This window comes from Schistocerca cancellata, chromosome 6 (genome assembly GCF_023864275.1).
Source record: "Schistocerca cancellata isolate TAMUIC-IGC-003103 chromosome 6, iqSchCanc2.1, whole genome shotgun sequence".
Taxonomy (NCBI): Eukaryota; Metazoa; Arthropoda; class Insecta; order Orthoptera; family Acrididae; genus Schistocerca; species Schistocerca cancellata.
The window spans coordinates 680,420,684-680,564,862 of record NC_064631.1 but is presented as its reverse complement, the minus strand read 5'-3'; positions in this window follow the sequence as shown (position 1 = coordinate 680,564,862).

The window sequence follows — 144,179 nt, the reverse complement described above, 5'->3', positions numbered from 1 at the left end:
ACCCTATGAAACGTCCCCTTTGAACAATTATACACGACTGTGCTTAACCTGACACACAATATTATCTAGCGCAACGCAATCTGACTTTCAAAAATCCCTACAAAAGAATGGCCCTGACTAACATTAACCTATACCTTTCACAAATCACTTAACTCACAAAAATCTTCGTTACTCGAACTACTGCAATACAGCGAGCACCACTACTGCCAGCTAAATAAAAGATTCAAACTACGGAAGGCACTAACTACTGATAGTAGTTAGCAAATGAAAGATATTAATAGAGAACAAACAATGTATTTACCTTAATAGTGTAGAAAAAGCATAATATACATAGCAGTTCATAATATCCATTCTGTACTCAAAAATCCGCCATCTCATTTCCCACATCCACCACTGCTGGCGGCTCACCTCCAACTGCGCAACGTTACGCGCTGTACACATCCAGCTGCCGCTGCCCAACACTACAATGACAGACAACAATGGAAACACCAGAATACTCAGATGTCGCTAAACAACATCTGAAACTTTGTCGGTGCAGTTGTGGTTCATCCTGCATATACTCTGCAAGACACCATACAATCCATAGTGGAAGGTACAGCGATTTTCTGTCTTATGTCATTTATTAGATGGAAAGAATGACCATCACCTGTATGCTCCCAAATCTCTCTTCCCTTATCCTCATAATAAATGCAAAAGATAAACAATGGTGGCAGCAGTATGTGCACCACGGCACACTAAACTGTGCTGCACAGTGCTTGTGGCTGCGCTGCATAAACGAGGAGAATTTTCCACAGTTCGCGAGAGAGATAAACATTCCCAGGGCCTCGGGATTTGAGATTAATTTCCAATACAGTATCGGAATATGAGAAGGTATTGACTACGTCTCGACTTGCAGGGGACCGCTGATTTGTATGTATATTGGCGAAAGGTGGTAGGAACCGGTACTAACAAATAAAAGAATCAGAAACTGTGACAAATCAGACTTATTTCGAAGTTGTACTGCGTTCATCATAAGAATAAACCTGATTCAAACATTACTTTGCGTATTTTTCCGCGTTTGCTGGAGTCTCACTATATTTAGTTTCACGTTGAGCGGAGACAAGCTGTCTCCAGCACAGTCAAGAGCGAAAATAATGACACGTTTTATGCTGAGTGTTACGCGCACATCGACTCAGTGTCAGTATAGGGAAACAGCTTTACTGGCCCATGTGACTTGGGCAAAACTAGCCAGTCAGTGGATTCAACTAACATACAGTGACGTAAATAGCTGCAGTTCGGACGGAAAAACAGAAGAACAGGGAAGCACTATAGCTTCGAATGTCATTTAATATTATGGGGCAAAACTTCGGCAGCACGCTTCGTAGAAGATCAGACGGCAAACTTAACGTGCTCTCGTTGTGAGCTAACATAGTATTGTAATTAAAAACAAGAGCGATGGAACTTCCTAACTTAAACGCAGGGTAATTTCCCTGCGTTAGTGTGGCACATAAGCGTATTGCAGGGATTTCACCTGATAATTAATTATTGAAGCCACTGAAGGTATTACTTAGACGTCTGGCAGTCTCTGATGTCTTTCCGTCTCCGAATCAGAGGAATACATTTCAGCACTGTTAGTGCTATCTGCTGCACTTATAACGAATCGATCAACAACAGAATCGACGAAGTCATCCAAGCTTGACATTTTCTCCTCTTGTTTTATGACATGCTGTTCTGCATCCTTCCATCGTTCGGCAGTGACGTGTGACAAAGATTCATAAATTACTTCGAGTACGCCTGGTTGCTTAAGTGTCTTATTATTTGTCACGACAAATACTTTACCTTGGATCCATATCGTGTCTATTGCGTTCAGACTGCGGAAGGAACCGTCAAAATGCAACATTAGTATGGCGTGCGAGGTGCCGTGAAAACCATTGTTTTCCATTCGCCTATCATTTCAGATGTGCCACAGGGGAGGGTCGTAGGGCCGTTGCTATTCACAATGTACATAAATACACTTGTAGATAACATCGGAAGTTCACTGAGGCTTTTTGCGGATGATGCTGTAGTATATCGGGAGGATGTAACAATGGAAAATTGAACTGAAATGCAGGAGGATCTGCAACGAATTGACGCATGGTGCAGGAAATGGCAATTGAATCTCAATGTAGAGAAGTGTAATGTGCTGCGAATACACAGAAAGATAGATCCTTTATCATTCAGCTACAATATAGCAGGTCAGCAACTTCAAGCAGTAAATTCCATAAATTATCTGGAAGTAGACATTAGGAGTGATTTAAAATTGAATGATCATAAAGTTGGTCGTCGGTAAAGCAGATGCCAGACAGATTCATTGGAAGAATCCTAAGGAAATGCAATCCGAAAACAAAGGAAGTAGGTTACAGTACACTCGTTCGCCCACTGCTTGAATATTGCTCACCAGTGTGGGATCCGTACCAGATAGGGTTGATACAACAGATAGAGAAGATCCAACGGAGAGCAGGACGCTTCGTTACAGGATCGTTTAGTAATCACGAAACAGTTACGGAGATGATACATAAACTCCAGTGGAAGACTCTGCAGGAGAGACACTCAGTAGCTCGGTACGGGCTTTTGTTGAAGTTTCGAGAACATACATTCACCGAGGAGTCAAATGGTTCAAATGGCTCTGAGCACTATGCGGCTTGACTTCTGAGGTCATCAGTCGCCTAGAACTTAGAACTAAATAAACCTAACCAACCTAAGGACATCACACACATCCATGCCCGAGGCAGGATTCGAACCTGCGACCGTAGCGGTCGCTCGGTTCCAGACTGTAGCGCCTAGAACCGCACGGCCACTACGGCCGGCACCGAGGAGTCAAGCAGTATATTGCTCCCTCCTACGTATATCTCGCGAAGAGACCATGTGGATAAAATCAGAGATCAGAGCCCACACAGCGGCATACCGACAATCTTTCTTTCTACGAAAAATACGAGACTGGAATAGAAGGGAGAACCGATAGAGGTACTCAAAGTACCCTCCGTCACACACCGTCAGGTGGCTTGCGGAGTATGGATGTAGATGTAGGAAACTCGCAGCGTCTGGAAGTTAGTTGTTAACTCCCAGCTATGATTCGAAGCATAAACTTTGGCGACTACGGAGGGTGGGCCACGACTGTCGATTATTTTCAGTGTTGATTTGTGCAACGGTCTCTCGAGGGTGTTGCGACCAAAGGAAGTGTCGTCTGATTCTCTGTTACATACGACACACCAGCAGGACTAGGCGTCAATTACAACGTTCGTTTGTGAAATAACATTGCACTGGCCGTAGCTACATTTATTCTGTTCAACAATATTGGTCTTTTGGGTATTGAAATAGTCCTTTCAACAGTACACAGTGAAGTTACACACCTATTAAGACGTTTCAGTGTTACAATAGAACATGTTTTTCAGAAAACATGGAACAAATGAGCTAGAGAAATTGTAGCATGTATGCATGACCAGCAGTCAACAAATATCGCTGCCTGTATATCTTTGTAGCCTCGTCAGAGAATCTATATTCGAGGTAAGTTACAAAAGTAACAGGAAGGAATAAAAGGATTAAACGTACCGTGGACAATTAGGTAATTAGAGAAGGAGTACAAGCTCGAATTAGTCGAAGGATTGGAAAGAATTCGTCCTTCTTTCCGAGATAATCAGCAAAGTAAAATCGGGAGAGTGGAGTGTTTATTCCAAGTGTCTTGCTCGAGGAAGCGAGTCCTGTACCCGAGCACTGTTGCATCGCACTAAGAAAGATAGCTGACTGCAGGGGAGGCGCATTAGGTGTGCATCCTTCGAGCAGCAGCGTCCATCTGCAGTGCGTCTAACGGCCCTCAGCGGCAGAGAAGAGCGGACGTATAATGCGCCCTTGTGCGACCTCGGCTGTCTTCTAGTTTGCTGGTGTCTCCACGTTGGGCTCCCAGACGTCTGCTGCTTGTGGTAGCCACGGTGTATCATAAGCGACTAAACTGACTGTGCCGAAAACTGTGAACTAGTAGCACACATTAACAGAGCGACGGCTGTAGCCTTTATCGTTTGTTTCTAGCAGAAAACAAGGACACCTCGTTTCAATATTTAAATCAGCTACACAGGTAGAAATGAACGAGAAGGCTATAGATGATCGTTTAATCATAGCGTCATTAGTTCAGGAACTATGATGCAGAAAAACGCACATGTCTACGAACTTTAAGAACGAAAGTAAAGTGTCACTGACACGTATCATAGCCTGATGAAACTTCAATCACGCATAGAAAAAACTGCTACAGTCAAGTAAAGTACGGAAGATAATTGAAAGAAATACGCAGTGTGGCGGACGAAATATTTCTTTCAAAGACGATAATTACTCCAAAGTCAACAGGATTTATGATGGTTCCCTGGGTGGGGGGTGGGGGGGGGAGGTTGGATTGTTTGTGGGAAGAGACCAAACTGCAAGGTCATCGGTCTAGTCGGATCAGGGAAGGATGGGGAAGGAAGTCGGCCGTGCCCTTTCAGAGGAACCATCCCGGCATTTGCCTGGAGCAATTTAGGGAAATCACGGAAAACGTAAATCAGGATGGCCGGACGCGGGATTGAACCGTCGTCACCCGAATGGTTCCTTGGACATTACAAAAGGCAGGACATGGTTCTTAATACGGTGTGTGATCCTGACGACCGGAGATGCATGCGTTGCATGGTGGTCCCATTCTGACAAGGACGTTGGCAAGGATCTCTTGTGGTAGAGCGTACCACCACTCCATCGGTCCATTTCACAACTGCTGGACGGCCGCTGATGCTTGGACATGTATACGTTCGTGCATTAGGTACCCTGATGTGGCGAGAGCTACGAATACGTAATGCACCCACGAACTTTGTGGAACATGATCGATAATCTTTACATTGGCTGGAGCTACAGTCATGGTACATTTTTTGAATGATGCTGCAGCCATTTGACTGTAATAATTTTTATTTTATTGTTATACGATCGAGATTTCAGCCTTGGGCCGTTTTCAAGTACTGAAATTTATATGTCGAAATGCGTCGGGTTCCTTGTCGAAATAGCGTATCTAGTCACACAGGCCAGATGTCCACTTGTCGCTTTTTGTAATGTCAAGGTGACCATCATGAATAGCGGTGACATCAGAGTAATTATTGCATTTGAATCTGTCATTAATATGACCAGATATACTTTTTCGACGAGGACTTGCTTCTCATACCAGTCTGAACTTTTGACATATAAATAAGTTTTTGTGCTTGAAAATGACCTAAGGCTCAAATCTGGACGGTATAACAACAAAATAAAAATTGTTACAGTCAAATTGCATCATTCAAAAAATTTACCATGGCTGTAGCTCCAGCCAAAGTAAAGGTTATTGATCATGTTCCAGAATGTTGCTGGGTACATTACATATTTGCAATTCTCGCCCTATCAGGGTACCTAATGCACAGCCTACACTTGCCCAAGCATCAACGGCCGTCCAGCAGTTGTAAAATGGACCGATGGAGTAATGGTACGCTCTACCGCAAGAGATCCTTGCCAACGTTGTCAGAATGGGACCACGATGCAGCGCATGCATCTCCGGTCGTCAAGATCACACACCGTATTTTGTAATACCCAGAGAACCATCATAAATCGTGGTGACTTCAGTGTAACTATTGTCTTTGAAAATAGAGCCATTTTGTTCGCCTCATTGCGTATTTCTTTCAGTTATATTCCATACTGTGCTGTAGCCATTCTTCCTATGTATGATTAAAGTTACATCTAGCTATGTTAGTTGGAAGCGACACTTTACTTTCATCCTTAAACTTTGAATATCAGTATATTTTTCTGTATCATAATTCCTGGACTATTGACGCTATGAGTAAACGATAATGTATAGCTTTCTGGTTCATTTATACCTGTGGCGTCGATTTAAATGCTGAAACGTGGTGTCCTGTGTTTTCTGCTAGAAGCAAACATTAAAGCCTTCTCTCTGTTAATGTGTCCTACGACTTCATGGTATTCAGCAAATACTGGACCGTCGCTACCACAAGAGGCAGACGTTTTGGAACATTATCTCGTTTGGATGGTCCAGGAGTTATGATGTGTGGAGACATGATGTTGCATGGGGTGCTGACCTCCATATCTTTGAGAGCAGTACGCTCAGTGATCAACTTTGTTGGAACAGTGCGTCTTTTCAGGGGCGCATTCGAACCTGATTACATTTTTATGGATGACAAGCCGCGACTACATTGAAATCTGCAGGTGGAGTGGATAATTAGCGAATGGACTGGCCTAACCGCCCCCCCCCCCCCCCCCCCCCGAGCTTAAATCCATTCAACGAAGTGTGGAATGGGCGCACTTAACGACCATTCAGTATTTGTCAGCCAGGCTTGTAGAAGAATGGAACGCCCTACGACAAGAACTCCTTACCAGTCCTGTAGCAGCATGAGAGCTCTCTCTGTCCGTCAGTCTACGTGTGTGTGTGTTTTGTATGTTTTTCCACATCTCCTCCTCAACCATTGGACCGATTTCAACCAGACTTGGTACGCACACCACTTTCTATCAAGCAAGAAACACCTCAACTACCTGTCACAGTTCTGGCGGTATGACGACATAAACAGTGACATGCTAGAGAAACTGCTTCAACATGCAACATGAACAAATTTATTACTTCGGTGCTACTAACTCTATTCACAATGAGCTTAGCAGGCAGTAGTCAGATATGCCGCTAAAAGTACGTGCAAAAATATAGCACGGTACCACGCATAGCTCAGGAGATCTGACGTCATAAATACCGAGATGAATGAAAACTGCTGCATTCTTCATGACGTTTAAATTTATTACTTCTTTGCCACTAACTGTCTGCAAACAGTACCCACGCATCCCAATGCATATACCTACACAAACAGATCAATGTACGACACATAGTTCAAGAGATATTGTAAGCGTGTTGTCATATCGCTGGCTTAGTTGTGGAGTATCTTTGCGGGCAGCCGCGACTACAGAGTCGAGTGCGGGACACGGAACTGTTATGTTGTGTAGTGTGTAGCTCTGCATGTGAGAAGCATTGTTAGCATGGAAATTGAAGTGTTTCTACAAGTGCTATTACAGTAAAGTGATAAAATAAGTAAATTATTCAGAGGGAAGTGCGTCAAGAAGTAATTTAAAAATGAGCAGTGCTGCTGATGACGAATTTGTGTATCCTCTCGATGCGTGTCGTACCGTACTGTATCAATCATCCGCGCCGCGTTCGGTCTCCAAGAATCAGCTAATGTGAATCGGTAATGCTATTTACCACGAAAGAGAGCAGTCAAGTGCCAGTGTCTTGTAGCGAGCGTGAGAACGTGCGTTTGATCATCGCGTTCCGCATCAACAATCAGCCGCGTCGCGACGGTTACGCGCACGCTCGTACAAGTGAGAACTGAGTACTGAAAAATTAACTGTGTAAACAGTGTTATATCATTAATAGTGTCAAACAGGTGACGAGGCACACCATTAAGAACTACTTCCCGCCTTCTGTAACGTCCGGGCGATTATCATGAATCGCGGCGACTTCAGTGTTTCAAATGGTTCAAATGGCTCTGAGCACTATGGGACTTAACATCCGTGGTCATCAGTCCCCTAGAACTTAGAACTACTTAAACCTAACTAACCTAAGGACATCACACAACACGCAGTCATCACGAGGCAGAGAAAATCCCTCACACCGCCGGGAATCGAACCCGAGAACCCGGGCGCGGGAAGCGAGAACGCTACCGCACGACCACGAGCTGCGGACGGCGACTTCAGTGTAAATATTGTCTTTTATTAAAAGTGTTCAAATGGTTCGAATGTCTAAGCACTATGGGACTTAAAATCTGAGGTCATCAGTCCCATAGACTTAGAACTATTTAAACCTAACTAACCTAAGGACATCACACACATCCATGCCCGAGGCAGGATTCGAACCTGCGACCGTAGCAGCCGCGTGGTTCCGGAATGAAGCGCCTAGAACGGCTCGGCCACAGCGGCCGGCTAATAAAAGTGTCAATTCAGTTCGTCTCATTGCGTATTCCTTTCAGTTGCCTTCTGTACTCTACTGTAACAACTGCTTCATCGATCTATGTTACACGGCTGTCTTACATAATGACAAAATTGCGTCCTTACGTTTTGCACAGCAGTATACATTTAACTAAGCCCAAATGACTGCATTTATTATTCGGTTGCCTACGGTTGGGTGAAATGATTTTTTAAGCCATTCAGTCCCTATGAGAAATGTAATAAAGATGCATAAAGATCTTCTTAGAAATGACATTATATAACGCCGAATGCTTTCATTGAAATTACTCTTTAATGGGCGACGGGCTTCGGTCAAGGATCATTATCCTGCACCTGCTGAAGAACTAGATTCCATTTTAAATGAAGCAATCGAACTGAAAAAGAGAAACAAAAAATAATGAATAAATGAGTGCTGGCAAGGTATTGCTAGACAAGAGGACCAGGAGATTTACGAATCGTTTATTCATGAGTCTTTGCCGTTTTATTTAGTGTGTTCCTTGGAAGATTGTATGTAACGTGGCCTCTGTATGGCTAAGCATCATTTATAAATATTGTATTTGTGTTATTGTGTTCCTTTTTGACGCGTATGTGTAACTATCTGTTAACACAAATGTAAAGTATTGTTGCATACTAAAATTTTTCTATAACCTTTTTAACTGATCTCTGAATTCATGCCATTTGTACACCACGTGCTGGACAACGGTGCTTGACGAAATGGTGTACATGGAAGAATACATTATACAGTATATTATGCCGTTACACAAAGTCACCTCTGAAATTTATCAAAAGTGCGAAACAAAATCAATAAAAAGTATTTTGTATAAATAACATTACGTCTGCAAGCAAAATCCCTTCATTGCGTTTTTCATTTACTTAATTAAATAAGGAGTTATGTAGCTGTCGGTTATGTTTTATAGACTGTGGTGCTTACAAACAACCATGTTTTGTGCCTGCAACAAAATCTACAAAATGCTTCCTATAAGATTCTTTTTGCGAAACCCGTAAATATATCCTTTCAGTGAGCAAATACACAATTTCCGATTGGGGAAAACGAAGGCTGTTGCTTATAAACGTGCTGCCAAACCGGAAGCAACAACAGAATTACAAACGAAAGTAGAACATACTCTCTACGCACACTGCCTGCTCAATGATAATGTTCAGAGCAATAACGCAGTTCAGTAAATAAAACGGAGCCCGTGCCCTGCAACACGCCTCAAGGAATTTGGCCGTCTCGTTAGAGAGGGTAATTCAGTTTCCTCTTTAAAAACTGATTTCGGGCGTAATGAGAGAACGGATCGAACAATTCGTAATCGCGGAATAAATCAAGTGCCAGCAAATCGTTACAGCACAAACTAAGTTACCTGACCCCGCCCGCTGTTCTGGAATGAAGGAGAGAGCAAAAAGAGGACTCGTGATGTAGCCTTTGCCGACAAATTAAACTTCGCCGTGCAATATTGCTAAGTTTTTTTCCATCGGAAGTACTTAACAAATTTACTTGTCTAATGGGAAATTTGGTTCAGGGTGTACTGTGTATCGTTCATTTTTATCTCGTACTTAAATACAGGTCGATGTCTGTCTCTATTAACCTTTCAAAGCACATAAAACAGCGCTGTGATATGGGGAACTGCACAGGACGGAAACCGTTGCAATAAAAATCATTTTTCAGAGACATGATGTATTTTTTTGTGTTACTTTTATCGTTCCTGTTCTCCCTGCTCATGTATTAATATCCACACATCTCTCTCTCTCTCTCTCTCTCTCTCTCTGTCCGTCTGTCTATGTGTGTGTGTGTTTTGTATGTTTTTCCACATCTCCTCCTCAACCACTGGACCGATTTCAACCAGACTTGGTACACACACCACTTTCTATCAGGCAAGAAACACCTCATCTACCTGTCACAGTTCTGGCGGTATGACGACATAAACAGTGACACGCTTGAGAAACTGCCTCAACATGCAACATGAACAAATTTATTACTTCGGTGCTACTAACTCTATTCACAATGAGCTTAGCAGGCAGTAGTCAGATATGCCGCTAAAAGCACGTGCAAAAATATAGCACGGTACCACGCATAGCTCAGGAGATCTGACGTCATAAATACAGAGATGAATGAAAACTGCTGCATTCTTCATAACGTTTAAATTTATTACTTCTTTGCCACTAACTCTGTTTGCAAACCGTACCCACGCATCCCGATGCATATACCTACACAAACAGATCAATGTACGACACATAATTCGAGAGATATTGTAAGAGTGTTGTCATATCGCTGGCTTAGTTGTGGAGTATCTTTGCAGCAGCCGCGTCTAGAGAGTCGAGCGCGGGACACGGAACTGTTATGTTGTGTAGTGTGTAGCTCTGCATGTGAGAAGCATTGTTAGCATGGAAATTGAAGTGTTTCTACAAGTGCTATTACAGTAAAGTGATAAAATAAGTAAATTATTCAGAGGGAAGTGCGTCAAGAAGTAATTTAAAAATGAGCAGTGCTGCTGATGACGAATTTGTGTATCCTCTCGATGCGTGTCGTACCGTACTGTATCAATCATCCGCGCCGCGTTCGGTCTCCAAGAATCAGCTAATGTGAATCGGTAATGCTATTTACCACGAAAGAGAGCAGTCAAGTGCCAGTGTCTAGGAGCGAGCGTGAGAACGTGCGTTTGATCATCGCGTTCCGCATCATCAACAATCAGTCGCGTCGCGACGGTTACGCGCACGCTCGCACAAGTGAGAATTGAGTACTGAAAAATTAACTCGACGAACAGTGTTATATAATTACTAGTGTCAAGCAGGACTGGTACCAAAATAAATCTGTGAATGCGGTGGGGGGGGGGGGGGGGGGGGGACGTAAGAACTTTTGTTCGATTATTCTGCTTCCATCTGCGCCGTGTTCGGTACGCGTACGCTCGTCCAAGTGGACAGATAACCATCAAGACTGTCAGTTGGGATAAACATTTACGACTTATAACGTGAACAGTGCAACTTGTGATTTCCATATCGTCTCAGAATATAGATGTTGATACCAGACTAAGAATAGTGTTATGTTTAACGTTGAGTGGCTCCCCTTATTCGATTGCATATTTAGATAAATAATTTCAGGCAAGCCAGCAGCACTGTGGAGCAGAAAAGTACGACCGCCGAGGGGTTACTAGGTACGTGGTGTGGACAGGGCGCACGGCCAAGAAACGATCACGAAACAACAACAGTTTAGAAAGTACCCCACCCCGATTTGTACTCCAGGGCGTGTTACAATATGGCGTCATAAAAATGTCACCTTGTGCATCAAGTTTTAACATATTTATTCTTTACTACCAAGTCACTCCTACAGTTGAGTGAACTTCAGGAAGTCCCTGAGACCTGACAGCGCTTTTGACGACTTTGCGCTGCGAAACGCAAAAGGCTGTAGGCGAAAACAGTAGCCCTGTATAGAGCTGTGAAGACGTGTCGCCGTAAGGGCGTTTACAAGGTCGCACTGTAGACACGCGGAGCAACTGTACTCACACATTTGTACATTATGAATATTTCTATGTACGACTATTTCACAATTTCAAAGCTATTTTCACGAATATATGAAATTATTCCATATATTTACTGGTCGTATGTGAAGTGTGTTAGCGACAAAAACAATCAATGCCTCCTCTGCGCGATAGGAATGGAGATAGTATCGAAGACAGTGCTGCCAAAGCAGAGGTACTAAACACAGCCTTCCGAAATCCCTTCACCAAAGAAGATGAAGTAAATATTCCACAATTCGAATCGAAAACAGCTGCAAACATTAGTAACGTAAGAGTAAATAACCTCTGAGTAGTGAAGCAACTTAAATCACTTAATAAAAGCAAGTCTTCTGGTCCATACTGTATACCAATTAGGTTCCTTTCAGAGTAAGCTGATGCATTAGCTGCATGTTTAATCATATACAACCGTTCGCTCGACAAATATCCGTACCCAAAGACTGGAAATTCCGCAGGTCACACCAATATTGAAGAAAGGTAGTAGGAGTAACCCACTAAATTACAGCAGGCTTGGTTCAAATGGCTCTGAGCACTATGGGACTTAACATCTATGGTCATCAGTCCCCTAGAACTTAAAACTACTTAAACCTAACTAACCTAAGGACAGCACACAACACCCAGTCATAACGGAATTGCAGCAGTATTTTAGAACATATGTTCGAACAGTATGAATTACCTCGAAGAAAACTGTCTATTGACACACAGTCAACATGGGTTTAGAAAACATCGTTCCTGTGAAACACAACTAGCTCTTTATTCACATGAAGTGTTGAGTGCTATTGACACAGGATTTCAGATCGATTCCGTACTTCTGGATGTCCGGAAGGCTTTCGACACTGTACCACACAAGCGGCTCGTAGTGAAATTGCGTGCTTATGGAATATCGTCTTAGTTATGTGACTGGATTTGTGATTTCTTGTCAGAGAGGTCACAGTTCGTAGTAAGTGACGGAAAGTCATCGAGTAAAACAGACGTGATTTCTGGCGTTCTCCAAGTGTTATAGGCCCTTTGCTGTTCATTATCTAAATAAACGATTTGGGTGACAATCTGAGCAGCCGTCTTCGGTTGTTTGCACAAGATGCTGTCGTTTATCGACTAATAAAGTTATCAGAAAATAACTGCATAACGATTTAGGAAAGATATCTGAATGGTGCGAAAAGAGGCAGTTGACTCTAAACAACGGAAAGTGTGAGGTCATCCACATGAGTGCTAAAACGAACTCAAACTTCGGTTACACGATGAGTCAGTCTAATCTAAAAGCCGTAAATTCAACTAAATACCTAGGTATTACAATTACGAACAACTTAAACTGGAAACAACACATAGAAAATGTTGTGGGGAAGGCTAACCAAAGACTCAGTTTTATTGGCAGGACACTTAGAAAATGTAACAGACCTACTAAGAAGACTGCCTACACTACGCTTGTCCGTCCTCTTTTAGAATACTGCTGCGCAGTGTGGGATCCTTACGATGTAGGACTGACGGAGTACATCGGAAAAGTTCAAAGAAGGCAGCACGTTTTGTATTATCGCGAAATATGGGGGAGAGAGTCACAGAAATGATAAAGGATTTGGGCTGGAAGTCATTAAAGGAAAGGCGTTTCTCGTTGTGACGGAATCTTCTCACGAAATTCCAGTCACCAACTTCTTCCTCCGAATGCGAAAATATTTTGATGACACCGACCTACATAGGGAGGAACGATCGATATAGGATTGATATAGGTGTTCATTCTTTCCGCGTGCTATGCGAGTTTGTAATAATAGAGAATTGTGAAGGTGGTTCCATGAACCCTCTGCCAGGCACTTGAATGTGATTTGCATAGTATTCATGTAGATGATGTAGATGAAAAAACACAGTTCAGTTTTTGTGCCTGTTTATAATAAAATTGGCAAAATGTGGGTTTGTCAGCTAGTTCCTAATAAAAGAATGATTTGGTAAGTGTTTACCTGAATAAGTTATTCACAAGTACCGAATAACCACAGACTATCCTCTAATTCTGTTGAAGAATGTCATGACACTCTTTGTAATCTCTATGAACTCGACTTGTTCATATCTGTGTTCGTAATTCTTCAATAATGATGCAATAAAAATATGCTTGAGAACTCATTATATAACAATCACAGTAACATCAAAAGCTTTAGTAACTTCCGGCTGAAACACTAGTCCTCTTGCTGTGGAAGGAAAGAAGAGACGTAAGTAGTTAACATCGCGTCGACCCCATTCTCATTAGGTATGGAGCCAAAATCCGGTTAAGGGAAGCATGGGAAAGAATACAGGCCGCGGCCCATTCACACGAACCATCCCGGAACTTTCCTTCAGGATTTTAGCGAAATCACGGTGAACGTAAAAGTGGATTCGAATCGCGGTCCTCCAATCTGCGCGACCAGTGCCTTAGCACAGGGCCATGTCTCTAGGTTTGTTGTGCAGCAGAAGCTGTCGTCGTTTAAGAAACAGTCTTTCAACAGAGCCAACCTGCAATGGAAAAGAATACCGTTGCGCTTTGCACCCCTTATGGCAAGCTCGAATTTTACTGCTTATCGACGTTTCGGTGATCAGAGGCGGAGCAGTAGCGTTCTTGTGAACTCAGTACGTTATGGGCTGTCGAAATCTTACTGGCACGCGCCTGAAGGGAATCAGGGAAGCAAAATACACTATCGGCTGTCAAAATTGCAATACAGCGAAGGTGGCATGCCATGAAAGTCAAACTGAAATATATTGCACTACGTGCTTGGATATAAAAATTATATGAACGCAACATCACAACTCCATGCTCATTTTTTTCTATAACGAAAAATTACGCAGGGGAGTTCTCATTAGAATGTTGTTTGTGATAATGGCGATATGCCTCGTGTTAGAAGAGGAGCGCTGGCCAGCACGTGTCGCGATATACATACACAAACATATTATGACGTCATTTCTTCCTATGTAGATAGGCATCAAGAAAATATTTTCGCATTCGGAGGAGGAAGTTGGAGATAGAAATGTAATGAAAAGATATCGCTGCTCCGAAAAACGCCATTCTTTTAATGAATTTCGCTCAACTCGCATGTATATCCGTAACACTCACCTCCATATTTCGCAATAATACAAACCGAACTGCCCTTCTTTGAACCTTTTCGATGTCCTCCGTTAATCCTATGTCGTATAGATATCATACCGCACAGCAATACTCCAGAAGAGGACGGACAAGCAAAGTACACGCAGTTTCTTTCGTGTATTTTTTGCTTGTCCGAAATGTTCTGCTAATAAAACGCAGTCTTTGATCGACTTCCTCACAATATCATCTATGCGATCGCTCCAATTTAAGTTCTTCGTAATTGCAATTCCTGAGCAGTAAGCTTAATTCAGGGCCTTTAGTTTTGTGTGGTTTATCACGTAACCGAAATTTAGCGGATTCCTTATAGTAATCTACATCTACATCTACATTTATACTCCGCAAGCCACCCAACGGTGTGTGGCGGAGGGCACTTTACGTGCCACTGTCATTATCTCCCTTTCCTGTTCCAGTCGCGTATGGTTCGCGGGAAGAACGACTGTCTGAAAGCCTCTGTGCGCGCTCTAATCTCTCTAATTTTACATTCGTGATCTCCTCGGGAGGTATAAGTAGGGGGAAGCAATATATTCGATACCTCATCGAGAAACGCACCCTCTCGAAACCTGGCGAGCAAGCTACACCGCGATGCAGAGCGCCTCTCTTGCAGAGTCTGCCACTTGAGTTTGTTAAACATCTCCGTAACGCTATCACGGTTCCCAAAGAACCCTGTGTAATAGTGTGTATAAGCCACACTTTTCATTATTTAAGGTCATCTGCCACTTTTCGCACCATACAGGTGTCTGAATTATTTTGCAGTAGGTTTTGATACTCTAATGACTTTACTAGACGGTTAATTACAGCATCGTCTGCAAAGAAGCCAAGATAGCTATTGAGATTGTCTCCTAAATGATATGTATTGACTAGGAACACCAGAGAGCCCGTAACACTTCCTTGGGAAATTTATGCCACTCTTGTTGGAACACCTCTGTTGAACTGTCCCTCAAATATCTCCAGAGTGTTACAACAGGAAATTACTTCAGTTCCAAACATAAATTGCTTGTTGCCCGACTTATAAATCCCATCTAGATTGTGCAGAATTTATCAAAAATCCTGGAAGTTTAAATGACATGGATACATCAACAAGTTCACAAATGTCAATAATAATTTCTTATGGCTCTCGACCTGTTGAAAGTAATGATATAGGAATGTGGCACTTGAAACACTATATTTATAGTACGTCTATCGATCTTCCTTTTATCTCAACTCTATCCCCATTCTAAGCCTCAACGAAAGAAAACAGTTACTTTTGTATATTTTGTGGGGTCTGCTGCTCATGAAAGGAAAGGGAGTCGAAATAGTGGAACTGGAGGCGATAACGATCATAACAAAAATAAAGTCTCACGATCATCACTTAAAGGTGACACTCAACAACAATCAAATTTGACAGCAGTTTCTGTAGCTATAATTGTCCCCGCTCGTTATTCTCACTCAACAACCGAACTAACTTGTGTTCCACAGACGATTCAGAAATTGCATTTAAAATTGATTGCAAAGAAAAAGATCCGGGTTGTTATATTGAGATAACCAACCAGATATCAGTGGAAAAGAAAGAGCTCTTACTAAATTCTTCGATGCCTTCAGTGAATTATGATTTTGAAAGTGGTGCAAAGCATTTGCAAAGAAAATTTAATCATAGTTGGTTAGATCAACATGAATCGTAGCTAGCATATTACGAGATACTAAAAGATGCCCTACGCAAGCACTTTGTTTTATTCTCTCCTGTCACTGGCACTGTTATGGGCAGTTTGTGATCATCTGTCATCAGGCCGCTCACAAAATTCAAGAATACACATGAAGACTCTCGGAAACACTTCAAATTCCAGCTTCATTTAACAGCGTCAGCTGCAGCAAAAACGTTTTTGAACATGTTCATGTGGACGTCCAACTGCAGAATGTACATCAAAAAGTGACTGATGAAAGCAGGATAATGTTGTCATCGGTTCTTTCTTTTGGTGATGTTATTAGGGATGAAACACTCATTGACGTTAAAAAAGACTCACGCTGTCTTGGCTGATAAAACAGCAGATATGCCCGGAAAGGAACACTTATCAATAGGCGTGCGGTTCTACGATGTAAGCAAAGTGGAAACCTAAGAAAAACTCGTGGGTTTTGTAGAACTACAGTCGCAAAATGCCTCATCAACCGTGGGACTCATAATTTTTTGATTAATAATAGTCGTGTAGCAGAAGATTGTGTAGTATTTGGCTTCGATAGCTGTTCTACAACAGCGAGCAGAGAGAGCGGTTTACAAGCTGATTTAAGAACGAAATACAATCGAGCCTCTTACATCACTGCTCAAACCATAAAAAAACGTTCCAATGTGTTGAAATCTTATGGGACGTAACTGCTAAGGTCATCAGTCCCTAAGCTGACACACTACTTAACCTAAATTATCCTAAGGACATACACACACACCCGTACCCGAGGGAGGACTAACCTCCGCCGGGACCAGCCGCACAGTCCATGACTGCAGCGCCCTAGACCGCTCGGTTAATCCCGCGCGGTGCTCAAGCCATAAATTCAACCTTGTGGTGAACGATGCAAACGCAATTCCGGAAATCATAAATACTGTTGCCAATATAAAAACACTAAAACTTTTTTTTACAATCGATTACACGTCGCAAATACGCTTCCAGGCTATCACAAATGTCAGACGAGCTGGTCTGAAAAAATAAATCTATCGCACTATTTTCTCAACGTTTCCCAGAGGTTGTGTTGTGAGAGCTCTAGGAAAATTGTCTGGGAAGGGAAATTACGCAACGAAACAATCTGCGTATCAGTGGCATTCAGCCAGTACAAAACCAATGTTCATCTCAGTTAAGTGTTCTGCCAATAAAAAGCAGTCTTTGATTCGCCTTCACTCAACATTATCTACGTGATCTTCCCAATTTAAATTGTTCATAACTACTATCCATAGAAATTTAGCTGAACGGCCAGTCTTTAAAATTGTGTGATTTATCATGCAGCCAAACTTGAACGGATTCTTTTCCGTGCTCATGTGGATGACCTCACCCTTTTCATTACTTAGGGTGAACTGCTAGTTTCGCACTATACTTATGTTTTGTCTGTTCAGATTGCGATTGCTTTTGATCTTCTGATGACATGACCAGACGGTGAATGATAGCAATCTCAGCGAATAATTGAAAATGGCTGTTCAGATTGTCTGCTATTTTCGTTATCCCACTTTTGCCACGCGAATGTCGAATCGTACAGTCACGTCAGCAACTTGAGTCATTGAATTGACTTTTTTGCAGCAAGAAAAGCATCTGCGTCGAGAGTGGGTGATGTCTGCAGCGCCACGGACTTCCAGCACGGCGGCAGCAGGTAGATGATGATGATGTTTGGTTTGTGGGGCGCTCAACTGCGTGGTTATCAGTGCCCGTACAAATTCCCAATTTTTACAGTCCAACCTCGCCACTTTCACGGATGAAGATGTAATGATGAGGGAAACACAAACACCCAGTCCCTGGGCGGAGAAATTCCCCAGTCCGGCAGGGAATCGGACCCGGAACTCCGTGATCCAGAGGCAACAACGCTAGTCACTAGACCACGAGCTGCGGCAGCAAGTAGAGACGCGCCGTCACTTGACAGTAAACAGGTACCGCGTCGTCGTTTCAGACGTCCCAGTTATGGGCACAGCGTCATGATGCACGAAACCGCGTGTAGATTGTTCTAGGAGCACGAACTATGCCGTACGTTTTCCGCCGCCGTCATAGGCGCCCAATACCTGACTTCATAATGCGGGATATCGTTGCGTACATAACAAATCGCGCATCATTCGCATATCCGATGATTGGGACATTTTCTCCAGATCTCTCACCCACTGAAAGGGTCAGGTATTGGATAGCCGAGAGATCGGGACATCGTCACTCGCCAGCTAGAGATGAAACGAAGAAGCATCGAATTATGTACCCCCGTTATTGAAGCTAATTTGTATTCAATGCCTTGGAGGTTTAGAGCCATTTTTGGCTCAAGACGTAGCAGCTGTGTGTACTAAATTTCGCAGCCTTCACACACGAAAATCACTTAAAGTTTTAATCACGTGCTCCCTCTTCTGTATTCTATACTCATAACAAGAAAAATTTCATTATTTTCCATCGTTTCTGGTGTTGTAATTTTAACACCAGCAGGGTGAGATATAGACCTGGTTGACGTGACAGGTATATGAACCAAGTTCTCCTGGATTTCGTCCCCAGTATCTTCACTACTGCACCACCTCGCTCCGTAAATCATCTCAGTATCCAGATAGAAGCTTAATATCAGACCACACAGCGGAACTTTTCGTATATAGTAGATTTAGTGTAGCAGGAAGCCAATATGTAAAATCTGTAATACTGCTGGCTACACTCTATTACAGTACGAGACAAATGTAGGATGCATGACGTAATGACAGGCCGGCCGGTGTGTCCGAGCGGTTCTAGGCGCTACAGTCTCGAACCGCGCGATTGCTACGGTCGCAGGTTCGAATCCTGCCTCGGACATTGATGTGTGTGATGTCCTCAGGTTAGTTAGGTTTAAGTAGTTCTAAGTTCTAGGGGACTGATGACCTCAGAAGTTAAGTCCCATAGTTCTCAGAGCCATTTGAACCATTTTTGACGTAATGACAGCTTTTGTAACTCTTCCAGATGTTTGCGGAACAATCTTTCGTACGTAGAAATACTTACAGATCTAACTGATAGTCAAAATCCTACAATCTTAAAATATTAAATTCATAAAAAAATAATAAAATGTCATTTAAGAACTACACCTGAACAGTTATGTTTCGTTCACGCGATTTATGGCCATAGAGAATTAATGGGGAAAAGAATGTAGCACGGCAAATATCTTTGTGGTACAAATAAAAAATGGTTCAAATGGCTGAGCACTATGGGACTTAACATCTGAGGTCATCAGTCCCCTAAAAATTAGAACTACTTAAACCTAACTAACCTAAGGACACGACACATCCATGCCCGAGGCAGGATTCGAACTTGCGACCGTAGCGATCGCGTGGTTCCAGACTGAAGCGCCTAGAACCGCTCTGTCCTTGCGGCCGGCTTTGTGGTACATGAATATCAATTACAAGAGACAAATTGATTAATTAATTATCAAATTCGTTTAACTTTCTTATAGCCGTATTTCTATGCATTTTCAAGAATATCAATACCATGGAATTACCTGATTAATCATGACGATAATTTCTGTACGTGTAGATGAACACGGAAATAAATTCCCAGTCTTAGGTACATTGTCATATTAACGACTTGGAACTACCACTTCATCCAGAAAGTGTTTTCTAAAATGTTCCAACAGTACCTGACCAAATAAACCAGACAAAAGATTGATAATCGCGGAATGTAATGAAAAGTACATTATTTGCGCTCCAGTTTGCGCTCTAGGCTGTAGTTAATTTGTATCGTACTACTTAATTACTTAACTCTTATACACCTGAAGTACAGTTATCATGAATTACAGCAATTACATCTTCTAGACACTCTCTCGTTTCTACTTGTAACTTGTTTATGATTCAATTTGTTTAGTGGCATTTTATAACGCTTTTTATAAGAACTGTCGGTACGTAACAAGTAAAGGATGAAATAATCACATTCTTTGTCCCAAGACAAATATCTTTGTGGATAGGTTAGCATTTGTATACGTAAAAGCCAACTTTTAGTTATGTTTGTCTCGTCATAAGATTTTCCTCTACTAGGCTGCGTGCAACTTTCGCGAAAACTGTTTTCCTAGACCTTTTCTCATACCACAACACTGTGATACTGGTACTGCCGTCAACGCCCAGTCACGAACATGTATATAGATACATAATGAAAGCAATATTTGCTGGTGAATGTCATCGATACAGTGAGATGAGGCAAACAAAAAGTTTATGAAAACAGTGTGTAACATATCGAGGAAAGACATAACCCCAAAAAAATTACGTGGGATTTATGTACGTCTAATACAGGTTCATACATTTCTCCATGACTACACTATGGTCTCCAGTACTTGGCATAAACTAAGTCTTAAAAGTGCATCTGAAGAAAACGATATGTCATGTCAGACTAAAAAGAAAAAATAAAAGAAATGAAGGCAAATGCACTGTGTTCCTCCTGAAATTTAATACGTACTTTTAGAATATGGTTTAAAGGTCTGCACGTTCTCAGAAATAATTAGATGTCTGCTCGTCAAAAAGAAGGGAAAAGGCTTAGTATTACACAAAACAGGAGGATCCAGATAGAAAAAAAATATTTATTTCGCAAACGCGATTATAAATCAGTCATCGAAATTAAGAAAAAAATCCATAATTACTGTTTTCTTTATCGAATGTAATTTTTTAATAAATCTCGTTAAGGAATTTTTCAGGAGGATAATAACAGCATTTGAAAGTGCCTTGTGGCCCCCTTTAGGGAGCCTGACACATCGCGGAGCGTCGCCGCCGCTCACCTTTCGCGCGCGCGCCGCTCACAGACTCGCGTCAGAGGCAGAGAGGTCTGCTGCCGGGTTGTCGCCGCGTCGCTCGGCTCAGCTGCCTGGCTGGCTGCCCGCGTCCACTGCCGCAGCGCGAGTGACGGCCGCAGACGGCGCCGGCCGCCCTAGTGCCCGCGACCACCGCGCCGTGCAGCGGCGCTGCCGTCGCCCCGCCGCCGGCGTACTAAGCGCCCCCGCCAGGCTCGGCTACCCGCGCAACTCGCGCCGCGGGGAACTAATTCGGTCCTTTGCCCTCCTAATCCGTGTTTTACTGCTCCCGTTCGGCAGCAGGTTTATTGTCTCGCATTAAATGCTCTGTCTTCCTAACACAATTTCTTTCATTTCACATTTACAGTGCCACGTATTTTACATTCATATTGGCATTAATAGGAGCGTCCTCTTTGTCCCGGCGCTTTATTACTGTTTGCGTTTAGAGCTTCACGTTGCACTGTGTGTGGTATGTGAAAATTTTCGGTATCAAAGAGCTAGAACGGGTCTGACGAACAACGGAGAAGGTGTAAAATTCGGTGCCAGAAATCTGACAGCAAAGAAAGGTTTTAGAATATATCACATCATTCAAATATTTACAGGAAGAATTAAAAATCTGACCAACTGATAAACTTAGTAGTGGAGGTGAGGGGGAAGGGGAGGGTAAATTAAGACTTGGATTTGTAAGGAGAGTTCTGGAAAAGTAAAGTGCATTTGCGAGGGAAGTACCGCTACCTGGTTTCGGGACATATGTCCTCATCTTCAGGTTCATATTCAAATTTGAGTACAAAAAGGATGAGATTAGAGTTGTAACCTTAGTTTTGGATCCTTTGAGGACTCACATTTCAATATGTTCCTGAAAATGGGACGTATGTCCAGAAGCCAGATAGTGCTTTTCTTTTTAGAAAAAATGGTTTTTGCAACTGCAGCGGATTTCATCACTGACGAAATTGGGACTCCTGTCCCAGCTTAATCGTCAGCTACGAATGACAAGTCTCTCTTCAGTGAAAGTTACTTATTCAACATCATATTCTAGCCAGACTAATTAATTCAGATTCAAGGTATCAAAGTCAGGCGAATTTAAAAGTCATGTGTCCGAACATATCCCAAAAAATTTGGCGTGTCGATCGCAAGAACTGTGCAGTTCGATACATTCCGAATATTACCAAGCTTTAGAGTAAAATGAGCTATTTTCTGTCGTTTTAGTAATATCAAATTGCGTGCTTTGCTACTAAAAAGACAAAAGTAATTTTTTTGGTTTAATAAAAATAGTTGTAGTGGACTGTGCGTCCCAGTCGAATGTAAAACTACGTCCTCTAACATGAGCGGGCCACAGTTAAACTATTAGGAACTGTAGAGGACGCTGGTGTGTCTTGGCTGCAACGTGGGATACTTACAAGGGCATGTTTACAAACATCAGGCACAGCTAGGTATTCTGGTGTTCCTTCCAAGAAAGTTGCCAATAATGTCGCAACAAATGTCCAAAAAATGGGTGTTTCTTAGTGTATATTGTTCACTTACTGTCTTCATTTGTTTTGTTTTCCAAATAATCGTAAATTTCTATTTCTTCATACACTATGTGATGCGGACACCTGGCTGAAAATGACTTACAATTTCGTGGCGCCCTCCATGGGTAATGCTGGAATTCAGTACGGTGTTGGCCCCCCCTTAGCCTTGATGACAGCTTCCACTCTCGCAGGCATACGTTCAATCAGGTGCTGGAAGGTTTCTTGGGGAATGGCAACCCATTCTTCACGGAGTGCTGCACTGAGGAGAGGTATCGATGTAGGTCGGTGAGGCCTGGCACGACGTTGGCGTTCCAAAACATCCCAAAGGTGTGCCGTAGGATTCAGGTCAGGTCTCTGTGCAAGCCAGTCCATTACAGGGCTGTTACTTTCGTGTAACCACTCCGCCATAGGCCGTACATTACGAACGAATAGGTGCTCGATCGTGTTGAAAGCTGTAATCGCCATCCCGGAATTGCTCTTCAACAGTAGGAAGCAAGAATGTGCTTAAAAACATCAGTGTCATCCTGTACTGTGATTGTGCCACGCAAAACAAGGGGTGAAAGCACCATCCATGAAAAACACGACCACCTCATAACACCACCACCTCCGAATTATAATGTTGGCACTGTATGCGCTGGCAGATGACGTTCACGGGCATTCGCCATACCCACACCCTGCCGTCGGATCGTCACATTGTATACCGTGATTCATCACTCCACACAACGGTTGTCCACTGTTCAATCGTCGAATTTTTACGCTTGTCACACTAAGCGAAGCGTCATTTGGAATTTACCGGCGTGATGTGTGGCTTATGAGCAGCCGCTCGACAATGAAATCCAAGTTTTCTCATTTCCCGCTTAACTATAGCGGATCCTGACGCAGTTTGGAATTCCTGTGTGGTGATCTCGATAGATGTCTGGCTATTACACATAACCATTCTCTTGAACTGTCGACGGTCTCTCTGTCAACAGACGAGGTCGGCCTTTACGTGTCCCTTCACGTTTCCACTTCACTATCACATGGGGAACAATGGACCTGGGGATGTTTAGAAGCGTCGAAATATCGCGTACAGACGTATGACTCGCCCAATAACCTGACTACGTTCCAAGTCCGTGAGTTCCGTGGAGAGCCCCATTCTGCTCTGTCACGATGTCTAATGACTACTGAAGTCGCTGATGTGGAGTCCTCGGCAGCACAATGCACCTGATATGAAAACCGTATCTTTTTGAGAGTGTCCGTACACTTATGATCACATAGTGTATTTGTAAAAAAAGAATCCCTTCTTCACTGTATGATTAATTACGAGGTTGCATTAGTGTGACCATCTTGTATGAACTTAGTTGTGAAGAACGTAGCCTTACTCTCCCGCAGTGGTTAGCACACTGGACTCGCATTCGGGGGATCGACGGTTCAATACCGCGTCCAGCCAGCCAGATTTAGGTTTTCCTTGATTTCCTTAACCCGCTCCAGGCAAACGCCGGGATGGTTCCTTTGAAAGAGCACGGCCGACTTTCTTCCCCGTCCTTCCTTCATCCGATGAGACCGATGACCTCGCTGTTTGCCGGCCGCTGTGGCCGAGCGGTTCTAGGCGCTTCAGTCCGAAATCTCGCTGCTGCTACGGTCGCAGGTTCGAATCCTGCCTAAGGAATGGATGTGTGTGATGTCCTCAGGTTAGTTAGGTTTAAGTAGTTCGAAGTCTAGGGGACCGATGACCTCAAATGTTAAGTCCCATAGTCCTTAGAGCCATTTGAATTTGAACCTCGCTGTTTGGTGTCTTTCACCAAATAATCGCCCCCTCTCCCCCATTACACTCCGCTGAGATGAAATATGAAATTGCAAAAAACTCCTTTTAAGTTACAACACGCTAACACTTTTAATGTATCGAACTGCACAGTTTTTATGACAATGACACACTGATTTTCTCGTGATATTTTTGGGCAGATAATACACTCCTGGAAATGGAAAAAAGAACACATTGACACCGGTGTGTCAGACCCACCATACTTGCTCCGGACACTGCGAGAGGGCTGTACAAGCAATGATCACACGCACGGCACAGCGGACACACCAGGAACCGCGGTGTTGGCCGTCGAATGGCGCTAGCTGCGCAGCATTTGTGCACCGCCGCCGTCAGTGTCAGCCAGTTTGCCGTGGCATACGGAGCTCCATCGCAGTCTTTAACACTGGTAGCATGCCGCGACAGCGTGGACGTGAACCGTATGTGCAGTTGACGGACTTTGAGCGAGGGCGTATAGTGGGCATGCGGGAGGCCGGGTGGACGTACCGCCGAATTGCTCAGCACGTGGGGCGTGAGGTCTCCAAAGTACATCGATGTTGTCGCCAGTGGTCGGCGGAAGATGCACGTGCCCGTCGACCTGGGACCGGACCGCAGCGACGCACGGATGCACGCCAAGACCGTAGGATCCTACGCAGTGCCGTAGGGGACCGCACCGCCACTTCCCAGAAAATTAGGTACACTGTTGCTCCTGGGGTATCGGCGACGACCATTCGCAACCGTCTCCATGAAGCTGGGCTACGGTCCCGCACACCGTTAGGCCGTCTTCCGCTCACGCCCCAACATCGTGCAGCCCGCCTCCAGTGGTGTCGCGACAGGCGTGAATGGAGGGACGAATGGAGACGTGTCGTCTTCAGCGATGAGAGTCGCTTCTGCCTTGGTGCCAATGATGGTCGTATGCGTGTTTGGCGCCGTGCAGGTGAGCGCCACAATCAGGACTGCATACGACCGAGGCACACAGGGCCAACACCCGGCATCATTGTGTGGGGAGCGATCTCCTACACTGGCCGTACACCACTGGTGATCGTCGAGGGGACACTGAATAGTGCACGGTACATCCAAACCGTCATCGAACCCATCGTTCTACCATTCCTAGACCGGCAAGGGAACTTGCTGTTCCAACAGGACAATGCACGTCCGCATGAATCCCATGCCACCAAACGTGCTCTAGAAGGTGTAAGTCAACTACCCTGGCCAGCAAGATCTCCGGATCTGTCCCCCATTGAGCAAGTTTGGGACTGGATGAAGCGTCATCTCACGCGGTCTGCACGTCCAGCACGAACGCTGGTCCAACTGAGGCGCCAGGTGGAAATGGCATGGCAAGCCGTTCCACAGGAGTACATCCAGCATCTCTACGGTCGTCTCCATGGGAGAATAGCAGCCTGCATTGCTGCGAAAGGTGGATATACACTGTACTAGTGCCGACATTGTGCATGCTCTGTTGCCTGTGTCTATGTGCCTGTGGTTCTGTCAGTGTGATCATGTGATGTATCTGACCCCAGGAATGTGTCAATAAAGTGTCCCCTTCCTGGGACAATGAATTTACGGTGTTCTTATTTCAATTTCCAGGAGTGTATTTAAATTCATCTGACTTTTACTGTTTGTTTATCATTTGACGTTGCTTCTCAGCAGTACAATGTAAGTAATACAATCTTTCTGTAGCTATACCGTACATAAGTATGATTCGTTTTTTCTTCTCATGCTATAGAGAAAATCATACAGGGTGGTAATAAATAGCCTGAAAAAACTTGTAAGAGTGTCGCAGTGGAGGTTGTGCCAAGAAGCAATCGTTACGGAAACAAATTCGATACGTTACGCTGTTCCCGAGTTATTTAGCACTGAAGTCAGCCAATCAGATCTTCGCGCTTGCAGATTCAAGTAACCTTCCACAGACAGCTTTTGCTCATCTAGCTTAAATTTATTACTTCCGAAAAATGCACAGTTTAGTGGGTAAAGACCATTTGAACAAATTGAAACGTACGCACCCAGAGATGTCTGTGCATTACCGCATATTAGTGCGTGGAAGTGTTCGAATATGCACACGCAACGACCTCATTGGGCAGCGTCTATGCTAAATAACTCAGAAACGCTGCAACTTGTCGGCTTTTTTCGTAACAGTTGTTTCTCAATACAACGTCCCCTGGAACATTCTTAAAATTTGGTCAGGTTGTTTCTGACCACACTGTATATCAATCACATTATGCATTATCAATTTCAGTTTCAGATCCACTCGAAAATGGCCTGACTGAAAAGGACGAAAGCAGTCGTGCACATTACCCATTAAGGCCGGCCGAAGTGGCCGTGCGGTTCTAGGCGCTGCAGTCTGGAACCGCGAGACCGCTACGGTCGCTGGTTCGAATCCTACCTCGGGCATGGATGTATGTGATGTCCTCAGGTTAGTTAGGTTTAACTAGTTCTAAGTTATAGGGGACTAATGACCTCAGAAGTTGAGTCCCATAGTGCTCAGAGCCATTTGAACCATTACCCATTACAATTGAAGCGACCTTTCATTAAATGTGATTCATGCGCGAAGGAAGTGACTTACAAAATACTTGTTCGACCAGTCCTTGAACATTGTTCGTCAGTTTGGGACCCTTACCGATTAGAATCAACAGAAGAGATAGAGAAGATTCGATGAAGAGCGGCAAATTTAGTCATGGGATCCTTTAGGTGACCCGAGAGCGTTACGAAGATGCAAAACACTCCAGTATCGGCAGCTATGTTTAAATATGGTTCAAATGGCTCTGAACACTATGGGACTTAGCATCTGAGGTCATCAGTCCCCTAGAACTTAGAACTACTCAAACCTAACTAAGCTAAGAACATCACACACATCTATGCACGAGGCAGGATTCGAACCTGCCACCGTAGTGGTCGCTCGGGTCCAGACTGTAGCGCCTAGAACCGTTCGGCCACCACGGCCGGCCAGCAGCTGTGTTTCTCCACATAGGCATGTGGGTTTTTGTCGGACAAGAGATTTTAGTTGCTAGTTTAATTCATATCGTTAATTATCTGGATTACTCGTCGAGTTACAATTAGCCAACAGGGAAATTCCTGTCGTCTACCTTCTTCTCTCTGGCGACGGTAAGAATAGACGCTGTGCACACCCAACGTCCAGTATTTTGTCGTACGTGCAACACCATTACGTGTAGAAATTCTGTGTGTGGTTGTTGAAGCACTGCCGGCCGAAGTGGCCGTGCGGTTAAAGGCACTGCAGTCTGGAACCGCAAGACCGCTACGGTCGCAGGTTCGAATCCTGCCTCGGGCATGGAAGTTTGTGATGTCCTTAGGTTAGTTAGGTTTAACTAGTTCTAAGTTCTAGGGGACTAATGACCTCAGCAGTTGAGTCCCATAGTGCTCAGAGCCATTTGAACCATTTTGTTGTTGAAGCACTGCAAATTTCCAACTGAATAACGTCTTCTACTTCATCTACATTATGTTCATTTGAACTTCCAGATGAACTACGATAATGGACACTCAGCAGTCCATCGAGGCTTAGTGAAACATGTGCTGTCTACAAGCAGCGGCAGTGTATTGGTTACAGAACCGTTACAACAATACGGTATCGGCATTCTAAGAGCTTGTACGGGGGCGTGCAGAAAAGTAATGCATCAGAAATCTTTATGTGAAAACTCTTAAAGGTTTCTAAATAAAATATACGTAATTAATATTTTACATCATTACTCTTCACGACTGGGCCTTTTCTTGCACCGCTTCATCACTATCAAAGTGAAGTCCTCGGAGATCTTGCTTAAATTCTGGGAACAAATTAAAATTTTATGGGGCTACGTCGGGGCTAATATGGGGGATGATCGACGACAATGAACACAGTTCATCGGATTGTTGCAGATGCCGCAGCACTCGTGTTTGGTCTAGCGTTTTCCTGCTGAAGGAGAGCGTGCCCCATGTGTGGACGAACTCCACGAATTCTAAACTCGATTGCAGCAGCCTGTTGTTTCTCACGCACCGACGTAGTTAGTTTACACGCCGCCATATTGCACGCTGCAATTTGGAGCCTTCCGGAGGCAGAAGACTGCAAATATCCAAAAATGAAGAATAAAGATGTATAATGTTAACAACTTTTGTTTTCTTTAAAAAGCTGTAAAAGTTTCCAAAAGAAATTCAGAGGCATTACTTTTCAACACCCCCTTATAAATACGTGTTCTTTGCTTACACGATAAAGCACAATAGGTCAACAAATCACTATCATAACTACAGCTGAAAAATTCAGTTATGTATACTCAAGCACAACTTCACAACTTTATCTTCAAAATAAAAATAACAGTCGATATGTAAACCTGCAGCAACTGGAGTACCAACAGGCGAAATTGAAAACTTATCTGTTATCTTTGTAACCAGCTATATCTCTGTAATCAATAAATATTGGACACATGTTACATGGAATCTTTCATTCGAATTAGTCTATACTAACACCTTTTGAAACACACACATCAAAAAAGTTACGCATCAATTTTGAAATTTGTGGTAAGGTCTTACGAGACCAAACTGCTGAGGTCATCGGTTCCTAAACTTACGCACCGCTTAATCTAACTTCAACTTATGCTAAGGACAACACACGCACCCATACCCGAGGGCGGACTAGAACCTCCGATGGGTGGGGGTGGGGGGGGGGGAGCTGCGGTTACCTCGCGGCGGCAGTTTTACATCACTCTGGTTCCTAAACGTCCTGAAGATAGAAGTTGACTGTTTGTACTGTATCACAGACACAGTCCCTCTGACTGTTCAGAGATGTCACTAAACCCGCCCAAGGATGTAAACAACCATGCGCGAGCAGCGCCTGTTAGAGGGAGGGGATTCGACAGCCAATCAGTTCCAGACATTCCACCAGGAAGGAGGTACACGGCTCGTGTTGCCTGTAGCTCTACCATGCCTAGACGGTCAATACCGCGGTTCGATCGCGTCTGCATTGTTACTTGGTGCCAGGGAGGGCTCTCAACAAGGGAAGTATCCTGGCGTAGGGTGAACCAGAGCGATGTTGTTCGGAATTGGAGGGGATACAGAGAGACAGGAACTGTCGATAACATGCCTCACTCAGGCAGTCCAAGGGTGCAGTGGATGATCGCTACCTACGGATTATGGCTCGGAGGAACCATGACAGCAACGCCAACATGTTGAATAATGCTTTTCGTACAACCATAGGACGTCGTGTTACGACTCAAACTGTGCGCAATAGGCTGCATGAAATGTAACTTTACGCCCGACGCCCAAGGCGAGGTCCATCTTTGCAACCACGACACTACGCAGCGCGTTACATATGCGCATTACATATGCCGAATGGACCGCTCAGGATTGACATCACGTTCTCTTCACCGATGAATGTCACATATGCCATCAACCAGACAATGTCGGAGACGTGTTTGGAGGCAACCCAGTGAGGCTGAACGCCTTAGACACAGTGTCCAGCGAGTGCAGCAAGGTGAAGGTTCCCTGATGTTTAGGGGTGGTATTATGTGGGGCTGACGACGCCGCTGGTGGTCATGCAAGGCACCGTAACGGCTGTGCGATACGTGAATGCCATCCTCCGACCGATAGTGCAACCATACCGGCAGCATACTGGTGAGGCATTCGTCTTCATGGACAATTCGCGCCCCCATCGTGCACATTTTGTGAATGACTTCCTTCAGGATAACGACATTGTCCACTAGAGCGGCCAGCATGTTCTCCAGACATGAACCCTACCAAAAATGCCTGGGATAGATTGAAAAGGGCTGTTTATGGACGACGTGGCCCACCAACCACCGAGGGATCTACGCTTAGTCAGCGTTGAGGAGTGGGAAAGTCTGGACCAACAGTGCCTTGATGAACTTGTGGATAGTTTGCCATGACGAAGACAGGTATGTATCAATCCAAGAGGACGTGCTACTGGGTGTTATAGGTACCGGTGTATACAGCAATCTGGACCACCACCTCCGAAGGTCTCGCTGTATGGTGGCACAACATGCAATGTGTGGATTTCATGAGCAATAAAAAGGGCGGAAATGATTTTTATGCTGATCTCTATTCCAGTTTTCTGTACAGGTTCCGGAACTCACGGAACCGAGGTGATGCAAAACTTTTTTTGATGTCTGTATTTCCTCTTATCTTCCGAATCACCCTAGTGGCGAATACAATGCCTTATTAGAAAAGAAACGAAACATTTTCATTACAAAGAAACAAACCCCGTGTCTTATTAATGTGATTCAAGGTTCGGCTCTCAGTGTGTCCTTCAGCCGTAAATATTTTCGTAGAAATCGACAACGTCGGGGGCAATGAATAAGACGTTCCCAATATAATAGGAATGTGATTGATATTTTAAAGTTGTGTATTCACGAAATAGGTGCCATAAGTGGTACTCTACAGTAGGATTCATTTGAGACCAAAAACATCTGAATTTGTTTCGGCTACTGACCAAAGCATATCTCTTCGTTTTCCACGAGTCTACACAGGGAACCAGCTGCTTCTGCCTTACGCCGTCAATGTCTGTATTGAGCTGCGTTTCCGCTAATGCTGAGGTGATGGATTCTCATGCAATTTGTCGCAGAATAAGGTCATAGTTGGTGACCAGTAAACAGTTACACTCAAATTCGCCACAACAGTCAGGTCTCGAATTCTGCTGACACGATGCCACAAATCCGTGCATGAGTTACTTGGAACTGAAAATGTTCTATACCGAAGAAAATTGTTGGCTCATGTCGTCTTGTTTTTATGGTAAACTCTTCGTAATTTTTCTTGTGTACGTCGTTAGATACTGCAGAATAATGTAGTACTATTAACGTTTCTGGATCTAATTTTTTTATCAGAGCAAGTAACGCGCCGTAAACTTGTCGATATGATTAGAATGAGACACTTCTTTTTAACGCAGCCACACAGTATTACAAAACAAAGGTTTTTCTCTTAGGGGAACTATAAAAAAAAGGCTCTGAGCACTATGGGACTCAACTGCTGTGGTCATAAGTCCCCTAGAACTTAGAACTACTTAAACCTAACTAACCTAAGGACAGCACACAACACCCAGCCATCACGAGGCAGAGAAAATCCCTGACCCCGCCGGGAATCGAACCCGGGAACCCGGGCGTGGGAAGCGAGAACGCTACCGCATGACCACGAGATGCGGGCAGGGGAACTATAGACGGAGTAAAAAAAATACTGACTTTGTAAATGGTATCTTGAACAAACAGTGTGGGAGCCCATGTCCGGAACCATCACCTAAGAACAGGATACAATTTTGCAAATTTCTTCCTCACAAATTAATATTTTCACCGTTACGCATTTAGATATATCATCATCAGAACACAGATTTGGCGAGAACAAGAAACAGGATAAGAAGTGTTAATAATAAAAAATTTTCATCCATACTACAGCAATTTCTAGTCATTTTTAGAATAATATACAAATCAAAGCTCGGGAACGTGAGTACATAAATCACTGATACAAATACTCTCACACCTGTGGAGTCAAGTAGCGGTCTATGCACCGGTAACATAAACGTAACGATGAAGAAAGCATCAGAGACACCAGATGGCATTAACAGCCATACAGAGAGTAAACCCCACGAACCATGGTCTTTGCCGTTGGTGGGGAAGCTTGCGTGACCCATCGACACAGATAGCCGTACCGCAGGGGCAACCACAACGGAGGGGTATCTGTTGAGAGGCCAGACAAACGTGTGGTTCCTGAAGAGGGGCAGCAGCTCTTTCAATAGTTGCAGGGGCAACAGTCTGGATGATTGACTGGTCTGGCCTTCTAACACTAACCAAAACGGCCTTGCTGTGCTGGTACTGCGAACGGTTGAAAGCAAGGGGAAAGTACAGCCGTAATTTTTCCTGAGGCCATGCAGCTTTACTGTATGATTAAATGATGATGGCGTCCTCTTGGGTAAAATATTCCGGAGGTAAAATAGTCTTCCAATCGGACCTTCGGGTGGGGACTACTCAGGAGGATGTCGTTATCAGGAGAAAGAAAACTGGCGTTCTACGGATCGGAGCGTGGAATGTCAAATTCCTTAATCGGGCAAGTAGGTTAGACAATTTAAAAAGGGAAATGGATAGGTTAAAGTTAGATGTAGTGGGAATTAGTGAAGTTCGGTGGCAGGAGGAACAAGACTTCTGATCAGGTGATTACAGGTTTATAAACATTAAATCAAATAGAGGTAATGCAGGAGTAGGTTTAATAATCGAATAAAAAAAATAGGAGTGCGGGTAAGCTACAACAAACAGCATAGTGAACGCATTATTGCGGCCAAGATAGACTCGAAGCCCACGCCCACCACACTAGTACAAATTTAAATTCCAACTAGCTCCGCAGATGATGAAGAGACTGATCAAATGCTTATTGAGATAAAAGAAATTATTCAATTAGTGAAGGGAGACGAAAATTTAATAATGATGGGTGACTGGAGTCCGCTGGTAGGAAAAGGAAGAGAAGTAAAAGTAGTAGGTGAAAATGGAATGGGGGGTAAGGAATGAAAGAGGAAGCCGCCTGGTAGAATTTTGCACAGAGCACAACTTAATCATAGCTAACACTTGGTTCAAGAATCATGAAAGAAGATTGTATACATGGAAGAGGCCTGGAGATAAAGGAAGGTTTCAGATAGATTGTATAATGGTAAGACAGAGATTTAGCAACCAGGTTTCAAATTGTAAGACATTTCCAGGGGCAGATGTGGACTCTGACCACAATGTTTTGGTTATGAACTACAGAATAAAACTGAAGAAACTGCAAAAAGATGGCATTTTACGGAGGTTGACTTGGATGAACTGACAGAACCAGAGGTAGAGAGTTTCAGGGAGAGCATTAGGGAACGACTGACAAGAATGGGGGAAAGAAATACAGTAGATGAAGAACGTGTAGCTTTGAGAGACGAAGTAATGAAGACAACAGAGGATCAAGTAGGTAAAAGTCGAGGGCTAGTAGAAATCCTTGGGTAACGGAAGAAATATTGAATTTATTGATGAAAGGAGAAAATATAAACATGCAGTAATCGAAGCAAGCAAAAAGGTACACAAACGTCTCAAAAATGAGATCGACAGAAAGTGCAAAATAACTAAGCAGGGATGGCTAGAGCACAAATGTAAGGATTTTGAGGCACATATCACTAGGGGTAAGATAGATACTGCCTACAGGAAAGTTAAAGAGACCTTTGGAGAAAAGAGATCCACTTGTATGAACATCAAGAGCTCAGATGGAAACCCAGTTCTAAGCAAAGAAGGGAAAGCAGAAAGGTGGAATTAGCATATAGAGTGTCTATACAAGGGCAATGTACTTGAGGAGAATATTATGGAAATGGAAGAGTATGAAGATGAAATGGGAGATATGATACTGAGTGAGGAATTTGACAGTGCACTGAAAGATCGAAGTCGAAACAAGACCCAGGGAGTAGACAACATTCCATTAGAACTACTGATAGCCTTGGGGGACTCAGCCTTAACAAAAATCTAATCTGGTGAGCAAGATGTATGAGACAGGCGAAATACCCTCAGACTTCAAGAAGAATATAATTATTCCAATGCCAAAGAAAGCAGGTGTTGACAGATGTGAAAATTACCGAACTATCAGTTTAATAAGTCACGGCTGCAAAATACTAACACGAATTCTTTACAGGCGAATGGAAAAACTGGTAGTAGCCGACATCGGGGAAGATCGGTTTGGATTCCTTAGAAATGTTGGAACACGTGAGGCAATACTAACCCTACGACTTATCTTAGAAGATAGATTAAGGAAAGGCAAACCTATGTTTCTAGCATTTGCAGACTTAGAGAAAGCTTTTGACGATGTTGACTGGAATACTCTCTTTCAAATTATGAAGGTGGCAGGGGTAAAATACAGGGAGCGAAAGGATATTTACAATTTCTACATAAACCAAATGGCAGTTATAAGAGTCGAGGGACATGAAAGGGAAGCAGTGGTTGGGAAGGGAGTGAGACAGGGTTGTAGCCTCTCCCCGATGTTATTCAATCGGTATATTGGGCAAGCAGTAAAGGAAACAAAATAAAAGTTCGGAGTAGGTATTAAAATCCATGGAGAAGAAATAAAAACTTTGAGGTTCACCGATGACATTGTAATTCTGTCAGAGACAGCAAAGGACTAGGAAGAGCAGTTGAACGGAATGGACAGTGTCTTGAAAGGAGGATATAAGATGAACAACAAAAGCAAAACGAGGATAATGGAATGTAATCGAATTAAGTCGGGTGATGCTGAGGGAATTAGAGTGGGAAATGAGACACTTAAAGTAGTAAAAGAGTTTTGCTATTTGAGAAGCAGAATATGTGATGGTCGAAGTAGAGAGGATATGAAATGTAAAGTGGCAATAGCAAGGGAAGCGTTTCTTAAGAAGAGAAATTTGTTTACATCGAGTATAGATTTAAATGTCAGGAAGTCGTTTCTGAAAGTATTTGTGTGGGTTGTAGCCATGTACGGAAGTGAAACATGGACGATAAATAGTTTAGACAAAAAAAGAATAGAAGCTTTCGAAATGTGGTGCTACAGAAGAATGCTGAAGATTAGATGGGTATACCACGTAACTAATGAGGAGGTATTGAATAGGATTGGGGAGAAGAGAAATTTTTGGCACAACTTGACAAGAAGAAGGGATCAGTTGCTAGGACATGTTCTGAGGCATCAAGGGATCACCAATTAAATATTGTACGGCAGCGTGGAGGGTAAAAATCGTAGAGGGAGTCCAAGAGATGAATACACTAAGCAGATTCAGAAGGATGTACTGGGAGATGAAGAAACACAGTATAGAGCAGCGTCAAACCAGTCTCTGGACTGAAGACCACAATAATAACACAGAAAATAAACTGAATATCTAAGCATACGACCACTACGAAAAAAATGAAGCACCTTATTGATTAACTCTTAAATGAAGTCTTAACAGAAGCCATGCAGGTATAATACATTATAATGTCATAGTAGTAAAATATTTCAAAAAGTTAACAGTGTATACTGTACAAATGCAGACACCATGATAATACTATCTTTACAAATTACATATCGTTACAAATCTTATTTAGAAATTACACATAGATAATAGGCACGGAAACACAGCAGTGTTCGCACAGTATAAAAATGGCTTCCTTTGTTTTTTACCGTCCAGTTGTGGCATAGACAGTCAATAGGAAAATTTTGTGGACGCCAAGCACAGCCAAATTGCCCGCCCAGGTAGCCGCGCGGTCTAACGCGCTGCTTCCCGAGCGGGAAGGCGTGCCGGTCCCAGGTACGAATCCGCCCCGCGGATTAGTGTCGAGGTCCGGTCTGCCGGTTAGCTTGTTGATGGTTTTTCAGGCGGTTATCCATCTGCCTCGGCGAATGCGAGCTGGTTCCCCTAATTCCGCCTCAGTTACATTATGTCGGCGACTGCCGCGCAAACTCTGTCTCAACGTACACGTACACCATAATTACTCTACCACACAACATTTGGGGTTACAGTCGTCTGGTATGATGGTATGAGACGTTCCTGGAGGGGGGGAAGGGGCGTGTCCACTGTGGGTCGAACAGCACAATTGGTGTTGGGCGGTTTCTACGTCCCGATTCAAAACACACACACACACACAGACACACACACACAGCCAAACTATGTGACGTATCTTACTGTCTGTGCTTGGCATCCATGCAATTTTGCTATAGCCTATGTCACAGTTGTATTTTAAACGACAATTTTTTTTGCTATTTTTGTATTGACTGCATACTCTGTATGTAATGCTATCTTAATACCTGCATTCATACCGCGTATGCTGTCAGCATTTACATGATGCAAATTCTTTTGTAAAATTTTATTACTATAGCATTTTATTATATTTCACCTTCATGGCTTCTTTCTACTTGCAACTACATGTGACGGCTAATCAGTTCAGTTTTTCATAGTGGTCATATTCAATTATATTCAGTTTATTCACAGTATGACTTAACGCCATCTCGTGTCTGTGATGTTTTCTTCGTCGTTACGTTATCGGTGCTTAGTCAGTTTGACACTTGACTCCACAGGGCAGTGACGTGTGTGTAAGTATGAGCAGAAATTGCTGTATTATGAAGGAAAGTTTTTCATTCGTATTTCTTATACCGTATTTTTTGTTCTCGCCACAGCTGTGTTCTGATGGAAACGTATCGAAACTCGTAACCGTGAATATATAAATTTGTGACGAAGACACTTCAACAGTTGTACCCTGTGCCAAATCTGATCTACTGAGTCTATAAACTGTTCAGTAATTTTTAACCTTCAATAAATGGTGAACCATTAGCGTCACCTGGTGGAACGTTGTTTGCATTTTAGTTCAGACATACAACATCGTTTAGCGTCCAGCCTGTTATGATGCGGGTATTTTCCTTGTTGTTCACCGTTGCTACGTGTCATGAGTAACTTATTCAATAAACTGTACTGTTCACGCTCACGTGTGTCTATCTAATACAATATTTCCGCAGTTGATATGACATCCTCAAATAATAGAGTTAAAATTATGTACTGTTTCCTGATGTGAAGTCTCTAGAGCAACGTAGTGTTTTAATTGTGATCTCACTCTGCACATGTGAAGGTTATGTGACATAACGTTATTACACAGTGGTTGCAACGATCTCTTAGCCATTGGTAAGAGTTATGTAATCTCAGTTTTTCCTTTCGTATGATGACTCAATGCTTCATAATGCTCGTTCATGATGTAAATATATATTTAGCTGATTTTACAGTGTTTCATGTAGCTTTGTAGTAAGACTGAATTACGTAAATTTCACAAAATTTACGAAGATGTGTCCTATCGGTGGGTTATTGTACACAGAGAAAAAAATTTTACCCAGTGGTACGTATTCACATCGTGGAAGTTCTTACGTTGCCATTTTTTACGTTACAGATATTATATTTTTAATTTTTAATTTATCAGCATCAATTGTTCTTTTGCTAGAGCATGATTCTTTCTCTCAGAGATATTATCTTTTCTTATCACTTTTACTTACGTGCGTAAGTAAATATGAAACGGGTTCTTGAAGGGCCGCTATAATTCATGTACCAACTTTAGATTTTGAACGTGATGACTTAAATATAGTTGCCGATAACTGAATTGAATGTAATTTTGTTAATTTCTATTTATTGATTGCAAAGCAAGGCTCGAGAGAATTTCGATTGTTGCCCTGGAGCGGCCAAGGTAAAAGTTACTGAACTCATGGACTCTGTATCATTTAAAAAATGAACTTTAATGTAAATTATCTGTTGCAATTTAAAAAGATTCTTGCAACGAAATCTCTCGCATTTACAGTTACTGTTAACGCTTTGAAAAATAAATTAATAAGTCGGCGCGTAATGGCCGACCAGAGGCTACATCGGAAGATGAGCTTCCCGCACCACAAATTACTGAAAAAATGCTTATTAACAGTAATTAGCCGCTGCGACCATTTGAGGTGACAACTATTACAAAGAAATTCATTTTGTGAGAACAATAATTAGTTTATTTTAGCAGAATACCGAATAACTTACATAAAATAATTGTAGCCGCTCAATGGTTGCCTTCCGTATCGCGAAACAAAACATAGTGTGTACCATAAAGTACGTCCTTCCTCCTCGGCCGTACAATCGCGTCGCTTTACGATCCTTTTTTATTTTCATAGACATGTTTTAAATAAAGATGCTACTCTTAAATTATAGCTGCATATCAGTTGTTTCAAGAACATTAACTGTATCTTTTATACTAATTATATTCATAAAATACGTTAACTACGGTTTACAACCAATAAATATGCCAGTATTTATGTGACGTACCGTCACAAAGTGTTGTACTGGTAGTTCGTATTACACCATTTTCCCTACATGCTGTTTTATGCTTAATTACAAGTATGGAGATGGCTAAAAGATTTAGCCGAAACTAGTAATAAATAAAAATAAAAAAGGCAATTTTTACTAGTAAAGGATTTTTTTCTGGCTCCAGTAAACAATTAAAGATAGCGTATCTCCCAACTGACCATGTCAAGTAATAACACAAAAGTATATACTAACTAAGTATATAATTTAAAACTGTCACTTCGAACTGAAAAGCAGTGTCAAGGTTCCCTGGGTTTGTTTATCATTATAGCGCACACAGGTGTGCTACTCAGTTACACTGTACTCCAATAGTCCCCATTAAGCCACGAAGTCAGCTCTTTTTGTGTTGTCCGTTGTTCATTTCGTCTTCCCACTGACTCCATTGAACCAACACCTGACTCCACCTAATGGGGGGGTCTTCCCCCGCTGTGTGACTATCCCAGTGATATCTCAGTTTCGCGGCATTAAAGTTCGGCAACTCTATCAAGGTAAAGCACCCACTTATACTGGGAATCCGTCAGAGACTTACATCGTCAGACACAATATTCCTGATGTTAGTCACGATTTTCCCATGGCTCCGTGTGACTTTTGACTATTTTTCAAGTTGAAAACGTCCCTTAAAGAACATGATTTGTCTGAAGAGAAGACATCATGGAGTATTCGAAAAAGAGTTCCACGAGAGTTTACAAAAATGACGGGAGCGACAGGAGAAGTATGCATTACCAAGGGGACTACTCTGATGGGAATTAGGCTTCTATGCCTCCAGATCAATAAATGTATTTCTGCCAACAAGGTTTCGATTCTTCTTGAACACACCACGTATCTACGAAGATCCATTAAGGTTGATACGCAACACCTGTCTTTTTCCTGCTGCCTACGCTGTAATTTATGAACCAATGTTCCTAGACTGTAAGTTTCCCACAACACAGATTTTTTTTGTGTCGCTGATCGGAAACTACCTGAACCCAGCTACGTTTTTATCAGCGCTTCAACTTACTTCTGTCTTCTCTATTCAGCTCCCTTGGTTTACTCTTGTCCGTTTCTGAATCCGACTTCGACGATAGAAGATTACGTTACCTTGGATGAGTTTCATTTTGCTACCAAGGGCAGCCCTCACTTTCCTCTGTTATCTCCTTACGTGTATCATTTGTATAACAATCTGCATTTCTTACTGCTTTTTTAGGTACCGCAATGATCGAAGAGTGTACTGTCATGAAATTTAATTGATCTTAATTGCATATGATTTCGACAATTTTTAAGAAATCTGCCATTTGAAAACTTCTATGAGTCGGCATGATTGTAACGATAAGTTGGTTCATATGCACCCTGTTTAGTTTTAATGCGCTGAGTACATTACGTTTCTTTCCACTTCAGTAGTTACGCTAACTTAGTTTAACGAGCTATGCCTGCTGGCACAGTGACAAAACTAGCAAAAGGCTGCACTTTTTTAGATTTTTAATATGAGCTTATGATCTATGACAGTATTTTCCCGTACCTACTCTGGTTGGACGAAACCGTTTCTAGGCATGCCGTTACGAGTTGATTTTTCCCTCCACTGATGTGTGCAATACAAAATATTGTAATGAAATCTGTATCGCGACGTAGCTTGATGAAGGCAAAGGGGACGAAATTAGCTAAGCGCTAAACCAATAAAGAAACTTTCATTTAAAAGCAGAAGGACTGCCTACGCGATAAAGTGACTATTTTTACGAAATTTACGTAGTTTAACAAGTTTACGCTGGCTGTGGCCCACACACAAAAAAGACTATACTGGGATGTTACCAAGGTTTTGGTCTTTGGTGACTGTTTGTATCTGAAAAGATTGTTATGAGAAAGGAAGAGTACGACCTCAGTGGCAGAAAAGTAGTTCCTGTTGCCTTTCGCTCTCGAAAGACGCTTGAGATCTTTTGTGTTTTATGTCAAAAGTCCTCGTTTGTATGCCTGCCTCGTTTTAACCTAAATGTCAGAGCCACACTGAACACCGGAACTGATCAGAAATCCCTTTCATGCGACTAAAGGTAGCAGACTAACTTGACGCCCTTTCTTTCATGTTCTCGGATTGCTGGAGTATAACGAACATCCTGTGAATCTGGAGCATGACCTCGTCTCTGGAACGTTGCCATGGGGATGCTCTACTGACGTCTCGCCAATCCCACACGTAGGCAAAAAATGAACTCCCGCTTCCTGCGCTCTGCTATGAAGTTGTACTTTACTGCTAGACTCTTTCTCCAACGGCGCACTTCTACTACTGGCAACAGTTGGAGTCACTCAAGAGTGCTTTACATGATTATATGACCATAATAAATCAGTAGTATGTCGTGATGATCTCTGTATTACTGGTGATTTAGTTTAATTTTGTCATACAAATAGCGAGCGCAAAGTAACAACCTACCACAACGCGGTTGTAGTATGGTGGATAGTTGTTAGCGTGTCAGACCACAAATACAGTGGTTCGAGATTTGATACTCAAACGGTACTAGAATCTATTGTCTTTAACTTGAATGTTCTTTCACTTGTACCAGTAATCTCAACATGTGAGAAATGAAAGTTTGCATTTTGGCTGTGAGTTCAGGTTGATCCGTATGGTTCCTTATTACTACCTAGGTGTCATAGCTCATAGGTTGGGGTAAGAAAACTGTGCCTAGTAAACCACTGCTGTTCTGAAACCACCTTTAGGTTGGTGAAAGTGTTACTTTTACTCACTATTCTTCACTTCCGATCTAACAATATGTGTCTGCCCTCTCAGGCGCTAGTCGCGTGAGGCTACTGGGATCCTGCTAGGCGTTGAGTGTGGCCCTACTGAACCTTTCTGTTTCATATTTGCGTGACAGTCGTGGTATGCCATCAGTGTGAGCAGTTTCACCACGGATCGATAAACCACAGGCTTGATACTCCGCGATTTCATCATAAACAACATTTATGACGTTCAAATGTGGTCTCCAAACGAGGAACCTCCTGCGTGACACTGCGTACACTGAAGAGCCAAAGGAACTGGCACACCTGTCTAGCCTGTCTAGTATCGTGTAGGGCCCCCGCCAGCACGAAGAACTGCAGCAAAACGACGTGGCATGGACTCCACTAATGTCTGGAGTAGTGCTGGAGGGAAATGCCACCATGAATCCTGCAGTAAGAATACGAGGAGAATGGGGGTGGGGAGAATCTCTTCTGCACGGCCCGTTGCAAGGCATCCCAGATACGCTCAACTATGTTCATGTCTAGGAAGTCTGGTGGCCAGAGGAAGTGTTTAAATTCAGAAGAGTGTTCCTGGAGCCACTCTGTAGCAATTCTGGGTGTGTGGTGTGTCGCATTGTCCTGCTGGAATTGCCCAAGTGCGTCTATTTTGCCCAATGGACACGAAACGTTGCAGATGATCAGACAGATGCTAACGTACGTGTCACATGTCAGAGTCGTATACAGACTTCTCAGGGAGCCCATATCACTCCAATTGCACACGCCACACACCATTACAGAGCATCCACCAGCTCGAACAGTTCCCTCCTGACAGGGGTCATGTGTTCGTCAGGCTGTCTTTATACCCATACACGTCATCCGCTCAATTTGAAACGAGTCTCTTGCGACCAGGGAACATGTTTCCAGTCATCAACAGTCCAATGTGTGTGTTGACGGGCCCAGGCGAGGCGTAAAGCTTTGTGTCGTGCAGTCACCAAGGGTACACGAATGGACCTTCGGCTCCGAAAGCCCATATCGATTATGTTTCGTTGAAAGGCTCACTCGCTGACACTAGTTGATGGCCCAGCATTGAAATCTGCAGTTATTTGCGGAAGGGTTGCACTTCTGCCACGTTGAACGATTCTCTTCAGTCGTCGTTGGTCCTGTTCCTGCAGGACCTTTCTACGGCGGCAGCGATGTAGGAGATTTGATGTTCTACCGGATTCCTGACATTCACGGTACACTCGTGAAACGGTAGTACGGGAAAATCCTCACTTCATCGCTACCTCGGAGATATTGTGTCCCATCGCTTGTGCGCCGACTATAACACAACGTTCAAACTCACTTAAATCTTGATAACCTGCCATTGTAGCAGCAGTAACCGATCTAACAACTGCAGCAGACACTTGTCTTATGTAGGAGTTGCCGACCGCAGCGCCGTATTCTGCCGGTGTCTGTTTACGTATCTCTGTATGTGAATACGAATGCCTATTCCAGTTTTTCTGGCGTTTCAGTGTAGTTCATCAGATAAAGCATGTAGATTACTTTACTGCTAAACATTGTGTGTGTGGTTCCTTTGAAATGTTGATCATCTGCATATGCAAACACGTAGTGCAGTTCGTGCAAATTTGACGTACGTTACTCGCTACCTAAATGATGTTTCCGTTTTAGTTGTCAGCAGTGTACATACGGAATTATATTAGAATAGTCCCATGTTCTTAAATTGGTGACTGAGTGGTCGTTGCAACAGGACTTGTCGAATGGGACACCCGCCTATCCGTTTTCGACCTAACGTTTACACAATGATTACCCTGTCCGCAGCTCGTGATCGTGCGGTAGCGTTCTCGTTTCCCGCGCCCGGGTTCCCGGGTTCGATTCCCGGCGGGGTCAGGGATTATCTCTGCCTCGTGATGACTGGGTGTTGTGTGATGTCCTTAGGTTAGTTATGTTTAAGTATTTCTAAGTTCTAGGGGACTGATGACCATAGATGTTAAGTCCCATAGTGCTCAGAGTCATTTGAACCATTTGATTACCCAACACGCAGAGATGGCTGACATCAGTTGGTTTACTACGATCAACGGATGTAATCTTATAATCTGTTTAATGCACGCAATATTACTTTCCGAATAAAGAAGGATAAACAGAAGGGATCTCAGTGCTGTTTATTATCCATTTTGCTTACTGGCATACTTATTACCTGTCGCAGGTACTGCAGTATAAGTTTATTACAAAGTCAGATACTATTTGTCATGCATGTGAAGGGCAGTATTGAGTCGACTGACCACAGTATTACTGGTCTCCATGCTCTTGTTCTGGATGTTAAACCAGCGATCCTAAACTTCACTTTCCCTATTTTATAACTTTATTCGCATAAACAACAAGAGCCTGGAGATAACGCATCTGCCTGAATTTCGCAAACTATAATTGAAAATTTCTGTTTATGTATTACAAAATTAGTTAAGCTACTATAATACTTTAACTTGGGAGACTAGTCTTGTTTGCGGACATTCTTAGACCGCAGTGCTGCCACAATTAATTAAGTTACTATTTCGGCACTGAAGCTCATTAATGGTCAAAATGTGAGTTATGAAATTGGTAATAGCTCGTATTTTGGGGTTGTCGTTACAGTGAGAATATGAGATCGTATAATTTAGTGCAAATATCGATTACATCTGTGACATAGAACTCTGTCTTCTTAAGTTTAATTAAAATTGATAATTATTTTACCTCCAATTGTTACCTGACGGTTCCCTTCAACTGAATAATTAAAAACATTTTCTAAGGCGCCACTTTCATACTTCTTCGTCTTCTTCTTTTTCGTCGCCTTTTACTGATTACGTCTATCGATTTACTCTGATCTCAGTTCCATCTTTTAACTGCCAGTCCTCTGTCCTTCTGTTCTTTGGGTTTGTATTGTAAGGCCATCTTGGCTTTGTCCTGCTGAAGGCTGTATCCAATGAATCTATCGAGCTATTTTTCTTTTTTTAAGCTGATGAGTAAAGGTTTTTTTTTTTTTTTTTTTTTTTTTACTTGAATGTGCTGCCAATGCAACTAGAGGACCGGCTAATTTGTAATCGAGGTTTTCTTCCTCCATCGGAGAGGCATTAACTTCTGCTGTGTTATCACCCCGACGACATGGTCGGTACTTTCGTTCTTCGAAATGTGGTGGGTGCCTCTTATACCTACTATCTCTCTGTCACGTTCAGGCACGGCCTGACTGTTCTCATCCCAAAACTACTCAACTCCATTTTAAAAATTAAACGATTCAGTTGCTGTCCACTCAATCTAGACAGGAAAATGTCCTGTTGCTCGCTATACTTGATCGCAAGACCAATGAACACTGTGAACATGCGTCTGATCTGGACGAAAGGTGAAAGGTAACTCTCGGTTGCATTTAACAAGAAAGGGAAAAGCGGTTTTTTTTATCCCTTTACAATTATGGCGAGGTTGCTACTCGTACATATTGGCGGACAGCGCTCCTTCAACGGTCAGATTTATTATTTTTTCAAAGAAGCCTGGCGTATTTGTGGCGGATTCCACCGGCCGCCAGGCATCCTCATTTCCAATGCTGTGGGTGGCCTTAGTGTTCATCAGATGTCGTCTAGCAGGCATTTCTGCTCTTAGTATAATTGTTTATGAACTAGTCAATTGAACATTAACAGAAGCAGTAAACGTTACTCAAAACTAATGCACTTTGTTTCGATGTTGGCTACGGCTGCGGCCGGTCGCGGTGGTCTAGCGGTTCTGGCGCTGCAGTCCGGAACCGCGGGACTGCTACGGTCGCAGGTTCGAATCCTGCCTCGGGCATGGGTGTGTGTGATGTCCTTAGGTTAGTTAGGTTTAAGTAGTTCTAAGTTCTAGGGGACTTACGACCTAAGATGTTGAGTCCCATAGTGCTCAGAGCCATTTGAACCATTTTGAGCTACGGCTGCCGCGAACAAAACTCTGAAGGGTTATCAGAAGAAAATGAAAATCTAGCGTTACAGCAGAATTGCATTATAACCCCAGGACGAATTACCTTCTATGTACAAACAATCTAGGTTATTTCTCCACTTGTATCCCTAGGATAGGACTGGGGAAAATTATTAATCAAGTAAGAAAGGAATGCGTATGGAAATGGGAAAAGGAGAAGAAAGTAAGACAAACAGCAGGGGATATATCAACACTGCTGCAAGTAGAAAATCTCCACAGGAGAGATGCTCATAACAGATTAGATGGACATGTGATACGTGCAACGAGTTACGGAAAACGTGAGGAGATAAATATTAGAAAATATGAATATTGGGGTGTTAGAATAATGTTAGATAAGCGGCTGAAGTTTACTGATGTGACAAAAATCATGGGATACATCCCAATACAGTGTCTGACCACGTTTTGCCGGGCGAAGCGCACCATCTCGATGAGGCATGAGCACAACACGTCGTTCGAAATCCGCTACAGAAATACTGAGCCATGATACATCTGCACGCGTTTATAACTGCGAAAGTGTTGCCGATGCAGCAGTTAGTGCATGAACTATCAATGTTCGATGGGATTAACGTTGGGTGATCTGGGTTGCAAAATCATTCGCTGTCCAGAATGTTCTAACAGGGCTTATTCTCATCCATAAAAATTCCATTTGTAACGACGGAAATGCATATCCTCCTATTTCCATCTATTGCACTGCAAATTTTTTACCTTATTTTGTTACCTGAAGATATAACATTTCTGTGTCTTTGTATATTGTAATTGTTTTACTATTTGTATATATATGCATTTATGTCGATGTATAATTGTTTTTTTTTTGTGAATATTATTTGTATTTTTACGCTGGGTCTTGCCTAGGGAAAACTATGCTATCGAACGAATACATCGATAGGTCGTGTGGAGAACCAAAGTGTTTAGGATCTTTGGTAGTGTTAACTCTGCCGTGTGGAGTGCGGGCAGAGCAGAGAGAGGGTCTGGCTGGGGTGGTGCAGTGGAGCAGGTGTGTTGTGGGACGCTCCCGCGAGTTGCCGCGCTTTCGGGGTTGGGCAGCATTTAATTGCGCTCGACTTGCTATGATAGTTTCTGATACGGGGTCGCGGACGGGAAGCATTAGCTGGCGCGCATCAAGAGCCCGTTTCGCCTGGTGACCGTGTCGAGAAGAAGGCGCGCCAACATCCAGCTTCTGCAACAGCGACGGCCGACAATGAGTGACTGTCGCCACCTCCTCGATCGACGGCTTCAAACCTTCAATCAACCAACAAGGAAGACTGGAAGCACGTAAAGTTTTAGAACTGTATGGCAGACCTCAGCTTTTCAAACTGTTCCATTTTCATAACTAATCTACAGCAACGTAGCATGAACGTTTGTTGCTCATTGTCTCAATTGCATTACCAAGCAGGGTCCCTTCCTTTTCCGGAATGAACCCGAGTGTCGTTGAAATTCAAACGCCAGCATCATTCCACTTCACTACTTTAATTTCAAAGTTCAGTTAAAGTATTCATAGCTGGCTACAATATTCAGATTACACAAGCACAAATTAAGAGTGCGAGTTTTGTTACCGTATTTTAGCTTACCTGTGACTGTAGCTCAGCTTGGTACGTACTAAATTTTACTATTGTTAATTGTTCAGAATCATTTAATTCAAGTTCAAAGTTAAAGCTCTTATTTCTAAATTGCGTAGATTCAAGTAGCTTTTGAAATGATTGTTGAGGTAGTCCAAGACTAACCGTATTTTACTGAATTTCGATGTGCTTCAGAAACAGAGCTCACTACTAACTTCAGTCACAAAATTAACTTTTGATTTTCCGGTTTTATTAATTCTTTTGCTAAATTAAGTCAGAGTGTTGCGAAATTTATTACTTCTGACAAACTTTTAGTTTTCACACTACACGTGTCAACCTTCAGTTGCCACGCTTCTAGTGCTAATTATATGTGTAATAACATTTCTTTTTCAGTTACTATAGTAATTGTCCTTAGGACTGGCGACTGTAATTTCCCCCAAATCTCAAATATCTAATTACCGCTAGTTAATTGTTAACATAACGGCCGCACATTTACTTTCTTTATTAACTTTACTCCTTTTCAAAATTAATTTCCACCAATTTCATTTGCATTTTTCCTTTCATTTAGATGTAACCCTCTCCTCCCTCTTTACCGACAAATTAACTTCGGTGACGATTGCTTTTTCCCTAATTTCCATTAGGTACACGCGGTTTAATCTTTCACTGTCACTAAGGTCAATAAGTGAGGGGGAGGTTACACATTGATATTCGGAAACATGAAGTCTCTGAATGGCTACAAATGATCTCCAAGCAGCGGAAGATAATCATTTACAGTCAACGATCATTTCAGTTGGATCCAAGGACCCAACCCATTCCATGTGAACTCATTCCACACCATTATAGAGCCACCACCAGCTTGCACACTGCCTTGTTGAACCCCATGGCTTCGTGGGGTCTGCGCCGCACTCTAATCATACTATCAACTCTTGCTTCTATCTTTTTATTTCATTTTTTTTATTTTTATTTATTTATTTATTTTTTTGTGTCATCAGTCTTCCCACTGGTTTGATGCGGCCCGCTACGAATTCCTCTCCTGTGCCAACCCCTTCATCTCAGAGTAGCACTTACAACTTAAGTTCTCAATTATTTGTTGGATGTATTCCTATCTCTGTCTTCTTCTACAGTTTTTGCTCTCTACAGCTCCCTCTAGTACTATGGAAGTTATTCCCTGATGTCTTGTAAGACGTCCTGTTATCCTGTCCTTCTTCTCCTCAGTATTTTCAACATATTTCAATCTTCTCTGATTCTGTGCTGAATCTCCTCATTCATACCTTATCAGTCCACCTAATTTTCAACATTCCTCTCTAGCACCATATCTCAAATGCTTCGATTCTCTTCTGTTCCGGTTTTCCCACAGTCCATGTTTCCTAACCTATATTCTCAGAAATTTCATCCTCAAATTAAGGCCTATGTATGATGCTAGTAGACTTCTCTTGACGAGGAATGCCCTTTTTGTCCGTGCTAGTCTGCATTTGATGTCCTAATTGCTCCGTCCGTCATAGGTTATTTTGCTGCCTAGATACCTAATTCCTTAACCTTATCTACTTTCGTGACCATCAGTCCAGATGTTCAGTTTCTCGTTGTTCTCATTTCTGCTACTTCTCATTACTTTCGTCTTTCTTGAATTTACTCTCTATCCATATTCTGTACTCATTAGATGCGGGCGCTAAAGACTACACTGTTGAGCGCCCATAACACCATATCCATCCATCATTAGACGGTTCATTCCATTCAGCACATCATGTAATTCTTCTTCACGTTCACTCAAGATAGCAATGCCATCAGAGAATCGTATCATTGATACCCTTTCACCTTGAAGTTTAACTCCACACCTGAACGTTTCTTTTATTTGCATTACTGCTTCTTCGATGTACAGATTGAACAGTAGTGGCGAAAGACTACATCTGTCTTACACACTTTTTAATCGGAACATTTCGTTGGTGGTCGTGCACCCTTATTATTCCCTCTTGGTTCTTGTACATATTTTACATCAATCGTCTGAGCCCGTAGCTTACCGGAATTTTTCTCAGATGTAAATAAATTATACACAACTGCAACCAGTCACTTTTTCATTAATAATGATTTATTACATTAACCGGTTTTCGAACCCTTTCAGGTTCATCTTCAGATGATTTCGGGAGAATCCGGGAAGTTAAATCATTACTGGTAGTAGCATAATGCTGGGTGCTGGTTTGCGACAGTATAGGCGGCTTTTTTCCTATCTGTCTGCCTCCATTTTGATGTCCAGAACACTTTCACACGAACTATATTAGTTCACACTTTAACAGTGACACTTTACCAGCATCCAGCATGCGCTTTACTGTATATGTGCATATCACTATCTCATGACGTTCGTCACCTCAGTTTATGTTAATGACGGAATTACAATAGTAAAAGTAACGGGAAACAAACGGTTCACAATAACGCAAGCGCACGTGCATCAACGTCATCATACCATCGAAGAGAGAAGATGCGCTGTAAGAAGATGTCACATTTAAAAATGAAAATAAACCGTCTCTTGCCACTACAGTAAGAGAAAGGAATTAAGTTTACGGAGGAATCTGTCAGTACACGTGGATTCGGCAAATTCCGATAGTTACAGCAAACTAAATTTATCAAGAACCATAAAAGAAGACATTAGACACAGATTTCTCAAGTTGAAAGGGAGTGATACCAAACTGATTAGAATTTAGTAGAAAAGAAACATGAAAACTGCCGACAACACCCAAAGTTTATCAAAAGCCAGATACAAATTGAGACCACAACTTCTTAACTGGAAACAAATACTTCGTACAAGAGAGTAAAGTGAGGCTCAACGAAAGAGTATATAAATACCCAATTACTTGATGAAGGTGACAGCTTCAAATTGCTAAAGGAAAATGTTTGACCAGGTGGTAACAAGGAAAGGAAAATTTGGCAAGAACGAGTGGTACAAATGGCTCTAAGCACTATGGGACTTAACATCTGAGGTCATCAGTCCCCGAGAACTTAGAACTACTTAAACCAAACTAAACTAAGAACATCACACACATCCATGCCTGAGGCAGGATTCGAACCTGCGACTGTAGCAGCAGCGCGTTACGGACTGAAGCGCCTATAATCCCTCGGCCACAGCGGCCGTCTGGCAAGAACAGTTCGTTAATATGTAGAAGATGATGACATGGGAGCACATTCCATCAGATGCTGCAGACGGATCTGTAGAAGGATAATTAATGACATTATAAGCAGACGCGAAAATAAAAGTGAAGCGAATGAAAGACAATTACTAACAAGTTTGAGAAATGAGGTAAGAGTAGCATTATCTACAGGAAAGCTAAAAATATGTATTGTATGGCCGAGCGGTTCTAGGCGCTACAGTCTGGAACCGCGCGACCGCTACGGTTGCAGGGTCGAATTCTGCCTCGGGCATGGGTGTGTCTGATGTCCTTAGGTTATTTAGGTTTAAATAGTTCTAAGTTCTAGGGACCTGATGATCTCAGAAGTTAAGTCCGATAGAGCTCAGAGCTATTTGAACCGTATGTATTGTACGCAACAAAATAAACAAAAACCGAATGTAAAATTCTGGTAACCAACAAAAAGAGTTCCATTTAAGAGCTGTACAAGTCGACACAGACAGAGGGGAGCACCAGGAGAGGCGGCGCAGTGGTCAGCACACCGGACTCGTATTCGGCAGGACGACGGTTCAAACCCGCGTCAGGCCATAATGATTTAAGTTTTCAGCGGTTTTCATAAATCGTTCAAGGCAAATGCCGTGATGATTCCTTCGAAAAGGCACGGCCGACTTCTTTCCCCAGGATTCCCTAATCCTATGGGACCGGTGACGTCGCTGTTTGTTCCCCTCCCCCAAATCAACCTACCAACCAAGTGGTGCAAACCACGTGAAAAATAAGAAATGTTGCTAGCAGCTGAGAAAATATACTGCACTCAGTATATGAGGTAATAAAGCTGCCTAATGAAATGAAAAATCGGAAAGCAGATTGGCTGAGTTAGCATTAGAGCTCAATGAACTTGGATGTAAGTAATGGATGTTTTACACATATATAATAAAACGTATGAAAGCGGAAAATGGTTGTGAGACTCCTTGATAATGATCAGGGTTATAAATGCTAAAAAGAAAAGACATGTGAAATTTCAAGTATATATGCCTAACACCACATCTAACTGTAATATTTTGTAGAAGAATACGTGCAAATACACTCCTGGAAATGGAAAAAAGAACACATTGACACCGGTGTGTCAGACCCACCATACTTGCTCAGGACACTGCGAGAGGGCTGTACAAGCAATGATCACACGCACGGCACAGCGGACACACCAGGAACCGCGGTGTTGGCCGTCGAATGGCGCTAGCTGCGCAGTATTTGTGCACCGCCGCCGTCAGTGTCAGCCAGTTTGCCGTGGCATACGGAGCTCCATCGCAGTCTTTAACACTGGTAGCATGCCGCGACAGCGTGGACGTGAACCGTATGTGCAGTTGACGGACTTTGAGCGAGGGCGTATAGTGGGCATGCGGGAGGCCGGGTGGACGTACCGCCGAATTGCTCAACACGTGGGGCGTGAGGTCTCCACAGTACATCGATGTTGTCGCCAGTGGTCGACGGAAGGTGCACGTGCCCGTCGACCTGGGACCGGACCGCAGCGACGCACGGATGCACGCCAAGACCGTAGGATCCTACGCAGTGCCGTAGGGACCGCACCGCCACTTCCCAGCAAATTAGGGACACTGTTGCTCCTGGGGTATCGGCGAGGACCATTCGCAACCGTCTCCATGAAGCTGGGCTACGGTCCCGCACACCGTTAGGCCGTCTTCCGCTCACGCCCCAACATCGTGCAGCCCGCCTCCAGTGGTGTCGCGACAGGCGTGAATGGAGGGACGAATGGAGACGTGTCGTCTTCAGCGATGAGAGTCGCTTCTGCCTTGGTGCCAATGATGGTCGTATGCGTGTTTGGCGCCGTGCAGGTGAGCGCCACAATCAGGACTGCATACGACCGAGGCACACAGGGCCAACACCCGGCATCATGGTGTGGGGAGCGATCTCCTACACTGGCCGTACACCACTGGTGATCGTCGAGGGGACACTGAATAGTGCACGGTACATCCAAACCGTCATCGAACCCATCGTTCTACCATTCCTAGACCGGCAAGGGAACTTGCTGTTCCAACAGGACAATGCACGTCTGCATGTATCCCGTGCCACCCAACGTGCTCTAGAAGGTGTAAGTCAACTACCCTGGCCAGCAAGATCTCCGGATCTGTCCCCCATTGAGCATGTTTGGGACTGGATGAAGCGTCATCTCACGCGGTCTGCACGTCCAGCACGAACGCTGGTCCAACTGAGATGCCAGGTGGAAATGGCATGGCAAGCCGTTCCACAGGACTACATCCAGCATCTCTACGATCGTCTCCATGGGAGAATAGCAGCCTGCATTGCTGCGAAAGGTGGATATACACTGTACTAGTGCCGACATTGTGCATGCTCTGTTGCCTGTGTCTATGTGCCTGTGGTTCTGTCAGTGTGATCATGTGATGTATCTGACCCCAGGAATGTGTCAATAAAGTTTCCCCTTCCTGGGACAATGAATTCACGGTGTTCTTATTTCAATTTCCAGGAGTGTATAAACACATTTATTTACGGAGAATGGCAAGATGTTTCAAGATCTAGTGGAAATGACACAAAGTGAAGAAATAAAATCCAAAATCAGAGCTGACTAGAATGCATTTGAGGGAAATAAAAAGAACTTTCTATATTTGAAATTGTTCATGTAAATGACAGAAATAAAAGTCAAATAATGAAAACTCCAGGTTGGAATATCAAGAACATTACCAATAGATCAGATTGCTACCCACCGTAAAGATGACCTGTTGAGTTGCAGACATGTACAGCTAAAAGACTGTTACACATTATAACTTTCGGCCCAAGCCTTCTTCAGCAAAGAAAACACACACACACACAAACACACACACACACACACACACACACACACACACACACACACACACACACACACACACATGCACATTCATATTCACAAAAGTAAGCACGCTTCATGCACACATGAAATTATGTACAGGACTATAAAATTTATGACGGGGCGTGCAGCACACCATAAAAAAAACACTTTTTATTTCAAAGTTCTGTGGTACGCGCTGTTAGGCTTCTGCCTAGATAGCCTGCACGTATATGCATTTGACGATTTTTAAGTGAACAGCCATATCATGAGAGCGTGACTCCTGACACACTATGTGTACACATTTTAACGTGATTGTGTACTAAATAAATACAGAGATTAATAATTAAATACAGAGATTAGTTATATGATTTACTGTTTTCTTTGTGAATTGTAATATTGTTAAAAAACGGGCAATATAGAAAACTGGATTATATCGTACAAAAATCAGTTCCTAAGCTGCAGCACTAATGTCTGTGTCTTCATCTATATCTACATCCGTACTTCACAATCAACCTTGTGGTGTGCGGCTGTCCTGTTCCAATCATGAATAACTGACGGGAAGAGCAGTGCTGCTATGCCTCCATGTGAGCAGAAATATCTAATATTACCTCCATGGTGTGACAGTACCATCATATATACAGGGTGGTCCATTGATCGAGACCAGGCCAAATATCTCACGAAATTTCAAACGAAAAAACTACAAAGATCGAAACTTGTCTAGCTTGAAGGGGGAAACCAGATGGCGCTATGGTTGGCTCGCTAGATGGTGCTGCCATAGGTCAAACGGATATCAACTGCGTTTTTTAAATAGCAACCCCCATTTTTATTACATATGAGTGTAGCACGTTAAGAAATATCAATGTTTCAGTTGGACCACTTTTTTCCCATTGTGATAGATGGCGCTGTAATAGTCACAAACACATGGCTCACAATTTTAGACAAACACTTGGTAACAGGTAGGTTTTTTAAGTTAAAATACAAAAAGTAGGTACGTTTGAACATTTCGTTTCTGTTGTTCCAATGTGATACATCTACCTTTGTGAACCTATCATTTCTGAAAACACATGCTGTTACAGCGTGATCACCCGTAAATACCACATTAATGCATTAAATGCTCAAAATGATGTCCGTCAACCTCAATGCATTTGGCAGTACGTGTAACGACATTCCTCTCAACAGCGAGTAGTTCGCCTTCCGTAATGTTCGCACATGCGTTGACAATGCGCTGACGCACGTTGTCAGGCGTTGTCGGTGGATCACGATAGCAGATATCCTTCAACTTTCCCCACAGAAAGAAATCCGGGGACGTCAGATCCGGTATACGTGCGGGCCATGGTATGGTGCTTCGACGACCAATCCATCTGTCATGATATATGCTATTCAGTACCGCTTCAACCGCACGCGAGCTATGTGCCGGACATCCATCATGTTGGAAGTACATCGCCATTCTGTCATGCAGTGAAACATCATGTAGTAACATCGGTAGAACGTTACGTAGGAAATCAGCATACATTGCACCATTTAGACTGCCATCAATAAAATGGGGGCCGATAATCCTTTCTCCCATAATGCCGCACCATACATTAAGCCGCCAACGTCGATGATGCTCCACTTGTCGTAGCCATCGTGGATTTTCCGTTGCCCAATAGTGCATATTATGCCGGTTTACGTTAACGTTGTTCGTGAATGACGCTTCGTCGCTAAATACAACGCATGCAAAAAATATGTCATCGTCCCGTAATTTCTCTTGTGCCCAGTGGCAGAACTGTACACGACGTTCAAAGTCGTCGCCATGCAATTGCTGGTGCATAGAAATATGGTACGGGTGCAATCGATGTTGATGTAGCATTCTCAACACCGACGTTTTTGAGATTCCCGATTCTCGCGCAATTTGTCTGCTTCTCATGTGCGGATTAGCCGCGAGAGCACCTAAAACACCTACTAGGGCATCATCATTTGTTGCAGGTTGTGGTTTACGTTTCACATGTGATTGAACACTTCCTGTTTCCTTAAATAACGTAACGACCCGGCGAACAGTCCGTACACTTGGATGATGTCGTCCAGGATACCGAGCAGCATACATAGCACACGCCTGTTGGGCGTTTTGAACACAATAGCCGTATATCAACCCGATATCGACCTTTTCCGCAATTGGTAAACGGTCCATTTCAACACGGATAATGTATCACGAAGCAAATACCGTCCGCACTGGCGGAATGTTACGTGATACCACGTACGTATGCGTTTGCGACTATTACAGCGCCATCTATCACAAAGCGAAAAAAGTGGTCCAGCTAAAACATTCATATTTCTTTACGTACTACACGAATCTGTAATAAAAATAGGGGTTCCTATTTAAAAAAGACGCAGTTGATATTCGTTTGACCTATGGCAGCTCCGTCTAGCGGGCCAACCATAGCGCCATCTGGTTTCCCCCTTGAAGCAAGACAAGTTTCGTTCTTTGTAGTTTTTTCGTTTGACGCTTATTTCGTGAGATATTTGGCCCGGTAGCTATCAATGGAGCGCCCTGTATAGCTTTGTGATAATAAGTAAAATTATCAGCGTAATGTTCTTAATCATGCTTGAGGTAAATGCATGATTAGTGACCTCTGGAGTAGGATACATGGATTTCTTTTGGTTGAAGCAGGCTTGAGAGGGTGCGGAGATGAACCTAGACTGTCGGACTGTCGCAGTGTTACGCCGTCGGCACACGGACCGTGCATCCGAACGTTGAGCGTTGAGCGTGCCCTGTTTCTGACGTCATAGTGTGGAATAGTGGGTTCGGGAGTCTTTCCGAACGTGCAGAGCAACACCTGGCATGTCAGATATTCTGAGCGTGCGTCTGAGCGTTGACCAATGAGATGGCACAACGCCACCTACGTCACACGCACGCCGTCTCCCTTCAGTACAGAGTTATGAGGCGCCATATTGGCATTCATTTCAAGCCTATATGTATATATGCCGTTTCTGAAAAGCAGCAAATTGAGAATCACTGGGAAACCCGTTGTTAGTTGTGTGATTCGTTCCGATAAAATAATGAGAAACATCATATTCGTGGCAAAAGAATTATTGTAACTTGCGTATTATGAGAGTAGGCTATTTGAAGGCAGCGGCACACTGAAGATCCACGCAAAACGCATTGTTCTTGGTACAATTTGTTATAATTAAATTTCAATTAGTAACATAATTATCTACCATTAACGTTTTTAGCAAGGCGTAACACAATTTGATTAAGTCTAGGGAGTCTCTTGTTGGTTTAGCGTAATGAATTGCGTCACTGTCCGATAACAAGCCTTTGGAGGGGCGGTGGTTCGCGTCTTGACACTTCCCAATTTTTTCTTTCCTAAAATTCGCGTTTTTATTAGGTTCTGATACTTTATTATTAGTTGAATATAAGTATCTTCTATAATATTTGATGTTATGTATACATAAGTTTACCTATTTTTGAGGGGTGACTTCGTTCTATTGGCTTAATCTACAGGACAGCTTGCGCTACATGTACAGGGCTATTACAAATGATTGAAGCGATTTCATAAATTCACTGTAGCTCCATTCATTGACATATGGTCACGACACACTACAGATACGTAGAAAAACTCACAAAGTTTTGTTCGGCTGAAGCCGCACTTCAGGTTTCTGCCGCCAGAGCGCTCGAGAGCGCAGTGAGACAAAATGGCGACAGGAGCCGAGAAAGCGTATGTCGTGCTTGAAATGCACTCACATCAGTCAGTCATAACAGTGCAACGACACTTCAGGACGAAGTTTAACAATGATCCACCAACTGATAACTCCATTCGGCGATTGTATGCGCAGTTTAAAGCTTCTGGATGCCTCTGTAAGGGGAAATCAACGGGTCGGCTTGCAGTGAGCGAAGAAACGGTTGAACACGTGTATCTGGACATGCTGGAAAATTGGCTCATGCAACAACTGGAGACCGACAGCGCCGGCTTCATCCTTCAACATGATGGCGCTCCACCGCACTTCCATCATGATGTTACGCATTTCTTAAACAGGAGATTGGAAAAGCGATGGATCGGTCGTGGTGGAGATCATGATCAGCAATTCATGTCATGGCCTCCACGCTCTCCCGACTTAACCCCATGCGATTTCTTTCTGTGTGGTTACGTGAAAGATTCAGTGTTTAAACCTCCTCTACCAAGAAACGTGCCAGAACTGCGAGCTCGCATCAACGATGCTTTCGAACTCATTGATGGGGACATGCTGCGCCGAGTGTGAGAGGAACTTGATTATCGGCTTGATGTCTGCCGAATCACTAAAGGGGCACATATCGAACGTTTGTGAATGCCTGAAAAAACTTTTTGAATTTTTGTATGTGTGTGCAAAGTATTGTGAAAATATCTCAAATAATAAAGTTATTGTAGAGCTGTGAAATCGCTTCAATCATTTGTAATAACCCTGTATAATGATATTTTGCTCCTTTTTCTTTTGCGCTTCGTAATTCACTTGTTGCAAAGATTCTGCTACTGGGTTAAGAACAGTGATCAAGTAAGACTGACCTTGGGGTTTTATTAAAATGTGGGAACGATGAAATAATGTATATCTTATGGAGAGAAGTATTCCAAATTTGTACTGCACTGTTTGTAATGAAACTTTAATAAGCCTGTGTTCTTGTTAATTGGACATGGTACTTTCCTTTTCATGGACGATGGAGGAAATGTGCGTTTTAATAGAACTAACTTGGGAATTTTAAGCGTGCCCGTTGAGTAAACAGTGTAATTTACGAACTAGAAACATCCCTCAACTGTCGCTGGAGTGTGTTGCGATCGCGTATACCACGTTGGGGCCCAAGTACCGTATACACAAGTCGCATCGTTCCTGAGCGTTCAGCAGCACGTTGAACTTGGCACGCTCAATGTTAACGTTCGGCAGCACGGTCCGTGTGCCGACGGCTTTAGGAGTACGCTGCGGCTCAACGTCCCCGCTGGGCTGGTGGTTCTGAGAAGTGCTGTGGCCACCCGCTGGCTGTTTCCTGCTCTCTTCGAGGCTGCGAGCACCTTAGAAGTGTGGCAGGGAGATCATAGGTCCCCTGAGCATTTCTGGTGCGACGAATCTGTATTTTCCGTCGGTGTCTGCGAACACACGACACCGGCATTGTGGCGTGTTCAGTGTACGAAATTTCCAGAATCTAACCATCCAGATAATGCGAGCCAATCAGAAAGGTCATCAGCGTAGGCACCGTAGCGTGAATATGTGAAATGACGTGTGGTGGCGCAGTATATACAGTGTACCAACTTCTGCCAAATTAATGGGCATAATGCAAGCGGCAGTCGAGAAGTTTTGGCTGGTTTCATCAGCGGTTCAGCTTGTTGAGATGAATTCTTGGTCGTCACTGTGGGGAAAGTTGTGAATCCTCCACTCTGACTATCCTCTTCTGAGAGCCGACACGAATGCGAGTTAGTCGAAGAAGAGGCAGTTAAGAGATGCATGACTCAGAGGTCACATAGAGAGAGAGAGAGAGAGAGAGAGAGAGAGAGAGAGAGAGAGAGAGAGAGAGATTGTTTGGACTCTGGATCAGCATTTAACTTGTATGAAACTTCCTGGCAGATTAAAACTGTGTGCCCGACCGAGACTCGAACTCGAGACCTTTGCCTTTCGCGGGCAAGTGCTGTACCAAAGGTCGCGAGTTCGAGTCTCGGTCGGGCACACAGTTTAAATCTGCCAGAAAGTTTCATATCAGCGCACACTCCGCTACAGAGTGAAAATCTCATTCTGGAAACATCCCCCAGGCTGTGGCTAAGCCATCTCTCCGCAGTATCCTTTCTTTCAGGAGTGATAGTTCTGCATGGTTCGCAGGAGAGCTTCTGTAAAGTTTGGAAGGTAGGAGACGAGATACTGGCAGAAGTAAAGCTGTGAGTACGGGGCGTGAGTCGTGCTTCGGTAGCTCAGATGGTACAGCACTTGCCCGCGAAAGGCAAAGGTCCCGAGTTCGAGTCTCAGTCGGGCACACAGTTTTAATCTGCCAGGAAGTTTCATATCAGCGCACACTCGGCTGCAGAGTGAAAATCTCATTCTGGAAGCATTTAACTTGTGTTTGCGAGTTGCACAATTTTTGGAAAGACAGTCGCGGTTCAGTAGAAATCTACTGTTTAAATAGAGATATCCACCACCTGTTAGTACAACAGTCTGTCTCAAGTGATCTTCGCTCAAGCAATCATTTATGGTACTTTTCAGCACATCAGCATGCTTTCCAGTGTGAAATTAGGTTTGTCTGATTTTTTTGGAGAGTATTAGGTTCTTATTTAAGCTCAAATAAGTAATTGTTGGTACATTCATTCTGAAAAAACATTTACCTGCAGTGACATAAAAAAACGCAGCACCAAGGACATAAACTAAGGTTGGCGAGCATATTTCTAGATTTTAATCACGACGTCTATTCAAATTTCAAATTAGTCGCATTAGAGTGGCGCTAGTAGTGTCACTATGAGTATGCAAATCGAGTGTGCCTCAAATACAGGCTGTAACAGCCTTGAGCGTTAGTAACCTTTGAGGTTGGACATGGTGAGCTGATCGTAGTCAAAAATGTCTTTAAATCGACAAAGACGCCGCCATTATCAGTACCTCACTGAGTTTGAACGAGGTCGTGTAATAAGGACTACGAGAAGCTGGATGATCCTTCTGCGATATCGCAGTAAGACTTGAAAGGAATGTAGCCACTGTATACGACTGCTAGCGGCGGTGGTCAAGGGAATGTATAGTCTAAGGCGCTGCAGTCATGGACTGTGCGGCTGGTCCCTGCGAGGTTCGAGTCCTCCCTCGGGCATGGGTGTGTGTGTTTGTCCTTAGGATAATTTAGGTTAAATAGTGTGTAAGCTTAGGGACTGATGACTTTAGCAGTTAAGTCCCATAAGATTTCACACACATTTGAACATTTTTGAATGTATAGTCACAAGACGACCAGGCTTCGGACAGTCACGTGACACTACCGAGAGAGAAGAGCATCGTTTTCGAAGCTTGACCGTGTGCACCATACTCCATCTGCAGCAACAGTTTGAGTGCAGTTGGCACCACAGTGACGCAACGAACTGTTACAAATCGGTTACTTCAAGTACAGCTCCAAGTCAGGTGCCCTGTAGCGTGCATTCCATCGTCCTGAAAACAGGACCTTTTGCGACTTCATCGCTGTCAAGATAGTGCTCATTGGAGAGCAGGGTAGAGGTCTGTTGTGTTTCTGTTGAAAGCTGCTTCTTCACTAGTGCCAGTGATGACCATTTGTTGGTTAGGGGGAGGCCAGTTGAGGACCTGAAACCAACCTGTCTGCGTGCTAGAGGCACTGGAGCTACAACTGGAGTTATGGTTCGAAATGCGATTTCGTAAGACAGCAGGAGCACTCTCTAAGTCATCCCACGCACCCTGACTGCAAAACTGTACGTCAGTTGGTCACTCGACCTACTGTGCTGTCATTTATGAACGGCATTCCAGGACGTGTTTTGCAATTCTAACCCAATAACCTCTACAGATTGTCAACATGTTGCCTTCAACTGCTCGGTCACCAGACATGTTTCCACTCGTGCACCTATGGGACATCACTGGGCGACAACTCCAGTATCATCCACAAACAGCACTAAAGGTACCTGTGTTGAGCTGCCAAGTGCAAACAGGCTTGGAACGTCATCCCACAAACTTACATCTGGCTTGCATTTAACAGTCTGGTGATCGATGTACCAGTATTTCACATTTGCAATAGCTTATCTGGAGGTTACATCAACCTGTGATCTCACAATGTTACTCACTGAAATATGTTACCTAGACATATGTAGTCCCGAAATTTTATTACTCTACATTAATAATTTTTTGCTGTGACGACTTTTTTTCTTTCATTGTATTTTTGATCCGATTTGAAGAAAGTCCAGTTGTGTTTTAAAAGAATAAATTTGAACTGACTTTTCTTTAGTCCTACAACAAACTAGGTCAGGCGTTTTGTTCTGCGTAACTAAACTGAAAAATCTATAGTGTGAACATTAATAAAACCCACAAACTGCAGAGACGGATTCCTGACTGAATGCATCGCTGTCACGGTACATGCCACTGACGATTGGAAGACCCTCTGATCACATACAGTATGTTCCTTGTGTGTTTCAGGCTGTGTGACCTACGCAGCGTACTATAAGTAGCAGAGTTGTGGGCTGCTCATGTCTACAACAAGCCGAGATGGTGTTTGTGTACGACGAAGACGATGGAAACGGTAGAGAAACATCACGGCTGTATCAGAACAAGCACCCTCACAGACACCGACCACATCATACAACATTTCAAACACTTTTTGGGTGTTTGTGTGATCATGGGCAACTTCAGACAGACCAAAGTACCGGGAGTTGACGGACTGTGTGTACACCAGAGTTAGAGGACCAGTTTCTACAGAATATTGAAACAAGTTGTTGTGCAAGCCTCAGGCAAGTGGCCCGCCAGAATGATGGAAGCCAAACTGCGATAATCCGTGATGCGACGTTTGAACGTTTTGTAACGAATCCCCTCTTTGGACATTTATTGTGGCTTGGATGCGATGCAGCTCTGTACTGTGTTCTAGGACGATTTTCTGTCGTTGCAAGCATATCCCCCACTCCTGGACACTTGCTTATAGGTCCTTTTTTCCTCTGTTATCAGCCAGGAATCAGTCTCGGCAGTTTGTAGGTTTTATTAGTGTGCACCCTGTATGTGTGGTGCGGGTTTTAATTATTTTTATATGACAAATGATTGATGAGACTTGCTCTCACTTATGTTTAATAGTTTTGACAACACAGAGCGTTTTAAGTTATTGTGATTCGTAATTTTCCTAGCTAAGGCAAAATAAGGGAAACACCAGCTTGCATATCGTTTGTGTGTTCAGCACGTAGGTGTGGCAGGAAAACAGCACTCTCCACTGCTGTGCCCCGACACGTCATCCTCACAGCGACGTCCTAACAGTCATCACATTTCAAATTCATATGGCTCCAAGCACTGTGGGACTTAACATCTGAGGTCATCAGTCCCCTAGATTTAAAACTACTTAAACCTAACTACCCTAAGTACATCACACACATCCATGCCCGACGCTGGATTCGAACCTGCGACAGTAGCAGCAGCTCGGTTCCGGGCTGAAGCGCCTAGAACCGCTTCGCATTTCAATTGTCTTCTTGGGAGCTGCACGTATGAGGAAGCAATATATTCGCTTACTGACCGCAAGAGAGTTTGCCAGAAATTAAGAGGATTGGAAGTCTTAAAATGATATAGGGCAGAGGGGGCTACACAACATTTCAACAGAATTTTTGAAATCATTGAGGAAAGGCGCAACCAAACGACTATCAGGTTGATATGTAGAACCTACGAGACTGGCGACATACCATCGCACTTTCGGAAAAAAACAGCAACCACACGGTTCCGAAGATATCAAAAGCAGGTAACTTCGAGAAGTATCGCGCCATCAGTGTTGTGAATTGGCAGGAGCCAATTCACGGAGTTTGGAGGAAGCCGAAAGGCACGCGTTTAAGCTCACGCAGGCTGGCGTGAGGTCTGGAAAATGACAAGGAATTATAGTAGCCAAAAATAGTACATAGCTTCTGGAATACTTAACTTTAATCCATAATTGGAGAACATCGCTCTTGATGATACGTAATTACAATCTCAATATAAACTGGTAATGGCGCCTTGCTAGGTCGTAGCAAATGACGTAGCTGAAGGCTATGCTAACTATCGTCTCGGCAAATGAGAGCGTATTTGTCAGTGTAGCTTCGCTAGCAAAGTCGGCTGTACAACTGGGGCGAGTGCTAGGACGTCTCTCTAGACCTGCCGTTCGGCGGCGCTCGGTCTGCAATCACTGACAGTGGCGACACGCGGGTCCGACGTATACTACCCGACCGCGGCCGATTTAAAGGCTACCATCTAGCAAGTGTGGTGTCTGGCGGTGACACCACAATCAGCGTAACAGCTCATGCATCCAAGTTGCTGTCAGAGGTAATACATAGACGACTGGAAAAGAAAATGGAAGATCTGTTTGACGACATTCAGTTTGGCCTGTAGCTGTGTTATAGTACATTAAGCACGGTTTGAACGACGAACCGGATTTGACGCCCAGGAAAATGGTGTTGATTCCTTTTGCAAAAGATTTTAATTTGGAAGAAAATAACGCTCAGCTAATGGCACCATCTTCATGTGCACCGTTAGCATTTCACACGCAAGAACTGTCACCCTTAAGTAACTCCGGAATGGAGTGAGAGTGATGGTTTCAATTTGGTCACCCCATATATCGGACCTTGGCCTACGATAAATCTTGAAAGTCTTGCTTCGTTTCGTTTTTACGCGCAAAAAACATGTTTTCTGGGAGGTCTATTAAAGAGTGCCACTTCTATACTTTGAACTTGTACGACTTGGTTCAAACTTTGCACGGAGGTAGATAAATGGACAAAGTCAAAACGAAATTTTTTATTCAGTTATCTGTCGAGATACAATGGTTTAAAGACGAGCTCACTGTAGCCCATAAAATTTGTTCTTACATGAATTCACTATGCGAAAACGGTTTAAAGTGAATCAAATATATTAAAAATGGATTCTTATAACAAAAATAAAAAGCTCGCCTTCAAAAATATAGCTTGTTTCGGATTTTACGCGCAAAAACCAAATGTTTTTGTGAGATCTTTTGGGCACTACTTCTGTGTTCCAGACATGCGAATCGGTTCAAATTTTGCAGTATTGTAACCAAATCCAGGTAATTAATGGCAGTCGTGTTGTTTTGCGAAAATTACACCCGTCAGTCGCCTAAATTTGCACCTAAAATGCACGTAAAATCCGTTTTTACGCGAGTAATACATTCAGAGGCGGTTTAAAGCGATACAAATGACAATAAAAATATTTTCTTATAGTAACTAGACGCCTTTCCAAAAATTCTTTCTTAGTTCGGGTTTTACGTGAGAAACATGACGCATTTGTAGATTAAACTGTGTTTCATAGAAATGCTTTGCATTTTAAGCGCTGCATGTGGAAATAATTAAGAAAACCAGTTATTACAGATATCATTTCGTTGTCTGTATTTTAAAGACTTTATTCACTCGCTGCTTAAAATCATCGAAAAATCTTTGACGTGCAAAACAGAGCATTTCCCAAACCATGTACAAAATGATATAATGATTGATAAAGCATTTGAATCTTTTTCGATAAGCATGCATAAAATTAAAAATTAAAATTGCTATAAAAATAATTGTTAGGAAAAAGGTCACCTTAGTTCTAATCAATGGAAAATCTTTTATTGCGTTTTCTTCAACAACTACTATTCTATCTTGTGGAAAATTTATTTTCGAACGAAATAAGCTTAAGTTCGCCCTTTTTCGTAGAGTATTGAAAAGTTGATAGCAATTTGTCGTGCTTACAGTTGTTCTGCTTATTTCAGCCGATCATTTTCATACTTAATCAGCTTTGGTTGTTGCAACATATCGGGCCAAAATTATTCATGTGAGTTTTTCTAGCGGCATTTTCTTGATTTTCAGTTTTTATTTTTTCATATTTGAAATAAACAGCGACAAGAATTTTCAGATAAAAGGTAATAACAAGATGTATGTTTTTCAATAGTTTATTATTTGTTACACGATTCGAGCAGCTTGCGGTATAGTGAGTTTGTCATATGATCGTCTCGTAGGTTTACCAACGTAATATTAATTACTTACGTACATTATTATGATAAACTTCTCACATTAGATAATATGTTCTGTGTCGTATTTATGCTTGCTGTTATTTTGTGCACTGTACTATGTAGTAATGGATATTTTTCACTTGTGTGCGTATACATTCTGATGTGTATATGAATGACATATGTTTAACCATAAAACGAAACTTTTAAAAAACTATATAAAGTTAACAAGCTCTCAACAATTAAAAATATAAAACAAAACAACAAAAATAATAAAAATTTTAAAAAATATACAAAACAAAAAAACCCCACTGCATGTGACCTTGCGTGGTGCTGAGGCTCGTATGCTCTGAGGGCACAATAGACAACCCTAACTAGACAGATTCAACCACACCAGGCAGGTAACCGTAGAGCAACCAGACTAATGTTGCCCAACTAAACCAACACGTTTCGATAAAAGAAGTAGATGATCTATACTGGATCAGTTGTCGTCCATGTAAACAAAAGTAGAAATCGGTCGTCAAAGCATGGTAGTCTAATGCCAAAATTATGGTAGAGTAAAACTGGGAACCATAATGAAAAATAATCCTATCTTTGCACAGAAAGGGATGTACAAGAAGGCAACTAGTTTTTCGACTTATCTGGCAGCTTCACTGACATTTGCAGCAAAACATCTTCACATATAAGCTTTCGCACTTTTTTTACGAGTTGACTCTACTTCCGCAGCGCAGTCAGCTGTCTTAGCTGCAAGGTGTTGGTAAACGTACATCTTGCAATTTATGGGCTAAAGTCTCTGATCTTGTGCCCCAAATGCACGAACGGGCCTTACTGGATACAGAAAATGTTCGACTGCTGCCCTGGGCAGCGCATTCTCCAGATTTCTGACCAACTGAAAACGTCTGGTCAATGGTGGCCGAGCATCTGGCTTTTCACAATACGCCAGTCATTACTCTTGATGAACTGTGGTATCGTGCTGAAGCTGCATGGGCAGCTGTACCTGTACACGCCATCCAAGCTCTGTTTGACTCAATGTCCAGGTAATCACATGTCAGTTCTAGTATAATAGCCGGCCGCGGTGGTCTAGCGGTTCTAGGCGCTCAGTCCGGAACCGCGCGACTGCTACGGTCGCAGGTTCGAATCATGCCTCGGGCATGGATGTGTGTGATGTCCTTAGGTTAGTTAGTTTTAAGTAGTTCTAAGTTTTAGGGGACTGATGACCACAGATGTTTAGTCCCATAGTGCTCAGAGCCATTTTTTTCTAGTATAATATATTTGTCCAATTAATACCCGTTTATCATCTGCATTTCTTCTTGGTGTAGCAATTTTAATGGCCAGTAGTGGAGGAAAACTATGGTTTCGAAAAAGCTTACGGGTGCGATACAACCGGCCTTTATCCAACTAGATGGAAAACAGCACTCTGTGCGCTACGGGTCTGTACACCTGGCTGATATACAAGACGTGAGGTCGCGCCAAATCACTGGGAGGTAACGCTGGAGAAATTCGCCTGCCGCTCTGGCGCCGGTGGCGCTGGCTAGTGGGCAGCGGGCAGCGGGCAGCGGCGGTGGGAGTGGGCGCCGCCCGCTGTTGGCTTTCTGGACGCGTCGCCGGTGAGATCAGGCGGGCCGGCAATAGCGGCGCCCCGGCGGCAGTAATTTAATATGTCGCGTCCAGCGCCCTGCCTCCGCCCGCCTTCCTGGACGCCGCTGCACTGCGCTGCACGGCGCCTCCAATCGGCGATCGGCCGGCAGCTGAGCGGCATCTCAAGCGCGACCGCTCTGCCGACGCGCCAGTACCTGCTGCCCGCGAGAGCCCGCACTGGGCCGACCCGCAGGAGGCCACGCGCGTCATACACTCCTGGAAATTGAAATAAGAACACCGTGAATTCATTGTCCCAGGAAGGGGAAACTTTATTGACACATTCCTGGGGTCAGATACATCACATGATCACACTGACAGAACCACAGGCACATAGACACAGGCAACAGAGCATGCACAATGTCGGCACTAGTACAGTGTATATCCACCTTTCGCAGCAATGCAGGCTGCTATTCTCCCATGGAGACGATCGAGGATATGCTGGATGTAGTCCTGTGGAACGGCTTGCCATGCCATTTCCACCTGGCGCATCAGTTGGACCAGCGTTCGTGCTGCACACCGCGTGAGACGAAACTTCATCCAGTCCCAAACATGCTCAATGGGGGACAGATCCGGAGATCTTGCTGGCCAGGGTAGTTGACTTACACCTTCTAGAGCACGTTGGGTGGCACGGGATACATGCGGACGTGCATTGTCCTGTTGGAACAGCAAGTTCCCTTGCCGGTCTAGGAATGGTAGAACGATGGGCTCGATGACGGTTTGGATGTACCGTGCACTATTCAGTGTCCCCTCGACGATCACCAGTGGTGTACGGCCAGTGTAGGAGATCGCTCCCCACACCATGATGCCGGGTGTTGGCCCTGTGTGCCTCGGTCGTATGCAGTCCTGATTGTGGCGCTCACCTGCACGGCGCCAAACACGCATACGACCATCAATGGCACCAAGGCAGAAGCGACTCTCATCGCTGAAGACGACACGTCTCCATTCGTCCCTCCATTCACGTCTGTCGCGACACCACTGGAGGCGGGCTGCACGATGTTGGGGCGTGAGCGGAAGACGGCCTAACGGTGTGCGGGACCGTAGCCCAGCTTCATGGAGACGGTTGCGAATGGTCCTCGCCGATACCCCAGGAGCAACAGTGTCCCTAATTTGCTGGGAAGTGGCGGTGCGGTCCCCTACGGCACTGCGTAGGATCCTACGGTCTTGGCGTGCATCCGTGCGTCGCTGCGGTCCGGTCCCAGGTCGACGGGCACGTGCACCTTCCGCCGACCACTGGCGATAACATCGATGTACTGTGGAGACCTCACGCCCCACGTGTTGAGCAATTCGGCGGTACGTCCACCCGGCCTCCCGCATGCCCACTATACGCCCTCGCTCAAAGTCCGTCAACTGCACATACGGTTCACGTCCACGCTGTCGCGGCATGCTACCAGTGTTAAAGACTGCGATGGAGCTCCGTATGCCACGGCAAACTGGCTGACACTGACGGCGGCGGTGCACAAATGCTGCGCAGCTAGCGCCATTCGACGGCCAACATCGCGGTTCCTGGTGTGTCCGCTGTGCCGTACGTGTGATCATTGCTTGTACAGCCCTCTCGCAGTGTCCGGAGCAAGTATGGTGGGTCTGACACACCGGTGTCAATGTGTTCTTTTTTCCATTTCCAGGAGTGTATGTTCGCAGGGCCACCACACCTAACAATGGCCAGATGGTCCACACACGGGGCGGAAAAACCAACCGGATAAAAATACGAATGGGACGGGAATCAGTACTTCTACATCCACATGGATACTCTGCAAATCACATTTAAGTGCCTGGCAGAGCATTCACCGAACCACCTTCACAATTCTCTATTATTACCATCTCGTTTTTTTTTCATCAGCGTACTGACTGCTTTGATGCGGCCCGCCACGAATTCCTTTCCTGTCCTAACCTCTTCATCTCAGAGTAGCACTTGCAACCTACGTCCTCAATTATTTGCTTGACGTATTCCAGTCTCTGTCTTCCTCTACAGTTTTTGCCCTCTACAGCTCCCTCTAGTACCATGGAAGTCATTCCCTCATGTCTTAGCAGATGTCCTATCATCCTGTCCCTTCTCCTTATCAGTGTTTTCCACATATTCCTTTCCTCTGCGATTCTGCGTAGAACCTCCTCATTCCTTACCTTATCAGTCCACCTAATTTTCAACATTCGTCTATAGCACCACATCTCAAATGCTTCGATTCTCTTCTGTTCCGGTTTTCCCACAGTCCATGTTTCACTACCATACAATGCTGTACTCCAGTCGTACATCCTCAGAAATTTCTTCCTCAAATTAAGGCCGGTATTTGATATTAGTAGACTTCTCTTGGCCAGAAATGCCTTTTTTGCCATAGCGAGCCTGCTTTTGATGTCCTCCCTGCTCTGTCCGTCATTGGTTGTTTTACTGCCTAGGTAGCAGAATTCCTTAACTTCATTGACTTCGTAACCATCAATCCTGATGTTAAGTTTCTCGCTGTTCTCATTTCTTCTACTTCTCATTACCTTCGTCTTTCTCCGATTTACTCTCAAACCATACTGTGTACTCATTACACTGTTCATTCCGTTCAGCAGATCATTTAATTCTTCTTCACTTTCACTCAGGATAACAATGTCATCAGCGAATCGTATCATTGATATCCTTTCACCTTGTATTTTAATTCCACTACTGAACCTTTCTTTTATTTCCATCATTGCTTCCTCGATGTACGGATTCAAGAGTAGGGGCGAAAGGCTACAGCCTTGTATTACACCCTTCTTAATACGAGCACTTCGTTCTTGATCGTCCACTCTTGTTATTCCCTCTTGGTTGTTGTACATACTGTATATGACCCGTCTCTCCCTATATCTTATCCCTACTTTTTTCAGAATCTCGAACAGCTTGCACCATTTTATATTGTCGAACACTTTTTCCAGGTCGACAAATCCTATGAAAGTGACTTGATTTTTCTTTAGCCTTGCTTTCATTATTAGCCGTAACGTCAGAATTGCCTCTCTCGTCCGTTTACTTTTTCTAAAGCCAAACTGATCGTCACCTAGCGCATTCTCAATTTTCTTTTCCATTCTTCTGTATATTATTCTTGTAAGCAGCGTCGATGCGTGAGCTGTTAAGCTGATTGTGCGATAATTCTCGCACTTGTCAGCTCTTGCCGTCTTCGGAATTGTGTGGATGATCCTTTTCCGAAAGTCAGATGGTATATGGCCAGACTCATATATTCTACACACCAACGTGAATAGTCGTTTTGTTGCCACATCCCCCAATGATTTTAGAAATTCTGATGGAATGTTATCTATGCCTTCTGCCTTATTTGACCGTAAGTCCTCCAAAGCTCTTTTAAATTCCATCTCGTATAGCGCTCCGAAAGAATGAACTCTTATATCTTTCTGTACGAACTCTGATTTCCCTAATTTTATCGTGGTAATCGTTCCGCCCTTGTAGCTCGGTGTCAACAAAATATTTTCGCATTCGAAGGAGAAAGTTGGTGATTGGAATTTCATGAGAATATTCCGTCGCAACGAAAAGCGCCTTTATTTTAATCAGTTCCAGCCCAAATCCCGTATTATTTCTGTGACACTCTCTCCCATATTTCGCGATAATACAAAACGTGCTGCCTTTCTTTGAACATTTTCGATGTACTCCGTCAGTCCCGCCTGGTAAGGATCCCACACCGCGCAGCAGTATTCTAAAAGAGGACGGACAAGTGTAGTGTAGGCAGTCTCTTTAGTAGGTCTATTACATTTTTTAAGTGTCCTGCCAATAAAACGCAGTCTTTGGTTAGCCTTCCCCACAACGTTTTCTATGTGTTCCTTCCAATTTAAGTTGTTCGTAATAGTAATACCTAGGTATTCAGTTGAATTTACGACTTTTAGATTAGACTGATTTATCGTGTAACCGAAGTTTAACGAGCTCGTTTTAGTACTCAAGTGGATGACCTCAGACTTATCGTTATCTAGGGTGAAATGCCACTTTTCGCTCCATTCAGATATTTTTTCTAAATTGTTTTCCAGTTTGTTTTGATCTTCTGATGACTTTATTTGTAGATAAACGGCAGCTTCATCTGAAAACAACCGAAGACGGCTGCTCACATTATCTCCCAAATCATTTATATAGATAAGGAACAGGAAAGGGCCTATAACACTACGTTGGGGAACGCCAGAAATCACTTCTGTTTTACTCGATGACTTTCCGTCAATTACTACGAACTGTGACCTCTCTGACAGGAAATCACAAATCCAGTCACATAACTGAGACGATACTCCATACGCACGCAATTTCACTACGAGCCGCTTGTGTGGTACTGTGTCAAAAGCCTTCCTGAAATCCAGGAATACGGAATCGATCTGAAATCCCTTGTCAATAGCACTCAGCACTTCATGTGAATAAAGAGCTAGTTGTGTTTCACAGGAACGATGTTTTCTAAACCCATGTTGACTGTGTGTTAATAGACCGTTTCCTTCGAGGTAATTCATAATGTTCGAACACAACGTATGTTCTAAAATCCTGCTGCATATCGACATTAACGATATGGGCCTGTAATTTAGTGGATTACTCCTACTACCTTTCTTAAATATTGGTGTGACCTGTGCAACTTTCCAATCTTTGGGTACGGATCTTTCGTCGAGCGAACAGTTCTATATGATTGTTAAGTATGGAGCTAATGCATCAGCACGCTCCGAAAGAAACCAGAAGACTTGCTTTTATTAAGTGATTTGAGTTGCTTCACTACTCCGAGGATATTTACTTCTACGCCACTCATGCTGTCAGCTGTTCTCGATTCGAATTCTGGAATATTTACTTCGACTTCTTTTGTAAAGGGATTTCGGAACGCTGTGTTTAATAAATCTGCTTTGGCTGCACTGTTTTCGATAGTATCTCCATTGTTATCGTGCTGAGAAAGCCTTGATTGTTTCTTGCCGCTAACATACTTCACATACGACCAGAGTCTCTTTGGATTTTCTGCCAATTTTTGAGACAAAGTTTCGTTGTGGAATCTGTTATAGGCGTCTCGCATTGAACTCCGTGCTAAGTTTCGAGCTTCTGTACAGGATCGCCAAACTTGGGGATTCTGCGTCTGTTTAAATTCGGCATGTTTGTTTCGTTGTTTTTGATGTACATGTACAGAAAAACAAATGGTTAGAATTTCAGAAAAAATGGATGACTTATCCAAGAGAAATACCTTAGTGGATAACTTGTTCGTTCATTTCTGGCCCTCATGCAAGCAGTTATTCGACTTGGCATTAACTGAAAGAGTTGTTTGATGTCCTCCTAAGGGATATTTGTGGTAAATTCTGTACAATTGGTTCACAGATCGTCAATATCTCGAGCTAGTTGGAGGAATCTCCCAGTAATGCTCGAAACCTTTTCACATGAGGAGAAATCCGGCGATCTCGCTGGCCAAGGTAGGGTATGGCATGCACGAAGACAAGCAGAAGAAAATCTCACGGGGTGTGCGCAGGCGTTAACTTGTTGAAATGTAAGACGAGGATGTCGTGCCATGAAAGCTAATAAAACGGAATGTAGAATATCGTCCACTGACGCTGTACTGTGCGTGTCTCGCAGATGACAAAGGAGTCCTGCTTTGAGAAGGAATGACGCCCCAGACCAGCTCTACTAGTTCTTGGGCCGTATGGTGGTTGATAGCCAGGTTGGTATCCCAATGCTGTCTGGGGCATCTCAAAACACATCTTCTCTGGCTATCGGAATTCATTTTGAAGCGTGATTCATCGTTGAAAACGATTCTACTCCAGTCAATGAAATTCCACGGAGAAGACGAGTCTAGAAACAGCGGTGGCATACCAACATGATTGTCACCCACCATGCGTTCCGACGCCCAGGACAGAGAACCTTGAGTGTCATTTCTTTTCATACCAAGACCCCTTTGGTTGTACGCAGCACCCTACATGAGAGAGGTACGTCGACGATATTCTACTCCCCGTTTTGTTGCTCTTCATGGCAAGCCAAACTGGGTTTACATTTCAGCAAGATACCGGCACACCTCACATGACGAGAGTTTCTGCTGCTTGTCTTCGTATCTTCCAAACCCTACACTGGCCAGCGGGGTCGACAGATTTCTCCTCAACTGAGAAGGTTTGGAGCATTATGGGCAGGGCTCTTCAACTATCTTATGATTTTGACGCACCAATTGGATAGAATTTGGCACGTTATCGTTCAGGAGCACATCCATCAACTCTATCAATCAATGCCAAGCCCAGTAACAGGGCCGGCCGCGGTGGCAGAGCGGTTGTTGGCACTTCAGTCCGGAACCGCGTGAGTGCTACGGTCGCAGGTTCGAATCCTGTCTCAAGCATGGATGTGTGTGATGTCCTTAGGTTAGTTAGGTCTAAGTAGTTCTAAGTTCTAAGGGACTGATGACCTCAGATGTTAAGTCCCATAGTGCTCAGAGCCATTTGAACCGTTTTGAACCGAGTTACCGGTTGTATAACGGTAGAATGGGTCCAACGCGTTATTAGCTTGCTCAATTTCTGACTCTCTTTCTCTTGAATAAATCATCCAATTTTTCTGAAATTGTAACCATTTATTTGTCCGTATGTGTATATTACATCTACCAATTTCCATCGTATTCGGATATATTCCTTTGTGGTGATGTGCCATCACGTTAGGGAAGGATGGGAAAGGAAATCGGTTGTGCCGTTTCAAAGGGACGATCCCGGAATTTGGCAGAAGAGATTTAGGGAAATCACGGAGAAACTAAATCAGGATAGCCGGACGCAGGTTTGAGTCGTTGTCCTTCCGAATGCGAGTCCAGTGTACTAACTACTGCGTTACCTCGCTCGGTAAAAAATAAGGCATAACACGACAAAGCCTAGCGGGGTTCAGCTGAACATTTTTTATTTTAAGCTACGAATTTCTTCCTTGTTAAAAATAGTGTATTCCTGTAATTTCATATATTTTAATTGTTACACAGGATATTTAATTTGGATTAATTGGTTTGCTTCGTATCTACAGATGGTTCAAATGGCTCTGAGCAATATGCGACTTAACTTCTAAGGTCATCAGTCACGTAGAACTAATTAAACCTAACTAACCTAGGGACATCACACACATCCATGCCCGAGGCAGGATTCGAACCTGCGGTCCCTTGGTTCCAGACTGCAGCGCCCATAACCGCACGGCCACCCCGGCCGGCTGTAACTACAGATTATTAATATAATCACACATGTACCCATGGTTCACGTTAGCAATAAAGCGACCTGTTCTCAGAAATGTGTGTTTCATATGGTTTCTTTGGCGCTTTTATTAGCCAATAATGCTGACGTGCATACATCGTTGCCCTAAACAGATTTTCAGCGTTTGTTTTTGTGATTAACAGTGCAATTGCTGACCAAACGGATCGCTATCGGAGTCGTGGCTTTTCTGAAGCTGAAATCATAGAATTTGTTCAGGTATCTCCAACTCTATCCAGTGTCTAAGAGTTTCAGAGAGCACAACACAAGTGACACGTTGGACAATGATCAATATATCCTGCATATTCAAGTAGTGATTTATCAGAAATCGGTGATGATAGCCAACCAGTGGTTTGTTCCGTCCACAATCATGCTGTAACTTTTGTACACGGATCTGGTATTGGTATGAGACTCATATTTATTGTTACTTGCCGTAGAGAGAGAGGAAGAGATGAGTAAAATATTAAAATGTTTTAATTGTAAAATAAATTATCGATTTTTATATAGTCTACGCTTCCTTTTTGTCTAATCTACATTTACGAAGTTTTTTTTGTATTTTTATGTTGATTTTTTTCTCATTGTATCTAAATTTTGCAGGTGCTACAGTGCAAAATGCTGACAGGAAAGTGATACTGGTGACCAAGAGTTTCGGACTGATGGAACAGCATGGACATGGACTTCTCCTAGAAACACTGCAGGAGTGAATAGTTAGCAGAACCTCATTTGGGAGACAGCTGGATCTACAGCTAGCACAAATTGTACTGTTAGGAAAGAATTCCCAACTAGTGTACTTCGCCTATTCGTTAGTGAAAATCACCTGATAAAGGAATACTCTGAAACAGAATAATTTCTGGAACCCGAGTTTGGAGGAGCTACAAGCGTTTATAGCCATATTGTACGCTCGAGTGATATATGGTGCACGGCGTCTGTGTGAGAGATTTGTGGACTCATGAGTGTGGTCCTGCCGTTTTCCCTCAAAACAATGGCGAGAAACAGATTTTCAGAACTCATGCAGTTTCTTCGCTTTGACATCACAGCTACCCATCTGCAAAGTAAAGGAGCAGACACATTTTATTTGGAATGACAAATCTGGTGCATGTACATAGGTAACTGCATTGTATGTTACAAACTGTCTGAAATTGTAACTGTCGATGGGCAGTTATGACCGACAAAATGCCTACGTCCTTTCACCCAGTAAATGAGTGCCGAACGGCGTAAAGTATAGGAGGCTGATAGTCGCTACTTATTTGGAAAAAGATGAAATTAGACTGTGGTTGCTAGCCTACGAACTTTCACTCAGTAAATGAGTGCCTAACGGCGTAAAGTATAGGTGGCTGATAGTCGCTAAATGTTTTGAATGGTTTTTACTTATTTGGAAAAGGATGAAATTAGACAGCGGTTGCTAGCCTGGTATGGTATATTATGCTCCGTCTCATGGAAAGGCGAGAAACGTTATATCAGACAGCTTCTTCAGTCCTCTCTAGGTGCCAAAAAAGCTCAGAAAAAGGGGTACAAGCATTTTCGGCACTTTCAACGGGAGTGGAATGGAAGCGCCATCATATGTGAGGAAAGGACAGGATGTACTTCATTCAAGTGCTTGGAAGGTGTAACACAGTACTCAAACGTATTTGCAAGGGAAGACAATGAAAAATGTGTTTATTGTTGGTTTTATGCTCTCTAGTTCACCAGACTATGAGGCGGCAGAAAAGGGAAACTCCAGAAACTGATCAGTTTTATAATACCAAATTTGGCGAAGATGTGGCAAATGAAACGTCACCCAAATATAGCGTAAGAGCCACGACGAGGTGCTGGCCATTACACGTTCTTTTTTTTTATGACGTCCTAGATCTGCCTATGATCAGAGTCCACAAATGAAATCTGTAGAACAATTATTAGTACCAGTAAGAAGCTACAGCTCCATCCATTTCGACTGCCCGCAGAGAAGAATGTAGTTCTAGAGGTGTTGAACGAAAAACTTGGCAACTTGGACCGTGGAAGAAAAACAAAAGTACAGATAATCGTTTCGCATTTAGAAAAATATTCGTGCGATACATTTCTATGCAAAAGGGTATGCAAAAAAGCAATTGAGAGTCGCTGATTGTACAGAGTTCTCCATACAGATGTGTCTAGTAAACCACTACTACAAGATAAAAGTATAATTGGCTAAGCAAGTATATGATCATAACATTTGTCACCTACTGATAGAAAAATTTTGTAAAGCGCAATCACTCAAACTGAAAGCAAATCTATGTAGCTCTAATACAGTGTTACTTACATTAGTATGGTGCAATATAAAATTGAAATTTAGCAGGTTTAAATAAGAAATGAGACCACATAATTGTTTTTGTGATGTTGTTGCTGTCGTCCTCAGTCCGAAGACTGGTTTTATGCAGCTTACCATGTTCCTGTACCCTGTGCAAGCCTCTTCATCCCCGAGTGACTATTGCAACCTACATCCTTTTGAATTTGCTCACTGTACTCATTGGTGTGCTCTTGACGTCTCGGAATGTGTCCTATGAACTAGCCTCTCTTTCTTGTCACGTTGTGCCACAAATTTGTTTCCTTCCCAATTTTATTCAGTATCTTCTCACTTATTACTTTATCTACCCATCTCATCTTCAGCATTCTTCTGCAGCACCACACTTCAAAAGCCTTTATTTTCTTCTTGTCCTAACTGTTCATCGTCCATGCATGGCTACATTCCAGACAAATACCTCCAGAAAAGTCTTCCTAACATTTAAACCTATATTCGATGATAATCAGTATCCCTTTTTCAGAAACGCTTTTCTTGCCATTACCAATCTCCGTTTTATATCCTGTTTACTTCGGCCATCATCAACTATTTTATTGCCCAAATAGCCAAACTCGTCTGCTAATTTTAGTGTCCAGTTTCCTAATCTAATTCCCTCAGCTTCGCCTGATTTAATTCTATTGCATTCAGTTATCGTTGTTCTGCTTTTGTTGATGTTCATCTTATATCATCGTTTCAAAATGCTGTCCATTTCGTTCAGCTGCTTGTCCGAGTCCTTTGCTGTCTCTTACAGAAATACAATTTCATGCCATGTCATGTATAACAATTATTATCAATTATTATACAGGAAAAAGTAATAACACAATAAATACTAACTGTCGTTACACTTAGTAAAGAGAGCGTAAAATAGCGTAAAATACGATGAAAATTGACCTGCATTGGGATAGTTCAAAGGTGCAATATTTTACGTGAGTTCTCCTGCTTTTCATGTTCGCGTCTTCTGACAATGAGAAGAAGTATTTGCCTCAGTAAAGGTACGTTGTTGTCACAGTGTCATCTCTATAGTAGGCTATAATTTTGTCGAATCAGCATCGTAAGATAGCGACCACTGCCGAACAGAAGTCTATCGTCATCATGGTTTACGCGGTAGCATTATACTGGTTTCACAAACTGTCGCCTACACAGCTCGCTTGCACTGCTGTGCACGAACGTTATGACTTCTTGTTTAATAGCGTGCTGATACGGTCTTGGAGCCCAATACTGCAAAGATTCTCTGCGGCATCAATTCGACACTTATGGAGGTGTGTAGCACCGGATGTCTACACAAAGGTCTTGCAATTCCCATAAATTATTGGCCGCTCGTTTACGAACGTAGACAATTACCCTGGTGGAAGGAGTCGGGGAAGACATTAAGCAAGAGGGTATGCAGGTGGGCAGTAATACTGCTCACATACGCCACTACAGTCTTTGTGCCTTATTACCTCCACAAGTCCCATGGAACCCAACATAAATGTCTCCCTTTGATTAATATTACACCACGATTCTGCGTCGATGGCGCAGTACTTGTATCTTTCAGCCGGTCGGCGTATCTGGATGCGACATGATGTTGCAAAAGATGGCATACATTCGACCACGCAAGAAATTTCCATTGGTACACCACCCAGACTCCGTGATTCCGTGCGCTCTGCATTCGTAACTGAGAGTGTCGTTGGGTCAACTTGGCAAAACGTATGGCTGCTGCACATCCCCACGTTGTAAAATGTGCTCGGAACGACGAGCTCCGAATGGTACCTGCCCCAGCATTAATCTCTGGCATATGTAGATGTGCCATAGATAGACGCTTATCGTGCTTTACTGACCAGCCAAGTCTCCAAAAGCCAAATTTGGTGACTAGGAGAGGACGACCGAGCACACCGTCTTTCAGTAACTTTCCGTAGCCGCTCACGATAGTACTGCAGGGGCAGCCCACCTACTTCGCCGTTTCTGATAAGCTCGTTCCAAGACGCTGGTTCATAACACACTGCCCTGTGTCAGAGTCGCTTAGGTTGGCGTATTTTCATACATGTGCCCCACAGCGTCGCTAGAATGATACGGAATTTGTCCTCCCTCTGTTTACTTAGTCTGCACAATATGGTCCAAAGTATCTGGACACCTGTTAGTGGACCACCCTTTATCTTCATGACGGCTTGAACTTTGCCAGGGACACTTTCAACGCGGTATGTGAATGTCTGAAGGAATTGCAGCTCATTCTTCCTCAAGAGCCTAAGGTAGTGATGTTGGACGCTGGAGTCTGGAGTGAAGCTGATGGTGTAACTCATCCTAAAGGTGTTCCATTGGGTTCAGACTGGAACTTTGGTCTCGCCAGTCCATTTCAGGAATGTTATTGACCGTTAATCATTGCTTTGTGTCACGGTCCATTGTCATCCTGACACAGTCAGTCACCGTCTCCAAACAGTTCCCCTACCATATGCACTACACTATGGTGTAAAATGTGTTCACATCCCTCCACATTTGTCGTTTTCTGAATATCAGTAAGGAGACCACATGCTAACCACAGAAGAAGTCCCCGCATCAAAGTAGCACCTCTTCTGTATTCCACTGCTGACACTACACTTGATGGCATTCGCCAAATTCAAACCCAGTGATGGCTTGTGCAATATCAATGTACTACCATGTGGTGGCTTTCAGCCTTTTGATCTGAAATGGCATTAATCATAACTAATTTGAATATATTAATTTTATATACGTACATTGATATGCTTAAATATTTTAACCTTTATAATTAATCGTTTATTAGTGCGAGGAATAAAATAAAATGGAAAACAAAATTATGAAAGCAGTGGGAATCGAACCCAAGATGGCGAACTGCCACTTAGGGCACGTGATGACTCGGCCGTGGCAATGTAACACCAACTGCCCCTCAAGAATGTCTCATACTCTACACTTGCACAACATGTTACACACTATTTCAAAGAGAAATAATGACGTGGTACAGTGAGCAACATAGCACCCATGCTGCCAAAAGAGATGACGTCACATCAGAGCATGTGCAGTCAAAAACCGACAGCTTTATCCCTTCACTGAGTTTATCATAGCACTGCTGACCATCATTTCAGCACGCAGCACTCTTTCAAAGTTACCGTAGAGAGAGCGCGGTAAAACATGTTTTCGTCCGTTTTATTAGCATACATGGAAAATAAGTCCTAAGTAAAGAAGGGAAAGCTGACAGGTGACAGGAGCATATGCAGGGTCCATGAAAGCGTGCTTAAATTGAAAGAAATATTATAGAACTGGAAGAGGTCGAACCTAAACATGAGATGCGAGGTATGTTACTGCGAGAAGGGTTTCATAGAGCAGTGAAAGATCTAAGTCGAAACAAGACCCTGGGAGTAGATGACATTTCGCCACAACTAGGAGAGTCAGCCATGACAGATCTCTTCCATCTGTTGTGCAAGACATATGAGTCAGGCGAAATATGCTCAGACTTCGAGAATAATGTGGTAATTCCAATTCTAAAGAAAGCAGGTGCTGATAGCTGTGAATATTACAGAACTACCAGTTTAATAAGTCATGGTTGCAAAGTACTAACACAAAATCTTTACAGAAGAATGGAAAAACTGGTAGAAACCTACCTCAGGGAAGAGCTGTCTGGATTTTGGATAAATGTAGGAACACGCGAGACAATACTAACCCTACGACTAATTTTAGAACAGTACATCAGTTAACGCAAACCTACGTTTATAGCGTTTGTAGGCTTGGAGAAAGCTTTCGACGAATGTGACTGATGTACCGTCTTCGACATTCTAAAGGTAGCAGAGGTAAAATACACTGAGCAACAGCCTATTTACGATTTGTACAAAAGCCAGATGGTAGTTAGAGAGTCGATTGGCATGAAAGGGAAGCAATGGTTGAAAGAGCGTGAGACAGGGTTGTAGCCTATCCCTAATATTATTCAATCTGTACAATGAGTAAGCAATATAAAAAATTAAAAAAAAATGGAGTTGGAATTAAAGTTTAGGGAGAAGAAATAAAAACTTTGAAGGTCTACCGATAACACAGTAACTCTGTCAGAGACAGCAAAGGACTTGGAAGAACAGTTGAAGGGAATAGACAGTTTCTTGAAATAAGGATATAAAATGAACTACAACAAAAGTAAAACAAGGGAAACAATATAATAGAATTAAATGAGGAATTTCTGAGGAAATTGAGACTAGAAAATGAGTAATTGAAGTTTATATGAGTTCTGTTATTTTTGAAGCCAAATAACTGGTGTTGGCCGGAGTAGAGATGATATAAAATGATGGGTTTATGATGTGACTAATTAGAAGGTACTGAATAGAATTGAGGAGGAAAGAGATTTGTGGCGAAACCTGACTACAGGAAAAGATGAGTTGATGGGTGCAAATCGTAGAGGGAGACCAAGTGACAAACCAAACACAGTAAGCAGTTTCAGAAAGATGTAGGTTGCAGTAGTCATTCGAAATGAAGAGTCTTACATCCTTACATAGCACAGAGCAGCATGGAGAGCTACATCAACAAAAAAAATGGCTCTGAGCACTATGGGACTCAACATCTTAGGTCATAAGTCCCCTAGAACTTAGAACTACTTAAACCTAACTAACCTAAGGACATCACACACACCCATGCACGAGGCAGGCTTCGAACCTGCGACCGTAGCAGTCGCGCGGTTCCGGACTGCAGCGCCAGAACCGCACGGCCACCGCGGCCGGCAGCTACATCAACAGTCATGGACTGTGTGGCTGGTCCCGGCGAGTCCTCCTTCGGGCACGGCTATGTGTGTTTGTCCTTAATTTAGGTTAAGTAGTGTGTACGTTTAGGGACTGATGACTTTAGCAGTTAAGTCCCATAGATTTCACACACATTTGAACATTATGGGCTACATCAAACCAGTCTTCGGACTGAAGACCACAGCAAGCAGCACACTTTTGATGAAAAATGGCGTAATTTTAGTGCGATTTCCGGCTCGCAGTCTGAGATAAATGGCGTAGTTTTAGCGCGATATTTAATACGTCATGTGGCACATTAGCCCTTAGTAATTGCCGCCACTGCCCATGCCATTCCATCGGACTGCCGTAGCGGATGGCGTGATTCCACAGACATAATCACTCGAATCCAGTCGTGTCTTGTCCAGCAGTGCCGTTTTTACTCCACCTCAAGTATCTGTCAACCTTACCTAGGAAATGGGTTGCTTATGAGGAGTTCATCGGCCATTGTACTTCATTCTCATTTAAATCCCTACGCACATGTAGCTGGGCATTTGGTAGCACTTTGCAACCGACGAGTTTCCCCTTCGACTGATTTCATGGCATTTTTTACACACACTCTCCGTGGTGGTCAACGTTCCTTGTCCGTCAATACAACCTGCCTGCTTGGTCTTGGTATGACTGTGGTTGTCCTTGGTTTAGGTGTGGTTGTTCCTTCGCGTTTCCACTTCGCAAACACATCACCAACAGTTGATTTGGGCGGATTTAGAAGGTTAATGGAGCGCCCCTCATTTGCCTTTTTTAAAGGACTTTCTTATGTTCACTTTACCGGTTTAGACCTTTATATTTAGCCATTATCAAGTACACCTGGAAGTTTTTGTGTGTCCATCCTTTTGACTGGAGGTCTTGGGGACCACGGCCGTTCACTATTGTAAGAAAATGAAATGTCTACAGCCGTCTTAAGATCTTATTAATTGTGCAGCTACCAGTTCCGGCGCTTCAATGAGCGTTCTTCAGGCGTTAGTTGATGCTGAAGGGTTATCACTGTTCATATATACGCTGCACTCAGTGGCCAACATAACTGGTTTATGCAGACTATCTCTAATTGTGATGTCAGCACTCCAACCATCAACTACCAACTGACTCAGTTGGACTGCTCTAGTCGTTTCACTTTCTTACAACCTGGAAGCTATGCTGTAGAGAAGCAACATCAATTTTGCATTCCACACTGCTTCTCTGCAGCGTAACTTTGTAACGTCTCTTAGCAAAAGATATATTATGTAATAAAGAGAAAACATTGTGTGTCATGTTTTGTTCTTGTATAGAATTATGTATGTTTTTTTTATTTAGATAATATCTGTGTCGGCGAGTACTGAAACCGCCACAGACGATACTTATTAAATATCAAACAAAGATGAGAATAGGTGACTAGTATAAATAGTAAAAAGCGAACATTAATTTCTCTGTCGTCTTCTTGGAGTTACGTGAGTAGGAAGAGCCTGTGACGTTATATTGTACGCTTGCGTAGCATTCTTTTGTCAAGATTGTGAGAGGGACGCCATTAGACATAGCCTTGGAAAGGGGTGTAATTAATTGATTTGTTTAAATGTTTTGAATAGAGTTACTTAGTGAAACCTTGCATTATGATTTGTAATAAGCTTGCTTGGTATTTTATCCCATCCCTTTAAGACATTTTCAGTTATTTAAATATTATTCGTGGTGCAGAGCTGCGCTACGAACGAACGAGCCGCTGCCGCGGCGCATTCAAACTGCATTAAATGAAATCTATCATACCACAAAGAAGCGGGCAGGTAATAGTGAAGTAAAATTATTTCTTTGAGCTTTCGGAATTGCAGAGCAGAGCAGCAGATTTTATGATGTGTTTTACAGGTTGACGCGGGCTGCTCATAATATATTACTAACAGTGCAAAAAGATAATTTACCTTCATAACATAAAAGAAATCTTGCTGTGCGTAGTTCTGGTCTGGCAAACCTTATAGTAAAAACATCTTTTTCTCCGATAATACTCTCATGTTCTCTGGTTAGTCGTGGTACTTATTGGTGTTTTACTGTTAACAAAAATCCACTGCAAAATTTTGATGTTAAACAATCATTGCGTACTGTAACATCAGTATTGATAACGAAGTAATTTTCATTAACCTTTTCAATAACTATAAAGTAAGGAAGATATGTCGAACTTTATAGTGAGTTACAGTAACGAAAAAATGTTCCTTTAATAGAAAGCCAGATCCAGAAGAATAAGAACATAATATATTTTGTTTTGTTGAAAATTAATGATCCAAAGAAAGTCACAGCACAGCAACACTAAAAGGTATTTCGTGGCTCTTTTCGTAGTAACATATTTTATTTCATATATGAGTTGTTACGCGAGTAATAGTAAAACAAAGCAAATAATAATAGAGCCAGCGAAAACTTGCAGATGCACATGATAGTGGTCTAAAACGAAAGCCGAAACCCTTCGTGTGAACGTAATAATGTTCTAATTAAATACACTCGAGTGGCTTTTTATTAACTGAAAGTCAGTTGCGGAATCAGCAGCAGCAGCATCTAGACGTGGAGAAACTAATGGATTTAGAAGGGCTGAAATGCCCCTGATAGATTTGTTACTCAGGTGACATCCAGTGACAAGTCCACGTCGAAGTCACTGAGGTCGCCTACCTGACCCATTCTGCTACTATTGTTTCTCTACTGGCACCACACTACTCACCACCTCATTCAACGCACGCTGTCATGACATCTTGTGGTGGAGTTCGGATACTTGTGGTGTGGCACTGTACTCTCCTTGCTGCGCCACGTACTTGCCGCGTCACGAGGTGGCATTCAGTCTCGATGAGAGCAGTGGCCGTAGTGATAAGTGACAGGAGGCCGAATTTTTAAGTCTACCAGCTTCATTCCAGTTTGTCTAGTTCATTCTTGTTCGTATGGAACAGCTGCCGAATTATGTCCTGTATTGTGAACCTCATCATCAGAAGCAGCATCGGCTTTTCTGAATTCCTTTGCCGGTTTGTTCTTTTTTGTCTTTAACATCTTAGATACCTTCAGTTTTCAGTTCGCTAAAAATGACTAAGTGTACCGATAAATATATACGGAAGAGTACATTGTCTTCGAAAGACCAGCCAGGGTGGCCGAGAGAGCTGACGCGCTGCTTCCTGGACTCGGGTAGGCGCGTCAGCCCCGATCGAAACCGCCCGGCGGATTAACGACGAGGGCCGGTGCGCCAGCCAGCCTGGATGTGGTTTTTAGGCGGTTTTCCACATCCCGCTAGGTGAATACAGGGCTGGTCCCCACGTTCCGCCTCAGTTACACGCGTCGCAGACATTTGAAACACGTTCGCACTATTTCACAGTTTGCACTAGACGCAGACGATTGGGGTTCACTGATTCCGTCCTGGAGGGGGGGGGGGGGGGGCGGGAGGGGTACGGGGTGGCCGCAGGAAGGGCATCCGGCCATCCCTAACACTAACATTGCCAAATCCGTTGTAACCACGCCGACCCTGCGATCTCTGCGGGACTATGGCGTCAGCGAAAGAAAGAAAGAAAGAATATTATCTTCGAAAGCCTGAGAAAACTTAAATATTTGGGTGCTACAGGCATATTGACTACCATGCAGTCCGAAGGCTGAGCTCTGAGCAATATCAGCAGCACTAGCCACAATCAAAGTACTTCCATTCTCGTTTGCCTGTTTAACACTGAAACGCTCGTCTTGGAGAAGTCGACTCAGTAAATAGATGAGGCAACGTTCGTTTTGTTCATTCGAAAAAGGCATTTCTTTTATGTTTACTGACATTGACTCATCGAGTATGACATTCGGTGTGATCATTTTAGTTATCCTGAGCATTCGGTCAGTTGATCTGGTGCTCACCACACTTTCCCCATCTGTGTATCCAGTAACTATGGTAGGAGTGTGCCAGGTTCACACAGCTGCTGTGCATACAGATCACCTGTGTTCAAAAATCGAAACGTTGCAGTATTGTAACATTTCAAAGGTCGACAAGCGGTTGCTTACGTAAACATACTATTTCATCGAATGCTTCCAATTTTTGGAAAATTCTACCAACTGAGGTCTGGAACGAGACGCCTCGTTGGAGAAAGCAAGCAAAACACATGGAGGTAATATACTTGTCCCTCTAGGCAGTACTTTTTGTGCTTGCTTCGGTTGGTACGATCAGCTCTCTAAATAGAAAAAAATCATTGAAGAATAAGGCTTGTTTGGCTGCTTAATAACATTGCAGGAGTTCTTTGTCGTTTTGCAGACAGATACACTCTGTTTACTTGCGTCGAACTCTCGTGTAAACAAACGCAACAGGGAAATTCTTTCAACTCTTACCTGCAGCCCTTTATCTTTAATGTTAACTATTTATGCGCTATTAATAATTACTGAGGAGACAATAAAATCTGTTGTTAATTACAGACAGTTGTACAGTAGCTCCATAAACAACAAAATACAGATACTACTTAAATGACTATATTTCACTTGAAACTGTGATTTATCCTTTACTTGTTTTACTATGGTACATTTTCGGCCGGAGGCTATTTTCCAGTTTCCGCATATTTTTGAATAATAAATTCGTCGAAAATCAGCGATGGTTCATAAGGATATAGTAGTCTCACACAAAAGTGTGGACACTGTTCAGATACATTTGCCGAAATTGTACAATAGTACGACAAATAAGAAAACTTGACGGCCGCAGACAAAATGCAATCGCTTAAACAATTTGTGGTAGCTGTGGACCCAGTTCAATGATAGTAGTTTATATCGGTTTTGTTTTACCTTCTAATTATTAAAACAGTTTATACAATTTGTAATTTTGTTTACTGAGATTATACATTTAATTTCTTGTAAGCAATATTTTTCGTCAAGGTAGTTCATTTAAATAATATTTGTCAATAACGCATCATTTTTATTAAACCTATTTGCAGAATTGTAAAATTTTCTGAAGGTATGTAACAATACTTTCAGAAAGGTAGTTTTACGAGGGATAGTAGTAGCAGCTACTCGGCATTACCAACTGACTGTGAGTCAAGGTGCGAATTGATTTAACGTATAGCGTCTTAGTTACAACGTAAGAGGGCTCTGTCATTGAATTGAAACCATACCATAATAAAAACGCAGTTTTATCGCTAAATAATTGCAAGTATCATAAAAAGACACTTTTCTGACATCTTATAGCTTGGTTAAGTTATAAAATCATCGTACGAATAACTGTTGTGCTTTTTGAAGCTTTCTTGATGAAAGAACTGCTTGAAATGATCTCGGGCCTAGCGTCGGACCGTACTGACTAAACTGCACAGTATTTCCGAGAGGCAGCTCCTCGCTAGTGTGACAGTAAGCCAGTAAAGGAAAAGGAGACACGCATTAATCAAACGAGAGGGTACTACATTAAGCATTTGGTAATGGCTACGTCATTCTTTTGTCTGATGTTGACAGTGTTGTAAACAACATAGCTCAGTCCCTAACTGCACTTGTAGCTTACAGAAGCATCGTTCAAAACATCCACCACTCTTAGAACTCAAGCCTACGACAACAACAGCAATAACTACAACAAAAAATCAGATTGTTTCACATGGTTAAGAGGTTATTTTACTACAGTGTTTACTCAGAATAGCAGAGAAGACTTTTGCTTAGGTGGCACCAAAATTCGCACATGTATCTCTCTCTTCATGCGAGAGGGGATCTTTGACGTCATAAGAGGTCAGAACTACCAGAGCCAAAGTTTAGGAAGCAGCGGTCGCGAGAGAGATGCGGTGTCACGGTGGGTGGTGTAAAGTAGCAAGCATAATCTCTGTGTCCACATAATTATATAAAGTTCCTGTTTCGGTCAGTGCGCATTACATATGACGACCTTTTATTCTGAGATGATTTACATCGTTGTACCATTGGATTTCCTAATAAAAGATTAGGCTCACGAAAATAATGACGATGTGTCCCGCCGTTTGGAAACTGTACACTGATCAGAGTATTTTGTTATGAATTTTAATTTTAATAACCAACAGCCTCAGTTGCACCGTTTACCTAGAATTTACCTAGGTTTCAGTCGGGATAAACCAACCTTCTTCAGAATAACAGTAATTACCGTTTGTCCATACAAAACTACAAATCCATAAATTATCGTCAGACTGTAAAGCTCATCAGAAACTGTCTCCGCCACACTTCGCGACCGCGATGCGGCAGCCACGAGTGCTGTACTGGAACTTATATACAGTTGCTGACAGGGCCGCGAAATGTTGAAGATATTTTGTTATCATCTGAAAATGGATTGTACATATGCCAAAACTGTTCAATAAGTTATTCAGTAAAATTATGTTTGCGTCTTAACTATTAAGAGTTTTTCTGAAACCACAAACTCAACACAAAAATGGTATCACACTACCCAAATCGATTTCTGTCACCTACATACGTCATGTACAGTTAAACACACAATTCTCATACTTCACTAAGGCGGCCAGGAAAACCTTTCCAGGTAGGCAACTAAACATGCCCTTCGGGGTCTCCTTGTCATCGATAGCAAAAGACTCCATTTTTGCTATGGACATGGGCCAAACTCTTTCCGTAATTAAGGCCGTTAACGCATGTTCACCCATAAGGTAGCGGACTCTAATCATTGCGATGGAAAAAATTTTCGGCGCTGATACTTGGGTAACAGAAGAGAAACGATGGTTGAACACATTTGCTAATCAACACACTTGTATGATAATCAGCAGAGAACCTCGTGTAGCTCAGAGTACGGGCATGTAACACTGCTGATAGTGATCCGTAGGTGAGATAGGAATATTAAACTCGACAGTTTCATAGCTGCTCTTCAAGGGGAATGCCTAGAGTTCAATAGAGAGGAGGAAAGACTCGTTCTGCTCTATACACCGTCCTCTTTATGTGCTACCTTCATTGTTGCTGTTTTTCTATTTTTTGTTTACGACAAGATATACTGTATTTTTCGAAACCGAGGGTGACATTAATCCTAATTATTTGAAAAATATTAGCAATTTCCGTCTTAAGTAAGCAAAACACTGCCACTGTTATCTGCGTACAGTATTAATAAGAGAAACCAAATATAAATGGGGCGTACACAGAAACTGAATAATTTACTATCCGCAAGAAGCTAACAGTGTAGTCTTAGGTTGACAGAACAACCCTTGCAAACTTTAAAATGAGAAAAACATTGTTCACGAACTGCATAACGTGTTTCACGACTGTTGTTGTTGTTGTGGTCTTCAGTCCTGAGACTGGTTTGATGCAGCTCTCCATGCTACTCTATCCTGTGCAAGCTTCTTCATCTCCCAGTACCTACTACAACCTACATCCTTCTGAATCTGCTTAGTGTATTCATCTCTTGGTCTCCCCCTACGATTTTTACCCTCCACGCTGCCCTCCAATACTAAATTGGTGATCCCTTGATGCCTCAGAACATGTTCTACCAACCGATCCCTTCTTCTGGTCAAGTTGTGCCACGAAATTCTCTTCTCCCCAATCCTATTCAATACTTCCTCATTAGTTATGTGATCTACCCATCTAACCTTCAGCATTCTTCTGTAGCAGCATATTTCGAAAGCTTCTATTCTCTTCTTGTCCAAACAATTTATCGTCCATGTTTCACTTCCATACATGGCTACACTCCATACAAATACTTTCAGAAAAGACTTCCTGACACTTAAGTCTATACTCTATGTTAACAAATTTCTCTTCTTCAGAAACGCTTTTCTTGCCATTGCCAGTCTACATTTTATATCCTCTCTACTTCGAGCATCATCAGTTACTTTTGCTCCCCAAATAGCAAAACTCCTCTACTACTTTAAGTGTCTCATTTCCTAATCTAATTCCCTCAGCATCACCCGATTTAATTCGACTACATTCCATTACCCTCGTTTTGTTTTTGTTGATGTTCATCTTATATACTTCTCTCAAGACACTGTCCATTCCATTCAACTGCTCTTCCAAGTCCTTTGCTGTCTCGGACAAAATTACAATGTCATCGGCGAACCTCAAAGTTTTTAATTCCTCTCGATGGATTTTAATACCTACTCCGAATTTTTCTTTTGTTTCCTTTACTGCTTGCTCTATATACAGATTGAATAGCATCGGGGAGAGGCTACAACCCTGTCTCACTCCCTTCCCAACCACTGCTTCCCTTTGATGTCCCTCGACTCTTATAACTGCCATCTGGTTTCTGTACAAATTGTAAATAGCCTTTCGCTCCCTGTATTTTCCCCCTGCCACCTTTAGAATTTGAAAGAGGGTATTCCAGTCAACATTGTCAAATGCTTTCTCTAAGTCTACAAATGCTAGAAACGTAGGTTTGCCTTTCCTTAATCTTTCTTCTAAGATAAGTCGTAAGGTCAGTATTGCCTCACGTGTTCCAGTATTTCTACGGAATCCATACTGATCTTCCCCGAGGTCGGATTCTACTAGTTTTTCCATTCGTGTTAGTATTTTGCAGCTGTGGCTTATTAAACTGATTGTTCGGTAATTTTCACATCTGTCAACACCTGCTTACTTTGGGATTGGAATTATTATATTCTTGAAGTCTGAGGGTATTTCACGACTATTGTTGGTGAAATATTCTAACAGATGTAATGATTATTTTATTAATATAGCGATACAAATGGAGAAAAAAAAACCGTAACATGTCAAGCAGACGTCAGATGAAGGAGTGCAACATGACAACTTCCGAAGTAGATGGTTGGCCGGAAGGCCACATGCGGGTACGTTCGACCACCGTATTTGCAAGTCCTTTTTAGTTAACGCCACTTCGGCGTCTTGCGAGTCAATGATGATGAAATGATGATGAAGAACACACAACACCCAGTCATCACGAGGCATAGAAAATCCCTGACCCCGCCGGGAATCGAACCCGGGACTCCGCGCGCGGGAAGCGAGAACGCTACCGCAAGACCACGAGCTGCGGACATTAAAATGAAATGATGTGATGTGGTGGCCCTCAACTAGGTATCCTCCGACTCAGAGTTGTTGTCTAGGGTCTGGGATACGTAGTTGCCGCATTACAACCCAAACACAATATAAATATACACATGAATCGAATGGTCGAAGGTTTCTATTACTCGGCAGTTGCAAATGTAACGTAGAAATTTATAAATGAAAGACTGCAGTTAAATAAAATCTGCAGGTACTACCTTAACGACTTTAAGGGGCTCCGGAAAGGCTCAAAATCATGAAAAGTTCAATTTTTACTTTTTTTGCGTTTTCTGAATCTGCAGACTATTACCTTTTAATAGATATATAATTTATTCAATTCCAAAGACTACAACTATTTTTAAAATTTTTTGAAATGTGTTCTACATGGGCGTGACCCACTGTGGCGCTGTTAAACTGCTGTCAAATGGTGTTATTATTAACGTCCGTGTTCATCAGGTACATTTTAGTGATGTGAGATAAAGTATGTGTTGTGGCTAACCTGTGATGGTTCAATATATATCGCTGGTGTGATTGTCGATTGTTTCATGTTTATTTACTCTGTCGTTATCTCGAAAATATTCGTAATTAATTCTGTTTCTTGAGTCTCTGTTTTGTTGAAGTATAATAATGAGTAAAAGTAAAGTTATTAGAAATACACAAAGTGTCGACGAAATGAAGAAGGCTGTTTGGGCTCATTTTTTCATACTTCTTCAACCGATGAAAATCCCCAACATAGCTTGTGTCCCAAAGAAGAAGACAGTTGGTGTAAATATAACAAAGGATTGCTAACTGGTGAAGTGTACACTCATAAGCATAGTCTGCCTCATGCAATAATGGAGGTGATAAAACCTATTTTCAGAGACTTAGCAGCACCTGAACTGTTGAAAAAGTGTATTCACGGAAAAACTCAAAACCCCAATGAAAGTGTAAATAGTGTTATATGGTCGAGAATCCCCAAGACTGTATTTGTTGGAATAGAAACACTTCACTTTGGTGTGTATGATGCTGTTGCGACTTTCAATGATGGCAACATTGTAAGGTGCAAGGTATTTAGAAATATGGGAATGAAGATAGGTTCTAACATGGTACGAGCGATGCTTGCTTTAGACAAGAAACGCCTTCGGGCTGCAGACAGGGCTGTAAAGAGTCTAGAAATACAAGCAAGAGTAAACAGGAGGAGGAACAAGAGGAAGCTGGAGGAGGAGTTTGCAGAGGATGAAGATAATCCATCCTATGGACCTGGAATGCACTAAAAAGTTAATCCAATCATTGTCGCTCGATTCCCAAAACTTTTATTTTCTTATACTAATTACATGTTTTCTAAGGATCTTCCAAACATATTTGTTTCAAACTTTCAGTAAATGTTACACAGTATCTTATGCATAATTTAACACAGCTTTTTTCCAAAAAACTGTATATTTTTTAATATATAAATAAAAAATTGCAAAAAAATGTTGTGAATTTTCATTACAATTGAAAAAAATCATCTTTAATAACTGAACTAAAATTTTCTAAAATCCCTGTGTTAAGTTGTAGCCCATATTCCAATAAATAATCTGTAAAAAGTTCAACTTCCTACCTCAAATACTTTGTGAGGAAAGATGTAATTTATAAGCGTTATTTTAACATTGCAAGTATAGGGAGTTCCGGAGCCCCTTAAATGATGAGTACGATAGTAGAAGTACTTTTGAGAATATGGTATATTTCTGCAAAACACATATTGGTGTCGATGGTCGAGCAATTAAAAAGAAATACAAGTTGAATAACAGGGAAACAACAGATTCCTACTGCACGTAATTAGTTATGAACAACAACATAGCTCGTGAGATATTCACTTCTAAACGCACACTACGTCTTCACTGTAGAAGTCACGGAAATCTCACAGTTACACAAGTCGGCACTCAGAAGTATTTCTATCTGCCGCGACCACACGCAAACCGCTCCACGGTCTCCAGGTCCCTCTCGCGACCGTGCATCCGTCGCGCCGTACCGTCCTGGACTCTCTCCGTGTCCTGCGCGACCGTCCCGCGCGCCGCACTCTCTCGAACTGCACGTGTCCCCTCCTGTACTCTTCTCCCACTTCCACCCAGTCTCCCCATTCACGAGCGCTATGTTTGGCAAGAGCGCTCCCGCCATATCTTCAAGCCAATGCACACTCTCAAGGAAAGACATTCGAAATTATAGATTCATATTTAAATTACTTGAAATTAAATAAATATTCGTATGGCTGGACCACAAACACGCTCTAACACACATTATTAGATACATAAACAAATTAAATAAACATACTGCAAAGGAATAGAACAGAGGACAATATTACGGAAATGGAAGAGGATGTAGATGAAGATGAAATGGGAGATACGATACTGCGTGAAGAGTTTGACAGAGCACTGAAAGACCTGAGTCGAAACAAGGCCCCCGGAGTAGACAACATTCCATTGGAACTACTGACGGCCTTGGGAGAGCCAGTCCTGACAAAACTCTACCATCTGGTGAGCAAGATGTATGAAACAGGCGAAATACCCTCAGACTTCAGGAAGAATAAAATAATTCCAATCCCAAAGAAAGCAGGTGTTGACAGATGTGAAAATTACCGAACTATCAGTTTAATAAGCCACGGCTGCAAAATACTAATACGAATTCTTTACAGACGAATGGAAAAACTAGTAGAAGCCGACCTCGGGGAAGATCAGTTTCGATTCCGTAGAAATACTGGAACACGTGAGGCAATACTGACCTTACGACTTATCTTAGAAGAAAGATTACGGAAAGGCAAACTTACGTTCCTAGCATTTGTAGACTTAGAGAAAGATTTTGACAATGTTGACTGGAATACTCTCTTTCAAATTCTGAAGGTGGCAGGGGTAAAATACAGGGAGCGAAAGGCTATTTATAATTTGTACAGAAAGCAGATGGCAGTTATAAGAGTCGAGGGGCATGAAAGAGAAGCAGTGGTTGGGAAGAAAGTAAGACAGGGTTGTAGCCTCTCCCCGATGCTATTCAATCTGTATATTGAGCAAGCAGTAAAGGAAACAAAAGAAAAATTCGGAGTAGGTATGAAAATCCATGGAGAAGAAATAAAAACTTTGAGGTTCGCCGATGACATTGTAATTCTGTCAGAGACAGCAAAGGACTTGGAAGAGCAGTTGAATGGAATGGATAGAGTCTTGCAAGGAGGATATAAGATGAACACCAACAAAAGCAAAACGAGGATAATGGAATGTAGTCGAATTAAGTCGGGTGATGCTGAGGAAATTAGATTAGGAAATGAGACACTTAAATTAGTAAAGGAGTTTTGCTATTTGTGGAACAAAATAACTGATGATGGTCGAAGTACAGAGGATATAAAATGTAGACTGGCAATGGCAAGGAAAGCGTTTCTGAAGAAGAAAAATTTGTTAACATCGAGTATAGATTTAAGTGTCAGGAAGTCATTTCTGAAAGTATTTGTCTGGAGTGTAGCCATGTATGGAAGTGAAACATGGACGATAAATAGTTTGGACAAGAAGAGAATAGAAGCTTTCGAAATGTGGTGCTACAGAAGAATGCTGAAGATTAGATGGGTAGATCACATAACTAATGAGGAAGTATTAAATAGGATTGGGGAGAAGAGAAGTTTGTGGCACAACTTGACCAGAAGAAGGGATCGGTTGGTAGGACATGTTCTGAGGCATCAAGGGATCACCAATTTAGTACTGGAGAGCAGCGTGTAGTGTAAAAATGGTAGAGGGAGACCAAGAGATGAATACACTAAGCAGATTCAGAAGGATGTACGTTGCAGTAAGTACTGGGAGAAGAAGAAGCTTGCTCAGGATAGAGTAGCATGGAGAGCTGCATCAAGCCAGTCTCAGGACTGAAGACCACACCAACAACAACAGAACAGAAGTAAGCCAGTAGCCTAATATATCTGCGCTTTCTAAAACACAGTAAGTAATTGACCAATTTCTTCATGAATAGTATACATCGGATATAAACATAGACATAGACAAATAAATCCATTTATAAGCAGGCTGCAACCGTTTATTCGTGTCACTGTGTGGTACTTATGGCCTGACGCGATTGATAGTAATCGGCCACTTTGACCTCCCATAAATCATGTACCATTCAAGTTACATGCCTGTAATGTATACCAATTTAGGTTTTCGCTAATAGCTTTCTAAAGACACGTCGATCGACAAAATCGGATGAACAGTTTAGATTTTGGGAATTCGTTGCTGGGTGTTACGTGTATAATTTGCAGTCAGGTACTAAACTTTAAACTAATAATGATATTGAAAATCTGATTACACCATTAGAATCGTCGTACAAATAATGGTAATATACATGTTTCTTTTCGAGGTATCATGATTCATCTGGGTACTATTAATTTCTTGATGAACTGCGAAATGTCTGCCATTATGGCTTCACAAAGCCATCTTTGGCACTCCCGGCATGTCTCCTTCATCGACACAAAGCACCGCCCTCGTCACAGCGTCAACATGGAATTTCCAGCCACGCGATCGCCTGGACCACGGCTAACGTTCGGCACCACGTGTTTCCTGGAGGGCTCCGGCTGGCCGAGCGGCCCGTGCGCACACGCCAACTCCGAACGTAGAATATTTCCAGGGCGCCACAACTCGCCCATTAAATCACATAATTCAGAGTTCCTAATATATGACCTGCATAGAATATTCCGCATTCTGTACGGCTTTTCTTGATGTGCAAGTTTTTCATTTCTGATTAAGTAGCCTCATTAAGTAAGCCTCATCGTTGGTGTACGTGTGTTTAGAGTAATCTGTTTTGTAATTGCTATATGTATGGGACTATGAATGACAAGTAACTGTGGTAACAGAAAGTAAATGAGTCACGTTTAATTATTGTTGACAACTACAATTCTTCGAACTGGTGTTAAACTCCAAATGACTTCGACAAGACTTTTTGGATATACGACGTTGAAATTTAAATTCATTGTGCTGTACACCCTTTCTGAAGAAAAACTAAGTTTTACTATCCTTGGTGTTTTGGTACTAATTCAGTGTGGACTAAATTTTGGTACTAATTCAGTGTGGGCTAAATTAACAAGAATGTTGCCTAATGATGTCTGTAACTCCTTCGGTTAATCCCAACCGCGAACATTCCCATTGCCAGCTATTAGAGACTGTAGGCCATTTTAGCGGTAGGACTGGCGTTGAAATGTGTCTCTGATCGGCAGCAATATTTTATTTTTACACACAGGATGTGATGACGTGTCTCCATAAGCGACTTAAATACTATTTCGAATAGTATTTTTACGTTTCCTTTTTCTGTTGCGAAAACTCTGCATATGCAATAGTTGTCAAGGATCTTATTACTTCCCGGCGGGGTCAGGGATTTTCTCTGCCTCGTGATGACTGGGTGTTGTGTGATGTCCTTAGGTTAGTTAGGTTTAAGTAGTTCTAAGTTCTAGGGGACTTATGACCATAGATGTTAAGTCCTATAGTGCTCAGAGCCATTTGAACCATTATGATTTTATTACCGTTAATTTGGTTTTGTATAGACGAAGTGTAGAAAGACCAGGGGTTTACATATAAAAATTTGGACACTTTAGAGGAAATATAGGGAACACTTTCGTTTATGTAACAACTTCTAGGGGTGCATCAGGATTTAGACGACACTGATATTCAGAGATGGAATTCAATCTGCCGCGTGATGAATATTGTTTTTAGAGATGTTGTTCGAAGCGTCCGTTTACATTAATGCACAACTGGCATCTACGTGTTAGCAATTGTGTAACACAATCAAAGCAAAGCACTGTACGACGATTAATGACTGCAGCTTCAGCCAAACGGGCAACCAGCCCTTCTGAAGTGTATATCTGAGTCTCATACACCAATCCATACACTGGCGTTAGAGATATTAGTTCCATGGCTATAGATCGTATGATGGTGGTGAGATTATCCACAATTCGTTGTAACACAGTGTTGTCAAACTGAACAGTTTCCCTCGGTCTGGTATAATGGATCGTGTCAGACTTTGAAATGTGACGTGACTGTTAAGCTTCTATCTTGAAATCATTCTGCTAACAGGTGCCTTGCTGCTCGAATGTTGGATCGTGCCTCCCTGTACGTGAGACGCATGTCAACTGCACCAGTTACAGTGCGATCTATCATTCTTCAAGAATCAGTAAAACACCAGCAGAAATTTTCATTTAAACACAACATTTTTTGAGTCATCAGTCTTCTGACAGGTTTGATGGAGCCCACTACCTATTGCTGTCCTGTGCTAACCTCTTCATCTCAGAGTAGCACTTGCAACCTACGTCCTTAGTTATTTGTTGCATGTATTCCGGGCTCTCTCTTCCTCTACAGGTTTTGCCCTCTACAACTCACTCTAGCACCAAGTAAGTTGCTCTCTGGTGTCTTAACAGATATTCTGTTATTCAGTCCCTTCTTCTTGTCAGTGTTTTCCATACATTCCATTCCAAACCGATTCTGCGGCGAACCACCACATTCCTCACCTTACCAGTCCACATAATTTTCAACATTCTTCTGTAGCAACACATCTCAAATGCTTCGTGCCCCGTCTATTTTTGTTTTCTCACAGTCCATGTTTCACTACCATACAATGCTGTGCTCCAAACATACATTCTCAGAAATTTCTTCCTCAAATTGAGACCTAAGTTTGATTCCAGCAGACATATATTGGCTTTTTTGCTGTGGTTGTCTGTTTTTTACATCCACCTTGCTCCGTCCACCATGGGTTATTTTGCTACCTAATTAACAGAATTACGTAACTTCATCTACTTCGGGATTACCAAGTCTGATGCTACATTTCTGCTGCTTCTCATTGCTTTTGTTTTGCTTCGATTTACTCTCAATCCTTATTCAATACTCATTACAATGTTCATTCTATTAAGCAGTTCCCGTAATTCTTATTCACTTCCTCTGAGGATAGCAATTTCACTAAAGAATCTTGTCATTTATACCCTTTCACGGCCGTGGTGGCCAAGCGGTTAAAGGCGCTACAGTCCGGAACCGCGCGACCGCTACGGTCGCAGGTTCCAATCCTCCCTCGGGCCTGGATGTGTGTGATGTCCTTAGGTTAGTTAGGTTTAAGTAGTTCTAAGTTCTAGGGGACTGATGACCTTAGAAGTTGAGTCCCATAGTGCTCAGAGCCATACCCTTTCACTCCGTATTTTAATTGCCCTCATAAACCTTTCTGTTATTTCCGTCATTGCTTCTTCGACGTACAGACTGAACGGTACGGGCGAAAGACTACATTCCTGTCTTAAACGTATTTCAATCCGAACACTGCCTGCTTGGACTTCAAGGCTTATTATTCCCTCTTCGTTCTTGTACATATTGTATACAACCCGTCTTTCCCTACATCTTCCCCTTATTTTTCTCAGAATTTCGAATATCTTGCACCATTTTACACTGTCGAATGCTTTCGACACATCCCATTAACGTGTCTTGATTTTTCCTTGCTTCCATTATGGACCGCAGCGTCAGAACTGATTCTCTGGTGACTTTACCTTTCCTAAAGCCAAACTAAATGTCATTTAACTGATTCTCAATTTCCTTTGCCATTCTTCTGAATATCATTCTTGGCAGCAACTTAGATACATGAGCTGTTAAGCTGATTGTGCGATAATCCTGGCAATTTTCGGCTCTTGCAATCTCCGAAATAGTGTGGATGATCTTTTTCCGAAAGTCTGACGCTATATCGCCAGTCTCATACATTCTGTACACATCTACATCTACATTTATACTCCGCAAGCCACCCAACGGTGTGTGGCGGAGGGCACTTTACGTGCCACTGTCATTACCTCCCTTTTCTGTTCCAGTTGCGTATGGTTCGCGGGAAGAACGACTGTCTGAAAGCCTCCGTGCGCGCTCGAATCTCTCTAATTTTACATTCGTGATCTCCTCGGGAGGTATAAGTAGGGGGAAGCAATATATTCGATACCTCATCCAGAAACGCATCCTCTCGAATCCTGGCCTGCAAGCTACACCGTGATGCAGAGCGCCTCTCTTGCAGAGTCTGCCACTTGAGTTTGGTAAACATCTCCGTAACGCTATCACGGTTACCAAATAACCCTGTGACGAAACGCGCCGCTCTTCTGTGGATCTTCTCTATCTCCTCCGTCAACCCGATCTGGTACGGATCCCACACTGATGAGCAATACTCAAGTATAGGTCGAACGAGTGTTTTGTAAGCCACCTCCTTTGTTTATGGACTGCATTTTCTAAGGACTCTCCCAGTGAATCTCAACCAGGTACCCGCCTTACCAACAATTACTTCCATATAATCATTCCACTTCAAATCGTTCCGCACGCATACTCACAGATATTTTACAGAAGTAACTGCTACCAGTGTTTGTTCCGCTATCATATAATCATACAATAAAGGATCCTTCTTTCTATGCATTCGCAATACATTAGATTTGTCTATGTTAAGGGTCAGTTGCTACTCCCTGCACCAAGTGCCTATCCGCTGCAGATCTTCCTGCATTTCGCTACAATTTTCTAATGCTGCAACTACTCTGTATACTACAGTATCATTCGCGAAAAGCCACCTCGAACTTCCGACACTATCTACTAGATCATTTATATAAATTGTGAAAAGCAATGGTCCCATAACACTCCCCTGTGGCATGCCAGAGGTTACTTTAACGTCTGTAGACGTCTCTCCATTGATAACAACATGCTGTGTTCTGTTTGCTAAAAACTCTTCAATCCAGCCACACAGCTGGTCTGATATTCCGTAGGCTCTTACTTTATCAGGCGACAGTGCGGAACTGAATCGAACGCCTTCCGGAAGTCAAGAAAAATAGCATCTACCTGGGAGCCTGTATCTAATATTTTCTGGGTCTCAAGAACAAATAAAGCGAGTTGGGTCTCACACGATCGCTGTTTCCGGAATCCATGTTGATTCCTACCGAGTAGATTCTGGGTTTCCAAAAACGACATGATACGCGAGCAAAAAACATGTTCTGAAATTCTACAACAGATCGACGTTAGAGATATAGGTTTATAGTTTTGCGCATCTGCTCGACGACCCTTCTTGAAGACTGGGACTACCTGTGCTCTTTACCAACCATTTGGAACCTTCCGTTCCTGTAGAGAATTGCGGTACACGGCTGTTAGAAGGGGGGCAAGTTCTTCCGCGTACTCTGTGTAGAATCGAATTGGTATCCCGTCAGGTCCAGTAGACTTTCCTCTGTTGAGTGATTCCAGTTGCTTTTCTATTCCTTGGACACTTATTTCGAAGTCAGCCATTTTTTCGTTTGTGCGAGGATTTATAGAAGGAACTGCAGTGCGGTCTTTCTCTGTGCAACAGCTTTGGAAAAAGGTGTTTAGTATTTCAGCTTTACGCGTGTCATCCTCTGTTTCAATGCCATCATCATCCCGGAGTGTCTGGATATGCTACTTCGAGCCACTTACTGATTTAACGTAAGACCAGAACTTCCTAGGATTTTCTGTCAAGTCGGTACATAGAATTTTACTTTCGAATTCACTGAACGCTTCACGCATAGCCCTCCTTACGCTAACTTTGACATCGTTTAGCTTCTGTTTGTCTGAGAGGTTTTGGCTCCGTTTACACTTGCAGTGAAGCTCTCTTTGCTTTCGCAGTAGTTTCCTAACTTTGTTGTTGAACCACGGTGGGTTTTTTCCGTCCCTCACAGTTATACTCGGCACGTACCTGTGTAAAACGCATTTTACGATTGCCTTGAACTTTTTCCATAAACACTCAACATTGTAAGTGTCGGAACAGAAATTTTCGTTTTGATCTGTTAGGTAGTCTGAAATCTGCCTTCTATTACTCTTGCTAAACAGATAAACCTTCCTCCCTTTTTTATATTCCTATTAACTTCCATATTGAGGGATGCTGCAACGGCCTTATGATCACTGATTCCCTGTTCTGCGCTTACAGAGTCGAAAAGTTCGGTTCTGTTTGTTATCAGTAGGTCCAAGATGTTATCTCCACGAGTCGGTTCTCTGTTTAATTGCTCGAGGTAATTTTCGAATAGTGCACTCAGTATAATGTCACTCGATGCTCTGTCCCTACCACCCGTCCTAAACATCTGAGTGTCCCAGTCTATATCTGGTAAATTGAAATCTCAACCTAAGACTATAACATGCTGAGAAAATTTATGTGAAATGCATTCCAAATTTTCTCTCATCTGTTCTGCCACTAATGCTGCTGAGTCGAGAGGTCGGTAAAAGGAGCCAACTATTAACCCAGCTCGGTTGTCGAGTGTAACCTCCACCCATAATAATTCACAGGAACTATCCACTTCTACTTCACTACAGGATAAACTACTAATAACAGCGACAAACACGCCACCACCGGTTGCATGCAATCTATCCTTTCTAAACACCGTCTGTGCCTTTGTAAAAATTTCGGCAGAATTTATCTCTGGCTTCAGCCAGCTTTCTGTACCTATAACGATTTCATCTTCGGTGCTTTCTATCAGCGCTTGAAGTTCCGGTACTTTACCAATGCAGCTTCGACAGTTTACAATTACAATACCGATTGCTGCTTGGCCCCCGCATTTCCTGACTTTGCCCCGCACCCTTTGAGGCTGCTGCCCTTTTTGTACTTGCCGAGGCCATCTAACCTAAAAAACCGCCCAGTCCACGCCATACAACCCTTGCTACCCGTGTAGCCGCTTGCTGCGTGTAGTGGACTCCTGACCTACCCTATGGCGCAAGTCGAGGAATCTGCAGCCCACACGGTCGGAGAACCGTCTCAGCCTCTGATTCAGACCCTCCACTCGGCTCTGTAGCAAAGGTCGGCAGTCAGTACTGTCGACGATGCTGCAGATGGTGAGCTCTGCTTTCATCCCGCTAGCGAGACTGGCAGTCTTCACCAAATCAGACTGCCGCCGGAAGCCAGAGAGGATTTCCTCCGATCCATAGCGACACACATCATTGGTGCCGACATGAGCGACCACCTGCAGATGGGTGCACCCTGTACGCTTCATGGCATCCGGAAGGACCCTTTCCACATCTGGAATGACTCTCCCCGGTATGCACACGGAGTGCACATTGGTTTTCTTCCCCTCTCTTGCTGCCATATCCCTAAGGGGCCCCATTACGCGCCTGACGTTGGAGCTCCCAACTACCAGTAAGCCCACCCTCTGCGACCGCCCGGATCTTGCAGACTGTGGGCAACCTCTGGAACAGGACAAGCAGCCATGTCTGGCCGAAGATCAGTGTCAGCCTGAGACAGAGCCTGAAATCGGTTCGTCAGACAAACTGGAGAAGCCTTCCGTTCAGCCCTCCGAAATGTCTTTCGCCCCCTGCCACACCTCGAGACGACCTCCCACTCTATCACAGGTGAGGGATCAGCCTCAATGTGGGCAGTATCCCGGGCAGCCACAGTCGTAGTCCGATCGGGGGATGCGTGGGACGAGCTGGCCGTCCCCGACAAACCCCCATCCGGACCTCCACAGTGATGCCCATTGGCAACAGCGTCAAGCTGTGTGACCGAAACCAACACTGCCTGAAGCTGGGAGCGAAGGGATGCCAACTCAGCCCGCACCCGAACACAGCAGTTGCTGTCCCTATCCATGCTAAAAACTGTTGTGCAAAGAACGTCTGAACTAATCTGCAGAGAGCACAAACAATTCGACACAAAATTTAAACGGTTATTAAAATACAAGATTGCCTAGTAAATGCAGTAATGCTGCTACTTGCGCACTGCTGACACACTGCTCGGCGGTGGAAGGAGACTACGCGATTTTACACTATTCAGGTACTAAAACGCGATGCTACAACTCTCAAATACTATAATACGCCAGAAATTCATGAATTAAACAATGGAAATACCAAAAACAGGCAAAGAAATTAAGAATTAACTATGTTACAAATAAGTGAGACAATAGTATACGACTTGCTGCTGCAGCTGCTTATCCATCGGGGGCAGGGAGCACACTGGCTGTGACCAACCGACACTGTCCGTTCAAAACAAAAACGTGGCTGGTCGGTATGTTGCCACTTGTTCCAACAACTTCAGAAATTTCGTTCGAATGCTATCTATCCCTTCTTCCTTATTCGGTCTTAAGTCTTCCGAAGCCCTTTTAAGTTCTGATTCTAGTGCTGGATATCCTATCTCGTCCCTGTTGACTGTTCCTTCTTCTACCACGTCATCGGACGAGTCCTCCCCATCATAGAGGCCTCACTGTACTCCTCCCACATATTCGCTTTCTCCTCTGCATTTAACAGTGGAATTCCCGTTGCATAAACAATATTTATATTGCTTACCCAGGGACGTGGGCACCGCTAACAGTAATGACAACATATCGTTCCTAGTAATAATAGGTAGTTGTTTAGTTGCTTTGCGCCGGCCGCGATGGTCTAGCGGTTCTAGGTGTTCAGTCCGGAGCCGCGCGACTGCTACGGTCGCAGGTTCGAATCGTGCCTCGGGCATGGATGTGTGTGATGTCCTTAGGTTAGTTAGGTTTAAGTAGTTCTAAGTTCTAGGGGACTGATGACCGTAGATGTTAAGTCCCATAGTGCTCAGAGCCATTTGAACCATTTTAGTTGCTTTGCAAACAAGGTCCATTGTCAACGCAACGAGCAAAACAACTGTGAACCTAAGGGAAGTTCAGGGTCAAACCCTTGTGGCGGTTCTTCTTATTTGTGGCCTGAAATATGGATTTGATGGATAAAAATCCAACCTCCAGTTCTCTAGCGCCCACTTGAAGCAAAATATCAGTTCTCTTAATCTGGCTCGAGTGAACCGTCCATGAAAAGAGTCCTAACATAAAATTTCCCTCATTATAGCAACGGATCCAATCTTACTGGAGCCATAAATTTCCATCTGACTGCCTATTCTCACTTACTTCCTACAAAACAAGTTCAGGCGCATAAAAAGGCCAAAAGAAATCCATTCCAATAAAGGAATGATGACTACTCTCCATTTCTCACACCACCATTTAAATAAGGTAATCTGAAAATATGTAATTAGCTGTTAAGAAGTTATCGGTCACTCACATCTTCAGTACAGACAGGAAAACTATTAATTACTTGAATAAAATATGGTAAGTTGAGCACATACTCTGAAAACACATTAACATTGACTGCATCTCGTGGTATCTAACTATCCAAAACGAAAGCCAAGCAATGTTTGGTTCAGTATCAACGTTAGCCAGTGTGGCTTGGCGCAATGAGTGATTTTGCAGTAGTCTCGGGCTGTCACAAGACAAAGGCTGGTGGTTTAAAGTTTACTTCACGTAGCATTTTCGCTCGGCAACAGAGACCATATGTTATGCACTGTCCGAGCTGAGCCGTCGTAAAAGTTGCTGTTTTCAAGAACGCGCCGCAGCGTGCAGCGCGAAGCAGTCGCCCTCCGTTTCTGGCGGTGGCGCCGCTGTGGCAATCGCAGCTTTGGTGTCTCCCTCTGGTGGGTAAGGGGAAAGGTTGCCTGTTCACGTGCATTTAAGGGGCGCTATGAGCTCGCCATTTGGTACCTTGGCGTCACCCTCGACCGTCGCCTCTCCTGGACTCCCCACCTCCGGACAATCCAAGCCAAGGCACGCTCCCGACTCCGTCTCCTCAAGCTCCTCTCCGGCCGTACGTGGGGTCTGAACCCCTCCACCATCCTCCACACCTATACGTCCCTCATCCGCCCTCTTCTTTGTTATGCCCATCCAGCTTGGATCTCCGCCCCCCCCCCTACCTTTTACAAATCCCTCCTAATCCTTGAACGTCATGCTCTCCGCCTCGCCTATCGCATCCGTCTCCCCTCCCCCACGCGGATCCTGTACGATCTCATCACCTTCCCCCACCTCCTCCTTTTCCTTGAAAGGATACGGATCCTGTACACCTCCCGCAAACTCGATCCTCCTCACCCGCTCGTCTCCCCGCTCCTCTCCCACCCCCGCCCACTGCCGTGCGTGTATTCCCACATCCCACCCGGTCTCCATCTCTCCACCCTCCTTACCCTCTCCCAAGGTGGCTTCCGCCAGCTCCCCCTCCCTGATGATGTTCTCCTCCCCTCCATCTACCCCTCCTACCAACTTTGATCCTCCCTCCCTCTTCCTGTATCTGTTCCTTTGGGCACCCTCCATCCCTCCCCCCCTCCGCCCCACTTCTCCCCCGGGCCTCCCCTCCCCTGTCCTTTTACTCCTCCTCCCCTCTCCTCAGCCATTTGCATCTCTGTTCTCCCCTCTTCACCCGCTCCACCCACCCTCACCCTGCTTCCCCTGTTGGCAGGTCCCCGGACTCGCACACGCTACGTGTACTTTCGCGCGCCGGAGATCTTCGCCATCTGTGTCTCGTGTGTGTGACGTCGTTTAGTGTTTTTAGTGTCCGCCGTCACGCTTCTCCGTTCACTTGTGCCATCGGATTCATCAGTGTTCTGTGCGCCGTGTCAACATGTTTTCAGTGTCTTTCTCGTCGAGTGTGAACGGCTCCGTGTTTTTTGTGTGACTGTGACCACTATTTTTTGCCCGTCACTATGTTCATTTTCATTCTCCATTTTTTGTACTGTGATTGTCAACTCTCTGGCGGAAGAGCGCCGTAGCATGCCGCTGCCAGCCTACCTGTTTGCTCAGGTGTTAAAATAACAATAAAGTAAAAAAAATAATAAAAACTCGCCAGTTGGTCAGTCTGGGTGAGTCTGGAGTCAGTCTGGGGTCAGTCTCTCGTTCCCAGCTTGCTAGTCTGTCTCTCGTCCGAATTTTTGGCACAGTGAGAGAACTCAACGAGTGGTCGCCCGGCCGTGGGCTGAGTTCCTGCATCTGAGTCTTCGCGTTAGGCCGCCAGTCTGCTCGAGCTGCTCAGATCGATCGGTTGGTCGGTCGCGCACTGAGACACAAGATGACTTGTCCGCCTTGAGCGTCGGCGCATGTGAGGTCGCCACGTGAGTCTATTGGGCAGCGCCGTATAGCGAGGGGTAGTGGCTTCGCGGCCGACACGAGAGGAACAGGAGTCAACCCACGACACCGGTCTGGCCGGTGCGAGCTGCGACGCCGTGAGACGGGAGATCGGTGCGCCTTCCTGCGTCCGCTAAAGCCGCTGGCAGCGGACGGTTCGGGGGAGCGTTTCGGGGGTGCTGCGCCAAGTCTTGGCCAGAAATCGCAGTTTATTAAAATTTAAGTGATTAGTGATATGTTGTTTCATTTACTTGTTAAATTCTACTTGTTTTCTTGGTGAGATCACCAGCCGCTTTGTTTTGGTTGTCGTCCCACCATTCTTCTCCCTTTGCCCACCCGCGGGAAGGTGGTTATTTATGAATTGGGTTGTCCGTTTTTCCCTTGTGGATTAGGGGCGGGTTAGAGCAACCTGCGGTTCGGCTTATTCGGTAATCACCCTATCAATATGCCGTGCGTTGATAGCTGCCTCTGTCATGTTTGTCGGATTCGGTGTCTTAACGAATTTATTTCTTGATGTGCAACGGCCTAATTCCTGAAATATGTTTTTATCTTGTCTATCATCTTGAGGGGCGGTATATGTGTACTGTAGAGCGTGTTTGGCCAACCTTGTATAATTTTATGTAAGATTGCATTTCATGGGCCATTTTAGTATATAAAGTTGCCACCCTTCCACCGTAAGACTTTCAAATGGTTCAAATGGCTCTGAGCACTATGGGACTTAACATCTATGGTCATCAGTCCCCTAGAACTTAGAACTACTTACACCTAACTCACCTAAGGACATCACACACACCCATGCCCGAGTCAGGATTCGAACCTGCGACCGTAGCGGTCGCGCGGTTCCAGACTGTAGCGCCTAGAACCGCGCGGCCACCCCGGCCGGCGTAAGACTTTCCTTAGAAGTTAAAATCAAGTTGCACCTTCAGTGGCAAGTAAATCTTTTAATTTTAGTGTTTTGTACCATATCCATCCTTCCTACGAGGTGCATAGTTTGTGTGCATGTGTGAATTTATTAAAACTTTTACTTTAAGGTAATCTGGTGTGTTGCAGATTTCCACCTGTGTAGTCTTTCAGACATTGTTATGAGCGGTCGTGACTACGGCCGTGTCAAAAGGGAGCGGCAAGGTTCTCAGCCCGAAAGCTCATACACTCAAAAATTTTGTTTCTTTCTGTTTCTGAATAAACTGTAACTTGATATATAGAGGGTGCTTTCTGCTTATAATTTTAAATCTGTTTCTTAAAAAAAAGGCTTTTAGGAATAAAATTCCCATTTCTTAAAAGCAATTTCATTTTTATTTCATCAGTTACTCTCTGGCAACTACTTGCACGCTCACATAGTGTGATTAAATGTGTTAATGTTCTTGATGTAAATAAAGTAAGTTCTTAAGATAAGATTTGAAAGTAAAATCACGGTTCACGAGGCATTCTTAGGTTGAGGTTACTGCTCACGCCTTCACCGTCGCGTTATTTTATCCCCTGGCATGTGTATGTGAGTGGCGACTTAGAACTCTGCAACTAAGGTTTCCAGGACGGTTACTGAAATAGTTATCCCACGCTTGCGGCTCTAACTCTATCACTCAGCAAACACCTTTATTTCGTCAACCTGGTGTTACTACACTGTTGTGAAAAAGTTAATGACAAAAGTAACAGTATAGTACAGAAGGCAGCTGAAGGAAATGCACATCACTTATTCAAAGAAAATAATTACATTGGAGTCACCACAATTCATGGCGGTCCCGCGGGCGTTACAAAAGGTGAGACTCGGTCCTTGATAAGCCGTGTGATATATTTTGTTTTAGAGAGCAAGAAATAACTTGGGGCGTGCGCTACCATGTCTAAACCGTACAACACAAAGAAGAAAAAGTAGTTGAAAACAACTACACGTTTAGCTCAATCGACGGAAGGGAAGACAGGTAAAAATGGGTACTTGGAGAAAGACCCATAAAATACGGAGGTCCTGAACGAAAAATTAAATGTCATTCTCCATATCGCTACGACGGATAAAAAGTAAAACGCTGTCGACAGCGAGCGAGTCTTTCGCTAAAACGACCGATAACTCAGACGACGAACATAAATGAGAACGTAAGTGGATAAAAAAAGGGCATTCCGTCAGGAAATGGCTAACCGTCAAAGGTTGAGGGCAATGAGCACAAAGTGGTTGGGGAGCACCACTTAACGAATGGCGATGGCTAAAAGGACAGTGACCATACGCAAGTGTGATCCCCTGACGGCGAGAGGGCCGAGATGAGGCTGCCCAAGCCGTTGGGAGAGGTTCAATTCCACGGAGCTTGTTCCGATGAAGGGATGACCAGTGGTGATGGCAAGGTTTCACCACCTGTTGACAGACGTCAGTACAGAGATAATCGGAGGGAATGGAAGACTAGCGGGCCGGGGTATGAAGACTGCAGCCTTCTTCTATAGAAGGCTCAGAAGAATGATACAAAGAATAATACTTCTGATGGAATAAATAGGATTATTCCTCATCGTAATCCAATTGATACAAATCCTGTATGTAATCCTTGATATGTTCCTTTCCGTACTACATCTCGTCATCATTGAATTATAGTTAATAAGGTAATTCCAAATCCAATTATGAATAAATTAATGTTAAATAGTGTAAGTAGGCTGTTTATGTTTTCTTATTGGCAACGTTACGTAGCGCTCTGTATGAAAATCACTGGCTGTGCTGTGTGCAGTCTGTGGCTAGTTTGCATTGTTGTCAGCCATTGTAGTGTTGGGCAGCTGGATGTGAACAGCGCGTAGCGCTGCGCAGCTGGAGGTGAACCGCCAGCAGTGGTGGATGTGGGGAGGGAAATGGCGCAGTTTTGAAATTTGTAAAAATGGATGTCATGAACTGCTATATATATTATGATTATTAAGTATTAAGGTAAATACATTGTTTGTTCTTTATTAAAATCTTTCATTTGCTAACTATGCCTATCAGTAGTTAGTGCCTTCTGTAGTTTGAATCTTTTATTTAGCTGGCAGTAGTGGCGCTCGCTGTATTGCAGTAGTTCGAGTAACGAAGATTTTTGTGAGGTAAGTGATTTGTGAAAGGTACAGGTTAATGTTAGTCAGGGCCATTCCTTTGTAGGGATTTCTGAAAGTCAGATTGCGTTGCGCTAAAAAAATATTGTGTGTCAGTTTAAGCACAGTCTTGTATAAATGTTCAAAGGGGACGTTTCAATAGGCGAAATCACTTTGCTAATCCTGATACTAGGACTAATAACCTTCAAAGTTATAATTAAGAGAATAATCTTTCAGGCCTTAGTAAAACATTACACCTCTAGAATTGCAGTCTAGAATCATAATTGAATATAAGACCAAAATATGGTAAGAGAGAAAATATCTCTTAAGTAAATTTACAGATGAGGACTGCAGCCTTGGCAGCAGCATCGGCGGCCTCGTTTCCCGTCAGACCGACATGAACAGGAACTCAAATAAACACCACAGTGGCTCCATCAATAGTGGGCAAGTGACAGTTTTCGTGGCGCCGTTGCACTAAGGGATGGTCGGTGTACAGCATCCCAGGAGGCTCTGAAGGGCGCTGAGAGTCGGAGCAGATGAAGCAATTTAAAAGCTTGTGTCTCCCGATGTACTGCGTGGCCTGATACAGGGCGAAGAGCTCTGCTGTAAATACTGAGCAGTGTTCCGGATGCCGATACCGAAGTTGTAGGTGCCAATGGCGAAGGCACACTCAACACCGCGGTCAGTCCGAGAGCCGTCAGTGCACAGAATGGTACTATGGGGAAGTTCCGTGCGAAGGTCGTGAAACTTAACGGCGATAGAGCGAGGCTGGAGTAGTGTCCTTAGGAAAGGAATGAAAGCTAAGGTGAACAGGGACCGCCGTACGAAGCCAAGGTGGTGACGGCTTTACACCCACCGGGAAAGTTGTAGGTAGCGTGAAGTTAAGCTGCCGGAGCAAGAGCCGAAAGCGAACTTGAGGAGGTGTAACACCATAGCTCATCTGCTGTATGGATCTATTTTGCTTTTGTCTTATTTAATGTTATAACATTGAGTATTTGTAAATGTGTGATTAAATCGATAACATAAAATTGTATACTCCTTTCTTTGTAAAAACTTTGGTGTCTTGATTTGATTCTATGCAAAGTAGTGTATCTGTAATTTAAAATCTTTGTCCCATTTGGAGGGAACAAAACTTACTGTATATAATTGTAATTTTGTGTGAATAATTTTTTGTAGAAGTGTCAATATGTGATAATGTTCTGTTTTATTTAATGTGTTTGTTTGCTGTTATGTAAACTGCTGACCTTCACTTGGGGCTCTTAGTTATTCTGTATGTAAAAGGTGTAGTGGTTCCCCTCGGGAACGGAACTGTGTACCGCGCGCAAATTGTGGTTGGCCTAGGTGGAAAAGGTGGAACTGATAGTCAGTCGGAGACGAGCTACGAGTCGGAGACGAGCTACGAGTCCGTGCACTGCCATGTAAAAGATGCATATTGTGCTGATTCCGAGAGAGGCTTTTCCTGCTTCTTTCCAAGGCCTCGGATGGATGGATAAATAGCTGGAACTATTCTGGAGTTTGTATCTATCATCGCCACCAAGAAATGACAGAGTCCAGCAATTCTGCCTACAATTCCACCTACCAACATGCAGTTGCCACCACATTGCGCAATCATTGCAACGTAATAGTATAATGATGTACAGTGAAGGATCAGCTTAATGGACGTGCTAATGTGCTGAAATATAAGGTAATTTGTATCTGAATTTATGTACCTACCTTGATTTTTCTCCTGATCATAACACCTCTCAGGTTCCTCTCCGTTTGAGCTAAAGTGATATCCGAGTGTCCTTACTAAAAGAAATTAAAGCCTAGAGTTTTGATAATTAATGCCTCTTGAAATTAGTAAAAAGAAAGTTAAAGTTAATGTGGCAATAGAGTGAGTTAAAGTAAATGTTATTTGCTCAAAATAATTTTCCTATTAAAACTGCTATTTAAAGTGCTGTTGCTAACTTCAATATTAAAAGTTCTTAAGACTGAGGCTTATAAGGCAAATGATCACATTATTGTCTGTAGTAAATTCTAGAAGGTGAGTCAGTTTCTTGCAATTTGGTCAGTATTGTGTTCCGCTGTAGTAAAAGTGAGAAAGCTACAGTTGTGAAACATTATATATTCATGTTTGCTAAGTGTTTGTGTATCTTGTGTATTAGAAGTGCATGTTAATAGTAATGTTATAAAGACTATTCACTTTATGTAAGCCTGAAAGTAATAGGGTGTTTCGGTGTCTCTTATAATTTTGCAAATAGTTTGTGCTGCTCCAGTTGTTAGCTTCAATCTTAAAACATATGTGTGTCAGAGTTCATTGCACTTGCGTGTGGTTAAGTCTAGGTTGTGTTTGTCCATTATAGTTACTTATACCTACTTTCTTAAACGAGAACGTTAATCTTTCTCTTGCCTAATTAGGCTGGCGACCGTTTCCCTTATTCTATAAACAGTATCGCTAGGCAAAATTTTGTTTGCTACTGTTCAAATATTTATGTAATTATCACTTTCACTTCCGATAAGCCACCTCCGTTAGGAACAACACGGTCAACATAACAAAATTCCTCTCAGAGGGTAACACTGCTCTGTTGCTTTGTGCCATAGTTGCTTTTACAAAATAGTTTTATGTCACAACCTGTTTCTAGCATTGAGGTTATGGTACAGTAGTAGCTGGTGGAAGTGTTATAGAGGTAGCAGAGAATAGGGACGCGCCCCATACTGGCGATCAAAGGAGTCATTGAAGAAGGAGGCATAGGATAGTTACCCAGGCATGGCAGACAACTGGCACGCGCATCTGTTGAGGAGAAAATCACGGCGGTATGACAGCGGTAGTTCGGCAGCTTTTGCATACAGACTCTCGACCGGGCTAATGTAAAAGGCGCCACTGGCCAAACGGATGCAACGATGGTGGATAGTATTGAGACGGCGTAAGAGGGACAAACCTGCAGATGTATAAACGAAGCACTCATAGTCTAGTTTCTGACGGACAAGGGACCGGTAAAAATGGAGGAGGGTGGTCAGATCCCCTCGCCACGAAGTACCGCTTTAATAAGAGATGGGGCCTCTCCATGCTCGCACCAACCTGGTGACCAGACCGAAAGTTCTACTGTCACCTCCGTCAACATGTTAGTTGTCTAATAGGTGGATCACAGGATTCTGGGCTGTGATGTTATCCGTGCGTCTGGGTAAGACTACGCATCAACACGGTCCATCAGGTGATAGATAGTGGACGAAACGCGAGTGAGTGTAGCGATTTGAAGAGCAGAGGGGAAAAAAGTTCCAAGGCTCGTGCAGTGGGAAAATAAAACTCTGCTACAGTGGGATCGGTAGTAAGAGCGGTAGTGGCTTACTAGCTGCGATAGTTCATGCAAGGTTGGGTTTGTTAGTATGGGTATCATGCATCATTACCGTGGCAGGCGATGGCGATGTATCCGAGTTTGCTGCAGCCGTTGCATTCCTGAAACGATCAGGATCGTTATATAAAAAATGGCTCTGAGCACTATGGGACTCAACTGCTGTGGTCATAAGTCCCCTAGAACTTAGAACTACTTAAACCTAACCAACCTAAGGACAGCACACAACACCCAGCCATCACGAGGCAGAGAAAATCCCTGACCCCGCCGGGAATCGAACCCGGGAACCCGGGCGCGGGAAGCGAGAACGCTACCGCACGACCATGAGATGCGGGCGATCGTTATATACTAGAGGGAGATCGGCCATAGATCATCTCACTGTGTGGGGGAGGGTGTGGAGCTTGCCTGCATGTAGTGTACGGTACGGCTTCCCTGCGCGGTGCCAGTTATTCGGCAAGTGTGTTCCAACTGGATATCCAGTGATAGTGGCTGATTAACAGGGGCTCACCTGCACCGTTGTGTTTGCGTGAACATGGCCATAGATGTTAGGTCCTTACGAGTATGTCGTTTGGTCTTTTATGATTCCATTTATGGTTAGAATAAACGGTTCTGCGAATGTCTGGAGTTTCTGTATAGTCTTGTGGTGAGTTTGTGGATTACCACCGTGAGAGTCTCAAGTCGGTATTCCAGGTGAAGGTCCGCGATGCGTGTGTATCGTGGAACATTGCTTATGATTTTGAGTACTTTGTTTTGTATGATATGCAGACGGCGCAGGCGTGTGGGCGCAGCGTATCCCCAGACAGGCTCTGCGTACGTCATCAGGGGTCGAATAAGTGTCATGTACATGGACCTCGACACCCTTCTGTTCAATGTGCTACGCCCGTTGAGCAAAGGGTAGGGCTATTTGAGCATCGCGCTTGCTCCGTTGGTCATGTGTTGTATGTGGTTCCCCCAGATTAATTTCCGGTCCAGCGGAACACCGAGGTATTTGACTTTCTCGCGGAAACGTATTGGGCATGCATGTAGAGTTATTGGTCTGCAGTATCGGTGTTTGAGCAGTTGCTTCCGTCTTCTAGTGAACAGAACGGCTTCGCACTTGTCGACATTTACTCTAACACGCCATTTCTCTAACCAAGGCTCAGCCACTCTGAGTGCGGTCTGTAAGCGTGACGTAATGTTTGATGGTTACGAATCTTGCGCAAGGATGTCTGTGTCATCTACGTAGATTGCCACCGTTGTGTTGTGTGTGGTTGGGAGATAGTTTATGTAGAGGTTAAACAGCAGGGGCACTAGGATGCTTCCCTGGGGCAATCCCGCGTGTACACCAAGTCGTGTTGATTGTTTTCCCTGCACGTCAGTGTTGAAACTCCTGTCTGTGAGGTATGAATGTATTAGACGCACCAGCCCGTCGGGGAACCCCGCGTCGTTGAGTTTGCGAATGATGCCGTTGTGCCATAGAAGGTCAAAAGCCTTTTCGATGCCCAAGAACACCGCCCCTGTTGCTTTGTTTGTGTTGAAGCCATGTGTTATATGTTCAACTACCCGTAAGAGTTGTTGCGTTGTGGAGTGGTGATTCCGGACACGAAGGATATTGTGGGACCGCGTACAGCGGGCGGCCAGGTAAGACACGTGGGAGGACCAAGAAAGTTTCCTATCGAGCACGAGAGCCAGAAATTTCGTAGTTTCAACAGACGGAAGAGCAAAGACGGTGGAAGTAATCAACTGCGCCGCCAAAAATCCATTTGTCAGTGGAAAAGCGAACGCCATTGTCGACGCTCCACGAATAAAGACGATCGAGACATCGATGAAGGAGCTGCTCAAGGAGACAAGTCCGTGGAGAAAAATCGTCAGCGAAAATGGAGCCGGGGTCGCTCAGCGGCAGACAGGTCATAATAGGGTCAATGGCGACCGCAAAGGGGACGACCCTCAGGGATGGAACCCCGAGGCACACCGTTTCTCTGTATAGAGGTGTCCGACTTCTCCGTGCCTTAACTCCGAACTGGGTTTACGTGTCACGTAAATGATCGCAGTACATTGAGTCCGTAATTCCTGCGCTCTTGCCGCAGTTGCGCCAAGACAATATTCTTTGACTATCGTAAAGTGCAAATACTTCAAAACTAAAAACCGAGGTTGCGTGATCACCACGGACGGCAATACATGTTCCGCAACGAACATCCTTGCTGGTCACAAGGTAGGTAAGGAGTTCTTGTAGCAGGGCGTTCCATTCCTCCACCAGCGACGTTGACTACGGCTGAATGGTTGTCGGTGCATGTCGATATGTTGGAATACTTCAACCAATGCATGTGTTAACACGTGCTGGACGAGATTTGAGTTGGCGGAACGAGCAGGCCAGTCCATCGGCCGAACATCCTCTCTCTCCAAGAGCTCCTCCGCCTGCAGTTCCGAAGTGGTTGCGCATTCTCATCCAAAAACATGAAGTCAGGGCCCCATCGAACATTCCACTGTAAAGGCGCGCACGTGGAAGGAGTACAGTGTCAAAATACCATTGACCTGTGAGTGTACCGTGTTCAAAGATTTAGAGATCAGCGCGCCCAACTGACATTATGCCCTCCTGCACCAAAGCACCTGATCATGTTCGTCAATGCTGGACGTACTCTCATATGGTGAGAGGTGGGAACCCGTAATGTGCCCTGGAACGTTGTCGAACATGGCTCCCAGCTAAAACTCCATTGAACACGCGTGGGATGAGGTGCAGAGACGTACTGCACAGGTAACAACGACTATCCAACAGTTGCCTACCCCGCTGATGGATGAATAGAATGTTCCGCGACATGAACTTCTTACCAAACTCGTGGCCAGCCTGGAAGCTCGTTGTAGATCATGCATTGCTGTCTACGGCGATCATACTCCCTCCTAAGAACCATGTTCCGCCTTTCGCTATATAAAAAAAGTCGCCCTCATATCATTTCGTATCGTTTTCTTTAACTCTTGTACTCTGCTGTACTGTGCTGTACTGCAGCAGCTCTTTCTACAGGGTTATTACAAATGATTGAAGCGATTTCACAGCTCTACAATAACTTTATTATTTGAGATATTTTCACAATGCTTTGCACACACATACAAAAACTCAAAAAGTTTTTTTAGGCATTCACAAATGTTCGATATGTGCCCCTTTAGTGATTCAGCAGACATCAAGCCGATAATCAAGTTCCTCCCACACTCGGCGCAGCATGTCCCCATTAGTGAGTTCGAAAGCATCGTTGATGCGAGCTCGCAGTTCTAGCACGTTTCTTGGTAGAGGAGGTTTAAACACTGAATCTTTCACATAACCCCACAGAAAGAAATCGCGTGGGGTTAAATCGGGAGAGCGTGGAGGCCATGACATGAATTGCTGATCATGATCTCCACCACGACCAATCCATCGGTTTTCCAAACTCCTGTTTAAGAAATGCCGAACATCATGATGGAAGTGCGGTGGAGCACCATCCTGTTGAAAGATGAAGTCGGCGCTATCGGTCTCCGGTTGTGGCATGAGCCAATTTTCCAGCATGTCCAGATACACGTGTCCTGTAACGTTTTTTTCGCAGAAGAAAAAGGGCCGTAAACTTTAAACCGTGAGATTGCACAAAACACATTAACTTTTGTTGAATTGCGAATTTGCTGCACGAATACGTGAGGATTCTCTACCGCCTAGATCCGCACATTGTGTCTGTTCACTTCACCATTAAGAGAAAATGTTGCTTCATCACTGAAAACAAGTTTCGCACTGAACGCATCCTCTTCCATGAGCTGTTGCAACTGCGGCGAAAACTCAAAGCGTTTGACTTTGTCATCGGGTGTCAGGGCTTGTAGCAATTGTAAACGGTAAGGCTTCTGCTTTAGCCTTTTCCGTCAGATTTTCCAAACCGTCGGTTGTGGTACGTTTAGCTCCCTGCTTGCTTTATTCGTCGACTTCCACGGGCTACGCGTGAAACTTGCTCGCACGCGTTCAACCGTTTCTTCGCTCACTGCAGGCCGACCTGTTGATTTCCCCTTACAGAGGCATCCAGAAGCTTTAAACTGCGCATACCATCGCCGAATGGAGTTAGCAGTTGGTGGATATTTGTTGAACTTCGTCCTGAAGTGTCGTTGCACTGTTATGACAGACTGATGTGAGTGCATTTCAAGCACGACATACGCTTTCTCGGCCCCTGTCGCCATTTTGTCTCACTGCGCTCTCAAGCGCTCTGGCGGCAGAAACCTGAAGTGCGGCTTCAGCCGAACACAACTTTATGAGTTTTTCTACGTATCTGTAGTGTGTCGTGACCACATTCAATGAATGGAGCTAAAGTGAATTTATGAAATCGCTTCAATCATTTGTAATAGCCCTGTATGTGTGAACCAAGTTTTATGGAGCTACGATACTTGGCAATGACACATGGTGCGTAAGTTACTACAGTCGTTAACTTCTGACCACCAGTGTAAAGGTGGAAATGACAAGGCGTATGTACTGCGGACTTAGGCTACGGCCACACTTGCGTTTTTAAAGCTGGACGCTCAGCATTTAAAGAAGCAGCTTCAAAAGTCGCCTGGTGGTGGCCACATTTGACCGTGTATGTACGTAGCTCCTTTCAGCGCAACGCGTCCTGGCGACCAAAGACGTGAATGTGGCCAGATATGGCTCAGTAGCGTTTCAGACCTGCCTGGGTGACACCACAGCATTGAGAAATGAATGTATTGAGTAAACAATCTGCAACAATAGTATGTGCTGCATTGTTACTGATTCGACGGAGACGACGTAGACAAAAACGACGTTTTTGGACTCATCGAATGATTGAGGACAGATCAGAGAGGGGAACATACAATCTACTACACAACAAACTTAAAGAAAACTCTGAAAAGTTTTTGAGTACTACAGGATGTCTGTTAAGTCATACGAAACTCTGCTGTCTAATGTGTCAAATGCTGGAAGAAACACTCGATTACGTGATTGTATGAGGGCTGAAGAAAAACTATCAATTACTCTGAGGTAAGTGAAGTTTTGTTACTTACTGTATTATTTGTTTACAACGCATAAAAGGACAGGACTGCATCTTCTGATTTTTCCTCGAAGATCATTGTAGGTGTGCTGCTTGTGGACTGAGATTATTGTTGGTCACTTGCAGATGTAATTCTGGACGGCTGTGCATGTGTGTAGGACTGAACCAATTGTAAACATTTCAATTGAAATCCATCTTATCAGCTGAGCTACAGTTCTTAATAAGTGGCATTTGCGAAAGTAAGAACATTTCATCTCGCTCATTACTTCTAGGTTCCTTTTGAAACGTCCCCTTTAAAACAAATTATACAAGACTGTGTTTAACCTGACACAAAATTTTTAGCGCAACGCAATCTGACTTTCAAAAATCCCTACAAAGAATGGCCCTGACTAACATTAACCTATACCTTTCACAAATCACTTACCTCACAAAAATCTTCGTTATTCGAACTACTGCAATACGGCGAGCGACACTACTGCCAGCTAAATAAAAGATTCAAACTACGGAAGGCACTAACTACTGATAGGGATAGTTAGCAAATGAAAGATTTTAATGGAGAACAAACAATGTATTTACCTTAATATCATCAAAAGTCATAATATATGTAATTTCAAAACTCCGCCATCTCTCTCCCCACATCCACCACTGCTGGCGGCTCACCTCCAACTGCGCAACGCTAGGCGCTGTTAACATCCAGCTGCCCAACGCTACAATGGCTGACAACAATGCAAACTGGACACAGACTGCACACAGCACAGCCAGTGATTTTCATACAGAGCGCTACGTAACAGTGCCAATAAGAAAATATAAACACCCTACTTACACTTTGAATGTGATTGTTGCAAACTCGTTTCCAAAACGCCCAACAACTTTTTTTCAATCTCGTCCTGTTTTCGTTTCTTCGGAAATGGACTTTCTTTCTCCCTTTGCGCTGTGCGACCAGGGGGAGAGGCTTTGGAAGTATGTTGTATTTCAGGTGTCATGTTTGCTTTTTGTTGTGCAGTGTTGTTGTCGTCAGTGTCTTGCGTACTTTCTGTTTGATCGAGAGCCATATTCCCAGATGCCCTGTGGTAAAAAGAGAAAACTGTAATTGTCCACAGTAAAATTTTATAATTTGTGGCCATGTATGGCTCAGTATGGAAGTTAAAAAAATGCACAACATTATACTTTTGCCATTGTGCATTTTCACATTTTTGTAGTAGGAATCAGTAATGCTCTTCCACTGTTTTTGCGCATCCTTCCCTTTAAAAAATTTAAATAATTAAAAAAACACGTAATACAAATATTGGTTCTACTTTTAACCCGTTATCAATGTTTCATTGTAGGTATCTCACAACTGGCAATTCCATGAGATCTCTACACTGCCAGTTTCTACTTGGACGTTTAACAGTTTCAAAGATTATTCGAGAGACATGCTCAGCAATCTGAGAAACAATGCAAGGCCAATATATGAATCAATTAACTGCTGAAGATTGGTTGAATATTAGTTTACAATTTTTAAAAAAAGCCAGTTTACCACATTGCGTGGGATGTATTGATGGTAAGCATATTAGAGTGATCAATCCATGGGGATCGAGTAGTGAATACTTTAACTACAAGAAGTATTTTTCAATAGTTTTAATGGCATTAGCTGACGCAGATTACTGCTTCAGATATATAGACGTTGGGGCCTCTGGACACGAGGGAGATTCAAACATCCTGAAAAGTACCAATTTTTGCAAGAAACTCTATTCCAAAACCACCACCAGCCCCCTTACCAAACGATACATCTGGTCGATTACTGCTATATGAGTTTCTAGCAGATAAAGCCTTTGCTGTGTGTGAAAACCTTCTGAGACCATACCCCAATAAGGACATGACTAACATTAAAATAACTTTTAACTACTGTTTATTGAGTGCCAAGCAGTACGTGGAATGTGCATTGCGTATTTTAGCCAATAAATGGCGTATATTCCACCGTCCGATTGACGTCAGTATCGATTTGGTTGACATCATTGTCAAAGCGACTTGTGTACTGCACAACTTTGTGAAGGAAAACGATGGGTACAACTCCGAAGACACGTTATCGTGTGCTTTGGACAGCATTCCGGCCCAGGGGACAAGCGGGACCGTGAAAGGAACACACACAAGAGATCAGTTTGCTGGATATTTCTGTTCTACCGCAGATTCTGTAACCTGGCAAAACCGATACGCAAACATTGTTGAGTGAAAAAGACTGCTGGCATAACAAGACATCTCTAATACTCTACAACAAAAGGTATATATTGTGACTTGTTGTACTTACTTAATTTAACAAATGTCTTTCATAAAATTTAAAAATTTTATTGTATTTTTTATCTTTTATACTACCCACATTAAATGTTTTTACTACACTTACCTAAGGCTTCTTTTGTTTCTTTGTCCCTGTTGTCTCAACCTTCACTAACAACATTAGATGTCACAGCTAGCCAACCGTCTATTCTTTTTTGTCTGTTTTTATAATCCGCATTTTGAATGTCGCATAGAAAGGTCGAGCTTGAACTTCTAAAATAATACGTTCTCTGTCAAGTTCAATTTTATCCATTTCACACATCGAAAATACTGTAACGAAACACTGGACTACACACACTACTTTGTGTTCAAATGGTTCAAAAGGCTCTGAGCACTATGGGACTTAACATGTGAGGTCATCAGTCCCCTAGAACTTAGAACTACTTAAAGCTACGTAACCTAAGGACATCACACATATCCATGTCCGAGGCAGGATTCGAACCTGCGACCGTAGCGGTCTCGCGGTTCCAGACTGTAGAGCCTAGAACCGCACGGCCACTTCGGCCGGCTACTTTGTGATGACATACTGCAAAGTTACTACGAGTTCACGTGGGAACGCAATGTGAGAAGCGTCCTCTGGCGCAGGGAATGGGCCCGGGCCCATCCGACTAGCGTCTGACCTTGAGGACGTCTGACCGTGGGACGTTGGCAGAAAAAGGCGATGTGTGTGGCCACTACCGGCCAGCTTCAAAAAATGCAAGTGTGGCCGTAGCCTTAAGGTACGTTGTCCAAGACGCGACGCACACTAGCGACTGCGACGGGTCGCTACGTGACGTCAGAAATTGCTTGCTAGCGCATGCGCAGTTCGAGTTTGGGATGCGACGCGCGACTGTTGCGGCAGCTGCCGCAGCACTGCACCAGTGAGCAGTGTTGCGACGGAAGTCGCACGACACAAAGACGTATGGCTGCCAGAAAGATGTCGAGCCAGTCAAGGAAAACTGAAATAAGCCACTCATAGGATGTGATTCTCCGTGAGCTGGTCTCGCAACATCCTTGCCTTTACGATTTGAAGAACCCTAAATATAGAGACACTATGTTCAGAGACAGAATTTGGGAAGAAATTGGTGCACAGTTGAAACTGGCAGGTGAGTGAAATATATAATATTTTCCCATTAATGCAAATTTTTCAGGCCTGTTATGAAAATCAGTATAATCCATGCAGATGTAGAATTAGAATGATGAAAATGAACTTGAAGGTCAATTTTCGCATTACTCTTTTTTTGTGACGATAAAAATTGAAAACGGGAAGTACATTATAAAATGAACAATCTAAAGTACAACGAGAAAGTTACATTTTACAATACCTTCACTTTGAAAGTAAACGGTAGATTGGTGTCTTGATGATACCTTCTAGTTGTGAAAAACCACCACCAGATTGTTGTACAGCTTTCTGTAATCAATAGAGGCTCGTTTTTGAGGAAGGCGTTTCTCAACAGATTGCGCAAACAGTATGCTGCAATAAGTAATTTGTCACATTCACTTCAATTCATTGGTAGAAGATGGTGCTCAAAAAACTTGTGCCAAAAGTGCACTACTGTTTTACAAGGTCCTTCTGGTCTGACACAGTTCACAATTGAAATTCGTCTTTTGTAAATCCTGGAGTCATCTTTTGAGTGCAGCTTGGCAAGATTAAATGTTCATGTCATCCATAACGATGTATGCTGTCAGAATATAAGAATATGGAAGTTCATTTGGATGGGAATAAAGACTCAGTCGGCTATGAAAGTTGCCTTAGCTTGTTCCAAAAGTTTCTGCATGGGAGAAACTGACAAGTATAATTTGGGGAAATTTTGTGAACAAGCACGGACATTATTTCTTCCACATTTCTGCCAGTGTATACTGTAGACGTTCAGAATGAAAATTCTAGAGATGTTTAAGGTGTAACCCTACCTTTTTGTCAAGAACTTGAAACAATGCAATGACGCAAGCGTGCGCTTATTGTTAATAAACTTATCTTTCATTGGAATTTTAGGTGAAATGTGCAAAAACAGATGGAGGAATATTCGGGACTCGTATCAGAGAAATAAACGAGAAAGAAAGCTTGGAACAGGTTCAGATGCCTCAGCAAAACCACGAAAATGGGTTCTGCTTGATCACTTGGGTTTAAGAAACCTACATTTCGTGGCATTTTAAATGAAATTGTCAAGAGCATATGGAGAAATATTAGTAACTCATACCGGAGAAATATGACATAAAATGGTTTCATTAGGTCCAAATGCGTCAGCGAAACAAAACAAATGCATTCTCTATCGTGTGATGACCACACGATTCTCGTTGCGCGTCGACAGAACTGGCGGCTAGTCGCGACGCTCCCGGAGATATATGAGCCCAAATCTCGGTAACGGAGTTCGATATCATTCTGATCTCAACTTTAAAAATAATTTCGATATGTTAGCTTCTTTTCATCGGCAACGATGTATGACCTAACGTAAACTATACGTAAAGTAGCCAGCGACCACATTTTTCACTGTACACAATTCAAATTTTATGCAGTAGGTTACTTGTAAATTAAGTATCGGGATAACTGTGACGAATATCGGAAAAATAGACACCTCATTATCAAGCTGTGATGTGAAACTGTAAGATACGCAAACATCAATTTTTTGTGGCTTTTACTTTCCTCACATTTGATAGAGAAGTAATATACAGCGAAAAAAAAAAAACTCGCAAAACCGGAAGAGATACTTTTCAATTTTTTAAAGTAAAAGGAGAATCTGTATCGAAAAACTAACTCTGGGAGCCGATGTAACTTTGTTGCATTAACATACAGTATTTTTTACAGCAAGAAAATCGGAATTCTTATTTTTCTTATGTATTTGAATCCGCCGCCGCCGACCGGAGCTTGGGAAACGGCGACGACTCCAGTCGTTTTTGCGGCCGTGTCGCCGTCTGCCAGGGTGGGAAAAGAGGAGGGGGCAGCGTCACAGTCGCAGCCAACTGTCGCGTCTTGCACAACGTAACTTCAGGGGGAAAATATAACCTTAGCGGATCTCCACGTGGAAAACTGTGTAACTGTGACATGTGTGTCACACAACGAATGTGTTCATCCCCTTTAACAACTCTACAGAACTGTACTTTCCTACACCTTGTATATACATAAAGGGGGCGTTCCTGCCACAGCCGGCTACAGCAGCTTCCCGCTGGCTGCTTTGCAGTGGCCGCTGCCGCAACGCCCGCCTCCGGCGCGGGGGCGGAAGCCGCTTCACACAGGCGTCGAGGGCGCCGGTAATCCGCCCTTTGGCTCGCCAGAGCTCGCTAATAACTCCCCCCCGCGCCCTCTTACCCGGATCCCCCCAACCCCTGCCCCTACCCCTACCCCTGACCGTGCAAGTTTCATTTCCTCGGCTCGGATTGCAAACACTGGCCCTCCGACGGTGCCATTGTCTAGGCGGCTGCCGGCGACAGATTGATTCCCGCTGTTTCCGCTCCGCCACAGCTGGTTCATCATCGGCGGTCCCAGTCCACTATCGCGTGTCCTCGACGCTGTTCGTCGTCGCCTCACACACACACACACACACACACACACACTGTCCAATACTTGTCTTCTTTGTTGACGGTCTGGGAGCCCGACAAACGCCACAGTCCTATAGGCGACTCAGCGTTCAGATGCCATCCGTGGACCCGAAAGTGTCGAGTTCGACACCCGATCAGCTCTATCATATTTATCTGTCATTTGCCACTTCTTGAATATCTGACAACGTATGATAATGTTACAAAGAGCTACTTTCACCATGAGTCAAAGTTGACATTAAACTTAAGGTAAGTTAGATGAAAGGTCGGAAGAAGTGTAATACCCCAAGGACAGGAAACCTCAATTAACAAACTTTGTGAAAACTTAAAGTAGGGAAGTGAGTCATCTTGACAGTGACAACAACTATTGGCGAAAAAAAATTAATTATACTGATAATGTTTTGATTAACAACTATAACACTTAAATACTGAGAGTACCATACAAAAGAGGAGATAAAAGGAAAGGATTGTCATGAATCTCCTTTTGAACATCTATCTATAAAATAAATTTAAATTCATATGAACGAAGGTTAAATCCAAGGCGGTAATTCGGTCAAAGACAACATTTACCATGGAAGAGAGTTGTAGCTGCATCGTAAAGGTAATTCAATGCGCCTACAATGCAACTCGGATATGGAAATGTTTAGTTAGTTGCTCTCGACACGCTCTAGAGTAGTATTGCGATAGTCTTCTGGAAGCAAACGCTGTTAGATTGTTTCAGTTGTGACAGTTCGATAGTTCGTGAGAGAGAGACTAAAGCCATACTCAGTCATTCGGCTGAATAAACTAATTTTTAAGGTTATCAACTCGACGGTGATTTTAATTGAGTGATACTGATTTACTGGAGTTAACCTTCGGACTGAAGAACAGTTGCGAACTTGATAGTAATGTATCAGTGACAAGAAAACTATTCGTAGTCTTGAGTAGGACACAATAATACAAAGTCATGAAGAAAAACCAATAAGCCGTTCAGTCAAAAGTTGTTGTCAACGTCACGATAACTGGACTGATGAGAAGTTAATCTTGAATGACATATCGGTGTGTGTGCGTGATAGGGGCAAGCAGTTAATTACAAAATGATTAATACACTATTAGTCAAGAGATAAATCAGATGTGTCGCCTACATGATTCAAGGAATAATATTACGTATGTTCATGCTAGTGATTGAGTCTTTTAAACATTTTAAGTGACTGTGTGCAGAGAGAAAAATAGACAGTGAAAGGTAATATAAAAATCAGCATTATGGCGTGTTACACGGATGTACAGAAACCAGATGGCAGTTGTAAGAGTCGAGGGTCATGAGAGGGAAGCAGCGGTTGGGAAGGGAGTGAGACAGGGTTGTAGCCTCTCCCCAATGTTATTCAATCTGTATATTGAGCAAGCAGTAAAGGAAACAAAAGAAAAATTTGGAGTAGGTATTAAAATCCATGGAGAAGAAATAAAAACTTTGAGGTTCGCCGATGACATTGTAATTCTGTCAGAGACAGCAAAGGACTTGGAAGAGCAGTTGAACGGAATGGATGGTGTCTTGAAGGGAGGATATAAGATGAACATCAACAAAAGCAAAACGAGGGTAATGGAATGTAGTCGAATCAAGTCGGGTGATGCTGAGGGTATTAGATTAGGAAATGAGACACTTAAAGTAGTAAAGGAGTTTTGCTATTTGGGGAGCAAAATAACTGATGATGGTCGAAGTAGAGAGGATATAAAATGTAGACTGGCAATGGCAAGGAAAGCGTTTCTCAAGAAGAGGAATTTGTTAACATCGAGTATAGATTTAAGTGTCAGGAAGTCGTTTCTGAAAGTATTTGTATGGAGTGTAGCCATGTATGGAAGTGAAACATGGACGGTAAATAGTTTGGACAAGAAGAGAATAGAAGCTTTTGAAATGTGGTGCTACAGAAGAATGCTGAAGATTAGATGGGTAGATCACATAACTAATGACGAAGTATTGAATAGGATTGGGGAGAAGAGAAGTTTGTGGCACAACTTGACCAGAAGAAGGGATCGGTTGGTAGGACATGTTCTGAGGCATCAAGGGATCACCAATTTAGTATTGGAAGGCAGCGTGGAGGGTAAAAATCATAGGGGGAGACCAAGAGATGAATACACAAAGCAGATTCAGAAGGATGTAGGTTGCAGTAGGTACTGGGAGATGAAGAAGCTTGCACAGGATAGAGTAGCATGGAGAGCTGCATCAAATCAGTCTCAGGACTGAAGACAACAACAACACACGGATGTTACTTCAACATAAGTGATCTCTGGAGTTACGTTTGACGTTGTTAATAATTTGACGTAGGAACGAGTGCAGGAGGAGGGAAGAGACGTCACAGAAGGTAATGACGTACCACGTCCAGCACGACCACACATAGTAAAGCATTATGCTCTTCAAACTAACCTTAGGATTGGAAATAGCTTCACTTTTTATCCGTAAAATGGGCTATTTAGAACTTACCATCATGAGCACAGATAAAGGCATCACATTTCCAAAGAAGGAAATAATATTAGACATATACTGCGTGAAAGGAAAATCAGAGGCAGTGGTCACACTAGCTCTTACAGAGTTCAGACGTATGTTTCTCTCGACCTGAAATACTTTACTAATTTCCTGACTCGTTTCAGCCACTGCCCATTCTCAATAGCCCGTGAAACAGATTGACGAAAACTATATGACTTTTAAATGAATGCGTGGTGTGTGTTCTTTCGAACATGTCCCAAAGAACATACACCAAGCTTTCATAGAACTGATTCGATTCGATGATCAGTGCATCCACAACTACAGTGCAGATGCACATTTACGTTCGACCTCCAGTGAGAATCTAAAATCAGCGAGCCTGGAGGACAGGGACATGGAGTGTGCGTAGGTGGCGCTAGATGAGAGACAGAGACGGCTTAACATTTGGAATAAAGGCTGCGTCCGGTTAGTGAAGAGCTTAACGCAACTGACTAGTAAGCTCCAGAAATAAGCTCCAGGACGCCCGACCAGACGCCCACGAGGAAGACAGGCCGCGGTGCGAACGTCACAGCACGTGACTGTGGTACTACAGGTCTTACGTCACAGCACGTGACTGTGGTACTACAGGTCTTACGAGTGCCAGCAGCCATCTCTGGCGGAGAGCGAGTGACTACTTCAGACGAGTTTAATAATCCTTGACTGCTTATTTAAAAGCATTCAAATCCTCGATAAGACCTTTAGGGCGTACCTTTCCAATTAAATATTCATTTCCCGTAGGCCCTGCACAGAGCCCAGCGTTGGCGAAGTGTGCCGAACACGGCAACTAGTGTGATGTCACAAATTTATTGTAGGGCCTGTATTTCTCGCTGACCTCAGTCCGAATGCATATACGCAACAGTTCGCTTCGAACCCACAACCTGCTACAAAGGGTGAACTACACCAATGTTAATGTTGCCCCAAGACTGCCACAGGTACTACCAATGCCACATGGTATTCCTGACAGGTTATTTGTGGCCTCTGGATACTACGTCGGCCAAGGGATGTCGTTTAAGGTCAAATTGGAGACTTTAACTCTCCCACACCATTCTGGAGGACTTAATCGCACGGATGTTCGTGACAAGGCTCTCGCTGTGTACCTGCAAGCGGCGGTGCGGACCTGCAACCAACGGCAACACACCATCACGTTGCGGGCTTTCAAATAATGGAAATGAAATGAGTGGCCCTCAACTACATACCCTCCGACTCAGAGTCGAAATATTAAAAGTTTTGGCTGGTTTCTTTGACTAGGCGTTGGGATACGTAATTGTCGCATTACAGGACAAATACTGCTGAGTCTGCAGTATACGGTAAGAATACACACATGAATCGAATGGTCGAAGGTTTCTATCACTCGGCAATTGCGAATTATGAGTGTAACATATAAATTTATAAATGAAAGATTGCAATTAAATAAAATCTGCAGGTACTATCTTAACGACTTTAAATGGTGAGTACGATAGTATAAGTACTTTTGAGAATGCGGTGTATTTCTGCAAAACACTTATCGGTGCGATGGTCCAGCAATTGAATAAAATATAAGTTAAATAACAGGGAAACAATAGATTCCTACAGCATGTAATTAGTTATGAACAACAACACAGCTCGCAAGATATTCACTTCTAAGCGTAAACTACGTCTTCACTGTGGAAGCCACGGAAATATCACAAGTGCACAAGTCGGCAATCCAGAGTATTTCTATCTGCCGCTACCACTCGCAAACTGCTCCACACTCTCCAAGTCTCTCACGCGACAGTCCGCCGCGCCTCAGCGTCCAGCACCAATCGACCTGTGCTGTATTTTCCAGAACTGCCCCCTGCTCGAACTGCCCTCGTGTCCTCTCTCGAAACGATCCTCCTCCCCCACTTTGTAACATTATGGTGTGAGGCACCGGGTCTAGTGCAGCAGGGGATACAACCCGTCGGCTTTGAACAATGACGTCACAAGTCGCCAGAGACCATGTATTACAAAGATGAAAGAGCTGAGGAGAATGTTGAGAAACAAAGAACTGCGAGAGAGATAAACATTGAGAGAGAGATAAACAGCAAAAGCTGTTATGTTTTAGTTTAGTTTTTTTATTGATTGCTTAATAAAGTAGGATCAGTTTATTCTATCTCGTGAGATTTTTTTTAAAAAAAAGCCAAAAACACTTATCAGCTACTGAAGCATCTGTATCTTAGGATCAGGTTATTCTATCTAGTGAGATTTTTTTTAAAAAGCCAAAAAACACTTATCACCTACTGAAGCATGTGTATATTCTAATGGGGGCGGGAGTTCCGACTCCTGGGGAGGTGGGTGGGTGTTATGCATGGCTAATCTATTCTATTTCCAGTTTACCATTTTCGCTTTTGCTGTTATGTTTCAGTTTCGTTTTTTTTTTTATTGATTGCTTAATAAAATAGGATCAGTTTATTCTATCTCGTGAGATTTTTTTTAAAAGCCAAAAAACACTTATCAGCTACTGTGCCTTGGACGCTAATAGTATCCCATTCGTTACTTGAGCTATATAGCTATACCCAACATTTTTATCTTGCTCGCGAATTGACATATATAGTGTCAGTGTGAAGGCGAAGTGAAGTACGGGATACAAATTATAGTTGTGTCGTCAGTGTAAAGGCGAAGTGAAGGATGTTGTTGTGATGGGGGTTTCGGAAGTACACATTCGAAAATGTCATGCTGGTACTAGAGCTGGAAAAAGGAAAAAAGATCGCCAGCTCCCAAATTTCTGTTACGTACTTCGCAACACGGAAATACACATATTGGTGGAATAAGAAACGATCGCTTTTAGATTAACATTCAATTATTTTAATGATAGTGCTTATTAGAACACAGAACTGCTTTATTATCTATTCCTCGACGTGAAGACATTACGATCTATGACTAAGGAATGACGTCATTGTTCAAAGCCGACGGGTTGTATCACCAGTTGTATCTCCTGCTGCACTAGACCCGAGGCACCAAAGTCCATAATATTTCCTATTTCACTTTCTACAGTTGTTTCGATTGGTGTCTCTGCCCTAATAATTATCCTGCGGGACCGTAAGCGACGTGACACTTCACTCGTTTCATTCTGTTCATTTGAATCTAGAGATGACATTTTAACGTCTGCCATAGCTCACTTATTTACAAACTACGTCAATGAAGTTCGTTTGAGTTACGCCCGTCAGCTGTCGACGGAGATGTAATTTATTGGTAGCCAGTCGGTTGTCACTGCTACGTCACAAGATCGGAATGTCGGGAGTTGCACGTCACGAGAATATTCTGGACCGTAAAGGAAGTATGGCTGCACACGGATCAAAATAAATGAAAACTAATACTGGTCAGCTCTTTGAAAGGGCAGCGGAGATTTAAAAACAACTGATCTACAATACACAACAACGGAATTTTAGCAATACTTAAAGAAATGCCCAATCTACTAAATGCAAACAACTGGAATTGAAGCAAATTTTCTACTGCAACTACTAAATATCGTCACAAATTGATTAATGACGGCTGAAACTAAGGAAGCTTGGCTACGGCTGACAAAATTTTAACTTACGTTGTTGGTGACTGCCTTCGGCGATTTTCGCTCAAATTACATTCCAAAAAATCTCTTTTTCCACAAATTTCTCTGATTGCCTTATCTCGTTTGTTCGCTCGATGGAAATTTTATTGGATGGTGTTAAATGCATGTAACAAAGCAAAATGTATGGCAATTTCCACAGTGCTTATCTTACTGAAAAATTTTTATTCCTTTGCGCAGTACACAAGTTTTTTTTAAAATTCGTGTCCCTGTTCAGAGGCGCCAATTATAACAATACATTTACTTTTGTGCGTTAACATACAGCTATAATCGCTAGTGGAAATATATTTGCACAGAAAAGCACATAATGATATTTATTGTATTTTAGGCCAATAGACATAACTAGTTATTGTAGTGGTTTTGAATACCTTTACTGGTCAGGGCTAAATGACTATTGAAAATATTGTTTATGGACATCTCAACATGAATTTCCTAAGGGACCGAAGTTTATGATGCATTTTCCAGCAGAATAAGGTGCGGAGAAACTATTTCGCCGTATGCAACTTCCGTCCGATTTCGGCGAAACAATTTGTGACTTTGAACCATCAAACTTTTCAGAAACATAAAAGAAAATTAAATATGTATGGTCATGAAGTAGTGAGACATAGGTTCTATACTAAATAATTAGTCCATACACAAGTTCCATTTAACTTTGAGTTTATGGCAGTTAACATATAACGAACTTACATTTTTTAACATTTCTAGATACACATCGCACAATACAGCTTCTCACATGAATCTACTGCTATGCAGTATGGCACTTTCACATTACACTACAATAATATTTTTAAACAATAATAATACGGTGGCAAGACATGCGTGTCCGACACAAATTACGAGAGACAGAAGAGTGAGTAATTGTTCATCGAGAACATCTCGTACATCAAAAGAATGTGTAAAAATGTTCTTCTTCTGCCTGGCTTTCGCGCAGCAGCTTTCAAAGTCAATAGCTCACTGCATCTCTGACGGCGCTTCCAGAATAAACACGTCACGTCACAAGACTTTATTTGCTAACTGTAGCTGTTGCGAGCGGCTGCTCGGTTAGTGAATGATTTAAAATGGTAGGGCAGACACATAAGGTTACAACTTCCATACAGTTTCACCATTAATGAGCGCTGTGATTGGTTAGAGCGGTCCCTCCATGTCTCTAAGCGAACATACACTCACAAACATATTTAAACACAAACGAAATACTGGAGTTACATTTAAATAACTTGAAATTAAATAAATATTCCTACGGCTGGACCATAAACAAGCTCTAACACATATTATTAGATACATAAACAAATTAAAGAAACATATACAAAGGAATAGCAACAAAAGGTGTGGCAATAGCCTAATGTCTCTGTGCTTCCTAAAACACAATAAATATTTAACAAATTTCTTCATGAACAGTATATATCGTATATAAACAAAGACATAGATAAATAAACATATTTACAAGCATGCTGCTACCGTTTCTTCGTGTAACTGTGGAGTACTTATGGCCTGACACGATCGATAGTAGTCTGCCACTTTGACCTCCAATAACTCATGTACTATTCAAGTTACATGCCTTTAATTTATACCAGTTTAGGTTTACACTAAAAGCTTTCTAAAGACACGGCGATCGACGAAATCGGATGAAGGGTTTAAATTTTGGAAATTCGTTTCTGGGTGTTACTTGTATAATTTACCATCAGATACTAAACTTTAAACTAATAAAGATTGAAAATCTGATAACACCATCAGAATTGTTGTCCAGACAATAGTAACGTACATGTTTCTTTTTGAGGTATCATGATTCATCTGGCTACTATTAATTTCTATTCAAAGTTTGAAATATCTGCCACGTTGGTTTCACAAAGTTCGCCATCTTTGGCACTCCCGGCGTGTCTCCTTCACCGACACGGCGTCACTATGGAATTCCCAGCCACGCGGCTGGACCATGTACTGGGGCTGCCCCTCTCGTCCGGCTAACGTTCGCCACCACGTGTTTGCTGCTGGGCCCCAGCCGGCCGAGCGGCCCGTGCGGCCACGTCAACTTCGAATATTTTCAGGGCGCCACAATTCGCCCGTTTCCTCACAACATCGGCGATTCTACCTCCGCCTTTGCACCGCCGGTGGCGGTTGGCACAATATCGCCTTCCTTTCCCACATCGCACGATTCTTCGTTGATTTTAGCTATGTTCCACGAGGATCCCCACCACCCGTGAGATATATCGGTACTTGTAGTGTCATCAAGGCAGCACTGTTGTCGAACTTAAATACCCAACGAAGGATTGGCGACAGATCTGGCGAACTGGCCATACGCGTCTCCTCACCACGGTGCCGAGGTCGTACTGGTGTGCATTTGTCAGCCACCAGACACTCACACCGCGACCGTTGGGCGACGTCTGCAAGGTCGATTCCCCACGGTGTCTTATATGCGACATGCTAGACACCAACGACCTTTGTCTCCAGCGCGGTAATGCGAAGGATGTTTGGCAGCTGACGGAAGGTATCGTTACACTCCTCCAATGCACCAACGGCTTTGCGATCACGTTGAATACTTTATTCTTCCCATACGCGGTCCTCACCCCCCCCCCCCCCCCCCTTCACAGAAAACGTCGGAACAATCCGCTGGATTGCAGGCCACGAATCGCACTATGTGCTCTCGCAGACTGTGATATCGGACATGGGTTATTGTCTCTTACTATTAGAAAAACATGAGCTCTTCCGATGTCAATGCAAACTTTTTAAGCAGCAAAATTAAAGCAATATCAGCCCTCGGTCTCATAAATAAAGTCATATGACCTAGGTTTCAGCAACTACTGAGAGTGCCTTCACCAGAAGTAAAACACTCAAACTGGCCTGTGAGTATAAAGTTTCAGGAAAAATAAATTTTAAGTGTAAGTACAGACTACCAGTACAAAAAAGAAAAGAAACAATACTTACAAGTCTGGTAAATGAGACTAGCAAAACGTACGTAGCTGCTGGAATACTTAACTTTAATCCATAATTGGTGAACATCGCTCTTGACGGTACATGTTTTACAGCATCAATAGTAACTGGTAATGGCGCCTTGCTAGGTCCTAGCAAATGACGTAGCTGAAGGCTATGCTAACTATCGTCTCGGCAAATGAGAGCGTAATTTGTCAGTGAACCATCGCTAGCAAAGTCGGCTGTACAACTGGGGCGAGTGCTAGGAAGTCTCTAGACCTGCCGTGTGGCGGCGCTCGGTCTGCAATCACTGATAGTGGCGACACGCGGTTCCGACGTATACTAACGGACCGCGGCCGATTTAAAGGCTACCACCTAGCAAGTGTGGTGTCTGGCGGTGACACCACAGAAAACATACAAGTGAAGCTACTAGGGGCTGCTCACACTGTGAGCATGCGTGGGTGCTATTCTGTCATTCTGCGCAATGGATTCATCTGAGATGTACCCTTTACCCTGTGGCTCCTGCAAGGTGCAATTTCCACCCCACACTACTACAGAAGTCAGACAGACGCTCCTAACGTTCTAAAGAGAAATGGCTGAAAAACTTTCAGCCATAAATATCTTCAGGAGTCGTCCGCTGTAAGGAAATGACACAAAAATTCACAAAATTTCTTACGTAACTAGTGGGATACTTAGGTACTGAAGTAGTGCTAGTTAGTGTAACAAAAACCTGAAACTAACAAAAATTATTATTTATTTTGCTAAAATTCTGAGAAATCACAATGGCACCTTTAGTTATGAACTGAACAAGTTATTTCCGGGTTCTTTTCGGAATGTGAAGTTACCTCTCAAGGTTAGGATTCGCTTATGAAATTTCTATACAAAGTTTAAGATTGTTATTGACTTGCTAGAATGGCTGAAAGCCGCACCTACTTAACTTGAATAATTATCCGTTAGAATGTTGCTAGGTACAGTCGAGGCTGCCGCGTGTGAAATGCAGTGAAGTGTAGTGTTGTGGAGGAAATATGGGACTCACAAGAGCTGTAGCGCACAATACCGTAAGCTGCAATGACTGCTGCCTGTGCCGCTCACTGCTGACAAATAAGATAACTCTCGTTCTATCTGGATTGACCTTTGCCAATCAAATTCTACCTACGCCTTGATGAAGTCAAGGACTCCTATTCGCCACGACGCTATTGGCGTGGTACACCGGTCAGATAACCAGTCCACTGCGATGCCACTCAAAAATTCGCTCGCAGGCGTTTAACTATAACTCTGTCTGTTCAGACCGCATAATAAGAGTGGTGGCCAACACAGTGAACAACACTTAATCGCAAGGACTTAATATAGAGTCACACTCCGATTCGTTCTCGACAGAGGTGCTCTCCCAGTGAAGTAGTGAGGAGAGATTTGTTCCTCGCTCTTTGAGTACACATATGAGCGCGCACACTCTCATTACGCGTTCTCGCTCCAAAAGCGACAACGTAACGGCCCCTCTCCATGCCAGGCATCAAAGGGTATATCTTTCGGTCCCTCCCATTACTCCTTCAGCTCAAGGCGTCAGGAATATTGTCTGCCAATCTTCTAAAATGGGAGAAAGACTTTTCGTTTAAGGTGACCAATCCGGAAATCTGTAGCATCGGCGTTTGGTGTTTGCTGTCTCCCTGTGAAAATCTCTGAAACTGCGTCCTATCTTGTAAAGAATATGTAGGCTGGGGGCTCCCGCACTATGTAGCGGAATTTGCTTTTAAGCCGAATACGGGGTCGTTCCTCCTTTCACTCGGGCAAATGCTGTCTGCTCTATGGGCGGTCGGGCGCCAATGTAGATAGGTTGAGTCGTCCTCTGAAGGGACTGGCCTCCCGGCGTGTGGTTTATGTCTCCCGAACTAAAAGCCCCTGCGACCGTCGTGTCTGGAATGTATGTGTGTACGCCAGCCTCGAGTATATCAACCACAGTGCGCTTACTTGTTATTTGCATATTGTTTACATGAATTCATACAACATTGACTTTATGTTAACGAGTTTGGGTTCTAATGAAGCGTCTTGATGTGCGGAATATGATTGTGAAGGCGGAATATGTAAGCAAAGAAGCTCAGGAGACCACGACATCTTACAACACATGTAGAGGTAGGGTAGACTGAGGCGGCCACGTTAGCAATTGCGGGCAGGTGAACATTACACCAAGAGTGCAATCTAGTAGCCACAAATACAAACAGGCTACGTAACACTCAAAATATAGACAGACGAATATTGTGATGAACATTATTTAATACAAGAAGTATAAGGCCTTATTTTATCTGACAGTAGCAGACATGGTAATAATTTGAAACCTCCTGGCAGATTAAAACTGTGTGCCCGACCGAGACTCGAACTCGGGACCTTTGCCTTTCGCGGGCAAGTGCTCTACCTACTGAGCTACCGAAGTACGACTCACGCCCGGTCTCACAGCTTTACTTCTGCCAGTATCTCGTCTCCCACCTTCCAAACTTTACAGAAGCTCTCCTGCGAACCTTGCAGAACTAGCACTCCTGAAAGAAAGGATATTGCGGAGACATGGCTTAGCCACAGCCTGAGGGATGTTTCCAGAATGAGATTTTCACTCTGCAGCGGAGTGTGCGCTGATATGAAACTTCCTGGCAGATTAAAACTGTGTGCCCGACCGAGACTCGAACTCGGGACCTTTGCCTTTCGCGGGCAAGTGCTCTACCTACTGAGCTACCGAAGTACGACTCACGCCCGGGCTCACAGCTTTACTTCTGGCAGTATCTCGTCTCCTACCTTCCAAACTTTACAGAAACTCTCCTGCGAACCTTGCAGAACTAGCACTCCTGAAAGAAAGGATATTGCGGAGACATGGCTTAGCCACAGCTTGGGGGATGTTTCCAGAATGAGATTTTCACTCTGCAGCGGAGTGTGCGCTGATATGAAACTTCCTGGCAGATTAAAACTGTGTGCCCGACCGAGACTCGAACTCGGGATCTTTGCCTTTCGCGGGCAAGTGCTCTACCATCCTTTTTTATTTATTTATTTATTTATTTATTTATTTATTTATTGATTTTCCATTAAGATCACTCTGTTAAAAGGAACATATAGATCATTTCATGGTATAGTATGTGCATTACATAGGGAGCGGTGAGAGAAGCGTCAAATGTGCACACCGACTGCATCCGGCACATCCCAACTGCGTGGGGGGTCGAGGAAGACTGCGTGAAGATAGCTGGCAAAGGTTTTCCCATAGTGTGACCATCTATGAACCTCATTGTGGGCTTGCTTGCTGCAAGAAATACCAAAAGTCGAGTCGCGACGTGGCAGCATCCCCATAGAGGTACGCGATCGTCCAACCTTTGACCCAGATGATCGAGTGTGATTTAGTCGCCGGAAAGTAGTCACTCTCCGGATATAAGAAGGAAGCAGGTGTAATATGTTGCGGGGTCACACGGAGGTAGCAAGCCACCATCTGTCTTCCTAGGAGCCACACGTCCTCCACCGCGATACAAGTTAAGCGGTGATGGTCGTCATCCACTTGGCGACATTTCGGGCATAGTGGAGTGTCCACTAGTCCAATTGCATAGAGTCGTTCGTTGGCGTTGAACTTGCCACAGGTGACAGAGAACCACAGTGCCCGAACGAAGGTAGGAAGGAATTTTTGGTGCACATGTCTCCAAATCTTCGGCCAATGCAACTTGGGGTGTTTGAGTTCAATGACATTACGACTTATCCGTCGTTGCAGCCAAACATAAAAATCCTTCGCGCATGGTGGTCTCGTGCGCGGAAGCTCGTCTCTGACATAACTAAGTTCCACGATAAATGTTGATACATGCGCAAAATGTGGCGTAATGTTGTCCACCGCTACCGGAGGTGTGAGGGACGCTGGAACTAGGAGATCCAGTAGGCGGGATGTAAGGGAATCACGCCCGCTACGCCATTGCTTGTACATCGTGGCTAGAAGGAGCGCCGTCGCTCGGCAGTGAACATTCGTAAGTCCGAGTCCCCCCTTGTCCGAAGGGAGCGTGAGCGTTGTGTATCGCACTTTGAGGGGCGATCCAGTCATCACAAAATAGCCTAGTGCTGATTGAAGTCGACGTCCGAGCGTGAGTGGTAGGGGCAGGATCTGCGAAATATGCACCATTCGAGAAACCACATAAGTGTTCAGATATTCGACTCGCTGCAAAGAATCGAGGCGCCGTAGGAGATGTTGTCGGACCATGGTACGTGTTGTCTGTAAAATACGTCGGTAGTTAACTGCCGCAGTATGTTTTACAGATGAGGTAAAGTCTATGCCGAGATAGCGGAATCGTTGCACACAAGGAAACGGACTGATTTCTTCTGGCGTAAGGCCCCTTCCAACCGGCATTGCTGCCGATTTGTTCATGTTCACTGCACTACCCGCCGTCACACTGTGGTCCAACAACAGTTCAAGGACCGTCTTCACCTCTTCTTCAGAACGAACGAGCAGCAGGAGGTCGTCCGCATAGGCACGACATTTGAAGGTGTAGCCCCGCAGTTCCATCCCAGAAAGAGAATATGTTAGCCTCCCAATTAATGGTTCCAACGCTATCGCGAACAGCAGCATCGAAAGAGGGCAGCCCTGGCGAAAGGATCGTCGAATTTGAATGGGCCCTGCTATACGCCCATTAACCTGTACCAAGGATTGTGCGCCCCCATAAATCCTTCTAATGAGACCAGTAAAACGGTCTGGAAATCCCATTTGTTCCATTACAGCGTACAGATAGTTGTGGCGCACCTTATCAAAAGCACTGTCAAAATCAACCGCCACCATCGCCGCTTTAAGCCGGCACTCCTCCGCCAGCGCTATCACATCACGGCATTCGTCAGTAGCTGTTTGCACATTCACCGATCCACCCGGTGTCGTCTGTTCTGGAGAGAGAACGCTACGAATTAACATACGACATCGGGACGCTAGCAACCGTGCAAAGATCTTATAGTCGGCATTAAGCAGGGTGATGGGGCGATAATGTGTGACCGTAATTCCTGGCTTCGGTTTATGTACTGGCACCAAGAGGCCTTCCATAAAAGCCGGTGGAATAGGCGCATCGGAATTTAACATCTCGTTGTACATTTCCGTCCATCGCGGTGCCATTTCGTTGCAAAATTCTTGATAAAATTCAGCAGGAGGTCCATCAATGCCTGGGGACCGGTTCAACGCACCCTCTGCGATCGCATCACGTACTTCCTCACAGCTAATGGCTTCCAGTAAGGTTCCCGCGGCTTCCACCGTCAGTGTACGGGAGACGTACGTGGCTATACGTTCGAGGTCATCGACAGGGGCTGCTTCTTCCCGATAGATGTGTTGGTAATGGTCGACGAATGCAGAGACAATGTCCGCTTGACGCGTCACTCTCCGGTCTTCGCGGGTAATTAATTCCCGTACCAAAACGCGTCGTCGGTGCTTTCGTTCATTCACGACGTGGTGCATGGAAGGAATCTCGTGCATTATCGTATCGTGACATCTGGCGCGCACCACGGTTCCCTGAAGATGTTTCCGAGCTAAAGCCACTAGTTTAGCTTTTATCCTTTTGCGTTCGATCCAGACGTCCTGTCCCGGCGGACCATCGTCCAGGTCGCGCAGCGCTGCAAAATAAAAGTCGGTCGTACGGCGGCGCCATTCTGCCATCTCCCTGCTATATGAGATGAACGCACGGCGAAGCTCCGGTTTAGCACAAGTCAGCCACCAATCAAGCTTCGTCGCATACCTTCCAACCCTTCGCTCGCACGTCGTCCATGTCTCAAGGATCCGGTGACGGCATTCAGGATCATGTAAATGTTGAATGTTTAATTTCCACGGGGCCTTACTGTTCCACACCTCTCTACGGGGAAGAAGCACCGTACAGATGTAAGCGCTGTGATCGGAAAATGCCAATGGCCAGCGTTCCGCGTCCTGGACATCATTTGCATGAGCGCGTGAGATATAAATGCGATCTAACCTGCTCGCCGAATGACTTGTGACATAGGTGTATCCCGGTGCATCTCCATGTCGTAATTCCCACGTGTCACTAAGTACAAGGTCGTTGACAACGATTCGCAACTCTTGGCTGTTGTTTGCTCGCGGCCATTGGTCTTTCCGGCTGAGACACAGTTGAAATCTCCACCAATTATTACACATTCATAACGTCCATGGAAAAGTGGGGCAATGTCTTCTGCATAAAATCGCGCCCTTTCCCGCCGCCGATTGTTTCCCGACGGTGCATAAAGTTTGATGATGCGTGTCCCAAACGTCGTGAAAGCCATTCCCCTAGCCGAGGGAAGGTAACACACGTTTTCCACTGGGAAGCCATCTCGCACGTAAACTGCCACCCCACTCCCATTGTGATCTCCATGTGACGAATAGGATTGGTAGCCTGCGATGTATGGGAGTGCAGCTATGTGGACTTCCTGCAGCAAAGCAATATCCACATCAGATGCCCAAATCGTTTCCTTCAGTAGGTGTATTTTGGCCGGTGAACGCACGTCATTGATATTTAATGTCGCAATACGTTTCGCATGGCGTTGAATCCCACTCTGTCGATGCACAACACCATCTCCCTGCATCGGCGCTGGGAACTGAGGTAGACGACGTTCTCTCGCCCCTCTCCCTTCACCTTCAGCAATTGTTAGGCCGTCTTCGTGAGTGCCGGCTGCCTCTGTATGACGTCCGGCGCCTCCTCAATATCGTCATACCACATCTTTGCAGGCGCTAATATATTCGTGTCCATTGCCACAGCATCTGCTTCGGGAGAGCCAATTGGTTGTGATTCCTCTTCAGCATCACCACGTCCCGGTACCGTCAATGTGACAGACCGCTGCGGGTTTGATCGAACAGTTTCCATTGCCTCATCCCGTTTCGTAGAGGCTGTTGTGTCGTCTTGGTCCACAGGCACATCGTCGTCGGGGCAAGGGCTATTGCAACCACGAAATGAAGGCATTAAACAACAGCTTAATAAATTAAAACTGTGCGCCCAACCGAGACTCGAACTCGGGACCTTTGCCTTTCGCGGGCAAGTGCTCTACCATCTGAGCTACCGAAGCACAACTCACGCCCGGTCTCACAGCTTTACTTCTGCCAGTATCTTGTCTCCTACCTTCCAAACTTTACAGAAGCTCTCCTGCGAACCTTGCAGAACTAGCACTCCTGAAAGAAAGGGTACTGCGGAGACATGGCTTAGCCACAGCCTGGGGGATGTTTCCAGAATGAGATTTTCAGTCTGCAGCGGAGTATGCGCTGATATGAAACTTCCTGGCAGATTAAAACTGTCCCGAGTTCGAGTCTCGGTCGGGCACACAATTTTAATCTGCCAGGAAGTTTCATATCAGCGCACACTCCGCTGCAGAGTGAAAATCTCATTAACATCCCCCAGGCTGTGGCTGAGCCATGTCTCCGCAGTATCCTTTCTTTCAGGAGTGCTAGTTCTGCAAGGTTCGCAGGAGAGTTTCTGTAAAGTTTGGAAGGTAGGAGACGAGATACTGGCAGAAGTAAAGCTGTGAGCCCGGGCGTGAGTCGTACTTCGGTAGCTCAGTAGGTAGAGCACTTGCCCGCGAAAGGCAAAGGCCCCGAGTTCGAGTCTCGGTCGGGCACACAGTTTTAATCTGCCAGGAAGTTTCATATCAGCGCACACTCCGCTGCAGAGTGAAAATCTCATTCTGGATGGTAATAATTTGTCTACATAAGAAATTAGAAGCACAGTTTAAAGGCTGAAAATTATTACACAATTACAAAGGAAGCTGATTAACTCAGCGAGTAGAAAAACTGTATAACATATAATTTAGTTAATATAAACCATTCAACGAACAAAAAATTATGAATCGACGTAGATAGAAAAAATATTTCGGTAACTGCAAGAGGGAACACGAAATCAAATATCAAGTAACGGCTTTATACCGTTGAACAAGCTTTTATTACGTAATTTTAGTTGATCATTAAGAACGAAGCCATCGTTTCGGGAAAGATGTTTAAAAATTTCTAATTCTTCGAGAGCATGTGATCTACTCAGTGTACAAAATGTTGATATCGTGAACAGCTTTAGGGACGTAACCTGTAACCAGAAGGTGGTCGACAAAAGACGAATTTTGGGTGCCACTACCACTTTTTCTTAAAAGATTTTAATCCCAAGGACTCAAGTGTCGCAAAAAATCTTATAGACACCAGAGTTTTTCAAAGGGGAACGGGTCGGCTTTAAATTATGAATAAATTTTTCTTCAAACTATTATTGGCTGAAAAGGCTACATTACGGTTGTATTTATTAGAGGAAGTCATTGAATCTGATAGGAGATGGTCCCCAAGAAAGGAATAGAAAAAAACTTTTTCTTTAGGCTGGACTCAATGATAGAGGTGCCGAATGTAGTAACTCTTTTAACAGTTTTCTTTTGAAGGATGTTTATCCGCTACGACAGGTTCATATTAATTATGAACTGCTATCGTTTTGATTAAATTAGTTTGCCTCTCACTGTGTGGCAACATGTGTAGCCCTTTTATACAGATTCGTTTCTTCTAATATCCGTAAGAGCGCTGATAATTTTAATGCCTACTATGACTCACGGTGCAACTCGCTTTTTCAGAGTGGTAGTTAATAACGACGTAACATTCCGCATTACTTTTAGTAAAAAGTCCTTTCATTGCTGCAAAGTATAAATACTAATTTTCGCAGTTACAATTCGACATAATACTGAATAACGGGTTCCTACAAATGGATTAATCTCAAACTCGTGAATAAACAGAACAAACTAACAACAGAGCAAGATGTTACCAAACAGCTGCAGCTGTTTTTCACTAATGAAGACCAGTTACATCATTAGAAACAGGCCATTATGAAGGGTACGGCAACATAGTCGAAACATCGGGTTTGTATTTTAAGACGATACAGCAGTACAGGTAGTACAGATTTTCATGAGATATGTATTTTAAATTGATGTTTTATGATAAATATTGGTATGAGTAGTAGGAAAACGAGCAAAGCAATCCAACAATAACCTAAGGAAACCTCGGGAGGATTGAATGTCAGCTAGAGTAGGGGAAGAAATGTCTGGTCAGTGGTGGCCGAGCAACTGGCTCGTCACAATACGCCAGTCACTACACTTGATGAACTGTGGTATCGTGTTGCAGCTACATGGGCAGCTGTACCTGTACACGCCATCCAAGCTCTAGTTGACTCAATGCCTAGCCGTATCAAGGCCGTTATTACGGACAGGGGTGGTTGTTCTGGATACTGATTTCTGAGGATCTATGCACCCGAATTGCGTGAAAATGTAATCACATGTCAGTAGTAGAATATATTTGTCCAATGAATACCCGTTTATGATCTGCATTTCTTGTTGGTGTAGCAATTTTAATGGCCAGTAGTGGATAACCGCGGTCTCGGGCAGAGATTATTTCCCTAAGTCTTCTGTGTACGAGTATGTCGTTTCCTTTATAATGTAGAACTACAGTTACTTATCCAAATGAATCAAAATTTCAAGAACATCATAGGCGCCAGCGTCATGTTGGTGGCGATGCTAAAAGTGAGAAAGGTTTTTGGTCACACACCACGAGTCGAAACGCCCTGATAGTTTCGCTACTTAGGCTTCCAGCGTCAAGGGACGAGACGCTCGCGGAGCTGGGACCACACGCGATATTAATACGGGTAGAAGACGAGGCCGTTAACGGTGTGCCGAAGGATACGGTGTTTGCCGCTGAATAGCTAACGCGGCCGTAGTGATGAATAGCCAGTGTTCGGGGCGCAGATTCCCCACCCTGAATTATGGAGAGCTCTGAGAGAGGCGAACGGCAAACAGGGAGGGCCGTGAGCCGTGTTAGTTATACAGGGCGTCCGCTATCTGCTGCGAGCAGAGCAGGGCAGAGCTCCGAAGACCGGCGGCGGCTGCTTACGCCACTTGGCGAAAACTTGTCGCTCTCCGCCAACTTGTCGGCGTCGGCGTCGGCGTCGTCAGCGGGCGAAATCTGACACAAATTCCCCAGCGGCGGCGCTGCGTCGAGGCACAGTGGGGCAATCTGCAACGCTATCCGCCCGTCACTGACGTCATTTTGAGTCCACTCATACAGAGGGCACAGTTAAACAGAGTGAAGAGCTGTCATAGTCTCCACCGTGAAAAAGCAGTAGAGTAGTAAAAGGTTTGACGAAAAGTAAGGGAGGAAACACCAGTGATGCGTTTCGCAAGCAAACTGATGTTCGGGCAGAAACAGGAGAGACATTAGACTGTCAAATAAAACGAAAGATTTACTTAGTAAAATTTGGACTAGTCTATTCATTCAACTAATGAAACCTATGTAGATGTGGAAAAGAACCACCCACTAAACGTAGATAAAGAACTCAAATATCTGTTAATAATATTACACAATAAGGAATTCGGAAACGGATTTTAAACTCCTATACATTTCCAGGGACAAATTGGGACTCTCAACATAATTTTTTGCTTGAACTGCAGGTAGAAAGTGAAGAATTTACAAAAAGTTATAAAATAAAGTAAGTGGAACACGGATAAGTTGAAAAAAACCATACCTTTTGAGAGTTTGAATTGGATTAGACAAGCCGGCCGCTGTGGCCGAATGGTTCTAGGGGCTTCAGTCTGGAACCGCGCGACCGCTACGGTCCAGGTTCGAATGCTGCCTAGGGCATGGATGTGTGTGATGTCCTTAGGTTAGTTAGGTTTAAGTAGTTCTAAATTCTACGGGACTGATGACCTCAGAAGTTAAGTCCCATAGTGCTCAGAGCCATTTGAACCGTTTTTGGATTAGGCAACAACTGAATGCAACAAGGTGAGGAACGCAATAGAAGATGAATTGGTAGCTTTTAATAACAAAATAGTGAAAGCAGTAGAGAACCAACAGGACTAAAGACAAGGCAGAACAGAAATTCTCGGATAACAAAAAAATAATTTAATAGACGAATGCAGAAAATATAAAAATGCAACAAATAGGGATAGGAATAAGGGGATACAGATGCCTCAAGAATGAGACCTACTATGAAGATCAGCTGAAAAGAATTAGTAGCGTCTTTTAAAAACCTGTCATCTGCAGGGGGTGTACAAATATTGGAACACCAAGAACACAAGACGTTACCATGCCTAATATGGTGCAGGAAAATCGTCGCCATTCAAAACAGCTTTCAGATGTTACGGAATGGATAGACACATAATCTCTATGGTTAACAATGGAATCTTGTATGTTTATTCTTGACAAATAATGACAACTTCAGGTAACGATGATGGAGTGTATGGCGACCACACACCCTTCTTTCCAAATTACACCACAAAGGTTCAATCATATTGAGATCTAGTAGCTATAATGGCCAGGAAAATGCAATAATTCACAATGGTGTATAAAAATCGGTCCCGGACTATGCGATCTGTGTGAACAGCGGCCCTGTAGTATTGAACAACAGCATCACCACTGGCGAACTAACACTATACAATGGGATTAAAGTGATCAGCCAAAATTGTAACGTAATACTTAGCGACAAATCGACTTTGCAGAGTAATTTTTGGGCCAACGGAATACCATGTTATAGATGCCCAAATCATCACTGATCCACCGTCATGTTTTTTCTTGCAACTTAAACTAGGCCAGAAGCTGGAAACAGTATGAAACAATACCCATCCGAACGAATGACTGATCCATTGCTCCATAGTACAGGTTTTATGGCTACGAATAATTGCATCACTTGTGAGTGGTTTTGAAGTACCAGCTAGCCCCGAGGTTACCTTCTTGTGGACTTCCCTCAGTGTTGTTTTGCTGCTGACAGGGTTCGGGAGTGCGACATTCAGCTCTCCAGAGACATTAGCAGCATTCGTCATTTTTTGTCAGAATCCTGTTCAGTGACTGTCCGTCGCGATCACTCAACACACACTTTCGTCCGCGTTGTGACTTAGCGGAAGGTGGTTTTCCCGCTTTCCCTGTATGCTGCAGAAATATTCGATACGGTGCCTCTTGAACTGCTGGGCATCAAACCCACATCCACCACCGAGCTACGGTTCGAATCCTCGGCAGATTCCTTTTTTCGACATGCTTTTGGTGCTGGTTGCATCTGAAATCCATGTTGATGTTGTTCGTGCGTATGCTGCGCGGTACCTTCAAACACACCGTCCCGGTAATAAATTTTTTCCTCACCTGGAGCAACGCGTTCGGGAAATCGGCAATCTTCGTCAACAAACAGTGGATAGAGGTCGTCCATGGACTAGACGTACTGCATAAACAGAGGACACGATTCTTGAAACTGTTCGCCAGTCACCTCGGTGAGGTACGTGTAATATTCAAAGGCAGTCCCACGTTTCTCTAAGACCAGTTGTACAAGTGTTGCACGATGAAAAAAAATGGTTCAAATATCTCTTGACACCTGAGGTCATCAGTCCCCTAGAACTTAGAACTACTTAAACCTAACTAAGCTAAGGACATTGTAGGGAAGCAGCATACTCACGCTTTATAAAATTCACATCAGTTTTTCCATTGTGTGCCAGAATTGTGCGCTGTAACTAGCGCTGACGTCATAAATGTTGCGCAATAGTTTAAAAATCTGTAAATAACCTGAAACGTTTCTAGCATGTCAGGAGTAATACTAAATCAATATGTGTTGAATATCAGTTCAATAACTTTAACCATTTTGGCGCAACAGAAAAGGGATAAAAACTTAAAAATTTATATTTAGATTCCTTTTGCATAATAATTTATTAGGAACAGTATTCTGGATCTCACAAATTAAAATTTTAGTTGAAATTCATGATTTTCTGGGTTTTGTCTTAAAAATTAAGGAAGCAAGATAGATTAAGTAAGCGAATAAATAAAGCTAGGATTTTTAAATCTAAGTAGAGGGGAGATCCGCTATAACCATAAAGATGTGAGAAGTTACAACAGAATAACTATAAAACTATAGCGATAGTGTATCTCCAAAGGGCAAGTTCACAGCTCGTCTACCGCATGTAGTGTAATTAAATTAATTCTCTCGCCCAAAATATTTGACTCAGCCACGTCAGACTTTTATAATGATTAGTTACCTGTGTGCTGACTGCACATTTAAATTGAGAGCTTCATCGGCCATCAGCAAAGGAAGCAATGATTTATTCGATAACTTAATGAGGTGCATTACTAGCCCAGCAGCTTGTCGGGAGAGCGGATTTGATCAGGCGTTCCCTTAGCTGTCCGCACCGCGGCCTTATATGTAAGAACGCTGCGCGAGGATAAAGGCCCCATTTCTCTCCAGACGCTGATTACCGCACCACCTGTGACGGGAGTCGCGTCGCATCGGTATCATTGCTATAAACAGCCTCGAATGCCACAATAAGTTACTCAGGATATGTGTAACCACGAAATCGTTTTCGAGTGAAGTGATAATTCTGGGATGACTTGAATGATCTATCTTCAGTTTGCGTATTTCGTATTTTCACGTGCCGTCGCGGGACAAACATTCTACCATTATTTAGCGTGGCGTTTGATGAACATTATCATCAAATTATGGCGAGCATTCACTTAAACATTTAATCTGAACAGTTATAGTTGCATCAGCGCATTAGTCTCTGAACTGCTCTGGTAGTTGGATTGTGTGGATTCTTTTTGGTCTGTGACTTTCAGAATATAGTGAACATTTTAGAGAGAATGATTTTTGATTCTGAATCCCAGACAATCTCCTAATTCCTCAGAGCTATAAGCTGTAGCTATAAATGTATTTCTCAGATGAAGTGGGCACAAGGAATTATAATTACAGGCTTCACGTTTTGCTAATCTCTTTCTGGTTGCCAATATTGTATTTAGAGAGCCAGTTTTGACAACGGCAAACAACAGCATAAATAATAGTTACATTTAATAACAATTATTCCACCCACTGCCCCACATATTTTGCTAATCGGCCGGGAAAAACAAAACAATTATGCAAAAAATTCCACCCGCCGCCCCACAACATCACACACATCCATGCCCGAGGCAGGATTCGAAGCTGCGGCCGCAGCGTTCGCGCGGTTCCAGACTGAAGCGCCTAGAACCACTCGGCCACACCGGCTGGCTGCATGGTGAAGAACTGCATTCATATCATTATACATTACCTTATACCAGTGGCAATAAGACTCCTTTCGACTAGTACAGTTTTGTGAATGGCTTTTGTATCATGTGGAAGGTAATGAATATTATATAAATAATGTGATATGTACTGACGAATCTAGGTTCACTCGTAAAGGGTTTTCTGTCTCCAAAACAGCCATAATTCGTCGGAACACAATCAGAAGCTTGGGGAACATTCACAGAAAGTCAGCTGATTACACTCAGAGGTTAATTTATGTACTCAAATGTAAGTGCTGCGATCCATTAGCAGTTCAAAACAAGAAAAGTCTACATCTACATATATACTCCGCAAGCCACCTGACGGTGTGTGGCGGAGGGTACCTTGAGTACCTCTATCTGTTCTCCCTTCTATTCCAGTCTCGTATTGTTCGTGGAAAGAAGGATTGTCGGTATGCCTCTGTGTGGGCTCTAATCTCTTTGATTTTGTCCTCATGGTCTCTTCGCGAGATATGCGTAGGAGGGAACAATATACTGCTTGACTCCTCGGTGAAGGTATGTTCTCGAAACTTCAACAAAAGCCCGTATCGAGCTACTGAGCGTCTCTCTTGCAGAGTCTTCCACTGGAGTTTATCTATCATTTCCGTAACGCTTTCGCGATTACTAAATGTTCCTGTAAC